This window comes from Stegostoma tigrinum, chromosome 38 (genome assembly GCF_030684315.1).
Source record: "Stegostoma tigrinum isolate sSteTig4 chromosome 38, sSteTig4.hap1, whole genome shotgun sequence".
NCBI classification, from domain to species: domain Eukaryota; kingdom Metazoa; phylum Chordata; class Chondrichthyes; order Orectolobiformes; family Stegostomatidae; genus Stegostoma; species Stegostoma tigrinum.
In genome coordinates, this window is record NC_081391.1 from 6,506,279 (window position 1) to 6,611,177 (window position 104,899).

The 104,899-nt window shown below is 47.8% G+C and overlaps 3 protein-coding genes across 10 annotated transcripts in view; 1 reads left to right on the plus strand and 2 right to left on the minus strand.

Annotated features, from left to right (window-relative positions):
* Positions 1-5,277: 5,277 nt before the first annotated feature.
* polr3h (polymerase (RNA) III (DNA directed) polypeptide H) lies at positions 5,278-21,699 on the minus strand. Of its 4 annotated transcripts, none has more exons than XM_059640841.1 (7): positions 21,353-21,565; positions 19,613-19,748; positions 16,279-16,375; positions 14,587-14,673; positions 11,020-11,083; positions 9,582-9,780; positions 5,278-7,502 (listed from the first exon to the last, which is right to left on the minus strand). In XM_059640841.1, exons 2-7 carry the CDS (start codon positions 19,721-19,723, stop codon positions 7,449-7,451), a joined length of 612 nt encoding a protein of 203 aa, XP_059496824.1. In that variant the 5' UTR covers positions 19,724-19,748; positions 21,353-21,565; the 3' UTR covers positions 5,278-7,448. The 4 variants fall into 4 exon arrangements, with proteins under 4 accessions (XP_059496824.1, XP_048377413.1, XP_048377412.1 ...); XM_048521456.1 differs by lacking the exons at positions 5,278-7,502; positions 21,353-21,565 and adding exons at positions 7,733-7,951; positions 21,633-21,699; XM_048521455.1 differs by lacking the exons at positions 5,278-7,502; positions 21,353-21,565 and adding exons at positions 7,733-7,951; positions 21,597-21,689.
* Positions 21,700-21,769: 70 nt separating this feature from the next.
* LOC125447316 (cold shock domain-containing protein C2-like) lies at positions 21,770-86,555 on the plus strand. 5 transcript variants are annotated; one of them, XM_048521641.2, is made up of 4 exons: positions 21,770-23,573; positions 66,490-66,689; positions 79,717-79,839; positions 84,316-86,555. In XM_048521641.2, the coding sequence occupies exons 2-4, from the start codon at positions 66,514-66,516 to the stop codon at positions 84,476-84,478; spliced, it is 462 nt and encodes a 153-aa protein (XP_048377598.1). In that variant the 5' UTR covers positions 21,770-23,573; positions 66,490-66,513; the 3' UTR covers positions 84,479-86,555. The 5 variants fall into 5 exon arrangements, with proteins under 5 accessions (XP_048377598.1, XP_059496826.1, XP_048377597.1 ...); XM_059640843.1 differs by lacking the exon at positions 21,770-23,573 and adding an exon at positions 29,516-31,376 and having other exon boundaries at positions 66,494-66,689; XM_048521640.2 differs by lacking the exon at positions 21,770-23,573 and adding an exon at positions 29,520-31,376.
* Positions 86,556-99,353: 12,798 nt separating this feature from the next.
* Positions 99,354-104,899, minus strand: part of LOC125447329 (phosphomannomutase 1-like) — a 40,697-nt gene continuing 35,151 nt past the window's right edge. The window contains exons 7-8 of the mRNA XM_048521667.2: positions 102,530-102,645; positions 99,354-101,751 (exon numbers count right to left, since the gene is read on the minus strand). Of these exons, the coding sequence (XP_048377624.1) occupies positions 101,650-101,751; positions 102,530-102,645 (218 nt within the window). The 3' untranslated portion in view covers positions 99,354-101,649. The remainder of the gene's footprint in view (positions 101,752-102,529; positions 102,646-104,899) is intronic.

The following is a 104,899-nucleotide window of genomic DNA, read 5'->3' on the forward strand; positions in this document are numbered from 1 at the left end:
CCCAGCGGTACGGAGTGAGCGGTTGGCCGTCCTGCAGCGGCTTCCACCCCTGCTGGCTACGTCCAGGCCGGTCATCCTAGGTGGAGACTTCAACTGCATCATTGATGCAGATGGAAGATCCGGCGTGGGGACAGCGGGTGGGAGGAGTCAACTGGACGTCACGTCCAGATTCCTGATGGGCTCGGTGAAGGACGCCAAGCTGCTCGACGCCTTCAGCACCCCTGCAGACGGAGCGCAGCGGAGGTACACCTGGTCGCGGCCAGATGGGTCTATCCGCTCAAGGATAGACTTCCTGTTTGTGTCATGGGCGTTCTCGGTGAGGTCCACTGGCATCGAGCCGGTGTTTTTCTCTGACCACTGCCTTCTGCTGGCCGACTGTCACTTACAGGACGACCAGCCGGCCGGCAAGGGGACGTGGAAGCTCAACACGACTCTGTTGACCCCAGAGAACGTCGAGGAGCTTAAGAGGGAGTACGCCGGTTGGAGAACCGTGAAACCCTTCTTTGAGTCTCCAGGCGACTGGTGGGAGACGGTGAAGGAGAACATCAAGAGGTTCTTTGTCCTCAAGGGTGTTCGGAAGGCAAGAGAGAGGCGGGGAAAGCTGTCGCGACTCCAGAAAAGGATGCAGAACCTGCTCCTTCTGCAGTTGATGGGGGTCAATGTCACTGAGGACCTCCGTGAGGTGAGGGGCCAGCAAGCCTCGCTCTTCGCCGCGGAGGCCTCCCGGATAATTGTCCGGTCCAGGGTCCGCTCCGTGGAGCAGGACGAGACGTGCTCGCGTTTCTTCTTTCAGAAGGTGCACAAAGAGAGCTCTGTGCTTAGCTGGCTGAAGGAGGACGACGGCACGGTGACGTCGTCTCGGCCCGACATTTTGAGGATCAGCAGATCCTTCAATGCCGGACTGTACGACACGAAGCCCACGGAGAGCACGGCCTCCGAGTCGTTCCTGTCGTCTATCACGGAGGTCTTAGACGACAGCACGAGGGAGTGGCTGGACCGGCCGATATCCCTGGACGAGCTGACCAGAGCCCTCAAGTCCTTGGAGAGGAATAGGACTCCCGGAAGCGACGGCTTACCGGTCGAGCTGTATTCCGCTCTGTGGGACCTGGTCAGCCAGGACCTGCTGGAGGTGTACGATACTGCGCTTCGGGCAGGGGAAATGTGCAAGTCCATGAGGAAGGGCATCATCACCCTCATTTACAAGAGGAAGGGGGAGAGGAAAGAAATTAAGAATTGGCGTCCCATTTCACTTTTGAACGTGGACTACAAAATCCTGGCCAAGGTCATAGCCAACCGGGTCAGGTCTGTCCTGGAGTCGGTGATTCACCCTGACCAAACCTGTGCTGTGCCGGGCAGGAAGATCACTGAGAGCCTCGCACTCATCAGGGATATGATCGCCTACGTACAGGACAGGCGGGTGGACACCTGCCTTGTCAGCCTGGACCAGGAGAAGGCCTTCGACAGGGTCTCTCATGCTTACATGAGGGACGTCCTCTCCAAATTGGGGTTCGGGGAGGGCATCCGCAATTGGATCCGGCTGCTCTACGCCAACATTGTTAGTGCAGTCTTGATCAACGGGTGGGAATCAGACAGTTTTCCTGTTAGATCTGGAGTCAGGCAGGGCTGCCCGCTCTCTCCTGCCTTGTTCGTGTGCTGTGTGGAGCCCTTCGCCGCCTCCATCAGGAAGGACGTGAGCCTGAAGGGCGTGACTATCCCAGGCAGCGGAGGCCTTCAGGTCAAGACCTCCCTGTACATGGACGATGTCGCTGTCTTCTGCACCGATCGTCGGTCGGTGAGTAGGCTGTTGGACATCTGCGGCCAGTTTGAACTGGCCTCAGGTGCCAAAGTCAATAGGGGTAAGAGCGAGGTCATGTTCTTCGGGAACTGGGACGACCGCTCCTTCATCCCCTTCACCGTCAGGACAGACTACCTGAAGGTGCTGGATGTTTGGTTTGGTGGAGCTGGGGTGTGCACTAAGACTTGGGAGGAGCGTATCACCAAACTGAAGCAGAAGTTGGGCAGGTGGACGCTCTGGTCCCCCTCCATCGCGGGTAAGAACCTGGTCATCAGGTGTGAGGGGCTTTTGGTACTGTTGTATGTGGCGCAGGCCTGGCCTATTCCCTGGACCTGCGCCGCTGCGGTCACCCGGGCCATCTTCCACTTCATTTGGGGGTCGAGGATGGACCGGATCCACAGGGACACCATGTACAAAGACTTGGAAAATGGGGAAAAGGGCGTACCGAACGCCACCCTCGCCCTGACGGCTACCTTTGTGTGTGGCTGCATCAAGCTGTGCGTAGACCCTCAGTATGCAAACACCAAGTGTCACTACTTACTGAGGTTCTACCTGTCCCCGGTGTTGTGAAGGATGGGCCTGGCCTCGTTGCCGCGGAACGCTCCGAGTAGTTGGACCGTCCCTTACCACCTGTCCTTCGTGGAGAAATTTTTGAAAGGAAACACCTTTGACCACAAGGCCATCAGGCAGTGGTCAGCACATAGTATCCTCAAGACCCTTCGGGAAAGGGAGGGGGTGGATCCCGTCATGTGGCTCCCCATGCAGACTGCCAAAGTCGTTTGACAGAATGCATCGCCAGAACTTTCAAACAAGCACAAGGACATTGTTTGGCTGCCGGTGAGAGGGGCTCTGCCAGTGAGATCATTTATGCATGCCCAGAATCTCTGCGCCACCGCACGCTGCCCTCGAGGCGGCTGCGGGGGGGACGAGACTGTCTATCCCCTCCTTCTGGAGTGTGCCTATGCGCAGGAGGTCTGGAGGGGGATGCAGTGGTATTTGTCGAGGTTCGCCCCGAGCAGCTCTGTTACACGGGTCTCCCACTCTACGGGCTGTTTCCCGGGACGCACACCGAGACCAACATCAACTGCGCCTGGAGGACCATCAATGCAGTGAAAGACGCTCTTTGGTCTGCCCGCAACTTGCTGGTCTGCCAGCTGAAAGAACTGACCCTGACTGAGTGTTGCAGACTGGCGCACTCCAAGGTCCAGGACTACGTGCTGAGGGACGCGCTAAAGCTTGGGGCAGCCGCCGCCAAGGCGTGGTGTGGAAAGACCACCGTATGGAGCCCCTCGTCCAGAATGGAAAAAAGGGCCCTATCTGGTAACTGGGCCCAGTTGGCGCCTTCCCCAACTGGTCAGGGGGCCAACGGGGAGTGTGCGGGGTGACGACTGCAGGGGTGTTTTCTTTGCTTTGTTTTTTTTCTTTGTTTTGTTTTTTCCTTTAGTTGGTGTACGTACCCCCTGGGTAACCTGGAGCGGCTTGCATGACTGGGTAGGTGAATAAATGTTTTATTTTTTGTACATCTTATGAATAAAGTATATATTTTTTTCAAATAAAAAAAGCGACGAAACATCTGAAAACTAACCTTCCGGCTCAGCAAGCAAACTCACATCCAGAACCTCAACCTAAGCTACAAATCTTCTCAAAACTCGCTATTAACTCCCTCCACTTCGCTCTCTCTCCACAGATGCTGTCAACTCTCCAGGCTGCGGTCTATAGCGCTTATAAATTAACAGTAGTCAGTCATTGTCAACTTTAGGAAGTTCTTGAACTGCCAATCAAGAGGAATCCTACTGCATTGACAGATTTCATTTGGTTAGCACTGCCGCCTCAGTGTTAGGGACCTAGGCTCGATTCCACCCTCAGGTGACCGTCAGTGTGGAGTTTGCACATTCTCCCTCTGTACGTGTGGGTTTCCTCACACAGTCCAAAGATGTGTAGGTAAGGGTGGATTGGCCACACGAAATGTCCAGTGTCCAGGGGAAATGCAGGGTTACAGGAATGGGGTGGATCTGAGAGGGGTGTTCTTTGGAGGGCAGGTGTGGACTCGATGGCCTGGTCTCACACTGTAAGGTTTCTGCGATTCATAAACTAAACTAGGATGGAAAATGCAACTGTTTATCTGTTGCTGAAATGTTTATCTGTTGCTGCTAAGGGGAAGAATTTTTGCAATTTTATTTGCAATGCATTTTCCGATGCAGCGCTATGGCTTTGTAAAGAACTTTGACCCGTTAGATTAAGAGTCATCAGCAGTTTCTTAAGAAAGCAGTTTCAATTGATATTGGTTTAATTGTACTAACAGGAAGAATGTGCGGGGTTACAGGGGGAACGTAAGTGAAATGTTCATTCACAAAGCTGGTGTAGACATGATGGGACAAATGGCCTCATTTAGTGCTGTAACAATTCTATGTAATAGCGATACATGATTTTTATCTTAAATCTTTCAACTCCAAGTTTTAAGGGGCAGTGGTGTTGGCATGGCTTCAATCATAGATTCATCCTTCCTGTAGCTTCAGGCTCTGGTCAATGGCTAGCACTAGAACGTTGAGGGTTCAAGTGTCACTCCAGGAACTTGAGCATATAATCCTGGCTGACGCTGCAGGATAGTTTGATGAAGTCTTCACTGTTGATAGTGTGTTAATTCAAAGCCCTGTCTGCTCGCAGAGATGGCCTTAAAAATTCCATGGCCCCATGTAAAGAGAGACCAATGAATTCTCTGCAGCATCCTGACCAACGTTTTATCCCTCAACCAAGATCTGCATACTTTTTAATCAACATGCCAGAGATAGACTCAAGCAAGACCTAAACAACAGAAGTCGTTCAGTGGTTAGCGCTGCTGCCTCAGCGTACCAGGGACCTGGGTTCGATTCCATCCTCGCGTGACCGTGTGTGGAGATTGCACATTCTCCCCGTCCGTGTCTGTGCGGGTTGGTGGATTGACCATGGAGAATTGCCCCTAGTGTTCAGGGATTTTGTAGATGAGGCGGGTTATAGGGTCTGGGTATGATACTCTTGAGGGTTGGTGTGGACTTGTTGAGCCGAAGTGCCTGTCCCCACACTGTAGGGATTCTATGATCCAAGATCTGGGCTTTTTGGTGACTCGAGTGCAAATTGGTTGAATAACAATAGTGACCACTCTTTAAAAGTACTTCACTACCTGTAAGACACTTACAGATGTTCTACGATCAATGCAGATGCTGCAAAAATGCAAGTTTGGGCAGGTGTGGTGGTAGTGTCCTTACCTTTTGGTCTAGGAGAGCCAGACTTAAGTCCCACCTGCTCCAGATGTGTATAGTAACATTTACAGGTTGTTTAAAACACCTGCACAAACAAGCTGAGATAACAAGGTGAGGAGCTGGATGAACACAGCAGGCCAAGCAGCAGCAGAGGAGCAGGAAAGCTGATGTTTCTGGCCTAGACTCTCTGAAGAAGTGGACCAGATGGGCTTTTACAAAAATTCACAATTTCTCTTTAATTCCAGATTTTTATTGATTACAAATTTCACCAGTTGCCATGATTGGATTCAAACCCATGTCCCCAGAACATGAATCTGGGGGCTCTGGATTTGAGCTCAGTGTCATTACCACAACACTATCACCTCTCCACAGGACAGAGCCCCCCCTCTCTTGCCAGGAATCTCCACTTTGTTTACTGGTTGTCTGTTCCACATGGAGGCAGCATCACCGGCACCCACCTTCCCCCAAACACACACTGAGCTGGGATCATACACACAGTAGTGGAATGAGCCTTGGTCATTAGTTTCCATTCAAGGGCCTCAGTTTGCATTTGCGCTGGAAGGCCATCCACAGGTTTGCCTGGCCCACCCACTCACAATCTAAAGAGGGAAGTTTCCCCATCTATCACCCTCCCACCCATAAATTCCAAACGTTTCCAGAGAGGGCAGAAGATTCTGAACCCTACCCCAAACCACTATACACACACCTCTCCCAAACCAGTCTTAGTTATCAAGATATCTTGTGCATGGATATACCTCACACACATTGTCTGAGTGAGCATCAGCACTAGTTAGGCTAGTGGATGGAAGAGCAGAGAACACCCATTCTGTCCAATTCTCACTTTGATCAGCTCTTGCGATGTACTGGTTGTGTCCTTACCCTTGGAATAGGAGGCCTGGGTTCAAGTTGCACAGACTCCAGAGGGGTGTTGTGCCATGGTTGAACAGTCGGATTAAAAAATACCTCCAGTTCACTTGGACAGCTGTCAAGAGTATGTGGCTTCCAGAATAATGCTGTCCTGCCTTAACGTGAATAGCCCTCTGATTACGGACCAAGGTTGGAGCCTTCTTTAAGCTCAGTGTAGTTCCTGTATTATAGTAAACAGTGTCAACACCTACTGAACACCTCGGGCAGCGACAGCTGCCTGACAGGGACTACTCGAGGCCAATCCCATCACTGATAAACAGGAAACAGTGACCCAACCAAACACAGGAGGCAGCGGCAGTCTCACTGGGTGGGAAAGGAATTCAGTGTTAACCCAGGGGTGATCGAGCTCGCGGGATTCACAACAGGAAATGAGAGCAGGAACTTTAATGGCCTACGGGTAGATAGCAATGGGAAAAGTGTTAAATGGAAGAATTCTATCAGCCTCCTAACTGACCCTCTGAGAGCAGCAGCCAGGGGAATGGAATACAAAAGGGTGTCAGAATTCTCTCTAAGTGTATGGATCATTAGTGAGGCCGCATTTGGAGTACTGAGAGAGATTCCGGTCTCCTGACCTGAAGGAGCTTACTGTATTCAAAGTAGTTCAGAGAAGGATCACTGAACCAATTCCGAGGATAAGCAGGCCATCTTATGAGGAAATGTTGGGCGATTTTGACGATTAGAGTTTAGAAAAATAAACGAACAATCTAAACAAAACATACAAGATTGTAAGGGGGAGGAGAGGGGGAGAAGGAAGAACTGAAACCACTTAAAACTTTTTGAAATGCTGATGCATTTGGAGTGTTAAAGACTTGCATTTAGCTCACCTAAAGCATTTCATAGCAACTGGCAGTATAGGAAACTGTGGCTGCCATTTTGTACACAGCAATATCCCACAATATGTCCAAGAGGCGAATGTCCATGTGTTTTTGATGCCACAGTTTGAGGCTTAATCAGAAAGTGCCTCATGATCTTTAACAGACAGATTGTCAGTTTAACACAAAATCCCTCGCTGATCCTGGACAAATGTTTTGAAGGCTAGAAGCTGGGTTTGAACTTCAGATTCATAGACAATGTTCTCTTAGCTGAGCCAGGCTGGCTTTGGAACACTGTGGGCTTTTCTCAATTCCTCAGCAGCAACGGGCACACTGCTTAAAAACAACAATACAATCCATTGCACAAACATCTTTACTTATGAAGCCACACATCGCTCAATATGGCCTCTACCAACCAAATCTTTACTTCTTTACTGGAAGCCTTTCCAATAATGTTCCCACTTGTGCACGTTTATTTATTAGTCAGGAAAACATTCCCAGTTGTTGCCGGATCTTGCTCGCTTCCTGCTCTGGTTAAACATCCAGCATCTGTCCTGGTCTCGGGAGATTGGATCCTTTAGGAACCACCGAGCTAAGCAAGGCCAGAGTCTGGGCAGCTCCAACCAGGCCCCACCATCTTGCAACTGCATCCCAATTGAGTGCTTCCAGTCCTGCTCATTAACCATTCGTCCACCAGGACAGCAGCCCTAGTCCTGGCTCACTGATGGAACCCTGCGATGAATTTGAAACCATAATTAGATAGAGGCCAAGTGTAAAAAAGAGGGATGGAGACAATGATTCCCCATTTCTCACACTCACACACACACTTGCGTATTATAATGGGGTGGTGAGCAGGGAGGTGCAGAGGGAGATGAACAAAGCAAGAGGCACGCACAGGCGCACAGGAAGAGGGATGGAACACCAAGAGAGGGAGAAAGTAAGAAACACAAGCTGACAGTGAATGATGTGACACTGCCTTTAATTGCTGTCACTACAGAATTCAGGACAATACATGGATTTTAGTTTTGCGTTTTTTTTGTACTGTCCATTTTATGCCCACCAGCAGGGCAGCACGGTGACTCAGTGGTCAGCACTAATGTCTCACAGCACCAGGGACCCGAGTTCGATTCCACCCTTGGGTAACTGTCTGTGTGGAGTTTGCATCTTCTCCTTTGTCTGGGCTGTAGAGGAAACCCACACAAAGATGTACAGGTTAGTTGGATTGGCCATGTTAAATTGGCCATTGTGTCTACGATGTGCAGACCTAGGTAGTTTAGCAATGGGAGGGATAGGGTATGGGGCGGGATGCACTTCAGAGGGTCAGTGTGGACTTGATGGGCCAAATGGCCTACTTCTGCACTTTGGAGATTCAGAAGGAAAACTGCAGCGTGTGGTTCTCTCTCTGCAGCAGCTACTGCCTTTCTCACACCATAACCAACAAACAAGAGGCTCCGGACAATAGACAATTCTCAGTCCCTCCAAATCACAACGAGCTGGCTAAAGTCATTCACAGCCAACACTCTCCTTTCCATCTAACACTCACTCAAGGGCCTTGGTTCTCCTCATTTCTCTCAGATCCAGCTAACCAGACCCATTAAACTTTACACTTCTCCCTTGTTGGGGCCGCCCTGTATTCATTTCCTTATATACTCTCAAAGGGGATTATGGACTTCACCTGGCAAGGAAAGCATCTGCTGCTCAATTCCTACCTGCTGCTGGAACTGCGTGAGCAGCACAGACAAGTGAAGAGAAACCCATGCTGCTGTCAACCAGACTGGGTAAGTATGACCAATTTCCTTCCCTAATGGGGATTTGCAAACCGGATGGGACCTTACAACGATCGCTGATACTGTAGTTTCACAGTCACCACTGCTGAGCTTTTCTTGCAGAGTTAGGAACTGAATTTACATTCCATCAGCTGCCATGGTGAGTTCTGAATCTGCTTCCCATGAGGATTACCAATGACACCACCACCACGTCATGTTCTCCCCTCAGAACTACAGCATTATACAACACAAGAGGTGCTGTCTTTCAGATGCAATGTCTGCTTTCTCAGCCAGAAGTGGAAGATCCTATAGGACTAGTTCGAAGACAACCTCCCCAGTTTTTTAGCCCATATTTATCCCTCAACAAAAAAATCACTAACAACAGATGATCTAGACATTATTATACTGTGGGAGTTTGCTTTGTGTCATCTGGTCAATGCAGTGCCCACGTTATAACACTGAATGTAAAAATAAGACTTAATTCACTGCTCCTGTTACACTGCCTAACTATACAGCAGCTGGTTGGTACTGTACCACACTGCACAGGGTTTGTTACATTATAAATACCATGAGTGTATGGCAGTGCCAAAAACAGTGAAACAACAACACTCCAGGAAAACTACGCAATCAACAGCAACATTTCACAGCGGGTTCTGAGGAAGGGAAACACTTAGCTCTGAGATAACACAATGTGGAGTTGGAGTGGAGCTGGATGAACACAACAGGCCAGGCAGCATCAGAGGAGCAGGAAAGCTGACATTTCGGGTCGGGACCCTTCTTCAGAAAGTGTCTGTTATCTCAGACTCCAGCATCAGCAGCTGCTACTATCTCCAAATGTTGAACTCTGATTTCTCTCCACAGATGCTGCCAGATCTGCCGAGCATTTCCCGCAACTTCTGTTTCTGATTTCCATCATCCACAGTTCTATCTTTTTATTTTAAAGGGAATATTGGCTGCAAGGATGTTCTGGAGTTGAGGGAGACACTAGGCAAATCCTGAGGCCATTCTGACTTGCCCTCCCCGCAGTAATCCATAGTAGTCTTACCGTCAGCGTGTAGGGAGATTCCTTCCTCAGTGTCTCCTCTGCAGTGGAGCTTTCCGTGGAGCTGGGCCCTGTGGGGGAGGTGTCCACAAAGGTTTCGTCCACCACCCGCAGTCTGACCTCCTCACCAACGTCCATGTAAAGGTCATGTGTGCCCTCGTCCGTCTCGTACTCCCACACCCACACCTGCTCCGTCTCATCACTGCCAGCCCAGTCAAGGAAACCCTGCGGTGTTTCACTGGCTAGAAGGCACCCTCTAGAATCGCGAGGCATTTCACAGCAGAGAAACAAAACATTCCACCCTTGTGATCTGTGCCAAGTCCTCTCCTACCCCATTAACACATCCTCCTATTCCTTTCCCTCTTTTGCTTGTCTAACTTCCTTTCAAACAGAGTCAGAGTTCTTATAGCACCCTTTGACCAACCACATCCAGGCTGGTCATCAAGCATTCCCCGGTGTTATCAAACTTTTTGAATGGACCTCTCAAATGTCAATTCTGATCTCTCTCTCTGCACTTTCTCTGTGGCTGTAAACACTTTATTCTGTCCTGCTACCCTGATGCACTTTGTATGGTGCAATTTGCCTGTATAACACGTAAAACAACACTTTTCACTGTATCTTGGCCCATGTGACGACAATAAATCAATCAATCAATCTATCTATTCTAGTCCCATTTCCCAGCGCTTGGCCTGTAGCCTTGCATGCTACAGCATATCAAATGCTCACCTAAATAGTTCTTCAAAGTGTGGAGAGTTCCTGCCTCTACCATCACTTTTTTGCAGCAAGTCGCAGATACCTATGACTCCCTGGGTGTGTTTTATTTTCTCAGATCACCTCTAAACCTTCTGCTCCTGACCTGAAATCTCTGCACCCTGGTTACAACAGACAACAGGTGCTGGAGTAGGCCATTCGGCCCTTCAAGCCAGCACCACCATTCATTATGATCATGTTTGCTCGTAAAGGGAAAATTTCTCCTCTCTACAGTCCTCAAAGTTTTATACAAAAGGGCTCTCAGCCTTCTGTACTCTGGAGAAAAACAATTCCAATCTATCTAGTTTATAAATATAATTATGAATAATAATGGAAATATGAATGTATTCACCTCAAATGCTTCTAGGAACGTTTTAACACTCTGTAGATAAAGAAATTTCTTTTCAATTACCTGTAGTCATTAGCAACTATCTTATATGTATGGCGCATAGTTTTGGATTTCCTGATAAGTGGAATGCTCTTAAACCAAAGTCACTCGAGATTCTAGTGAGAATAGTAGTTCAAAAAAGCTTTGGACATTAGGAATGTAGGAGCAGGCCTGAAAATACCGAGAACACCATGTGGTTTGATTTCACACCAGATCAGGTGATGATGCCATGCCACCATACCCCCATCCCCCCCCCCCCCCCCAAAAAAGGGGAGGATCTGTCTCCCAGTCACTGAAGGATACAACTTGGCAGGTTGCTGCAGGGATTCTGGAGGGATGAGGATGTCATCAAAATATCCCAAGGTCACTGCGAGGGAGAGAGAAGAAACAGCCGTGTAAGTTAAGGGATGTCGATAGCAGGTTAGACATCAACATTGTACTGGGGGAGGGGGGCAGATTTGAGAACCAGACCCCTCCCCAAACCCTGGTTGAAAATATCTTGAGGCAGTAGTCTCCATGGGTGTGTGTCAATAGTGCACTGTAGATATACTTCAACACCAGAGGGATGGGCACAACAAACCTGGAGTTCTGTGCACCCTTACAGAATCCCTACAGGGTGGAAGCAGGCCATTCAGCCTGACCCTCTGATGAGCATCCCACCCGGACATATCTCTTACTCTAACTTGTAACCCTGCATTTCCCCTGGCTAATCCATCTAACCTACACATCCCTGAACACTACGGGCAATTTAACATGCCCAATTCACCTAGCCTGCACATCTTTAGATTGTGGGAGGAAACAGAGCACCTGGAGGAAACCCACACAAACACAGGGAGAATGTGCAAGCTCCACAGAGAGGGTGGAATTGAACCTGGGTCCCTGGCACTGTGAGGCAGCAGTGCTAACCACTGAGCTGCTGGTGAGTTGAGGTCTCCTTTACCTACAGAAGGATACACTCGCATTTGATGCAGCTGAGAGAAGGCTCACAAGGGTGAAGGAGTTGTCTTGTGTGCCAAGGCTGGGCCCAAGCCCAGTGGTAGGTGATCTAGAGCTATGGATAGTGATGGTAGAGGCTCCAATTCATCATGTAGCTGACCAGCCAGCTCTCTCACTCTTACCACCTGCAAATGGAAGAAGATGCAGATTTATAATCAATATTATAAGGGCACCTTCAATAAGGCATCTTGGGGCAGGAACTGAACCCTGAATCTCAGGTTAAGAGGCAGGGGTGATACCCCCTGCACCATGAGATGACCAACAGCTGACCCTGAAACATTCAGTAGTGACACGGAGATAAGAATGAAACAACACTTCATTCCCAAATGCAAACAACCCTCAATGAATCAGGCACAGGATTCTACCGACGAAGCTAATATGGCAGAAATTTGCCCGATGGGATCTTGGACGAGGCTCCTCCAATGGATCATGTCCCAGCAACCCAAACTGGAGCAGATACAGCACTGACAGATGTCCACACTGTAGGGTCTTCACAAATTCCTCTGCTGCCAACTCTTTGGGAAGTGATAGGTCCCTAAGGCCTTTGAGTAAGTAAGTGGTGTAAGGAGCTGAAGGAACAGGAGGCTACTCTCCATCCAGCTGGATGCCCATGCAATCTTTCTTTATAGAACTCCGTACAAAACTCTAGCTTAATCAGTCTGTTATACTGCTTCAATATTATGTTCCTCCTTTTTGTAAGCAATACCTTGCCCAATGAAGAAAAGCCTTCCCTCCCACCTGGTCTACCTGTCCAGGCACCTTCAGGGACCTCCCTGGTCCCTGAAGTCATAAACTTAATCTACTTGCCTAACAAAAAAAAACTATTGATATTATTAATTAGGGCAGCACGGTGGCTCAGTGGTTAGCACTGCTACCTCACAGTGCCAGGGACCATCCTTGAGCGACTGTGTGTGGAGTTTGCACATTCTGCCCGTGTCTGCATGGGTTTCCTCCAGGTACTCCGGTTTCCTCCCACAGTCCAAAGATGTGCAGGTTAGGTGGATTGGCTAAGGTAAATTGCCTGTCGTGTTCAGGGGTCTTTAGATTAAGTGGGTTATAGAGGGATGGGTCTGGGTGGGATGCTCTGAGGGTCGGTGTAGACTTGTTGGGCCGAAGGGTCTGTTTCCACACTGGAGGGATTCTATGATACACCAGTTTTGCAATTTTCAGCTGGCCTTTGGTCTCGACAGCTTCCTGGGGAGAGTTCCAGATTTCCACTGCCCTTAGTATGAAAAACTACTTCCTGGCATCACTCTTAAATAGCCTGTCTGCCTGCCTCGTTGTTCCAGACATCGCCCAGCACATTCACCAGGTCAAATCCTGTAATTATCTTAAAACACTTCAACACAATCATGACTTAATCTTCCATATCTGAGGAAGTACAATCCCACTCAATGCAGATGCAGTCCGAAGATTACAGGATGTGTGATGAACTAGCTGGCTACAACCAGCATGTCAGAGAATGCACTGAACTCAATGTACAGGAAGGGAGACTGATTGATCAGCTAGGATTTCTGCCCCTCATCGCTATCCAGCTCCCTACTGGTGGCAATGTGTTCAATGTGTAAATGAAACAAGCCTGGTTATGACAGTTCTCAAAGAGAACTCCAGCACCATTCAGGACCTACAGAAGTGGATGGGGAGAGGGCTGCTAAGTGCAGCGAGGCAAACACATCTACTTTGCAACAAAAACAGAAATTGCTGGAAAAGCTCAGCAGGTCTGGCAGCATCCATAGAGAGAAATCAGAGGAAGTTCTGAGGAAGGGTCGCTCGACCTGAAACGCTAACTCTGATTTCTTTCCATAGATGCTGCCAGATCTGCTGAGCTTTTCCAGCAACTTCTGTTTCGGTTCCTGATTGACAGCATGCGCGGCTATTTCAGTTTACATCTACTTTACAAATGTTCCTGGCAAATTCTCGAAGCGAGAATCCCTCCCCACTGCAGGATTCTGGAATCCTGAAGCACGAACAAATCCATATTCATTGATGACCTTGACACAGAGACACCACCACCATGCCCCCCCCCCCCCAAAAAAAAAATCTTGGCTTTCAATTCAAACATCAAGGGCAAATCAAACATCTCTGCCTTCCTGGGGTGGAGGCAAATTCCAACCATCTCCAAGGTCATTAGCTGTGAAAAGAACATTATACTTTTCACACGGCCAGACTGTTAACACTGCACAATTATGAAGGGCAAGCTTATCTCTCAGACATGTACATTTGACAAGCTGCTCATTACATTTAGGCTGCAGAACAATGGATAGCCACAGGCCCACATAACTACTGGCAATTGTCATAAAAGCTTATATGACATGTTGACTAATGTCCTTTAGGAATGCCCTCTGAGCAGTAAATGGGCAAAAACCCTCAGCCTGCGAAACTGATTAAAAAAAATTCCAAGTATCTCATGTTCAAATGCAATTGGGGATTACTATGAAAGGAATATTTACAAAGGATGGCCAAGGTATGATGTGGACTTGGAGAATGGTGTAGAGGATGAGGGAACTCAGCTGTGTAGAGATGAGAGAAGTTGAGACTGTTCTCCTTTAAGCAACAAAGATAAAGAGGAGATTTAAAGGACTGTTCAGAGTGACATGGTGTTTAATACTGAGTAACTGTCTTTACTGACAAGAAAGTCTATAACCAGAAGGAACACATTTAAGATAATTGTTAAAAAAAAATTGGGGGCTCGGGATAGGAGTGAGCTGGTATGAACTGCTTTCTAGAGTGAGCTGTGATGATTTGCAACGTATGATTCTGAACTCACCTTGGTCAAAGAGCCCATTGCTGCACCTAGACTTGATAAACCCAGGCAGACAACTAGACACGAGGGGGGCAGGGGGGATTGGAAACCTCAGAAGATCAGTCACTCACCGTGAACACCATCCTGGCTGCAGCCTTTAATTTTGCCGGTAATAATCTCATCCAGAAAAGGCCGAAAGACCACGTAACGGAAATGTACTGAATGGGAAAACAGAGAAGAGGAAACATCACACTTAAAGCAAGAAGCTGCATTTATACAGCACCCTCCGAAGCTTCAGGTCATATCCAATTCATGCAACCAATGAATCATTACTGCAGCACGTCATCGTCAAACAGACAAACACGGCCATTAAACTGTACATTAGAAAGATGTCAGCTATTCTGTTTTCAGTGTGGTTTAAACAAGGAGGGCTGGCAGGGATACTGGAAGAATTCCTTCATTTTAGTGAACATACTACAGGATCTTTTACATCCACGTGAACAAACAGAGTGGATCCCAAAAGAAGTGACCATTAACCAAGAGTGAGTCATGATCCACAATCCTTTGAGTCAGATAGGGGTCTCCTACAAACTAAGTGAAGCAGACATGTGGATCTGGACAGGTGAGGCAATGAGGAAAGGCACTCCATGATCTCATTTCCACCAACATGGAATCTGCAGCTGATTAATGGAAGGGAGGAAAGCAGCAGGTTTAGGTACTCAGCACTGCAGCTCTCCCTGAATGACCACTAGCAAAAGTCAGTGGCTGAGGCTTGGCACTGGAGCTTCCAGTGAATCTTTTTAGGAAAAGAAGTGGAGAGGCAGAGAGATAAAGAGAACGAGGTAGACATGTACGTACACCACAAGCAGAGAGACAGAGATATACACACAGACACGGAGAGGGACATAAATGTGCATGCACGTAAGCTGAGTCAGATGCACACAGACAAATTACAAGAAGATGTTAATAAACTCAAAGAATCGGCCTACGAATGGCAAATCAATTACAATTTAGCTGAACAGGAGATATTACATTTAGTATTGAAGCAGGTCATATACTACTGGAAAATAAAACAAAATCTATGTGATATGAAGGCAAAGGGCATCTAAAAACACATATAAAGCATGAGAAGTAACAGTGAAGGTTAGCAATGCTATAAAAAGGCTAATCTACAGCAACAGTCTGTTTTTAAGCAGGACAAAATTGAAAAGTAGGGAAGTTACGCTCTACTTGAATGAGACTTTACTTAGACCATAACTGTAGTGCTGTACACAGATCTGATCGTCATATAACAAGGATATCAGTGCATGACAAAGATTTACAAGGACGATACCAGAACTGCAAGGTTGTATCAGGAATTGATGGATAGACAGGGGGTCTCACAGCACAACTGGAGTGGTGACCTAATGGGGGTCTATAAAAATTATGATAAGATTTTGACTGACAAGAGAGAGAGAATTTCCATTTGAGGAAAGAGCAGAAGTACAGATCGATACAAGGTGGGCAGCTGGAAATCCTGCAGAGAATTCAAGCGAAACTTCTTGTGAAGTTTGAACAGATTTATCCACACAGTGCAGTCAAGGTGAACACCATCGGTGCATTTAAAACAGACCTCACCAGGCTGAAAGAAATTGATGAGGAAGGATGAGTCAAGGCTCCAGTGGAATCTAAATGTTGACAGACTGTTGTACCCTGTACCCTGTGACATTGTGCACCCGGTCTCTAGTCCGGATTCAGGATTTGCAGTGACAAGAGGGAAGTGGACACTGCTTTACTGTGAGTCATTAAATAGAAACATGATTCCCTATTTTCAGATGTATAACCTTTGGTGTGAGATGCTCCATCCCCTGGGAAAATGTAGGAATCTTCCAGCTTGGTAATGTCATACAGGCAAATGCAGAGGCCGACATTATATACTACCTGTAGAGAAGAAACGCAACAAGCTCAATCAGCAGTAAAACACAATTAAGAGAGATTCTCAACTGATCCTGCAAATGACTGATAACCCAAATGTCTGCAGCTCCATGACACATCTAGAAGTTTAATCCAATCATTTTCCAACCTTACTTTTGACCTGCTGGTTGAATATTCCCACCAATTTCTATGCATTTTCTCTCCTCTGCTGGTCAGACCTTCATACTGAACTAATCAAAACTACATCACTGTCAATAACTACTCCCAGCTGACTGACGTCGCTTCTTCACAGTGAACTAGCCTCTGACCTTCCAGCAAGGTAAAGATCAGGATGTTTCTCCTCACTCCTTGCTCTGCGATGAACCTTTCAACAGACAGGGAGGAGAAACCAGCTTGAGAACAATATTGGGGAATGTCAACAGGCCTATTTTAATGGTATCGCAGTGCAGTTTCATTGAGAATGAACAGCATCGAGGTGACCATTGGCCCTATCATACCAGTGCTAGCTCTCTCAAAGAGCTGTTCTTAGTCACATACTCCTGTTCCTTCTCCCCCATAATCAATCAATTCTTCATTCTGTACCTGGCCAGCTTCCCTTTCAAAAATGTTTACAGGACCAGCCTTATAGATGCGGCTACAACAGCAAGTCACAGGCTGGAAATCCTGTAAGTAACTCACTTCTTGACTCCCCAGAGCCTGTCCACCGTCTACAAGGCAAAAGTCAGGGGTGTGATGGAATACTTGTCTGGATGGATCCAGCTCCAACAACACTCCAGAGGCTAAACAGGGTCCAGGATAATGCAGTCCATTTGAATGCTCTCCCCATTCCCCTCCTACACTGCAGTACGTACCAAATACAAGATGCACAGGGGCAACTTGCCAAGCCGCCTTCGCTAATATCCTTCTAAACTAGTGACCTCTACCACTTATAAGGACAAGAGTAGTAGATACATGCGAACAGCATTCGCCTGCAGTTTCTCCTCTCAGACACACAACACCCTGGTTGGGCACATCAACATTCCTGAGTTAAGATCCAAGAATGCCCTACTGAGCACTGTAGGTGTATTGATACCATATAGACTCCAGCAATTCAATAAGGCAACGCCCCTCCCACTTCTCATGACAATTAACGTTGGATAACTGAAGATGGTGAAGCTAGAAACGCCTGCATCCCTTGACAGCTTAAACCAAAACAAAAACCTCTTCAGACAGCACTCCATATCCTAACAGTACCAAGAGGAAACAATTCTCATTACCCCTATAGGTGTCCAGTCAATCATTTGGACTTGTCAGTTGTTAAGCTACTTGCCAGACAACAGTTGGGGCAAAAAAAAGTTTCCTATTACAACCTCTCTCATCTTGAAGCCACTATCAGGTGACCTGCTAAGTTTCTGTTCCCAGGAGAATGTCCTAACTTTCCAAATTTTTCTCAGGACAGGAGCCCCTCACTCCAGGAGCATCCTGGTAACTCTCCTCATGCCCTTTCCAAGGCCTTTACACGATGCGCAGTAACCACTCAATGTTCTGAGGCCTAACCAGTGATTTATCAAACTGCAGCAGCACAAAACCACTGCTTTTATGTTCTCTTTCTACAAACCTGGATAACCTACCAGTTATAATCACCTTATCAATGGCACATCATCTTTAAGGAAAAGGGGAAAGAATTGCAGGTGCTGGAAATAAAATGAGAAATTGCTGGAAAATCTCAGCAGGTCTGGCTGCATCTGAGGACAGAAGTCGGAGTTAACGTATCAAGTTCAACAACTTTGGGCCTTGAGGTACCTCTACTCATGCCCTTACTGCAAACCCAAGACACTAAGTCTTATTATCACATGGTCTGCTATTACACACCATCCATTGTTAGTCACTAGTAGTCCCCACTGGTAGCCATTCATTCTCCCAGGCTGACTGTTATCCACTCCTTTGTCTATCCAACTGTTCTTCACTCTCCTTGAGCTCTATCTCCATCTGATATTTACTCCTTCTCACCTCCTCTTATGCCATCTTCTGCACAAAAACCAGCTTTTTCTGCGATACCATGAGTTCTGAGCAAGGGTCACTGGACCTGAAACGTTAACTCCGATCTCTCTCCACAGATGCTGTCAGATCTGCCGAGATTTTCAGCAAATTTCTGTTTTTGTTTCATCTTTAAGGATGTGTATATGGACAGGATGAAATTCAAAATAAAACTGTAAAAGAACTGTAGATACTGGAACCCTGAAACAAATAAAAACAGCAAACTGCTGGAGAAGCCTGAAGGGTTCTGGACTTAGAATGTTAACTCTGCTCTCTCTTCACAGATGCCGAGTTTCTTCACCAATTTCTGTTTTATTATAAATTTCTTGCTTTACTAATTTTTGCTGTTATTGTATTGCTTCTTTCCATATTAATCCTCCCAAAGGGCATCATGTCACACTTACTTGCACTGGACGTCATGCTCCAAAACCTGATCATTATCATCTGAAGCTCAGACCTATCTTACATTCAGATCATCTGTAAACTTCATAATGCCACTTTCTGCACAAGAGCATAGGTCATCAATAACAACTTCAGGGTACAGGACCCAAAGGTCACCATGAGAGACACTGTTACAAGCTACCTCCCAATCTAAGAAGCATCCATCTCTTTGTAATGAGTAACTGCTTCCCATCACTGTGATAATTTTCTATCTACTTTGATGAGCCTAACATTTACTTCTGTGCTGCCATAAATTGAACGCTCCACTGCTACTTCTCCCGAATTCAAGGGGCTTTCATATTTTTGATAAATCTCCTACATGGCACTCAGGCAAATGCCTCCCAACAGTCTGTATGTACAATCATCACACTAAATGAATCAACCTTCTCTGCTACCTCATCAAAATCATTTTTCTAAGTCCCACATGAAACCAGGGGCTCACCCAGGTTCCTTTGACAGCACCTTCCGAACCCACGACCACTTCCATCTAGAAGGACAAGGGCAGCAGATACACGGGAACACCACGCCCTGCAAGTTCCCCTCCAAGCCACTCGCCATCCTGACCTGGAAATCTGTCACTGTTCCTTCAGTGGGTCAAAACCCTGGAATTCACTCCCTAACAGCAAACACCCCGCACCAAAAGGACAGCAGCAGTTCAAGAAAGCCGCTCTTTTCCAGGGCAGCTAGGGATGGTAATGCCCAGCAACATCCACATCCCATGAAAAATGAAAAGAACTGACAGGAAACAAATCAGCCTGGTCGCAGCTTTAACAAGAGGTTCTCCACCTTATTTGCTAGTTTTTTGTTCAGCTCTTCAGCAATGGCATCATTCAGCCTCCTTTCGAAAAGCCAGGGTGGGATCCGCACAGTATCCACCATCTCCACAAGGACGAACATGCTGCGAGTAGATAGGATCAACACACTGAGAAGGAAGGAGAAGAAATGACTTAAACACTGTTCACCATAATTGGGAAAAGTGAGGACACTCATGAAGTTAGTTCCTATAATAAAAAGGACTGCTTTTTATTTGAATTGACAAAAAGTCTTATTGATAATACAGCATTAAGTCACAGTGCGATTAACCAACAGTCTATTTAAGTCATGTCATGCTGTACATCTATCTGCACCACTGGCAAATGCAAAGGAGGGTGCTGAACTATGCAAAGGACCTGCATTTTTGTAGCACTTTTATTATGGCAAAAATCCCAAGGCACTTCTCAGGAGCAGTTGCCAAACAAAATTTGATAGTAAGCCACATGGGGAGATAGTAGAGCAAATGACCAAGATCTTTCAGGAGTGTCTTAAAGGAATAGAGAGAGGCAGAAGAGTTTTGGGCAGGAATTATAGAGTTTGAGGCCCAGTCTCCTGAAGACTCAGCCATCAACAGTGAAGTGATTAAAATCAGGAATGCTCAAGGGATCAGAATTGGAGAAGCACAAGTATCTCATGTGTTTGTAGGGCTAGAGTAGAGAGGATTACCTAGATATAGAGAGCACGGCAAAGCCACAAAGGGATTTAATATCTTAAAAATCTCACCCTAATTTATGTCATTCCTTTGCCTAGGAGTCATCTGAATGTCAGCAAGCACCAGAGTGACAGGGGCACAGGACTAGGTGCAAAAAAAGAAACTGCTGTAAAAGCTCAGCAGGTCCAGCAGCTTCTGTGAAGAGAAATCAGAGTTAATGTTTCTGGTCATGTGACCCTTCCTCACAACACTTGACCTGAAACGTTAACTCTGATTTCCCTCTTCAGATATTGCCAGACGTGCTGAGCTTTTACAGCAATTTCTGTTTTCGTATGTAGTCCTGCACCCCTATCACTCTAGTGCTTGCTGACATTCAGGTGACTCCCAGGCTCACCACTATTCCAGAGCACTCCCAGTCGGTCACCCACATTCTACCCTCAGTTTGTCAGAGTTCATCCAGAACGGCTGTTCACGTCAATGTGCACTGAGTCCCAAAAGAACTGTAGATGCTGTAAATCAGAAACAAAAACAGAAATTGTTGGAAAAAGCTCAGCAGGTCTGGCAGCTTCTGTGGAGAGAAATCAGAGTTAACTTTTCAGGTTGAGTGACCCTTCCTCACAGTTCTCGACCCGAAACGTTAACTCTGACTTCTCTCCACAGAAGGTGCCAGACCTGCTGAGCTTTTTTCCAACAATTTCTGATTTACAGCATCTACAGTTCCTTTGGGACTCAGTGCAAGTTGAGATAAACAGCGATTCTGGACGAACTCAAGCAAGCCGAGGGTACAGGGCGGGTGACAGTCAGGGACTCTCTGGAATAGTGGAGTACAGGTAGGAATGAGGGTTTCTGCCGCAAATGAACTGAAGCTGAGACGTAATGGGGGAGGAAGAGGAGAAGGAAAGCATCTTATTGTATGTGAAGCATTTTGGTACGTCCTGAGGTCTTGAAGGGCGCTACAGAAATGCAGCTTTTACGGAGTGTGAGATCTATTGATTAAAATGCGGGGGGTCTGGGGAGGTGGGCGGTTTGGGCAATGCGCTGGCAGTCAGCTCCAAACTTACTGACTACTTTGAGAAACCTCCCCCAAAGAACTGACTGAGGTTCCCGAAAGTTACGGTCAGCCAAAGCCGCGGGGGGCGGGGGTAAGGCTCAGGGCCTCAATATTGGCAGCTTTGAGCCGGAGGGAGCGACTGCAGTCACGGGCCCCAGGCCTCGGAGCCAGGCGCCAGGCCCTAGGCCCCAGACTCCGGTCGCGTTCGCAGCAGCAACAGCCTCAACCATCCAGGTTCGGGGCCGAGCCTCTACCCATTTTCTATCCATGTCCCGCCGCCGCCATCGGACCTTCGCACGTTCCCATTCCGCGGCTTCCACTCGTTCAAATTCACTTTACGGCAGACGGTCGGGGGGGGGGAGGCGCGCGCGTTCTTTTTTACGGCAGGAGGTCACGCCATTAGCTTTTGCCGTTGAATTTTACGGCAGTTTGCGACGGCCCTGCCCCGGACACCCTTCAAGATGTTTGGACACCTGAGAAGGAGGGAGCTCAGCATTTGTCGAGTGAACAGGAGCGCACAGGTTTTACAACAAAGAACTTGAAGCGAATGCAACTGTATCGGAAACCAGTCATTTTTTTTCTCAAAGTGATGTTTTACTTTGGGTTGAACATCCAAAATCCAAAGTGATTGAGCTGCGTGATCCCACAGCCAACAGATCAGATCTGAGATACCAAGGTGTAGAGCTGGATGAACACAGCAGGCCAAGCAGCATCAGAGGAGCAGGAAAGCTGATGTTTTGAGCCTAGACGCTCCTCCTGTTCATCCAGATCTACACCTTGTTATCGCAGATTCCCCAGCATCTGCAGTTCCTACTAGATCAGATCTAACTCTGCAGTCCTGCTACATCCAGTGTGAATGGTGGTGGACAATTAAACAACTCACTGGAGGAGGAGGTTCCACAAATATCCCCATCCTCAATGATGGAAGGACCCAGTACATCAGTGCAAAAATAAGGCTGAAGCATTCGCAGCAATCTTCAGCCAGAAGTCCCAAGTGGATGATCCATCTCGGCCTCCTCCAGTGGTTGCCAGCATCACAGATAGCAGTCTTCAGCCAATTTGATTCACCCCCACGTGATATGAAGGAATGCTTGGAGGCACAGGATACATCATTCCACCTATAGTACTGAAGACTTGTGCTCCAGAACTTGCCACTCCCCTAGCCAAGCTGTTCCAGTACAGTTACAATACTGGTATCTACCCAGCAATGTGGAAAATTGCCCCCAAGTATGTCCCGTACACAAAAAAGCAGGAAAAAATCCAACCCGGCCAATTACAGCCCCATCAGTCTCCTCTCGATCATCAGTAAAGTGATGGAAGGTGTTATCAACAGTACTATCAAGCAGCACCTGCTCAGCAATTACCTGCTCAGTGACGCCCAGTTTGGGTTCTGCTGGGGCCACTCAGCTCCTGACCTCATCACAGCCTTGGTTCAAACATGGGCAAAAGAGCTGAAATGCGGAGGTGAGGTGAGAGTGACAGCCCTTGACAACAAGACCACATTCGACCAAGTGTGACACTAAGGGGCCCTTGCAGAACTGGAATCAGTGGATAGCGGCATGCAATCCCTCTGCTGGTTGGAGTCACACCTGACACATAGAAATATGGTTGTGGTTGTTGGAGGTCACTCATCTCAGCTCCAGGACATTTCTACAGGAGTTCTTCAGGGTAGTGTGCTAGGCCCAACCATCTTCGGCTGCTTCATCAATGACCTTCCCTCCATCATTAGGTCAGAAGTGGGGATGTTCGCCGATGATTGCACAATATTCAACACCATTCATGACTCCTCAGATACTGAAGCAGCCCATGTTTACATGCAATGAGATCTGGACAATATGCAGGGTTGAACTCACAAATGACAACAATATTTGTGCCACACATATGCCAGGCAATGACCATCTCTAATAAGATGCAATCTAACCACCACCCCTTGACATTCATTGGTGTTACCAGTGACTAAAAAAACTGAACTGTATTTACCCTGTAAATACAGTAGCTACTAGAGCAAGTCAGAAGCTAGGAACCCTGCAGCAAGTAACTCATCTCCTGACTCCCCAAAGCCTGTCCACCACCTACAAGGCACAAGTCAAGAGTGTGATGGAATACTCCCCACTTGCCTGGATGAGTGCAGCCCCAACAACACTCAAGAAGCTTGATACCATCCAGGACAAAGCCAGCTGCTTGGATCCACAAGAATCCATTCACTCCTCCACCAACGCTTAGTAGCAGCAGTGAGTACTATCTACAAATACATGTCAGAAATTCACCAAAGATCCTCAGACAGCACCTTCCAAACCCACAACCACTTCCATCTAGAAGGACAAGTGCAGCAGATACATGGGAACACCACCTTCAAGCTCCCTTCCCACCAGCATCCGGTCTCCCAGTGTCGATGTCCACTATCTTCGTTTAGTCAAAGGGAAGTTATATTTGACCAATCTATTAGAGTTCTTTGAGGAGGTGATACATGCAGTGGATAAAAGGTGGATATACTGCACTTAGATTTCCAGAAAACATTCAATAAGGTGTCACGTGAAAAATCATTGCGCATAAAAAAGCTCATGATGTAGTTGGTTACATGGATGAAAGACTGAGTTTCGAGAAAGGGTCACCGGACCTGAAACGTTAACTCTGATTTCTGTCCACAGATGCTGCCAGACCTGCTGAGCTTTTCCAGCAACTTCTGTTTTTGAAATCATAGATTCCTTATGGTGTGGAAGCAGACCATTCAGCTCAACGAATCGAAACTGACCCTCCAAAAAGCATCCCGCTCTATCTCTATAATCCTTCATTTCCCATGGCTAACCCACCTAACCTGTTCTCATATATTTCTCATGTACACCATCTCCAGTTCTTTCAGTTTTTATTTGGATAGAAGGCTGGCTGGCTGGTAGAAAACAGAGAGTGGGTACAAATGGGACTTTTATCAGTTGGACAAGATGTAACAAGCATTGTGTCGAAGAGATTGGTGCTGATACCTCAACCGTTTACAAATTTGGGTGAAGGGACAGATGGTGTGTTTGCCAATTTGCTGATGATATAAAGATAGGTGGGAAAGTATGTTGTGAAGAGAACATGAGTAACATGGGTGGCACGGGGCTCAGTGGTTAGCACTGCAGCCTCACAGCACCAGGGACCTGGGTTTGATTCCAGCCTCGGGCGACTGTCTGTGTGGAGTTTGCACTTTCTTCCCGTGCCTGCGTGGGTTTCCTTCGGGTGCTCCAGTTTCCTCCCACAGTCCAAAGATGTGCAGGTTAGCGTGGATTGACCGAACTAAATGCAGGGATAGGATGGGTGGGGGAATGGGATGCTTTTTAGAGGGTCAGTGATGACTCAATGGCTGAATGGCGTCTTTGTGCACTGTAGGGATTCCATGAGGATGCTGTGGATAGTTATAGATAGGTTCAGCAAGTGGGCAAAGATCGGGTAAATGTAATAAAATGTGAAATTGTCCATTTTGGCAAGAGGTCTTAAACAGAAGCATTATTATCTAAATGCTGAGAGATTGTAGAGCTTGGAGGTACAGAACAGATCTGGGTACCCCCATACCTGAATCGCAGAAGGTTAGTATGCAGGTGCAGCATGTAATTAGGAAAGCCAATAGAATGGGGGGAACTGAATACAAATGTAGGATGATTGTGGCTGAGTTATATAGGGCACAGTTGAGACCATATCCCGAGTACGGGGTACAGTACTATTCTCTGTATTTACGGAATAATGTAAAAGCATTGCAAGCAGTTCATAAAAGGCTTTACTGGGCTAATAATTGGGAAGGGAAAGGTTGTTTCTTGAGGGAAGGTTGGATGAGCTTTCTGCTGCAGAAGGATAAGAAGTGACTTCATTGACAGATATAAAAATCCTGAGGTGGGGGTGTGCTTGACCAGGCAGAGGTGGTGAGGATGTTTCCCTTTAGGAGAGAAACTGGAAAGACAGTGATTGTTTAAAAAAAAATTTAAAACAGAGATATGGACATTTCCTGTCTGTTTTCGAGAGCAATGAGGTTTTGGAAAGCTCTTCCTGAAAAGTTGCTGGAAGCAGAGTCTGTGAATCTTTTTAAAGCAGAAGTGGATAGCGGTGAAAGGTTATCAGAAGCGGATGTGGATTTGGAGTTAGATACGGATCAGCCACAATCTTATTGAATGGCAGAGCAGGCTCAAGGGGCTGAATGGCCTATTCTGCACTCAGTTTTACGTTGATTTGTTTTTGCTTCCACAGAAGCTCAGGATGCTGCGACGCCTCAGCCAGACCGAATACTTTTGGGTATAGAGCTGTCATCCATTTGATGAGAGTAGCCGACTCAACACAGATATCATTCACTTAGAGTCGAGTGTGTTGCTGACAGAACGAGCGTACACCAGGACTGTACTGTTTGGCTAAGTTAGTCTGATCACAGATCCTTGTGCAGTGCTTGATTGCTTCATCCTGTGAGTGATTCAAGTGATGGACACCGGACTTTCAGAGAAAATTCTAGACAGAGAGAGAGAGACAAGATCACAGAATTGTTACAATGCGGGAGAGCGTTCAGTCCATTGTTGCTTTTCAAATGTGCATTATAGTCTAGTGCTAATCTTCTACCTTGTCCCATCTCCCTGCACACCATCTCGATCCAAATAATCATCCACTGCTCCTCTTGAATACCTCAATTGAACCTGCCTCCACCACGTTTAGTGTACATAATTAATCAGTTAAAACCTTCTAACTGATTAAAGATTTAATCTGAGGTCTGTTTCATACAGAAAAACCAAAAGAACTGCAGATGCTGTAAGTCAGGAACAAAAACAGAAGGAAGGGTCTGTGGAAGGGTCACCAGACACAAAACATTAACTCTGACTTTTTCTTCACAGATGCTGCCAGACCAGCTGAGCTTTTCCAGCAACTGCTGAGACAAAAAGGTGCGGAACTGGACGAACACAGCAGGCCAAGCAACATCAGAGGACCAGGAAAGCTGACATTTTTCTGAAGAAGGGTCTAGACCCAAAACGTCAGCCTTCCTGCTCCTCTGAATCTGCTTGGCCTGCTGTGTTCATCCAGCTCTACACCTTGTTATCTCAGATTCTCCAGCATCAGCAGTTCCTACTATCTCCAGCAAATTCTGTTTTTGTTCTTTGTTTAATACAATCTCGTCAGTTGAGTGATCGTTTGATCTTTTACTTACACATTATATGTTCTGTGTGCTTCTTTCTTGCTTCACCTAACGAAGGGGCTACACTCAGAAAGTTTGTGTTTTCAAATAAATTGCCCGTAGTGTTCAGGGATGTGCAGATTAGTGGGTTTTGGGGTATGGGTCCGAGTGGGATGCTGTGAGGGTCAGAGTGGACTTGTTGGGCTGAAGGGTCTGTTTCCACACTGCAGGGATTTTACGATCAATAAAACCTGGTGTTGTATGATTTCTAACCTTGTCCACCCCAGTTCAACACCGGCACCTCCACACCGCGACCACATTTCCAGGCAATGCATTCCAGACCCCAGCTATCAGCTGTGTGAAAACAGGTTTTTCAACCTTTGTTTCATTTGCAGCTTACTTTAAATATGTGCCGTCTCATTCTTGTTTTTTTCATGAGCAGGAACGTCTTCCCCCTATCTACTCTATCCATCTTGCTCATGGTTTTGAAAACCTTTATTAAATCTCCCATCAGCTGCCTTCACTCCAGGGAGAACAGCCCCCATCTCCATAAATTGAACCCCTGTAACTAAAGTTTCTCTTTCCTGGAACCGTTCTTGTAAGCTGCTTCTGCAAACTTGTCAATGCATTCCCATCTTTCCTGTAATGTGATGCCCACAACTCCAGCTAAGTCCCTTGTGTGAGTTTAACATCACTTCCCTGCTCTAGTTCTCTATGCCGCCATTAATAAAGCGAGGATACTGTGTGTTTTATTAACTGCTCCACTACATGAATATTGAATGTTTTGTAAAGTTTTAAGTCATAGAAATAAATTTTAAAGTTTGAACCAGTAATTGTAACAAGGTCAGCCAGCTGGATTTCATAGAATAGGAGTTCCCTAATTGGGGCTGTTAATCTGATTCAATCAGGGAGCCCCAGCTGACAGATTAAAAAGGGGAGTGTCAGACATGCTGAAACTCTGACAGCTGACTCTGAAGAGGCAGAACTAAATTCAAGGACTATTCATGTGTAAAAATACTGCATTCAATTCCGGTCTCCCTGCTGTAGAAAAGATGGCATGAAACTTGAAAGGGTGCAGAAAATATTTACAAGGATGTTGCCAGGGTTGGATGGTTTGAGCTACAGGGAGAGGCTAAATAGGCTGGGGCTGTTTGTCTTGGAATGTCAGAGGCTGTGGGGTGATCTTATAGAAGTTTATAAAATCATTTGGGGTGTGGATAGCATGACCATCAAGGTCATTAAGGTAAGGGGGGATCCAAAACTAGAGGGTGTAGGTTTAAGGTGAGAGGGGAAATGTAAAAGGGACCCAAGGGACAAAGTTTTCACGCAGAGTGTGGTGCATGTATGGAATGAGCTGCCAGAGGAAGTGGTGGAGGCTGGTACAATTACAACATTTAAAAGGCATCTGGATGGGTACATGAATAGGAAGGGTTTAGAGGGACATGGGCCAAATGCTGGCAAATGGGACTAGATTAATTTAGGATATCTGGTTGGTATGGATGAACTGGACCAAAGGGTCTGTTTCCATGCTGTACAACTGTATGAATCTAATGGTTGACTTGTTGATGGGGTACAGACCTCTGTGCAGTTATTTCAGACATTGGAGGAAGAGGGCTCAGCTGGCTGAGAAGAAGGTGCAGTGGAAACAGAGGTCACTGAAGTGAGCACCTTCCCAGCTCACTGTCCTCCTCAGCACCTGCTGTAACAGGCTCTGCCTGTGCTGTCATGTGTATAATGTGGGAAACTGTGAAAGTGCCCAGTTTGGTGAGAAGAGTGAAAAAATAAGAATTTTGTCTAAATGGTGAGAGATTGCAGAGCTTGGAGAGACAGAACACATCTGGATACAGCCGCGCATGAATTGACAGAAGGTTGGAATGCAGGTACAGCTTTCAGTCAGTGATCCTCATTGTAGTGACTGTAACAAGGTCAGCCAGGAAGACCTTAGAGAATATGAGCTCCCTGACTGTGGCTATTAACATGGGCCAATCAGGGAGCCCTGGCTGACAGATTGAAACAGGAGTATCAGGGATTCTGCTCACTTGAGAGCTGGCTCAGTACTAGCTGGGGCAGTGTCATGTACTACATGTAAATAAAGAGTGACTTTGTGATGGGATACTGGCATTCATCGAGATATTTCACTCATATCTCTTTATAAGGTCATGAGTAAAGGGTAGACCATTCAATAAGCTCATGGCTGGTCTGATCATGACCTTAAGTCCCCTTTTCTGCCTGTCTGTCTTTAACTCTGGAATCCCTCGTCAATTTAAAATCTTCCTTACATAGCCTCAAATATTTTCACAGACCTGGCCTCCACTGCTGTCAAGGGAAGCAAATTCCAGAGACCAATTACTGCCTCAAAGAACAATTTTATTTTTTTTCTTTTACGAGATGAGGGCATCGTTGGCCAGGCAGCATTTATTACCCATCCCTAACTGAGTCAACCACATTACTGCAGGTCTGCAGTCACATGTAGGCCAGACAGGTAAGGATGACAGTTTCCTTCCCTAAAGAACATTAGTGAACCAGATGGGTTTTTCGGACAATCGACAATGGATTCACAGTCATCATTAGATTCTTAATTCTAGATATTTTCAGTGAATTCAAATTCTGCCTTCTGCCGTAGTGGGATTTGAACCCAGGTCCCCAGAACATTTTCTGGGTCTCTGGGCTGGCAGTCCAGCGATAATACCACTTGACCATTGCCTCCTCGTATTCCTCCTCATCTCCAGCATAAATGGAGAAACCTAGTTGTGACACTGTGTTACAGGTTTTAGATTTCTCCTGGCAACTGGAAACATCTTCAGAGCTCCCTCTCTGTCAAGACTCCTCAAAATCTTATGTCTCTCCATTGGTGTCGAATTTTGTCTTGTAACACGTGAATGAAACACACTGGGACTGTTCCTAATCAGAAGGCGCTATATAAATGTGAATTTTTTTTTGCTGCTGGAGCATGAGCAGTGGAGCTTTGCTGTTGCCAGTAGGGGGCATGTGATTCGCAGATTAGTTATTTAAATAATCGTACATTGACAAATGGACATGGTCCTGAATGTGGATAGGGCGTTAGTTTTGGCATACACCTGTACAGGGTGAGCTCATTGTGCAGTGGGTAATGTCCCTATTTCTGAACCAGAAGCTGCAGGTTCGAGTCCCCCACCAGGACTTGCTGACCTATCCAATCAGGTTCACTGTCAGCCTGTAAATTGTTCCCATACACCTGAATGGTTGTGGTCAACCTGTTCTGGGGGGGGGGGTGCCATGAAACCGCTGCTGTGGACAATATCCAACAGCAATTCTATGGCACACCCTTCTTCTCTCTCCCTGTCATCTTTGGAGTTCTGGAAAGAGACAGAGAAGCAGCGGGAGCGGCGATGGTATCACAGGGAGCATGGCAGTGGCCATTGATCCTGGGGCGGTGTTGGCTGGTGGTCTGGTGCAGGGGCCTGAGCCCCACATAGTTAGAGTGAGCCCAAAGGATTGATCCCCTGGCATTTGCAGCGTAATGAGCTGGAAGCCCGAGGTTTCCTGGAAAACAGGCCAGTGCACAGGAGACCAAGCCCTTGCAGGGAATGCATGTAAGAAAGGCTGTTGAATTTTCACCTTTATTCCACATTTTTCCACTTACTACTGGGAAGGACTATGGTAATGCTTTACAGTTGATGTTGTTTCTCTATGTTACCGCTTATACCTAAGGTTCTGTACCTAAGATACCACCACATGTGGTGACACTGTACACTTTTCACTGTACTCCTGTACAAGTGACAACAAAGCTTCAATCAAATAAATCAAATCAACTCAATCCCCAGAAATGAGAATGGTGGGAGATACAGGTGCTAGCACACTGCTGATGGGCCAAATGCCCCCCTTGTGTTTGCTCATGCTGAATTGAATTGAAATCTATGGCCTGGCCCTGCAAACGAGGATGGCAGGAAGAACACATGCTAATGCCCTGCTGATGGCCTCCTTGCGCTATCTGGCTCACGTGGGACGTCTCTCTGACACGTTGCCCAGAAGGTGTCAACAAATGTACCACATATGGGGCAGTCATCACAGTGAGTGCAAATTTTTAACCTGCACTGTTTCTGTGTCCCCTTTAGTCCCCGCTTTACACTGGGCTATCTGCTGGGATTGTGAGCTTGCTTTGTGATTGTAAAAATCCAGATACACTTAAAATGTGTAGCTTGTTTACCCGGAGAATTATGTGATAGATGATGTGGAAAGGGATTTTTACAACTGTCCCAAAACGCCCGAATTGACAGAGGGCCTGAATTTGAAAGGTGTTCTCGCTCGAAGTTCAATTTCAGTAATTCTAGCCCCTCTCCCCTGTAGCCCCACCCCCACTACCTCATTCAACCCCTTGCCCACTCCTTGGTGAAGACTGCATAGGGCTCAGCTATGATACCTCACTTAGCCGAATGACACAGGTGAATTGCCCTACCCTCACAGGCTGAGAGGAGGGGAAGGGGTTGGCGCGTGGTGTGGGGATGGCAGCGGAATCTTTAAACATTTCTGAGGCAGAGGTAGGACAGTTCTTGATTGCCAAGAGGGCGAAAGATTATCGGGGAGGGTAGAGTTGAGGTTAAAAATCAGAGCAGCGATGAGGGGCCGACTGGCCTGCTCTTGTTGCTACAAAAGGGAGGTGGATAGAGCTGAATCCTCCTTCCCTCACTGATAGTGAGCAGTAGTGGAGTCAGGCTGTCTGGTGTCTGGAATCTGCTCCCCATATTCTGTCCTTCCAGCATATGATTGACAGTGTGTTTTAACTTCACCAAGAAAGGCGGGGTCATGAGCTGTCAATTCCCAGACAGATAGAGAGAGAGAGAATGAACGTTTAACAGCCCCACGACTGCGGAACAATACAGCCTTCCACCTAAAGGAGATCAGGGGACAGTCTGTGAGATTTCTGTTTGACAAGGTAAGCTGTTTATTTCTGGAGATTAAAACAAGGGCTGAAATGCAATTGCAGTTTATCTCCTGTGTTTGCTTGTCCCTCCCTCTCAAAGGGATGCTGCGATATCAAATTCCCTCTGAAATAGGTTCATCTTTTCCTGGTGTGTGTCTTTCTTTAAGGACAATGTTCTGAAATGCAGCAGTGAACACCCCCCCCCCCCGCCCCCAACCCTGTGTCTGTGCTTGTTACAGCCTCAGTTCTTTGTACTGTGCACCCCCCCTCCTTCCCCCGGTGTTAGGTGGAAGATGGATCTGTTGTGCCCACATGCACCCCCCCCCCCACCGCGCTGTAACTCCCGGCCGGGACACCCCACTCTCCACGGGGCGGAGATGTTTTAGACCGAGGGACTGCCCGCCGCTCTTCGGCCTCTCGTTGCGCCGTGGGATCACACCGTGCACACGCATCGGCCCGTGGTCTCCCCCGCAACCTCTACAGAGCACCCTGGCAGCGGCGAGGGGCTTTGGGGTGGCCGGAGGGTCGAGACCGGCGCTAGAGCAATGCAATTCCTTTCTGTTTGCTCACAGTCGGGTGAACTCCCCCAGCCCTCGGGGGAGAACATCCATCTTTTCAGGACAAGGAGATGCTTTCAGACCCTCTTCCCCCTTCCACAGAACACAAACACACATTTCCCCTTCCCCCCCCCCCCCCCCACATCCCCAGGATCAGAGGGGATTGGGACACAAGCGGGTAGAGTGGGTGGAGGTGCAGAGAGAGGGGGAGGGGGAGATTAGACTGGGGGGGGGGAGAGGGATGGGCCTGGGGGGGAAGAGAGGGATGGGACTGGGGTGGGGAGAGAGGTATGGGACTGGGGTGGGGGGAGAGAGGGATGGGACTGGGGGGGAGAGGGATGGGACTGGGGTGGGGGGAGAGAGGGATGGGACTGGGGGGGAGAGAAGGATGGGACTGGGGGGGAGAGGGATGGGACTGGGGTGGGGGGAGAGAGGGATGGGACTGGGGGGGAGAGAAGGATGGGACTGGGGGGGAGAGGGATGGGACTGGGGTGGGGGGAGAGAGGGATGGGACTGGGGGGGGAGAGTGGGATGGGACGGGGGGAAGAGAGGGATGGGACTGGGGGGGAGAGAGAAGGATGGGACTGGGGTGGGGGAGAGAGGGATGGGACTGGGGTGGGGGAGAGAGGGATGGGACTGGGGTGGGGGAGAGAAGGATGGGACTGGGGTGGGGGGAGAGAGGGATGGGACTGGGGGGGAGAGAGGGATGGGACTGGGTGGGGAGAGAGGGATGGGACTGGGGGGGAGAGAGAGGGATGGGACTGGGGTGGGGGGAGAGAGGGATGGGACTGGGGGGGAGAGAGGGATGGGACTGGGGTGGGGGGAGAGAGGGATGGGACTGGGTTGGGGGGAGAGTGATGAAGGATAGACAGAGCTCACAAAGGAATAGGGGTAGACCAAGGGGAGGGGGCGGATAAAGATGAGGACAGAGAGAGGTGGGTGGAGACAGGGTAGGGGGGTAGAAGAGGGGAAGGAAAGGGAGAGTGGGAGGGGGGAAGGATAGATGGGGAGGAAAAGAGGGAGGGGTGCAGGGAGGGGGAAGAGAGATGGGGAGGAGAGATGGAGGGGCAGAAGATGGGGAGGAGAGAGGGAGGGGGAAAAGGGGTGAAGGAGAGAGCCAGGGTGGAGGGGGAGGAGAGAGGGAGAGAGAAGGGAGGGAGAGAGGAGAGAGGGAGTAGGAGAGGAGAGAGGGGGTAGGGGAGGAGAGGGGGTACCGGAGGGAGGGAGGAGAGGGGGAGGGGAGGTGGAGAGTGGAGGTAGAGGAGGAGACAGGGAGGGGAGGAGAGATGGAGGTGGGAGGTGAGGAGAGCAGGAGGGAGGTGGAGGAAGAGAAAGGGAGGGGGAGGGGAGGAGGGAGGTGGTGGAGGAAAGAAGGAAGAGGGAGGGAGGGGAAGGAGGAGAGAAGGAGGGAAAATGGGAGGGGCGGACGGAGGAGGGAGGGAGAGGGGGAAGTGAGAGGGGAGGAGAGAGGGAGGGAGCAGATAGTAGAGAGGGAGGGGTGAGAGCGCGAGAGGGATGGAGGGGGAGATGAAGATGGAGAAAGATAGGAAGGGGGGAGGGGGGGAGTGAGAGAGATGGAGGGGGGGATTGGGATTTGAGGGAGATGGATGCACGAGTGGGACAAAATGAGGGGAGAGTGTGAAAGGATGGAGGAAGAGGAGAACAGGAGGCAGGGAGGATGAGCGAGGTGGGAGGGATAGGATGAGGGAGAGCGATGGTGGGTAGAGTGTGGGGAGCAGAGTGAGAATGAAGGAGTGAGAGGAATGTGGGAGGATGGAGAATGAGGGATGCCAGAGCAGGGGAGGGAAGAGTATGGAGGGACAGTGAGAGTGAGGTGAGAGGCTGTCAGCGACACTATTGCAATGAGAATGAAGCGATCAATCATTTAAATATTTAATCATCAGTTACCAAATTTACTGTCCATTATCTCAAAGTGACATCACTCATTACAAAAAGATGCAGTTTGCCCATCAATGGCCAATTAGGAACAAATATTTCTTCAATGACAAAGTAATTTGTTGGTGAACTGGCTAACAATAAATGTGTTTTAATTGTGAGCAACAGAGATAGAAATTTGTTTCCTGCATTTTCTTGAGTTACTTTTGATGCCAAATAGAAATCTTATGAATATTTATGTTGCAAGTCTAGTACTAAATTATTATATTATTATTAAAGATGGTGAAGAAAGCATGTATTTCTTTTTGGCAGATCTTACCTCCTACTTTTGTTTGGTTGCATTTTGTAACAACATTCACCATTCAATTTTTCTATGTAAACTATCACGATGTAATACTAATGTCTGGCCACTAGGGCCTTTCATGAGTGGGTAGCTACCTCCATTCCATCACTATGTTGTAAAGAAAGACACCTTATTTATTCTCTTGTGATACTCCCATTCTAGAGATTTCTGTATTTTTTTCCCAGATGTTTTTAAGTGTCAGAGTCTGAATGTCATTGGACAGTGACATCTCAGCTCAAGCAGCTAATTGCCTTTCTCCTGTTCCAACTTTTTGTGCTACCCCATAAAGCACTGCAAACACATCGTTCCAAACGATAGTGACTCATTCATGATGCATTCGCCTGGCTGCATTGTGATAGTGCCTTCTGCTGTTACGTTTGTAGAGCTCTCACTGATTCTGTTTATCTCAATGAATTTCACACTCAATCTCTTCCTCTTTCTATCCTTTCCTCCACCTCCTTAGCTGCCACTTCTCCACTCCACCCACCTTGCCCCCTCTGGTTTTCCCTCTCCTCCCTACCTCTGTTCTATCTGCAATACTCCGTTTCATGCATCTTTCATATGCCTCTTCCCCCAAACCCTCATTCTTCCTAATCTTCCCTTTGTTGTCCCACCATCCCTCACGCTTTCCCCACCCTCCTTCACTCTCCATTAGCGTCCTTTTTGCTATTCCCCAAGCAACCTCACTTTCCCCCAACATCCCTGTTCTTCCCCCTCACAGTCTCCTACTCTTGCTCACTCTCTGCCAACCACCCCTTCTCTGTCCTCCTGCGACTCCCTCACTCTCCCCCATGCTTCCTCCCTCACTCTATGCCCATTTCTCTTCAACATCCTCCCTCAGGACTAGAGTAGACCATTCAACCCTTCAAGCCTGCTACACCATTCATTGAGTAATGGCTGATCATTTAGCTCAATGCTATTTTCCCAGATTATGTCCATCTACCTTGATGTCTTTAGCCTCATTGAACTCCATCTCGAATGTCCTCATTGTCTGACGTTTTTCAGCCCTCTGGGTTAGAGAATTCCAAACATTCACCTCCCACTGAGAGCAGGAATTCCTCCTCATCTTAAAGAAGGAGAGACCAGGGCCCAGTGGTGTTATCACTGGACCGTTAATCCAGAGACCTACCCAAAATTCTGGGGACCTGGGTTCAAATCTTGACATGGCAGTTGGTGGAATTTAAACTCAGTAGAAAACAAATCTGGAATTAAGAACTCAAAGATGACCATGTCGGTTGTTGGGAAAAACCCATCTGATTCACTCATGTCTTCATTCTCCATTAACTTTCTTTTTGTTATGTCCCAAACACCCTCGCTCTCCCGCAACATCCTTGTTCTTCCCCACACCATCCTCACTTGGTCTGGCCTACGTGTGACTCCAGACCCACAGCAATGTGGTTGACTCTTAATAACTGAGAACGGGCAGTAAATGCTGGCCAAGCCTCTAATGCCTTCATCCTGAGAATGAATAAAAAGAATGATCTTTTGCAGTCTCTAACCCTCAACATTGATTATAGATTGAAAGATGATTCTCCCCATGGCTACCAAAGGTATAAGATAATTTTCAAAACACTACTTCCCCACCTGTCTTTCCTATCCCTCCTTAGGCCAGAGTAAAATGGTGGTGTAGTGATATTAACATTGGTCACCAATTAGTTAAATTGGGGCCATGGGTTCAAATCACACTGAGGCAGATGGTTAACTAAAGTCTCCTAAATTTTTTTGTTACAAATCAGTCTAATGTTGGCATTGTAACCATCTGGTCCATTAATGTCCTTTGGGCCTTACCCAGTTTGGTTCACATGTGACTTCAGGTCCACGGGAACATTTTTTTTATTCATTCACAGAATGAGGGCATCGCTGACCAGGCCAGCATTTATTGCCCTAATCCCAGAGGGCATTTATGAGTCAACCACATTGCTGTGGGCCTGGAGTCACTTTTAGACGAGACCGGTAAGGATGGCAGTTTCCTTCCCTTTGTGAATCATATGGGTTTTTCCCAACAATTAACAATGGATTTTTGGTTGTCATTAGACTCTTAACTCCAGATATTTTACTGAATTCAAATTCCACCATCTGGCGTGGCAGGATTTGAACCCAGGTCCCCAGAACATTATCTGCGACTCTGGGTTAACAGTCCAGCAATAATACCACTAGGCCATTGCCTCATGTAGGCTCTGAGAGATCCAATCTGCGTAACAAATGCCAACCCTCCAACAATGCCCATGAAAGAAAAATGTCTGCTCACGGGACTTCAGACTTTTCTTGGAAGAAGAGCAGGTGAGCTATTTCTAGGTGGGCTTTTTTTGCAGATTTTACTGTCAGAGATTTACAATCCATACCTAGAGAGTGCCAGCTACCTCTGATAATAGAGGAGGGTGAAAGATGTGAGAAAGAGGCTCATGGGCTTGCGGTACTGTTGGGGATCAATCTAGTCTCTGAATCCAAATTCTGTTTCCCAATTTTATCAGAAATGGTGTTTGAACCAAATTCCATGATTGTGTGTCAAAGATGAATGTATAACACCACCAATACAAACTCCCCCTCTCCCCGCCGCCCCTGCGCCCCACCCCACTTCTCACTCTGATTATTGAAGCCTCACTGTGTCATTTGATACTGTTCCATCCTCCAAAATGTGTAGGAGCAGAAGCAGGCCATTCAGCCCATCGTGTTTGCGCTGCTCTTCATGGCTAGTTTGAAACTCTTCAGCTCCACTTACCCCCATTACCCTTGATTCCCTAACAGATTTAAAGTCTATCTCAGCCTTGAATATACTTAACAACACAGCCTTGACAGCACCTCTGTGGTAAAGCATTCCACAGCTTCACAACTCTCTGAGAGAGCAAATCCTCCTCATCTCTGTCTTCAATGGGTGACCCTTTATTCTGAGATGATACCCTCTGGTCCCAGACTCTCCCACAAGGGGAAACAACCTTTCTGCACCTCCCCTGTCAAGACCTAAGAACATGATATGTTTCAATAAATTTGTCTCTCATTCTCCTAAACAGTGTTGAGTACAGGCCCATCTTCCTCCACTTCGCTTCTTAAGACAGTCACTCCATACCTGGTATCAGTCTGGTGGACCTTCTCTGGTCTGCCTCTAATGCCAGTATACCTTTCCTTAGATAAGAGGCCCAGAACTGTTCACAATACTCTAGCTGTGCTCTGACATGTCCTTGAACAGTTTTACCAAACAGTCCCTACTTTTATATTTCATTTGTATTGAAAGAGAGGCCGACACTCCATTTGCTTTCCCTATTACCTGCTGAACTTGGATGCTAGCTTTTCGTGATTCATGGGTGAGCACCCGTGCAATCATAACTCCGTTAGATTCTGGAGATCGAGGGCTCGGTGACACGGGGCAATGGTAACAACCTCTCTCTCAATGTTGGCAAAGCTAAAGAACTGATCACTGACTTCCGAAAGAAGGGAGGAGGAGATGCCCCCATCTATTATCAATGGAGCTGAGGTTGAGAGAGTGAAGAGCATCAAATTCCTTAGATTGATGATAGCCAACCTGTCTTGCGATGGTCAAGAAGGCACAACAAAGCCTCTTCTTCCTCAGGCAGCTCAGGAAATTTGACATGTCCATAAGGTCCCTCAACACCTTCTACAGATGCACCATTGAAAGCATTCTGTCCAGGTGCGCAATGGCCCGGTACGTCAACCGCTCTGCCCAGGACCATAAGGAGCTGCGGAAGGTGGTGAGCACAGCCCAGCCCATCACAGAAGCCAACCTTCCACCCACTGTATTTACACGGCTCACTGCTGCGGTGAGACAGTCAATATCATCAAAGACCCACCGCACCCTGTTAACGATCTCCTACAACCTGTTCCATCCGGCAGAAGATACAGAAACCTGAACACACTCTTCAGCAAGTTCAGGAACAGCTTCTTCCCGACTGTTATTAAACTGATGAATGGACTCTCCAGCCTCAAATGTCATTGATCTTACTAATGTTGACCTTGCCTAGCACACACACTGTACAATGTAGTCTGTGATCTTGAGCCTATGATCTGTATGTCCTTGTTTACTATGATCAGCCTGTACTGCTCACAGACAAAACTTTTCACTGTACTTAGATACATGTAGCAATAAATTCAAATCAAAGAATCAAGATTGTTGATAAGGATGGGCCTGAAGTTAAAGCCCTATTTTGAGGAAGGCTGATTGTCATAAGATCCAATAATATTTGGCCAGGGTGCAGATACTCGCAGGTAAATCAGCGTCAGAATAGTGGGACACATTCAGTCATAGAATCCCTACAGTGTGGAAGCAGGCCATTCGGCCCATTGAGTCCACACTGACCCTCTAAAGAGCATCCCAACCAGACCCACCACCGTACTCTATAACGCTACATTTCCCAAGACCAACCCACCCAGCCTGCACATTCCTGGACACTGTGGGGCAATTTAATATGGCCATTCCACCTAACCTGCACATCTTTGGACTATGGGAGGAAACCCATGCAGACAATGGGAGAATGTGCAAACTCAACGCAGTCAATTGCCCGAGGGTAGAATTGAACCTGGGTCCCTGGCACTGTGAGGCAGCAGTGCTAACCACAATTTACCTCCAGACGCTTATTACAATTCTATTACACCTCCTCTCTGAATATCCCTGAAGGGCATTGGTGAACTAGATATGGTTTTACAACAATCCGTAGAATTATTAACAAAATCATTGTTTTATTTCAAAGATATTTAATAGTATTTTAAATTCTCCCAAGCATCCTGGTGAGATTTGAACTCACATCCCCAGGGCATTAGCTTGACCTGGATTCGTAATCCACTGATATTACAACTGTGCAGCATTACAGCTCTGCGCATACTCCTTTACCACTGCACTGCAGTATCAGCTTGGATTAAGTCTTTAGGGTGATCCTCAAATCCACAAATTCCAACCCCAAGGTGGGGGCACTCCCCACTGAGTCACACTGACACCTGAACTCAGTTCTCAAAGTGGACTGGATTTGGAGGATGTGAGTTGAAACATCACCAGGACAAGTAATAAATCAGGAATCTAAAGCTAGTCTCTGTAATGTGACCATGAAACTGTCAGTGACTGTTGTAAAAACTTAGTTAATTCACTAATGCCCTTTAGGGGAGGAAATCTGCTGTCCTTACCTTGTCTGGCCTACATGTGACTCAAGGCCCACATGTAACTCCAGGCCTACACATGATTCCAAGCTTTCAGCAATGTGTGGTTGAGTCTTGACAGCTCTCTGAAATGACCAAGCAAAGCCAGGGATGGCACTGTCTCCAGTACAATGAGATTTAATGTAGATAATGATGATGGAGCTGATAACATGAGCCTGACTATAGTAGGAGAGAAGACATCAGATCAGAATGAGCATGTAACAAGGAAAGTCTTAGACACTGCACTACAGAGTTGTAAAATGTACGGATCTAAATAAAGGAGTGATACAGTACATAAGGAGTTAAAGAGAATAATTTAGAGATAAGGTGCCAACAGCCTCCAGGATAGTGTACACTTAGTCTTGATGGATCTCAGATGGATGTGCAGGAAGTAGCATGTAGCTGCACTGCATTCAAGAGCAGTTAAGGATGGGCAGCAAAAGCTGGCCTTGCCAGCGATGCCCACATCCCATATAAAAATGAAGGACTAAAGGGTGGCACAGTGGCTCAGTGGTTAGCACTGCAGCCTCACAGCGCCAGGGACCCAGGTTCAATTCAAGCCTCAGGCAACTGTCTGTGTGGAGTTTGCACATTCTCCCCGTGTCTACGTGGATTTCCTCCGGGTACTCTGGTTTCCTCCCACAGTCCAAAGATGTGCAGGCTAGGTGGATCGGCCATGCTAAATTGTCCGTAGTGTTCAGGGGTGTGAGGGTTATAGGGGGATGGGTCTGGGTGGGATGCTGCAAGGGGTGGTGTGGACTTGTTGGGCCGAAGGGCCTGTTTTCACACTGTAGGGAAGCTAATCTTAAATAAAAAAGGACCACTCAAATGCACATTTTATAAAGTGATCAACCAGAACATCTCCAAATCGTTTGCTTCCTCTGTGACGCCCTTTAATTTCTGTCCTGAAATGTCAGGATCAATCTGTGGCAGAAGAGGGGTGGAGGATGGTAATATGGGTTACCAGTCTCTGGTGGCACCTGTCTGAAATAGAATGTGCCAGCTCATACTGGTAAACACGTTGGCACTATTTCTACCCTGAATGACCTACTTGCGGTAGAGATGGAAAATGATTAGAATGAAAAAGCTAGACTCCCCTCCCTAGAGTGAGCAAGAGGTTTAAATGCCAAGTCCATGGAGAGCATTAAGGACGCCAGAAAGAAATTGGAGGGACACATGATGGGAAGTAACCCCCTGTAAGGAAGCTGGGAAAAAGTGGCAGAATGAGATTGTTCCACAGAGAGCCAGTTTTTCATTTGATTTGTTCCTGGGATGTGGGTGTTGCTGACGAGGCTGTCCCTAATTGCCCCAAGAAGGTGGTGTTTAGCTGCTTCATTCAGTCACTGCTGTCCTGGTGCTATGTTTGTAAAAACATAAGAACTAGGAGCAGGAGTAGGCCATCCGGCCCCTCGAGACTGCCCCGCCATTTAATAAGATCGTGGCTGATCTTTTTGAGACTCAGCTTCACTTATCCGCCCGCTCACCATACCCCTTAATTCCTTTACTATTCAAAAATCTGTCCAACTTTACCTTAAGATATCCCCTCATTCTTCTAAATTCCAATGACTATTGTCCTTATAAACCATCCCTGTCATTTCCAAAAACAACTTTGTGAAATCGCGGCCTCACTAGCACCCTATACAGCTGTAACATCACCTCCCTGCTTTTAATCTCCATCCTCTAGGATGTATAGGGTGATGGCTCTGAAAGTGTTAATAGAGTCATAGAGCTGTACAGCAGGAAACAGGTCCTTCAGCCCAACCTGTCCATGCCAACCAGGTTTCCTAAATTGAGCTAATCTCCACTTGCCTGCGTTTGGCCCATATCCGTCTAAACCTTTCCCATCCATCTACCTGTACAAATGTCTTTTAAATATTGTAATTGTACCCGCCTCTGTCACTTTGGAGACTTGTGTTGGGCTTCACCCAGTCTGAGATCATGAGAATCAGGCCATCCAGCTTTAGATCCCAGTGAGGTCAGATGTGTTCTCTCTGGCTCTTGATTGTCTTAGTAACAATGTCTAACTCACCACTGTAACTATTAGCTATTGCTGTCATGTAATACGCTGCATCTTATTCTTTATTCCTTCGCGGGATGAAGGTGTCACTGGCTAGACCAGCATTTATTGCCTATCCCTAATTGTCCAGGGGTCAGTTAGGAGTCAACCACATTGCTGTGGGTCTGGAGTCACTTTCAGGCCAAACCAGGTAAGGATGACAGTTTCCTTCCCTTAAGGACATTAGTGAACCAGATGGGCTTTTCCCCCAACAATGGATTCATGGTCATCATTAGACTCTTAATTCCAGATATTTATTGAATTCAAATTCCACCATGTGCTGTGGTGGGATTTGAACCCAGGTCTCCAGACCACTACCAGGATCTCTGTCCAGTGACAATACCACTAGGCCATTGCCTTCTCAATGGATTGGTTCATCCTCAATCAATATTAACAAAACAACCCATTAGACATAGTAAGAGTGGTAATGTCCCTAGCTCTGAACTGTTCCAGTGGTGGGTAATAACATCTCTGAATAGGTTGTTTAGAAACTACCTAGAGAGGAGGATATTGTCCTATCCCCAAACTGTTAGTGGATGTTCCCACACAGATAAGTCAAATACTTCCATAGTGCTGTTATGGAGGGAATTCCAGGATTTTGGCCTAGTGACACTGAAGGAACGGTGATATATTCAGATCAGGACGGTGAGTGACTTAGAACATAGAACACTAGAGGGGAACTTACATTGGAATACCGCCAGCTTCATCTGCTGGCCTTGTCCTTCTAAATGGAAGTGGTTGTGAGTTTGGAAGGTGCTGTCTGAGGACCTTTGGTGAATTTCTGCAGTGCATCTTGTAGATAGTACACACTGCTGCTACTGAGCGTCGGTGATGGAAGGAGTGAATGGATCGCCAATCAAGCGGCTGCTTGATGGTATTAAGCTTAGAATTGTAGAAACCCTGCACTGCACATAGAGGCCATTCAGCCTATTGAAACTGCACAAACCCTTCGAAGACCATCACACACAGACTTGTCCCTATCCACATCACTTTGCATTTCCCATGGATAATCCACCTAGCCTACACATCCCTGAACACTACGGTCAATATAGCACGGCCTATCCACCCTAACCTGCCCATCCCTGGACTGTGGGAGGAAACTGGAGCACCAACACGGACACAGGGAGAATATACAAAATCCACACAGTCACTGTGAGGCAGCAGTGCTAACCATTGAGTTACCACGCTGTCAAACTTCTTGAGTGTTGTTGGAGGCAAGTGTGGAATATTCCATCACACCCTTGACTTGTAGGTGGCAGTCAGGGTCTGGTGAGAATGGAGAGAAACCGTTTCTGCTGGTTGGGAAGTCTAGGAATGGTCCAATATTACAAAAGAAACTAGAACCAGGCCGTTCAGAAATGGGGGAGCAATAGGTGCTAACATTCAGAGGTCTCTTCTGGAGGCAGTAGTTGACGTTAGATTGACTGTTAATTGTAAATTTGGGATTTGTGGACTTTTTTTTGCAATGGATGTGGGGCAAAGGCCGCATGTTGGAGTTGGGATTGGCAGTGATCTAAATGCAAGCTGAGGAGGCTGGAGAGGCAGAAGGGTAACAGGGACTCAGCGCAAGCTAGGATATCACATTTAGGAGTTTAGAGGTGCTTTTGTTTATAGAGAGGCAGGTAGAAGCTACCTTGGGGATTGGCTTTGTGAGGCCTGCTTTGCCGGCTGTAATGAATCAACATGGCTCTTTGTTCAACAAGGTATTAAAAATTGTCCAGCAATGGGAGCTTGACGTGTGAACTTATAGAGGTTTATAAAATAGTCAGGGGTTTACAAAAGGTGAATGGCAGGTTTTTTTTTGTCCAAAGGGTGGAGGATTTTGACACCGGGGGCACATTTTTAAGGTGACAGGAGAAAGGTTTAAAAAAATGCATGAGTGGTTCGTGTCTGGAATGAGCATCCTGAGGAAGTGGTGGATATGGGTACAGCTACAGCATTTAAAAGACGTTTAGGTAAGTAAATGAATAGGAAAGGTTTAGAGGGATACGGGCTGAGTGCAGGCAGGTGGGACTAGTTCAGTTTGAGATTATGGTCAACGTGGGCTGGTTGGACTGAAGGGTCTGTTTCTGTGCTGTACGTAAAAGAACTTGCAGTTAAATTGTTACTCAGGCCATCCCTGAGCACCAGGGAGTGAGCTTAACCAGTTAATTGTGTCATGCATCCTGTGGTTCCATTTCATCGATTTAAATCTCCCTTTACAAATCCACGGTGACTGCCTCATTATTTCCCATCCTTATTACATATCCACTAATTCCATTCTGTATTATAGAGTCGCAGAATGTAACCTAATTGTGATCAGTCAGCCTGGAAGCTCCTGGTTTGATTCCCTTGTCTCTTCTCTTTTTGGAAGGCATTTCAGGCCCTGTTCTATTGCCACAATTCCGAAGATATTGTTTCAGAATCAATATTCCTGCCATCTCCCGCTGAGCTGTCCATTTTCACAGACTAATGTTTCCAAAGCAGGTAGGGGAAGTGAGGGTTGCTCCCAGATCAGAGAAAATTGAGAGGAGATTTTTTTGTTTGATTATTGATTTGATTTATTATTGTCACATGTATCTGTGTACAGTGAAAAGTTTTTTATTGCATGCAACACAGGCAGATCACATCATACAAAGTGCATCAGGAAAATAGAACAGAGTGAGGAATACAATGTTACAGCTGCAGAGAAGGTGCACAAAGAGTGAGATCAGCGTTAAAAATTTGAGAGGTCCATTCTGAAGTCTAATAACAGCGGCGAAGAAGCTGTTCTTGAATCTGACAGTATATGTGTTTATATCTACTGCCCAATGGAAGAGGTTGGAAGGGTTTATAGCAGGTGTGGGAGAGGTGTTTGATGTTGGCTGCCTTCCTGAGGCAGCGAGAAGCATAGATGAGTCAATGGATGGAAGGTTGGCTTGTGTGATGGACTGGGCCATGTTCTCAACTCTCGGTATTTCTTATGGTCTTGGGCACAACATTTGCTGTGCGAAGAGATGAATTGCGTGAGCAGAGAGCCAACAAAGAAGTAATGGGCTGAATATTCACTTTATGTGCTGTAACCATTCTCTGATTCAATTATGCACTGTCCTTAGCTGTAAACTATTTGTGGCTGCAGACTGTTCCACCACTGGTCTGACATTGCTACAGTTTCCTTTAGAATACTGACCTCCTGTGATGGGTCTGGCCTGTCCTTCTCGGGTCCTTTGATCTCAGTGTCACTGGGAGAGTCGTGGGTGGTGTGACCCGTGGAATTATCAAGGAAATGGTGCTTTTGCAACAGGCTGGTGTCTCCGTGTGTTACCATGGCACAGTGCAGGAGCAACAAGAAAATTGCATTTGCGATAGATGAGGTGTCCCCTGACAAAGAACTCAATTCCTGCACCAGGCATCAACTTTGGCCAACTAACAATACGGTCTTGGGAGAGCAGCAAACAGAACAATGAGAACAGAGTGCTCACCTGGAAGGCGTGTTCCTTTGGCCTGTGAATCCTGCATCTATGAAGACAAGTGTCTCACTAACTCCTGTCTCCAGGATTGACAATATTTGGTCAGCATCACAAGCGGAGGCAGAGGCTTGTTGGCTGCCTTCCTGAGGCAGCGAGAAGCATAGATGAGTCAATGGATGAAAGGTTGGTTTGTGTGATGGACTGGGCCATGTTCTCAACTCTCGGTATGAAGTGGTCCTCTCTGGGGTGAACATGGCGAGCATGTCAGTTCTAAGTCAAGTGAAGTAGGCCTCACTCAAGCTTGGGCCTGCTCACAGAATGTGAGGTGGCCGCATCCCCAAGAATGGGCTGCATGAGGAGGTGGCCAAAGCTTTTGACTCAAAGATGGTGTCCAATGAGGGACAAAATGATTGCCCTCAACAACAATCATGACAAGTGGGAAACTCTTGCTAATGACTGACAGAGTGGCAGTGCCAATTATGAGCAGGAACCCGTTCCAGACTCTGACCAATAGTCCTGAAGAAAACATGTACAGCCTGGAAGGCATTCCTCTGGCAATTTAACCACCTCGAATTACTGGCTTGTTCCTCGATCTCATTACACCAACCAATTATTTGGTTTTAATCAGTGTCCATGAATCAGGGAGAAGAAAATCGGCCAAGACTATTTTAAAAGAAAACATTTTTTTTTCCACAGGATGTGGGTGTCACTGGCATTTATTGCCCGTCCTTAGTTGCCCTTGAGAAGATGGTGGTGAGCTGCCCCCTTGAGCCACTGCTGCCTGTAGACCCACAATGCTGTTAGAAAGGGAGTTCTAGGAATTTGATTCAGTGGCAATGAAGGAACGGCAAAATATTTCCTGGTGAGTGGCTCGGAGGGGAACTTGCAGTGAGTGGTATTCCCATGTATCTACTGCCCTTCTAGATGGAAGTGGCCACAGGTTTGGAAGGTGTGGGTAAAGGAGACTCAGTGAGATGCTGCAGCGTACCTTGTAGATAGTCCACATTGCTCCCACTCTGTGCATCAGTGGTGCAATGGACCACGATTCATTGTCTTGGATGGCCTTCATGGAGCTACACTCATCCAGGCAAGTGGGAATTATTCCATCACCCTCCTGGCCGTGTGCACCCCAGAGATGAGTTACTCGTCGCAGTATTCCCAACCTCTGACCTGCTGTTGTGGGCCACAGTGGCTGGCAGAGTTCAGATCAGTTTCTGGTCAACGGTGACCCCCGGGATGTTGATAGTGGAGCGGTGGCTCAGTGTTGTAGTGCCATTGAATGTCAAAGCATGAGTTAGATTCCCTCTTGACGGAGATGGCCACTGCCTAGCACAAATGCTACTTGCCACTTGTTGGCCCAAATCTGGAGGTATCGTCCAGCAATGCTTCAGAATGTGAGGATTGGTACTGAACAATGTGACATCACCAGCAAACATATCACCCCTTGTGATGCAAGGATGAAGCAGCTCCCTGAGGAACTCCTGTGGTTCCGCCTGGCCATTGTCCAGCCCGTAATGTCATTAGTAAGCAGAAACATATTGATTTTGGCCTTGAGTGGACTCAATTTCCACAGAAAATTCCAAAGATTTACTGCCTTCTGTGTGAATGCAATCCTCTTTGTTTTGATCGTAAATACCCTTCAGTTCTAGATTCCACAGTAGAGCAAGAGTCTCACTGAAAGGAACACAGTGCAGATAGAATCCACACAGTGTTGGAACAGTCCATTCAGCCCACAACAACCCTCTGAAGAGCATCCTATCCAGATCTACCTCTCTACCCTATCCCTTTAACCCTGCATTTCCCATGGCGAACACACCCATCCTACACATCCCGGAACTCTATGAGCTAATTTAGCACAGCTAGTCCATCTAACCTGCACATCTTTGGACTGTGGCAGGAAACCAGAGCACCTGGTGGAAACACATGTAGTAACGGGGAGAATTTTTTGTTTCTTTATTCATCACGGGATGAGGGCGTCGCTGCCCAGGGCAGCATTTATTGCCCTAATTGCCCAGAGGGGAGTTAAGAGTCAACCACATTGCTGTGGGTCTGGAGTCACGTGTAGGCCAGACCAGGTAATGATGGCAGTTTCCTTCCCTAAAGGGCATTAGTGATCCAAATGGATTTTCTCTGACAATTGACAATGGATTCATGGTCGTCACTAGATTCTTAATTCCAGATATTTTTATTGAATTCAAACTCCACTAGCTGCCGTGATAGGATTCGAACCCAGGTCCCCAGAAAATTATCTGTGTCTCTGGATTAACAGTCCAGTGACAATACCACTAGGCCATCGCGGCGCCCCCCCCCAACCCCCAAACTTCACACAGACAGTCACCCAAGGGTGGAATCTAACCCGGGTCCCTGGCGCAGTGAGGCAGCAGTGCACACCACTGAGGCACCATCCCATTCCTTGGACGTGAGCAGTCGAAGAAGATAAGATTAGCCCTTAAATGGTGTAACTATAAGTCAGAGCCTGGGGTGTTGAGGAGGATCACGTTTAGGATGAAAGGATAGTCAAGCACGTTGCTTTGATGTCTAAGTGAGAGACTGCCTTTGAGTTTACCTTCTCCTTGACTGGGGTCTGTCTCCAACCCAAACCCATACAGTGCCACCAAAAAGCTTCACAAAAGACAGTCCACCAGGATCCACCAGCAGGATGTACTACAGCGACAGGCGGCTACAGCAATATGTGCGCTGCAGCTGCCCTGCCTCAGCGCTTAGTTCCCTTCATTCTGAGTCCAGAGGTTGTGAGTTCAAGCCCCACTCCAGGCTCTAGTGCTCCAAACTCCAGGCTGACACTGGAGCGCAGTACCGAGGGACGGCTGCACAATACAAGAGGATGGGCATTCAGCCTCATAGGCAGTTTCAAAATGCTTTCGGCACTTTTTGAGAAAAGGGCAGGGTGGTTGACGTGGGCAATAATTAGTTTAATCATTAAATGGATAAGTGTGAGGAAAATTGAGATGCTGAAGAGGATTGACGAAGTAGACATAGTGAGGATTTTTCCTCATGTGAGGCAATCTAGAACACATCCCTTTTTTAGGATAAGGTGTAGCAGATTTAAGGAAGAGAAGAAATTACTTCTCGCAGGTGAATCTGTGGAATTCATAACCCCAGAGTGCCGGAATATTGAGTAAATTTAAGGAGGAGGTGGATATTTTTGACCAGCAATAGATTGAAGGGTTATAGGGAGCGGGCAGGAAGGTGGAGCTGAGGCCGAGATCATCATAATAAATGGCAGAGCAGGCTCGAGGGGCTGAATGGCCTCCACCTGCTCCTGGTTCTTATGTCCTTATCCCTCAATCAATGCTTTGAGCACATTATCTGGACATTTAGCATATACTTTGTGGGAGCTTACTGTGTCAAAACCAGCTGGCATGTTCTTGGCATTGCAACTGTGACTAATTTGCGGCCTGCTGGACGGCCTTGAGAGTAATTTTCCGTTGTGATGTTGCAAAATGCAGTGAAAAAGCTGGCTGTTTCTTTGCAGTCAGTGTTATGCGTTTTCTCTCCCTGTGGGACCAGGCTGGTGATGACGAGTGTTCTTGAAACCTTACGACATCTCCACCTCTCCATCAGCAGTTGTGTGTTTTTTTCTGGGGGGGGAGCGAGAAACACTGATGCCGGGATTTTGATGCAAGCATCAATTTGGAGTCTGTGGACACCAAAAAATGGCTGGGAGCAAGATATCCATCATGCACTTTTCCTGTTCAACATGAACAGTCAAAAATAAATGTTGTGTAGGATTTATTCAGAGCGTTTCAGAAAATTACATTGAATTTTATCAGAAATTGAAGCCTTGGCCTGTCTGGTTTATGCTCACATTTGTACACTTTACAAACCTTGCACCATCCTCATTTATAACCTGCATTTACTCCCATTGCATTTTTCCTCATTTTGTTACCTTCTCCTGATCTGGGCCTGCTGTATCAGTACTCTGGGTCTGGAGCAAGTCAGATGCTGGGTATACTCTAGCGAGTAATTCCCCAAATCCTCTCCACCATCTTCGAGGCACAAGTCAGGAGTGTGATGGCATACTCCCCACTTGGCCTGGATGAATAGAACAGAAATTTAATGTCATGTGTATTTTTATATTAAAAAATACAGTAAAAAATTTGATAAGTTGCTTTATTGTGGAGCTGTATTAATGACATAAGCCACAGCTAAGAAAGGAAAAAAAGCAAAAATTAATGCAAAGTACATCTCAGACCAGTTTCGCTCGGGGAAAGCTGCTTAAAATGATGAACGCTGGAACGCACAGACAAGAGCGTGAAACTGAAACTGCCAAACAGCCCACCAAACCGAGATCGTCAAATGGAGACCATCCCTCCAGGACAAAGCAAACATTGGTGCCAGTGGGAATGAGTGAGGCTCTAACAACACTCGAGAAGCTTGACACCATCCAGGACAAAGCAGCCGCTTGACTGGCATCACATCCACAAACATCCACTCCCTCCACCACCGACGCTCAGTAACAGCAGTGTGTACCATCTACAAGATGCACTGCAGCAACTCACCCAAAGATCCTCAGGCAGCACCTTCCAGACCCGTGACCACTTCCATCTGGAAGGACAAAGGCAAGAGACACATAGAAATACCACCCTCTCCAAGTTCCCCTCCTGACTTGGAAATATGTTACCGTTCCTTCATTGTGGGATCAAAATCCTGGAATTCCCTCCCTCAGGGCATTGTGGGTCACCCCACAGCAGGAGGACTGCAGCAGTTCATGAAGGCAGCTCACTACCACCTTCTCAAGGGGGAACTAGGGACAGGGAATAAATGCTGAGCCTGGCTGAAGGCTGAATTGCAATGTGACCTGTCGGTACATAGTGCAAGGAGTCAGGTTATAGACGTATAAGAACCTAACAACAACAACAAATAGATAAGCAAATTCAATAGGGAAGTGGTAGGGAGGATTTTTATAAAAATCTTTTATGGGATTTGGCTGTCACTTGATAAGACAGCATTTGTTAGTAGCTCTAATTGGATGGCTAGCCTGGCCATTTCACAAAAGCTAACGTTTCGGGCCTAGACCCTGCTCCTGAGATGCTGCTTGGCCTGCTGTGTTCATCCAGCTCCACACTTTGTTATCTTGGATTCTCCAGCATCTGCAGTTCCCATTATCTCTGGCCATTTCACAGGCTGGTGAGGAGCTAATCGTTCCATACCTCTGTACATGAAGCATCGGCCAGGTGCAATCTGTCTGCCCCTCTGTTCTCTGTCAGTGTCCTTTACTGTTCAGACTGTGGTCAGATCCAAACTATCAGGACCAACAACTTCCTGCAACTTGTTGAGTTATCCCGACTGTCTGGAATACTTAGCTTTGCTGACTGAAGTCCTGCACTGCGCGGGGTTGAGGGGGGAGCAGTTGTGGGAGTTGGGGGGAATAGAGGGGTGCAGTTGTGGGGGTGTGGGGGAAATAGAGGGGTGGGGGAGAATGATGGAGGGGTGCGGGGGTGGGCGGTTGTGGGGTGTGGGGGGAATGGAGGGGTGCGGGGGGGGCAGTTGTGGGGGTTGGGGAGAATGGAGGGGCGTGGGGGGAGTGGGGGACGGTTGTGGGGGTTGGGGGGAATGGAGGGGTGCAGGGTGGGGGCTTGACAGGATGAAGCCCCACCCAGACTGTCTCCCTCAGTCTGTGAACAGTTGCTGAGGACCATTCTCTATAAAAGAAATTACAGGAGGCTGTTAAGAGACTTGACTGAAGTCTATGAAATTGTGAGGTGCGTGGATGGGGTAGACAGTCAGAACGTTTAAAAAGATTTTAAATGCCCAATACTAGGTGAGAGGAGAAGAGTTCAAAGGAAATGTGACGGACAAGTTTTTGACACAGAGTAGTAGGAGTCTGGAACGTGCTGCTGGGGGCAGATACAATCGGGGTGTTTAACGGGCTTTATCACATGAATATGCAAGGAATGGAGGGATGTGGACCATGGGCATGCAGAAGGGATTGGTTTCATTTGGCATCGTGTTCGACACAACAGCGTGGGCCAAAAGGCCCATTCCTGTGCTGTACTGTTCTGTATTCTATAAGTTCATCTTGAGGGCCCTCCTCAGCGTTTTGGGAGGCCAGATCAGGGAGTGTAGCAAGCATGAGTTTTCCCTCCTGATACTGTGGTGACAGAAGCCATCCAGCTCATCCTGCAGTTTACTCGAGCTGGTCGATTATGCCATTTTCTCGGGAAGGGAAGGATAAGTAGCGTCTGTTCTGTCACTGCTCTTTTGAAGGTGGACACCATGTTATTTTCCCAGTATCTCCTCAGTGTCCACTGACAGTCACTATGGTAACACACCTCTTCCTGAGGCTGACCAAACACTCTGGGATAAATATCAAGATGTTTAAAGGATTTCTTTGGTACATAAGAAAGCAACTTTTTTTCCTGGTGTCCTACATTGTTTTATCTCCTCCTCCGGTCAGTCTCCTGGGTCCCTCGCTTCCACTCTGGTTCACTTGCTTCAGTGGCTGTTGATAGACCAGTGCATGACCTGCCGACTCCACCACATGCAGGGGTGTTTGAAAGGTGGGGTAGATGAGCTGTTTGGAGGTTTGCGTCTTCCCTTCGCACATTCCCAATGGACAGCCTCGGTCCCTTCCTCCTCCGTTTTGGATGGCCATGGACTTCCACATGTTGGTGGGGGATGTTTAAACTCTTCCAGGAGGCTTGAAGAGACCAACCACCTCCCCCCTGCACCGCACCCCCCCTCCCCCCCCGCCAATCCCAACAACACTTGCGTTGACCTCCCGGGAGCCTCCTGCTGTGACTCAGCTGTTTCAGGAAGCTGTGGTCAGGCATACAATCGATGTGACCCAGCCAGAGGATCTGCTATTGAGCACCTCATACACAATAACTCAACTTTGGAGAGGACTCCTGGGAAGCACCCTCGGATCCTTTATTATGTAGAAGGTGCTGTATGAATTGAGAGTGTTGTGGTTGCTGATTGGCTTTCTGCAGCTTCAAATAACCCAGTCAATTGTATCAGGCCCGTCTTTGTTTTGTTTAAGTTTGGTCACTGTTCTTGATCATTGCCTCCACTTGAGGGACCATAGCTTCTGTTTCCTGTTTCTAATTTGGACCATTAATCAGGCATTTACACTATGTCTCTGCCTCTAAACCACTTCGTTTCCATGTTCTGTCTGTTGATATTTCCCTCCAACCAATATTTCTTATCCTTCAGAGTGATAGGAACTAGGAGCAAGAGTAGGCCATTCCTTCCCTCAATCCTGCCCTACTCTTCGGTAAAACGGTGCTGCGCTTAAGCATTACCCTAACTCAACTTTGTTGCCTGTCCTCTGTGACCTTTGACTCCCATTGATCCAAAAATCTCTCTAACTCGGCCTTGAATATATTGAATGAGGCAACCTTCGCTACTCCATAGATTGGAAGATGGATTGTGGCATTGGGCCCCCCCTGACCTCTGCCTCACCGTGTGATAAACTCACTCAGTAACCTGTTTAGTTGCCTTCTTTAGCTACCTAATGACCTTCTGCACCCTGGCAACTAACCTTTGACCCCTGCTAACATGGAGGCCTATCTTGTCTTCCTGAGTGATGCGCGAGTTGTCACTGTTCTCCCTCCATAGTGGAAGAGGCCAGAATCACCAAATTGTTAGCAGAGCAGAAGGAGGCCATTCTTCATCTTCAAGTTCTGAGGAGAAGTCATACCGGACTTCAAATGTTATTTCTGTTTCTCACTCCAAGGATGCTGCCAGACCTGCTGAGTTTCTCCAGCATTTTTTTGTGTGGTTTGTTTGTCCTCCCAGTTCTCTAAAGAGCAATTTGTTTCCCTGGGCATTCTTCCTTGATAAATCTGGCCAAATCTCTTCTGAAAGCCTCGATTAAACCTGTCTCCACCATACTTTCAGGCAATCCATTCCAGACCCGAACCACACATTGCGTGGTGGAGATTTTCTTCCCATCCTATTTGCTTTTTTTTGCCAATTATTTTCAAACCGTGCCCTCTGATTCTCAATCCTGTCATTGGTGGGAACACTTTCACCCTCTGTCTAGACTCCTCAGCACTTTGAACTCCTCCATCAAAATCTCTTAAACTTCTCCAAACCACCTTCATCACCAAAATCCCTCATCCATGGAACCATTCTCCTGAATCTTGGCACAAAAGGAGCGTGGCACGGGGAGGGATAAAAGTAAAGGGAGGGGGTGTGGAAAGAAGAATTTGAAGGAACTGTGGGTAATGTTTCTATGGTGCTGTCTCCACCGTGCCCCCCCCGCTCCATCCCTGCGCCTTCACTGAGTATTTAAGGAATCCCAAAGGTATTCCAGTTGTCACCCTGGGATTCTCCAGGCCATGACAGAATTGGAGGGATCCAGCTTTTCCCCTGCACAGCTCACCACCTTCGGGAGAAAAATGGAGGCGGAACGGTGGGGTGGGAGAAGGGCCGGGGTAACAACGGACATCTGAAAGGATTTTGTGTAGATAGGTTGGTACAGACTGGATGGACCAAAGGGCCTCTCTGTGTTCTGTGACTCTACGTCTGACTTGACCACCTTTGTGAGTCTGGCCCCTGCAGGTAGAGTAAATCCTTGGCCTCACTGTAGTCGTAGAGTCATTCAGCATGGAAACAGACCATTTGGTCCAACCAGCCCATACTGACCATAATCCCAAACTAAACCAGTCCCACCTGCCTGCACTACCCCCATGGCAGTCTAAACCTTTCCTATTCGTGTATTTATCCAAATGTCTTTTAAATGCTGTAACTGTACCCGTATCCATCACTGCCTCTGGAAGTTCATTCCACGTGAACCACTCTCCGTGTAAAAAATTTGCCCCCATATCCCTTTTAAATATTTCTCCTCTTGCCTTAAAAACATGCCCCCTTGTATTGAAATCCCCCCACCCTAGTGAAAAGACCTTTGATATTCACCTTATCTATGCGCCTCTATAATGTCAATCCTCAGCCTCCTATGCTCCAGTGAAAAAAGTCCCAGCCTGTCCAGCCTCTAGTTATAACTGGAACCCTCCATTCCTGGCATTAACCTGGTAACTCTCTTCCGGACCCTGCCTGGCTTGATGATATCCTTCCTAACCTTTCTGATTGACCAGGCGCAGAGTTCACATCCGGCCCTGGTCATTGGAAACCCAAATGTTCTGCTCTATACTGTGGTTCATTAATGGGTGAATGCATTCACGGGTTTGTGTGTGGTCCAGTTCTCATTGTACGGGAGAAAGGAGGCTCAAAAATCCTTCTTGTTCCATTGGACTGGTTTCCCTGTGTTCTGGAACAAAGATGTTTACAGCTGTACAGAGACTTGTTCATGTTGTAGCCTGCAATCTGTCCATAGCTTGGCACTTCTCTCTTTCTCAGGCAAGCATCAGGAAAATAAACACCATCAACATTATTGCTGTGGGTAATAAAGACTGGACAGTCTCATTATCATTCAGCAGAGCTGATTTATGCTGTTGCTATGCCATCGCTATGGTATGTTGCTAGGATTCTTTGTCACATAGGGCACTGGATAGGAGCGAAAGAAGGACCAATTTATTCAGATTTTTCTTGTGCTTCATTTAATTCATTTACTTCCTGTTTTGTTCTGCCTCTCCTCCTGGGATCCCAGGGCGCTCTCAGTTTCATTTACCCAGGCTTGGATACAGCCGGCACTCGACACTGTGTCATTAATGCTCCTTGCCTGTGGGAGCCATCACAGCAAGCCCAGCGCCCAGTCGCTGAAAGTAGTGAACTGGAAATTGTGGGTCGTTGCCCAAGCCCCAGGACCGAACGTGGCACCTAAACTCCCAACTGCAAATTCAAGAACTGGATCCTGGGGGTATTTCTGCTCTGTCTGGGGCAGCTTCTAACTGGATGAGTGTCTGAGTCACAAGGACTGTCTGCTAGCAAGGGCCGCTTTCAGATGTGGGTTTGGCTTCACAGTTGTGAAGTAGTCTGATGCCAACACTATGGGTTCAATTCCCACCAGGAGTTGAAACTGCCATGAAGGCATCTGCTTTTCACCCTGCCTCCTTGCCTGAGATGGTAGCCCTCAGATTAAATCCCTGCCAGCTCTCTCTCTGTCTCTCTCTAATGAGAGAGCAGCCATATGGTCTGGTAAGACTATGGTGACTCACTCTTTCAAACCCCCCCCCCCCCACCCTTACCACTTCATTCCTTCGACCTCTCATCCCACCAATTCAGATAGCTACGTGAGAAATCAGTTCATGTTCGGCACAGGGATCGAACTTTGTGACCCCTGGGCCAGATATGATTCCTTTGGTGAAGATGACCCTTGGTCTAACTTCAGCTCATCAGTCTACCATCCCAACATCCACATCACTCCATTTCACAATCCCAACTACCCCACCACAATATCCCAAGTTCTCACATCAATACATCATCTGTACCCGATTTAATTATAACATTATTTCACAGGATGGGGGTATCGTTGGCCGGCCCAGTATTTATTGCCGGTCCCTAGTTGCCCCTTGAGAAGGCAGTGGTGGTGAGCTGCCTTCTTGAACCGCTGCGGTCCATACACCATCCCGGTGCCCAACCTCTGAACAGCTCTTGTAGCTACTGCATTAATCCACAGCTCTGTTTCTGATCCATGGTATTTTCCAGGATGTTGTTGATCCTGGCGTTTCCTGTGATGGCCATGCCATTGAATATCGAGAGGCAATGGTTAGAGTCTCACATTGGGGTTTGGTCATTGTTTGGCACCTGTAATATCTGTGACCCATGGTCTTTTTGTGGATCAGGAAGGGCAGTGGTTTTGGAGAAGTTCTGGGCGGAGCACATCCAAACCCGCCGTCCCTAAAAGCTCACTCCAGGTCCTATAATGCCGATTGGTCTGTTTGAAGCAGGTGACTACACTGGGAGCCTAAGGCCAGACCTGAATGGTGATGGTGAGACTGCCTGGCATTGATTGGTGATAACCCTACTAACCCCAGTCTCAGTCCATTTCCAGCACATTATCATCAGGCTCGCCAGGGGACCAGCCAGCGCGTTGACACCTCTCTGCTGCAGGGGCCACAGCCTCCGACTAATGGGTCAGCCATTTAGGACCAAAGTGAAAAGGAATTCCTTCGCTTGGAGGGTTGTAAATCCTTGGATTCTCTCACATGGAGGCCTGCAGGATGTTCCGGACTCAGAGCGATGGGTCTTTGCAAAGATAGCATTGAGAGGCAAGCCGGCCACAATCTTACTAAATTTTAGAGTGAGCTTGATGGGCTGAATGGCCTACTCCTGCTTCTCTTCATAGTGTGTGCCACTTTCATTTTGTATGTGATCTCTGCCTGAAGAGAGAGTTCTGAGGAAAGAGGTCAGTGGACCCGAAACGTTAACTCTGTTTTCTCTCCCCAGGTGCTGCCAGACTTGCTGAGCTTTTCCAGCAATTACTGTTTCTTGACCTTTTTCTAGTTCTTCTGAATCTTCCTGCAGTTCCTACGTCTGCCTTTTGTCTTCAGCGTGCGTGTGAAACCAAGTTGCTTCCTTTCCAGCTGTTCAATGCAGCGAGAGAGGTTTGTGCTGCGGTGATGAGACACTTGAGGGGATTAAAGACCCCCGTCTGTTGCCAAGGTTAATCCCTGGGTGGAGGGAGAATCTGGGATTTTCAGACTGCAGCACGTATTCATGCAGTTTGAGAGAATCTTGGCATTAGCTCCACAGTCAGCTGCTGTGTCTTTGAGAAATGTTGTCCTTTCTGGAAGATTTCTCACTCCATTTGTCCTTCTTATTTACTCTGCCCCTTTTACTTCCACGTTTTCATACCTTCGACCAGGGAGCCCTGCAGCATCTGCAGCCCTATTGCCTCCAGGGTGGATATCCTGCTGATATTACTGCTAGATTGTTAATCCAGAGACCAAGGTAATGCCCGGGGGAAACTGGGTTCAAACGCTACCACGGCAGAATTCAAAGTCAGTACCAAAAAAAAGCAAAATATAGAATCAGAGCCTAATGAAATTGTTGTTTGGGGAGAAGCTTAACTGGAACAAAAAAACAGAACGCTTCAGTCCGACTAGATCCTTCCTCACTGGACCCGAAACGTTAACTTTGTTTTCTCCTCCACAGATGCTGTCAGACCCGCTGAGTTTTTCCAGCAACTTTGGTTTTGTTCCTGATTTACAGCATCCACCATTCTTTCTGTTTTTATTGAGAAGCTCAAGATTAATTTAGGGAAGGAAACTGCCATTCTTGTGACTCCAGACACAAAGATGTGTGGTTTACTCTTGACTGCCCTCTGGGCAATTAGGGATGAACAATAAATACTGACCTTGCCAGCGATGCCCACATCCTGTGAACAATTACAAAACATTTTTCAGCCATTTTCATTGGGTAAGTCACTTGTTTATTATCTGTTTGTCTTTGCTTACGGCCTCTCCCCTCACCCAACATTCTCTCTTTGGTCCTTATATGTTTCATTGCCCCTCAGGCTGACCCTTAGAGCCATGCAGTCATACAGCTTGGAAGCACACCCTTCTGTCCAACTAATCCAAGCCAACCATGCCCCCAAACTAAACTAGTCCCATCTGCCTGTGTTAGGCCCATGTCCCTTAAAACATTTCCTATTCATGTACTTATCCCAATGTCTTTTAAATGTCCTCAGTGTACCTGCATCCACCATCTTCTCTGGCGGCCCATTCCGTATATGAGCTACTCTCTTGTGGAGAGCATTTCCCTTCATGTCTTTTTAAATCTTTCTCCTCTCACCTTAAAAATACGTCCCTTATTTTTGAACTCACCCACCTTAGGGAGAGGACTTCTGCAATTCACTTTATGGCGATTCTATAAACCTCTGTAAGGGCGCTCCTGAACCTCCTATGCTCCAGGGGAAAAAGCCCCAGCCCATCCAGCCTCACCTTATAACTCAAACCCTCCAGTCCACTAAATCTTTTGTGCGCCCTTTCCAACTTAACAACAACTTTCCTAAAACAGGGTGGCCAGGACTGCACACGGTGCTGCAGGAGTGGTCCCACCGATGCCCTGTACAGCTCCAACATGACGTCCGAAATCCTACACTCACTGCTCTGACTAATGAAGGCGGCCATGCTAAATGCCTTCTTCACCGCCCTGTCTACCTGCGACACCACTTTCAAGGAGCTATGTACCTGTGTCTGTTCGACAGCACTCTCCAGGAAGGTAAAGCACACGAGAAAGGTTACAAACACACACATAGCCTTGTCCTCCCGGTGCTGGCTACAGCCGTGTCTGGGAGGCCAGAACGTGGCTGAAATTGGAGCATCATGGCGACAAGATTGCCAAACCATTTCTATCATTCTCCCTGGGCCATGAAATATGGCAGTTTGCACCCCCTGCTCACTGTTTGTGTGGCATCTCCAAGTACAGTTTTTGCCTGGGCTGCTATTTTACTTCAGGGTGGGAGGGATATTGAAGGCTGAGGTTGTACTGCGCCAGGTTGGTTCACAATCCTTGGGAGGATGCCTGCTGCAGAATTGGGAGCCTTTTAACTGGCATGCTTATAAGCTGCTGTCGTTATTCATTACTGTTAAATGTTTTTAATGCAATGCTTGATTATAAGGTTCTATCCTTAAAATGGTAAGTAACCATTAAGTTGACCGGCACTGTGTAAGCATGTACATGCATTAGAATACTTTTTCCACTGGATGAAGTCCTCTTCTACATTATACAACACGGACAATCTGATATGAAGCTGTGTACGAGGTTATCATGGTTTGATTTCCATGTTGATATAATGTCTGGATATCTAATGAGCCTTTGATGCACTTCCAGTATCCACTAGATACTAACAATCTTTTAACTATTCATAGAGCTGTAAAAATAAGGAAGTAGGCTTTCAAACTCCCCTTGAAATCATTTTGCTCTCACCAGCTGGTAGAACTGTCAATCAAATGCAGCCATTCGGAAAGCTTCAATGCACCTAACATTAAAAGAAATGCCATTGAGGAACTACTTTGAAGAGAGAAGCTTTAATACAAGCTCATAAAACAATCGAACAAACATCACAGTCATCTTCACAGCTGTATAAATAAAGCTGTTTGTTAGTATTGCCAAAAATTCACAGTGGGATTCTATAGCCATCCGTTCCACTAAATAGACCAATTATGAATGTCTATACAGGCTCTAAATCTTACTAGTGTATTCAGCCCTTTAGGGAATATTGATACAGTTGTGAAGGGGTAAATTGGCTTTGCTTGATTGACTCTTCTAATATCTTGTAATAAACATTTATTTTGCCATTTACCTGTTGGTTATTTGGACAAGATCAGGAGAGACTAAGTTGATTCAAAGTTTCTTGTCTGATGTGAGTATGAATGGCCAAAGTTAACAAAGAACAAAGAAAATTACAGTACAGGAACAGGACCTTCAGCCCTCCAAGCCTGCACTGACATGCAGCCCATCACAACTAAAACCCCCTGCCCTCCTGGGGACAGTATCCCTCTATTTCCATCCTATTCATGTATTTGTCAAGACATCCTTTAAAAGTCACTATAGTATCTGCTTCCACTACCTCCCCTGGCAGTGAGTTCCATGCACCCACCACCCTCTGTACATCACCTTTAAACCCTACCCCTCACACCTTAAACACATGGCCCCTGGTAACTGATTGTTCCATCCTGGGAAAAAGCTTCTGACTGTCCACTCTGTTCATGCCCTTCATAATCTTGTAAACCTCTATCAGGTCACCCCTCAACCTCTGTCATTCCAGAGAGAGCAACCCAAGTTTCTCCAATCTCTCCTCATAGCTGATGCCCTCCATATCAGGCAACATCCTGGTAAATCATTTCTGTACCCTGTCCAAAACCACCATATCCTTCTGGTAGTGTGGCGACCAGAACTGAACACGATATTCAAAATGCGGCCCAAGTAAGGTTCTATAAAGCTGCAACATTACCTGCCAATTTAAACTCAATGCCCCGGCCGATGAAGGTGGCATGCCTTCTTGATTACCTTCCCCACCTATGTTGCCACTTTCAGTGACCTGTATACTCAGATCCCTCTGCCTATCAGTATTCTTAAGGTTTCTGCCAATCACTGTATATTATCCATCTGGATTAGAGCTTCCAAATTGCATTAACTCACATTTTTCCAGATTAAACTCCATCTGCCATCTCTCAGCCCAAGTCATCAACCGATCTATATCCTACTGACAGTCCTTATTGCTATCTGCAATTCCACCAACCTTTGTGTCATCAGCAAACCTGCTCATCAAACCAGTTACATTCTCCTCTGAATTAGTTATATATACTACAAATAGCAAAGGTCCCAACACTGATCCCTGAAGAATGCCACTAGTCACAGACCTCCTTTCAGAAACACATCCTTTCACTGCTACCCTCTGTCTTCTTTGACTGAGCCATTTTTATTTATCCATCTTGCAAGTTCACATCTGACCCCATGTGACTTTACCTTCTGTATCAGCCTGCCATGAGGGACCCTGTCAAAGGCCTCACTGAAGTCCATGTAGACAACATCCACTGCTCTACCCTCATTGATCATTTTTGTCACTTCCTCAAAAAACTCAATCAAGTTAATGAGACCAACCTCCTCTTCACAAAACCATGTTGCCTCTCATTAATACACCCTCTTATTTCCAAGTGGGAGTAAATCCTGTTTTGAAGAATCCTCTCCAATAATTTCCCTACCACTAATGTAAGGCTCACCGGCCTGTAATTAGCTGGATGATCCCTGTCACACTTCTTAAACTAAGGAACAACGTTGGTTATTCTCCAAACCTCTGGGACCTCCCCTGTACCCGGTGAGGATACAAAGATTTCCCTCAAGGCCCCAGCAATTTCCTCCCTTGCCCCTCTCAGTATTCTGGAGTAATCCCATCAGGCTCTGCGGAATTGTCTGCCTTAATGTTTTTCAAGACCCCAATATCTCCTCCCTATTGATCTCAAAACCAACTGTCTGCACACCTTTCCCCAGACTCATCACCAACCAAGTCCTTCTCTGTGGTGAATACTGACACAAAGTACTCTTTTAATACCTCACCCATTTCCTCTGGCTCCACACATAAATTCCCTTCCCTGTCCTTGAGTGAACCAACCCTCTGCCTGGCTACCCTCTTACTCTTTATATATGTATAAAAAGCCTTGGGATTTTCTTTACTCCTGTTGGTCAATGACTTTTCATGATCCCTTTAACCCCCCGACTCCATGTTTAAGTTTTTTTTCATTTTCCTCATATTCCACCCACGCTTTAGGTTTTCCAAGCCTCCTAGCCTTAATACTTCTTGTCTTTTTTAGACTAGGCTCACAACATCTGTCATTATCCAAGGTTTCCTGAACTTGCCAAACTTATCCTTCATATTTACAGGAATGTGCCGATCCTGAGTTCCCAGCAACTTACACTTGAAAACCTCCCGCATACCAGATGTTGATTTTCCCTCAAACAGCTGCCTCCAATCTACATTCTTCAGTTCCTGCCCAGTAACAGTTGTAATTAGCCTTCCCCCAATTTAGACCTTCACCTTACGACTACACCACTCTTTATCCATCAGTACCTGAAAGCTTACTGAATTGTGATCACTGTTCCCAAGCTGCTTCCCTGCTGAGACGTTGACCACCTGGCCAGGCTCATTCCCCAATACTAGGTCCAGTACGGCCCCTTTCCTGGTTGGACTATCTTCATACAGTTTCAAGAAGTCCTCCAGGATGCTCCATCCAAGCCCCAACCACTAAGCGAATCCTCGCCAATATATGGGAAGTTAAAATCACCCACGACAACAATCTTGTTACTTTTACATCTTTCCAAAATCTGCCTACATATCCGTTCTTCTGTCTCCTGCTGGCTGTTGAGAGGCCTATTGTAAATCCCAAACATTGTGATTGCACCCTTCCTGTTCCCGAGCTCTACCCATATTGCCTCATGGTATGAGCCATCCGAGGTGTCCTCCTGCAGTATACGGGTGATATTCTCCTTAACAAATAGTGCAACTCCCTCCACCCCTTTTACATCCCCCTCTATCCCACCTGAAACATCTGTATCCTGGAACGTTAAGATGCTAATCCTGTCCCTCCCTTAACCAAGTCTCTGTAATAGCAACAACATCATAGTTCTGAGTACTAATCCAAGCTCTAAGTTCATCTGCCTTACCTGTTACACTTATCGCATTGAAACAGATGCACTTTAGTGCGCAAGACCCGCTTTTTTCACAACCACACCCTACCTGCTCTTCCTCTGAGTCTTACTGGCCCAATTCTCTTGTTCCCTTTCAGTCAATTCACCTTTGCACTGGTTCCCACACCTCTGCCAAACTAGATTAAGTTGCCCCAAGTGACACGAGAAAGCCTCCCAGCCAGAATATTTATGCCCCTCCAGTTTAAATGCAACCAATCCTTCTTGTTCAGGTCCCTCCCACCCTGGAACAGATCCCAATTGTCCAGATGTCTGAACCCCTCCCTCCTACACCATCTGTTTAGCCACGTCATGAGCTGTGCTATCCTCCTATTTCTAGCCTCAATGGCACTGGGAATAGGGAGTAATCCCAAGATTACAACCTTGGAGGTCCTGCTTTTTAACTTCCTACCAAACTCCCTGAACAGTTGCTGCAGGACCTCGTCACTCATCCTACCTATGCCATTAGTACCAATGTGCATTACAACCTCTGGCTGATCACCCTCTCCCTTCAGAGTGCTTTCTGCTCGTTCAGAGACACCCTGGACCCTGGCACCAGGGAAGAAACACACCATCCTGGAGTCCCTTTTACGTCCACAGAAACATTCATCTGTACCCCAAACTGTAGAGTCCACTCTAACTACTGTTGTGGTGCTCTTTGTCCTTCCCTTAAGAACAGAGCCAGCCGTGTGCCACCAGTCTGCCTGATGCTGCTGTAACCACCTGATAGGTCATTCCCCCCCACGACAATATCCAAAATGGTATAGTCATTAGAGAGGGGGACAACCACAGGGGATTCCTACACTGCCTGCCTGCCCCTTCTAGCAGTCACCCATCTATCTGCCCTCACCTTAGGTCCCCACATCTCTAAAATGAATTCCACTATCGTCATGCTCCTAACTGCTTCCACTTGCTGCCCTAACCTATCCATACAGTCTGTAAGGAGCTGCAATTGGGTGCATTTCCTGCAGATGTCGTCATCTGTGACACTGGAAGTGTCACGGATCTCCCACGTCTCAGACGTGCAACACTTGACCCCGCTGACCGACATTGTTATCCCCAATTTAGCTGCAAATTTATTAAACACTTACCCTTTACTTATTGCTGTGAATACTTGAGGTAGGTCTCACTCACCTTCCCAGGATACTGTCTGGATCTCTTCCTTTCCCTTGCTTCTGGTCTACATTTGATAGTTTAATGAGCTTTTGTGAGTTTTTTCAAGGGGATTTTGAATGTCTCTTTGCTTATTTGGAAGTTTTATGAGCCATTTTAGTGTTATTATATAGCTCATTGCTTCTGTACTTAGTGGGTGCTGAAAGATTAAGATGAAGAATGAATGGGAGGTTTGGAAGGTGTGTGTAGGTATGGAAACAGATGTGGGGGTGTATGGAACGTTGAGAAGGGATATGTAAGGGTTTGTGTAGATTTGGGAGATGGCCAGTGGGTTAGAGGAGGGAGTGAGTGCTAGGGGCCCCAACAGCCATGAACAGAATGGGCCAATGTTCCAGTATAGAGAGGCAGGGCTTCTAGACTGCCATGTTACCTCAGGCCTGTTTTGAGAAGCAGAATCCCTAGTTCACCCTGCCTCCTCAAGAGGAAAATTCCCAGTGAACAGGCTGATGTTCTGAAGTGGGTAACATGACTTTGGGAAATAGCCCAACCTGCAGGTGCCATTGCTGAGGGGATACAGAGGCTTTTTGTATCACCATGACTCTGTGTGTGTATTTCTCTTTGTTTGTCTCACTCTCTCTTCTTCCCACATCCACCCTATTTTTTTCTTTCTTGGGCCTTTGTTTACTCTCTCTCTCTCGGTCTCTCCCTTCATGTCTCATTCTTTCTTTGTCTCTTCCTCTTTCACGCTCTCTCTCTCTTTTCTTAGTTTCTCAGTGTCTCCCTCACTGTACCTCTCCCTCCATGTCTGTCAGTCTCTCTCTCTCTCTCGGTCTTTCTTTCTCTCGCTGTCTTTCAGTGTCTCTCCTGTGTGTGTGTCTCTTGATTTCTCTGCTCCTGACTATCTCTCACTCTCTCAGACTTTCTCTCCCCCCGCCCCCCCACCATGCCTCTCTCTCTCTCTCTTTCTCTCTGTGTCTCAACCTCTCTTCCTTTCTGTGCCTCTCACTCTTTTTCTCCCCCTGACTCTCAGTCTCTCTCTCTCTCTCTCTCTCTGTGTCCCATCTCTGTCTTCTTCCCACTCCCTGTCAATCTCTCTCTCGCTGTGTGTGTCTCTCTCTCATTCTTTGTCTTCTTCCCTCCCCCTGTCACTCTCTCTCTCGCTGTGTGTGTCTCTCTCTCATTCTCTGTCTCTTTCCCTCCCCCTGTCTCTGTCTCTCTCGCTGTGTGTGTCTCTCTCTCATTCTCTGTCTCTTTCCCTCCCCTGTCTCTGTCTCTCTCGCTGTGTGTGTCTTTCTCTCATTCTCTGTCTCTTTCCCTCCCCCTGTCCCTGTCTCTCTCGCTGTGTGTGTCTCTCTCTCATTCTCTGTCTCTTTCCCTCCCCCTGTCCCTGTCTCTCTCGCTGTGTGTGTCTCTCTCTCATTCTCTGTCTCTTTCCCTCCCCCTGTCTCTGTCTCTCTCGCTGTAATTAGATCAGCTTAGAAAGACTGTCAGCGATATCTCTGTCATCTCCAACCCTTTGTTACCCTGGAGCTTCCAGGTATGAATCAGGATTTATTGACAGAAACACAGGAACTGGGACAGTTCATGTGACAAAACCTCCAGGAATCCATCCGATAACATTCCTGATTTTAGTGCAGGAGTGTTTAGCATGGACTTAGTCCCCTGCTTTCTGGTGAATGAGTTGGAACCAAGGTAGGGATAGGACACAAACATAGAGATGTACAGCATGGAAACAGACCCTTCGGTTCAACTAGTCCATGCTGACCCAGGATCCTAAATTAATCCAGTCCCATTTGCCAGCATTTGGCCCATATCCCTCTAACCCCTTCCTATTCATGTACCCATCCAGATGCCTTTTAAATGTTGTAATTGTACCAGCCTCCACCACTTTCCCTGGCAGCTCATTCCACACGCACCGCCTTCTATGTGAAAAGGTTACCCCTTGGGTCCCTTTATAATCGTTCCCCTCTCACCTTAAACCCATGCCCCTCTAGTTTTGGACTCCCCTACCCTGGGGAAAAAGACCTTGTCTAATCACCCTATCCATGCCCGTCATGGTTTCATAAACTTCTATAAGGTCACCTCTCAACCCCTGATGCTCCAGGGAAAATAGCCCCAGCCTATTCAGCCTTTCCCCGTAGCTCAAACCCTCCGACCCTGGCAGCGTCCTTGTAAATCTTTTCTGAACCCTCTAAAGTTTCACAACATCCTTCCTACACCAGGGAGACCAGGATTGCACGCAGTATTCCAAAATCGGCCGAACCAATGTCCTGTACAGCTGCAACACGACCCTCCCAACTCCTATTCTCGATGCGCTGACCGATGAAGGCAGGCGTACCAAACATCGCTTTGTAAGCAATGACATGAGATTGTGTAGTTATAACTCATTGACACAGCCAGAACTCTCCCCACATGCAGCACTTGCCCCGCTGTTAGAAACTGAACTGTAGGCCCCTGAATACCAAACGCTGGTTCTCAGTGTGTTTTGTTAGTTGTGCTGATGAGGTCAATGATACATGGGTGGAGGACATTGATTGAGTACCTTGAGTACAAATAAAGAGAGACCATTAGAACACTGAGTAGCTCAGTGGCAGACACTGCATTCTGTGAATAAATGAACTATCAAGAAAATGGTCTAGTTTCAAATTTCACCATCCACGTTGGGATCCGTTTCGTGTTTGACCAGCTTCCTGGGGGTTGTCACTGAGTCTACTGTGGGCCCAACCTGAGCAAACTGGATCCTGGTCCAGAGCACTGGTCTGTTTGGCTTCATGTGTTATTTCTTCGACTCTTCTGTCTTTCCCTCTCTATCCCTCTCTCTCTCCCTCTGTCTCTCAGTATCCCTCTCACCCTCGGTCTTAATGTCTCTCTCACTGTCTTGGTCTCGATGTCTCTCTCTCTCTGTTGCTCTGTATCCCTCTATCCCTGGCTCTCTTGGTCTCGATTTCTCTCTCTCTCTCTCTCTCTGTATCCCTCACTCTCTTGGTCTCAATGTCTTTCCCACTGTCATGGTTTTGATCTCTCTCTTTCTCTCTCTCTCTCTGTCACTCTGTATTCCTCTATTCCTCACTCTCTTGGTCTCAATGTCTCTCTCACTGCCTTGGTCTCATCTCTCTCTCTCTCTCTCTCTCTCTCTCTCCCTCCCTCTCTCTCCCACTCTCGGTCTCTCTGTCAGATGATCAGTCGGTGCTGGGTTAGTGGAATTCACAGGGAAATGAATCAGTGCCAATGATGTGCAATAGTGGCAAACGCACAAGGGCCTTGCAGAGTGGGTGTCAGAATTACTGGAGCAATGGAAACTTGGCTTCAGAGAGGTTTAATTGAGTGGGCAGCAGAGAGAAAAAGCAGACAGGCATAGAGACTCGATAAGAATTTGGATAAGTGAAGCACAAAGCCCTTGAGCACCTCAAAGTAGTCACCTGTAGGGGACCGACAGGACAGGGCTGTTACTCCACTCCAGTGAGAATGGTGAGTGCTGCGGTCAGGGAGGGCAGCAAGAGCAAATTGGATTCTAACGTTGGCTCCTCTCATTCTGTCCCAGACAGGAATCCTCACGAGAAGCACCATGTCATCAGAACAGGAGGAGATGTCACCCTCACAGCCACCTCAGTCCCTCAAATCATCAGTGTCCCCGCCTCTATCCTATCTCCGTGACAATATCAAATCATGGGAACGGAACAGCTCCCTCCTGGCGGATCTGCCCAGTCCCCTCCCTACCAAACGGACCCGCACCTACTCTGCGTAAGTACTCCCAGTGCACAGCGAGAGGCTTTTACTGATGACCCTTCTCTATCATTGATCAATAGGTGTGCGTCACTTTGGAGTAACACTTTATTAAATGGATGTTAAATACTATGTATGCTTAAAATAACGCACCTTACAGGGGTCTTCAATGTGTTACAGTTCTGTAGAGATAATTTTCAGTATCTTGGCCCTTTACAAATCCAAATCCTCATTGCAATCTGAAACAGCTTATCACGAGACCATTAGACCATCAGATATAGGAGCAGAAGTAGGCCATTCAACCTGTCGAGTCTGCTCCATTGTTCAATGAGTTCTTGACAGATCTGATAACAGAGTCATGGAGTTGTACAGCACAGAAACTGATCATTTGGTCCAACATGTCCATGCCGACCACATATCCTAAATTAATCTAGTCCCATTTGCCAGTGTTTGGCCCATATCCCTAACCCTTCCTATTCATGTACCCATTCAGATGCCTTTTAAATGTTACATTTGTACCAGCCTCCACTGTTTCCTCTTGCAGCTCATTCCATACACACACCACTCTCTGCATGAAAATGTTGCCCCTTGGGTCCCTTCTATATCTTTCCCCTCTCACCTTAACCCTATACCGCCTCACTCCACTTTCCTGCCTCTCCTGCATAACCTTGATTCCCTTACTGATTAAAATTCTGCCTATCTCAATCCAGAATGACCTGACTTAATGACCCAGTTTTGACAGCCCTCTGTGGTAAAGAATTCCACGGATCCACTCCCCTCTGGGAGAAGAAATTCCTTCTTATCTCTGTCTGAAATGGGTGACCTCTTACTGTGAGATTATGCCTTCTGACCCAGACTTTCCCACATGACGACACAACCTCCCCATATCTATCCTGCTGAATCCCCTAAGAATCTTGTATGTTTCAATAAAGTCACCTCTCGTTCTTCTAAAGTCCAATGTGTTCAGGCCCAATCTGCTCAAACTCTCCTGACATACCAGGGATCAGCCTGGTGAACCTTCTCTGGACTGCCTCTAGTGCCGGTAAATCTTTCCTTAGATAATCTGGGGCTAAGAAGCTAATGATGACCATGAAACTGTTGCTGATTCTCAGGAATAAACATCTGGTTCGCTAATGTCCTTCAGAGAAATTTATCTGCTGTCCTCACCTGCCCTGGCCTACGTTTGACTCCAGACCCGCAGCAGTGTGGCTGACTTACAACTGCCTTCTGACCAATTAGAAATGGGCAATAAATTGCCGGCTGGATTTAATTGCTAGCTTTTGGTGACTCATGGACGAGACTCCCAAATCCCTCTTTTCTGAAGCTTTCTGCAGTCGTGCTCCATTTAAAAATATTCAGCTCCTCTGTTCTTGCTGCCAAAGTGAATCTCATTTTCCCACGTTGTATTCTAGCTGCCCATTTCTTTTCCTATTCACTTAACTTGGCTATATCACTCTGCAGACTCTTCTATATTCATCTCAAGCTGGCCACAACCTACTTCACAATTCTGAGAAAGGGTCACCGGACCCGAAACATTAACTCTGTTTTCTCCTCCACAGATGCTGCCAGACCTGCTGAGCTTATCCAGCAGAGACAGTGGGAACTGCCGATGCTGGAGAATCTGAGATAACATGCTGTGAAGCTGGATGAACACAGCAGGCCAAGCAGCATCAGAGGAACAGGAAAGCTTGATGTTTCGGGTCGGGACCCTTCTTCAGGAGCTTTCTTCTTCATCAAGCTTTCCTGCTCCTCTGATGCTGCTTGGCCTGCTGTGTTCATCCAGCTCTACATTGTATTATCTCAGATTCTCCAGCATCTGCAATTCCTACCATCTCTTCTTAATTTTAAGCTCTTTTGTTTTCCCGTTGGGCTAATGAGATCAGTGCAAGTGTCGCATTGTTGTATTTATTTAAAGCTGAAAGAAAATACAGTTCTGAGACGGTTATTGTCAAATGCACAGTAACAAGCCAAAGAGACAATGGAGGAGTACTGCACAGGTCAGCATCCAAAGGTAAGGTGGAACAGATAGAAAAGAAACTAAAACATACCAGTCATTGGGGGTGCTTCTCTAGTCAGCAACACTGCAGTGTAATGAAGGTGAAAATCTAACAGCTTTGTCAGGGAATGCAGGGTCATTACCTGGATCCTGGGCCATTTGAAAGGAGATGTTTACCAAAAGCAATGTTGCTGCTTTAAAAAAATACTAACTGTTCATGTGCCAGGAAACCAAAGCACCATTGTCTCCAAACGTGGCAAAGTAGTATTTTCACTGGAATGGCGTTTACTCACTGCAGGGTCAGACCATGGGGCATCGCCATTGATTATACATCGCGTGTCTCCTCCTCACTCACCAGAGAACCCCTCAGTAACCCCTCAGTTTGCCATGTCCCCTAATATTCTCCACCCAATCCATTCTTCCTCACACCTCGTTAGGACCCTCATGCCTCCCCAAGTATCCTCCATACCCCTCGTGTATCCTCCATATCCCCCACACATCATCCATACCCTCCCAGGTGTCCTCCATATTCCCTGTGTGTCCTCCATACTTCCCACGTGTCCTCCATATCCCCCATATGTCCTCCATATCCCCTGTGTGTCCTTCATATCCCCCACGTGTCCTTCATACCCCCTAAGTATCCTCCATATCCCCCCATGCATCCTTCACATCTGAGTCCTGTATATCTGTCACAGTTCTCCATATCCACTATGACTCCTCCGTATCCCCCATATATCTGCCATATCCCCCATGTACCCTCCATACCACCTCATATCCACCACGTATCTTCCATATCCACTATGAATCCGCCATATGATTAGATTCCCTTCAGTGTGGAAACAGGCCCTTCGACCCAACAAGTCCACACCGCCCCTTGAAACATCCCACGCAGACCCATCCACCTAATCTACACACCCCTGAACACTACAGGCAATTTAGCATGGCCAATCCACCTAGCCTGTACATCTTTGGACTGTGGGAGGAAACTGGAGCACCCGGACGAAACCCATGCAGACACGGGGAGAATGTGCAAACTCCACACAGACAGTTGCCCGAGGCTGGAATCAAACCCAGGTCCCTGGTGCTATGAGGCTGCAGTGCTGACCACTGAGCCATCGTGCCGCCCCAGTGTATCCCCATGTATTCTCCGTAAGACCATAGGAACAGGAGTAAGCCATCAGCCCCTTAAGCCTGCTCCACCATTCAAAGGGATCATGACTGCTCTGACATTCCTCATGTCCAATCCTGCCCTTTCCCTGTTGCCCTTGATTTCACGAATGATTAAGAATCTATCTCTCTCAGCATTAAGCATGTACAAAGAACTCTGCCTTCACAGCTCTTTGTGGCAAGGAATTCCAGAGACTCTCAACCCTCTAAGGAAGAAATTCCTCCCTCATCTCAGTCTTAAATTGGCACCCCCTTATCCTGAGACTATGCTACCTGGTTCTAGACTCTCCCATGAGGGGAAACATCCTCTCAGCATTGACCCTGTCAAGCTTCTTAAGAACCCTCTCTACTTCAATGAGGTCACGCCTCATTCTTGTAAACTCCAGTGAGCAGAGTCCCAACCTGTTGAGCCTTTGTTTCTAAGGCAATGCCTCCAGACTGGGGATCATCTTAGTGAACGTTCTCTGAACTACCTCCAATGAAATTATATCTTTACTTAATTACAGGGAACAAAACTGTTCACTGTACTCCAGATGTGGTCTCTCCAGCACCATGTACAGTTGCAGTAAGACTTCCAGACTCCTTATTTTGAGATGGTTGGAGTATAAGGGCCAGCATTCCCTTATCCCTCCTGATTGCCTGCTGCCCCGTGTGCTAGCTTTCTGAGTTTCATGCACAAGTCCCCCCTAAGTCCTTTGGTGTTGCAGCTTTCTGCAGTTTCTCTGTATTTAAATAAATTTGTATTCTTTTGCTGTCTCTTCTGAAATGAATAACTTTGTATTTTCCCACATTATACTTCATTTGCCAATTTCTTGCCCCCTTATTTAACCTACCAATCTCTCTCTTTAAACTGTTTGTATCCCTCTCACAACCTGTTTTCTACATATTTTTGTGTCATCTGCACATTTGGCTACAATACATTTGCTTCCTTCCTTCAAGACATTGAAAATATATTGTAAAGGGACCCAGCACTGATCGCTGCGAAACCCCACTGCCAATCTTAAACAGAACCCTTCACCCCACTCGCGGTTTCCTGCCCCATTAACTATTTCTCTATCCATACCAATTTCCTATCTCCAACAGCATGGGCCCTTATCTAATGACCTAACCTTTTGTGAGGCATCTTGTCAAATGCCTTCTGAAACTCCAAATATAACACATCCACGGGCCCCTCTATCCATTCTGGTTGAGTCTTCCTTGAAAATCTCTAATAAATTAATCAGACGTGAACTCCCTTTCATGAAGCCATGGTGACTCAGCTCAATTGGATGATACTTTTCTAAATGTGCTGCTATTTCGTCCTTTATAATTGATTCCAATACTTTTCCACAGTCAGCCTAGATTGTTACAGAGATAGCAGGAACTGCAGACGCTGGAGAAACTGAGATAACAAGGTGTAGAGCTGGAGGAACACAGCAGGCCAAGCAGCATCAGAGGAGCAGGAAGGCTGACATTTTGGGCCTGGGCAGAAAGAAAGGTCTGAAGAAGGGTCTAGGCCCGAAACGTCAGCTTTCCTGCTCCTCTGATGCTGCGTGGCCTGCTGTGTTCATCCAGCTCCACACCTTTTAGTCAGCCTGTATGACTGCTTTTTGCCTGCCTTCTTCCTCGTATGTTTTCTCTTTCAGCTTGATACTCTTATTAACTTTCTTGGATAGCCATGCTTGGTTTATCGCTGTCTTAGAATTTTCTTCCTTGCCAGAAGTTATTTTTGCGGGAATCATGAACTATCTCCTCAAGTGTGTACCACTTCTTTCTTACTGTCATTCCCAAGGCCACTCAAGCAGTAGCCATTATGGGCAGACCTTGGGAGCCATACCTTTGAAATGGAGATGAAAATAAATAAACTAAACTAAATCATATTCTGAGGTATCTCTAACACTTGACAGAGAGGGAGAAGCCACTGGTCCAGGAACAATTGGAAAGGCAGCCAGGGAGCCAGGCAGGCTCGAAGGGCCAGATGGCCTACTGCTGCTCTCGGTTCTTATGTTTGGGACTGTCACACCCCCTGCCCTGAATTCTATGCGCCACTGGACCTGACCTCACGTAAACTGTGTCTCTTACACGCCCAGGGACTTTCCCGTGGTCCCTACACCAAATATCTTCCTCTGAAGTAAACTGTCTCTCTCTCTTAGTGGAGCCTTGTTTCTGGCATTGCCATTGCTTATGCTGTTTCACCCTCTCCCACCAAGGTCCAGGAAGATCAGGTTTAACTTGTTCCCATTAGTAACTCTGCTGAAGCTATCCCTGTAGTTGCCTGAGGGGTAGTCCATAATCAAATAGGAGCTGGGACAGTTTGAAGTGAGGCCATAGGCTGTTTCTTGAAGTCCGCCTTCTGAGCCTGAATGATGGATGGTTTGGAGCTCTCCTTGTACGATGAATCCCTTTTGACTTCAAGAAACACTGAAATTCCCTGCTGGGAAATGATGGCCCATTATCTGTGACCAACACTTCTGCAAGTCCGTGGATTTGAAAGAGTTTATTTTATCGTGGCCCCCATGTTTGACAAATCCAGCCCAAATGTGCCCATCTGGCCACTCTGAGCGGGCGTTCACACAATGACTAAGAACATTGAGCCCATGAAAGGACCTGCCTAGTCAATGTGTAACCAGGCCTGGCCACCCAATGGATGTGTGGGTGCTGCTGCCATACTTTTTGTCCCCATGGGCTCTCTGGGCAGTGCCCCACCAGCACGGCTGTGTCGGCAGCCAGTCCTGGCCACCAGGCATAACTTCTCGCCAACGTCTTCATTTTGGACACCCATGGATGACCCTGGTGGAGTTCAATCAGTATCTAACGGTGACCTTTGCTGGGGACAGTCACTCTTTTCCCCCTAATAATATACCATCCTGTACTGTGATCTGGCCTCTTTGAGTCAAAAAGGTTTCAGTTCTCTGTGAAGGTCCTTTGGTTCCCCCCATCACCACCAGCTGGTTCAGTTTTGCCAGGATGGGATCTTTCTGTGTCCAAAGTCTGATATGACTGGGAGTGTGTCCAGAAAATTTCAAACTATTACAGACTCTTCCCGTGATAGTACCACCGGTGGTGTATCTATCTGCAGCAGGCAGCTCAATGCATGTGTATTTGCTCCTTGGCCTCCTGGATAGTGTTCCAACTTGTTATTGGACGCACTGAAAGTAAGCACTCACTGCCGAATCATCTTGGAGCTATGAGCAGCAGTGCCTTGTCGTAGAGTCACCGAGTCCTACAGCACAGAAACAGACCCTTCGGTCCAGCCAGTCCATTCCGAACATAATCCCAAACTAAGATAACAAAGTGTGGGGCTGGATGAACACAGCAGGCCAAGTAACATCTCAGGAGCACAAAAGCTGACGTTTCGGGCCTAGACCTTTCATCAGATAGACCCTTCACCCTCTGATGAAGGGTCTAGGCCCGAAACGTCAGCTTTTGTGCTCCTGAGATGCTGCTTGGCCTGCTGTGTTCATCCAGCTTCACACTTTGTTATCTTGGATTCTCCAGCATCTGCAGTTCCCATTATCACTGATACAATTTTAACCTCACTGGGAAGCCTCTTCCAGAGATACATAACCTGAAGAAGTTACCCTCCTCCCTCCAGACCAACCTCAGGGAATCTCTCTCCCACTGCAACTCTCTTATAATCTCTTCAGCCTTGAAACTGCTCGACCATGTCCTGAAGCAAACCAGCTACCACAGTCACATCACCTTCCTCAGCACCTGCCTACGGAACCGGGCTCTGATGAAGGGTCTCGGCCCGAAACGTCAGCTTTTGTGCTCCTGAGATGCTGCTTGGCCTGCTGTGCTCATCCAGCTCCACACTTTGTTATCTTGGATTCTCCAGCATTTGCAGTTCCCATTATCACTGATACATAATCCCAAACTAAACTAGCCCCACCTGCCTGCTTCTAGCCCACATCCCTCCAAACCTTTCCTACTCACATACTTATCCAAATGTCTTTTAAATGTTGTAACTGTACCCACATCCACCACTACTATGGAAATTGATATGACAGTGTGTAATTAAATTAATGGAGTAATGCATGGAATCATGTTACAGATGAGATCAGGCTGAAGACAACGCTAGCATAATGCGATAGGTTAGTCAAATCACGTGATACATGAGCATTATGTTAAAGACAATGGTGGCATGATGTGATAGGTTAAGTGTAGAGTAGAAGACCTTGTGGCAGAAGATGATTAGTTTAGAAAGACAATACAAGCTAATGTGATTGGTTATGCTAATGATACGAGATAAGCGCGGCAACTAGAAAAGTACAAAAGTACCGAGGCCCGGGCAGTCGGGAAACCATTTTTCTGATTGTATCAGAGATAATGGGAACTGCAGATGTTGGAGAATTCCAAGATAATAAAATGTGAGGCTGGATGAACAGAGCAGGCCAAGCAGCATCTCAGGAGCACAAAAGCTGACGTTTCGGGCCTAGACCCTTCATCAGAGAGGGGGATGGGGAGAGGGAACTGGAATAAATAGGGAGAGAAGGGGAGGCGGACCGAAGATGGAGAGTAAAGAAGATAGGTGGAGAGAGTATAGGTGGGGAGGTAGGGAGGGGATAGGTCAGTCCAGGGAAGACGGACAGGTCAAGGAGGTGGGATGAGGTTAGTAGGTAGATGGGGGTGCGGCTTGGGGTGGGAGGAAGGGATGGGTGAGAGGAAGAACCGGTTAGGGAGGCAGAGACAGGTTGGACTGGTTTTGGGATGCAGTGGGTGGGGGTGAAGAGCTGGGCTGGTTGTGTGGTGCAGTGGGGGGAGGGGATGAACTGGGCTGGTTTAGGGATGCAGTAGGGGAAGGGGAGATTTTGAAACTGGTGAAGTCCACATTGATACCATTGGGCTGCAGGGTTCCCAAGCGGAATATGAGTTGCTGTTCCTGCAACCTTCGGGTGGCATCATTGTGGCAGTGCAGGAAGCCCATGATGGACATGTCATCTAGAGAATGGGAGGGGGAGTGGAAATGGTTTGCGACTGGGAGGTGCAGTTGTTTGTTGCGAACTGAGCGGAGGTGTTCTGCAAAGCGGTCCCCAAGCCTCCGCTTGGTTTCCCCAATGTAGAGGAAGCCGCACCGGGTACAGTGGATGCAGTATACCACATTGGCAGATGTGCAGGTGAACCTCTGCTTAATGTGGAAAGTCATCTTGGGGCCTGGGATGGGGGTGAGGGAGGAGGTGTGGGGACAAGTGTAGCATTTCCTGCGGTTGCAGGGGAAGGTGCTGGGTGTGGTGGGGTTGGCGGGCAGTGTGGAGCGGACAAGGGAGTCACGGAGAGAGTGGTCTGTCCGGAAAGCAGACAGGGGTGGGGATGGAAAAATGTCTTGGGTGGTGGGATCGGACTGTAAATGGCGGAAGTGTCGGACGATGACGCGTTGTATCCGGAGGTTGGTAGGGTGGTGTGTGAGAACGAGGGGGATCCTCTTGGGGCGGTTGTGGCGGGGGCGGGGTGTGAGGGATGTGTTGCGGGAAATACGGGAGACGCGGTCAAGGGCGTTCTCGATCACAGTGGGGGGAAAGTTGCGGTCCTTAAAGAACTTGGACATCTGGGATGTGCGGGAGTGGAATGTCTTATCGTGGGAGCAGATGCGGCGGAGGCGGAGGAATTGGGAATAGGGGATGGAATTTTTGCAGGAGGGTGGGTGGGAGGAGGTGTATTCTAGGTAGCTGTGGGAGTCGGTGGGCTTGAAATGGACATCAGTTACAAGCTGGTTGCCTGAGATGGAGACTGAGAGGTCCAGGAAGGTGAGGGATGTGCTTGTAACTGATGTCCATTTCAAGCCCACCGACTCCCACAGCTACCTAGAATACACCTCCTCCCACCCACCCTCCTGCAAAAATTCCATCCCCTATTCCCAATTCCTCCGCCTCCGCCGCATCTGCTCCCACGATAAGACATTCCACTCCCGCACATCCCAGATGTCCAAGTTCTTTAAGGACCGCAACTTTCCCCCCACTGTGATCGAGAACGCCCTTGACCGCGTCTCCCGTATTTCCCGCAACACATCCCTCACACCCCGCCCCTGCCACAACCGCCCTAAGAGGATCCCCCTCGTTCTCACACACCACCCTACTAACCTCCAGATACAACGCATCATCCTCCGACACTTCCGCCATTTACAATCCGACCCCACCACCCAAGACATTTTTCCATCCCCACCCCTGTCTGCTTTCCGGACAGACCACTCTCTCCGTGACTCCCTTGTTCGCTCCACACTGCCCGCCAACCCCACCACACCTGGCACCTTCCCCTGCAACCGCAGGAAATGCTACACTTGTCCCCACACCTCCTCCCTCACCCCTATCCCAGGCCCCAAGATGACATTCCACATTAAGCAGAGGTTCACCTGCACATCTGCCAATGTGGTATACTGCATCCACTGTACCCGGTGCGGCTTCCTCTACATTGGGGAAACCAAGCGGAGGCTTGGGGACCGCTTTGCAGAACACCTCCGCTCAGTTCGCAACAAACAACTGCACCTCCCAGTCGCAAACCATTTCCACTCCCCCTCCCATTCTCTTGATGACATGTCCATCATGGGCCTCCTGCACTGCCACAATGATGCCACCCGAAGGTTGCAGGAACAGCAACTCATATTCCGCCTGGGAACCCTGCAGCCATATGGTATCAATGTGGACTTCACCAGTTTCAAAATCTCCCCTTCCCCCACTGCATCCCTAAACCAGCCCAGTTCATCCCCTCCCCCCACTGCACCACACAACCAGCCCAGCTCTTCACCCCCACCCACTGCATCCCAAAACCAGTCCAACCTGTCTCTGCCTCCCTAACCGGTTCTTCCTCTCACCCATCCCTTCCTCCCACCCCAAGCCGCACCCCCAGCTACCTACTAACCTCATCCCACCTCCTTGACCTGTCCGTCTTCCCTGGACTGACCTATCCCCTCCCTACCTCCCCACCTACACCCTCTCCACCTATCTTCTTTACTCTCCATCTTCGGTCCGCCTCCCCCTCTCTCCCTATTTATTCCAGTTCCCTCTCCCCATCCCCCTCTCTGATGAAGGGTCTAGGCCCGAAACGTCAGCTTTTGTGCTCCTGAGATGCTGCTTGGCCTGCTGTGTTCATCCAGCCTCACATTTTATTATCTTATTTTTCTGATTGTCACAGCTTTTGTTTGCAAATAGGAGTTCAACTCCTTGAGGAATTCTCTACATCTCGGGGTGTTTTAAACAGAGAATTGGGAAGCACTTCTCCACCACACTACCTTAGGAAATTCATTCCACACACGAACCACCCTCTGTGTAAAAAAATTTCCCGCTCATGCCATACTTAAATCTTTCTCCTCTCGCCGTAAAAATGTGCAATCTTGTCTTGAAATTCCCTACCCTAGGGAAAAGACGTGTACCATTGTCCTCCATGAGTAGACCTAGTAAAGGTTTATCGTCCATTATTATTACAAATTTAGAGCTATAAAGATATTGGTGTGGAACTTCCTGACTCCAAATATGACCACCAAACCTTCCGTCTCTATCTGGGCCTATTCACGCTCTGCACTGACCAATATCCTGGATGTGCGCACTATTGGGCATCCTGCCTCTACCTTTGCCCGTGAGACAGTTAACATTGCGTAGGCCTTGCAGGATTGTGGGATTGCTCCCTGGTCAACATGTCAGATGGCCTTGGCCGCTCTGGTAGTCTCTGGAACGTCTCGGAAACACCTCCAGGTCTTTAATAGGATGTCGCTTAGGCAGCTATTTTCTAATTGAACGATGTTGAGCCAATCAGGGTGAATCTTTATCAACCAATCAAGCTTGGGCCTGAGCCATTTACTACAATCAGTGGTAACTAAGCCAGCTGCTTCTCTTAAGAGCCTGGAGCGAGAGTTGTACCATTCATCTGTAAACATTCCCAGAGTGAATTTTGTTGAAGCCTGGTTTTGCGATCACCGAAGCAGCCGTACCCACTATCAACCTCCATTAGAACCAGGTGACCATTTAACCAGATGTTTCTTTTGATTGGTTCTGATTTGGATGTTGCTAAGCAATTTAATTGTCCAAACCAGATGTCGGTGAGCTTTCCAGGGTGTGCATTCTCCTGGATACTGACCTATGAGTTCTCTTACTCCATTCAGACCCGGTGGATCTCTTTAAGCATCTCAAGGCCACATTCTAGCAGCAACTACACTAAACCCACCCACCCACCCCCCCCCCCCCCCCACCCCCCCCCGGCCCAGATCCTGGACAAATTGGTAACCATTTGGCCGAGACTTGGCCTTGTTCTGGGGTTTTGCTGTGGGCTGACCCAGATTCCCTCTGTTTAAGATATGTCCTGTGTGAGGCTGTGCAACTGCCTTTACTCCAGTGGTGATCCTCAAGCTCGGTCAGACCGGCAACGGTATGCATTTCTATCGGAATACCCCGTAACTCACGCTGCACTTGCCACATTTTCCAATGATAAAGTCCAGTTGGGTTTCAGCCAGTGGGTGCTTTTGCATGGTCACATCATTAATCCCATTCTCACCACTCTCTGAAATGACTGCACAGAGGCCAGTATCCCATCACCAAGTCTCCTTTAATTTACATGTGGAGAGCCCTTGACACTGACACCCTCAGAGCCAGCTCTCAGAGTGAGCAGAAACTCGAGCTGTGAGGCTTCTCCATCATCAGTTCCATCCGAGATTTAAGGCGCTCCTCAGTATTAGCCCTTTCCTGTCTGTACACAATACAGAAACCTATTTTCTACACCCATGTCCACATCTGCTCTGTGCATGAGGAGAGAGCCTTTGGGGCCACTGGTGGTTCTGCTGTGAGCCCATACTCTACGACCCACTCACCATCAGCCCTTGCTTCAGTAATAAGGGAAGCTGGATTGTAAACAGGAGCGGGAACCACTGGTTGATGGTCAGCTCTCCGTCCACGGCAATAACAGGAACAATTCCAGCATCTCCTAACCTCACCTGGCCAAATTTGATTTTTTTTTTAGAGATAACACGGTGTGGAGCTGGATGAACACGGCAGGCCAAGCAGCATCATAGGAGGAGGAAAGCTGACAGGGCCTAGAAAGAAAGCCCCACTCCCATTTCCTACCTATTAACCTCATCCTGCCCCCTTGACCTGTCCGTCCTCCCTGGACTGACCTATCCCCTCCCTATCTCCCCACCTACACTCACCTCTACTGTCTCCATCCCTGCCTCTTTGACCGGTCTGTCTCCTCTCCACCTATCTTCTCCTCTATCCACCTTCTATCCGCCTCCCCCTCTCTCCCTATTTATTTCAGAACCTCCTCCCCTTCTCCCATTTCTGAAGATGGGTGTAGGCTCGAAACATCAGCTTTCCTGCTCCTCTGATGCTGCTTGGCCCGTTGTGTTCATCCAGCTCTACACATTGTTATCTCAGATTCTCCAGCATCGGCAGTTCCTGCTGTCTTAAGATCCTTTTTAATTGGCTTGGCTTCCGTCCACACTGCAAAACAAAAATAAATCCTCTTGATCCAAGTGGATGGGACCTGGAACACACGGCCTCTTAGAGAGGTGCAGGCAGATTCAAAAATAATTTTCCAAATAAATAACTTCCTGCAGGTTAAAAACATAGAACAACAGATGCTGGAAATCTGAAACTAAAAACTCTAATAGCTGGAGAAACTCAGCAGGTCTGACAGCAGCTGTGAAGAGAGGGACTGAGTTACATGAGGCCAGTTCCGACCGGGTGTCACTAGACTCGAAACGTTAACTCTGTTTCTCTGCTGCCAGACCTGCTGAGATTCTCCAGTGTTTTGTGCTTGCTTGTGAAGGGGATTGGGACTAACTGGGAATGCTCATCTAAAAAGGGACGGCACGGATCTGAGGGGTTGAATGGCCCTTTTCTGTGCTGCATTGTCCTGCAATTTGACAGGTTTGTTCCCCAAGACTGGTATTCGCACTGTTCACGCTGGCCTTTCCTGTTCCAGCTCAGCTCGGGCTAATCTTGGGCCTCTTTCGAAGGGAAAATGCAAGTGTTTCTCCAGGTCACAGGGCCATGGCTTCATTACACCCATGGACGGGAAAGAGGACATCTTTGTACACATCTCTGAGTGAGTAACAGCAATGTCAAACCGTTTTACGTTTAACGTATCTATAGTAGTGGGATAAGAGAAAGTTAGGAGACTGGGGTGGGGAGGAGTAGTAACTGGAGGTTCTTATCAGTTCAGATCTGGAGACTATCATCAGTTTTCACATGCAGTGAGAGAGGAGGTTTGCAGTCAGCTGTTTGTATCAATATGACTGAGCGGTTTGTGAGCCTACCAGTAGGAGGCAGCCTTGGACATGGTTCAGTCTCATCTGAGGTTCTGAGGAAGGGTCACTGGACCCGAGGCGTTAGCTCTGTTTTCTTCTCCACATATGCTGCCAGACCTGCTGAGCCTTTCCAGCAACTTCTGCTTTTGTTTAGTCTCCTCTCCCCTTGGGGCAAGGAGCAGGCCACCCAGGAAGGCCAAATTCCACATGGATCAGTCACTTCGCTGAATCGAAAGAAAATATATGTTTCCAAAAGCCGTGCATTTATATAGCCTCTTTGACAACTGGGAAGTCTTGCATTGCCTCCTGCTGAGCCAGGATCACATGAACGTAAGATGTAGGAATAGAGGCAAGCCATTCGGCCCATTGAACTACTCAGCCAATCAATGAAATCATGGCCTATCTGATAATCCCCAATCCCAAAGTCCCACCTGACCCCGGATTCTCTGGTTCTGACTCCTGCTACAGGGTTGGGTGACCAAGGAGCTGTGTTCGTAATGAGGCCAAACAGGTAGAGCATCCCATTCGGCCCATCAACTCTCTGAAAAGGAGTCCTCCACCCTATCCCATAGGTAACCCACCTAGCCTGTGTACTATGGATAATTTAGCACGGCCAATCTGCCCTAACGTGCACATCTTTGGACTGTGTGGGGAAACCGAAACACCTGGAAGAAACCAGCACAGACATGGGGAGAATGTGCAAACTCCACACAGACACGCCTGAGGGTAGAATCGAACCCAGGTCCCTGGTGCTGAGAGGCAGCAGTGCTAACCGCTGAGCCACCGTGCCAATATCAGGCAGTCGGAGAGGGAGTGATTCCCGGTTCATGAGACGGAAGGAAGTTTGGAAACTCTACGTCATGCTCCACTCTCTGGCACACATCTGGCCAACATGTGATTGCAAACTGAGCCACTGCCACAGGTTCCATTAGGGCCCTAACTCTGAGCCACAAACCAACACCGATGGAAACCTTTAAAGGTCTGGCAAAGATCTGTAGCTCGGGTTGTGGGTGAGATTGTTGACTTGCTCTCTGAGCTGGCTGGTTTTTGTTCAGATGTTTCATCGCCATGCTAGGTGACATCGTCAGTGAGGCATCTGATGAAGTGATGTTATTCTACTCGGCTTGGAATTTATTCTGTCTGGTCCATTATGGTGAGCTCTGTCACTTCTGATTTTGATCTGTATGGGTTTATATATGGGGTCCAATTCTATATGTTTGTTGATTGCATTATGGGTGGAGAACTGTGCCCCTAGGAATTCCTGTGCGTGTCTGTGTTTGCCTTGGGCCACTGTGGTGACCATGTCCCAGCTGAATTGATGGCCTTCATTGTCTGAACGTACAGATATTAAGGAGAGTTGATCGTGCCGTTTTGCCACCAGTTGATATTCGTGAATTCTGATGGCTAGTGTCCTCCCTGTCTGTCCGAGGTAATGTTTGTGGCATGATATTTTGTAAACCACGTTGGTTCTGCATGTTGTGGGAATGGGAATCCTGAGAAGCATGGTTCTCCACTTCAATCACAAACACATAGAATTGGACCCCATGTACAAACCCATACAGATCTAAACCGGAAATGACAGCTTTCACCATAACGGACCGGACAGTATAAATTCCAAGCAGAGTAGAACAACATCACTTTATCAGAGGCCTCACTGTCACCCAGCGTGGTGATGTACAAGCCGGCTTGGCGAGCGAGTCAACAACTTCTCCAATGGAAACCGATGACCGGCTCATGGTGGACCTTCAGCCACGATTGAGGCAGCAACGCATCTCGGAGCAGAGCACAGACAGTGGACTCTTACAAGCCCCAGAGAACATTTCAGTCACTAATAGCCTGGCTGATAGTGAGGAAGACGGTGATGCCGAGGGAAGGTCGCTGGACCAGTTGCCCGGGGGTCAGGCAGATGTGCTGGGAGAATGTGGTTGACTCTGAACTGCCTGCTGGGCAACTAGGGATGGGCAATAAATGCTGTCTGGCCAGCAACGGCCCTCATCCCGTGATGAATAAAGAAAAATAAAAATTGGTTCAAATCCTGCCATGGCAGCTGGTGGAATTTAAATTCAATAAATTAAAACCCTGGAAGATGAAACTTACCTTGGCCACAAGTTGAACAAGAACGTGCTGCTGTAATGTGGAAAATGTGGTGGATAGTTCTGAGCGAGCTTTCACAGGTGAAACTACAGACATATTTTGTTTTTGTCATGTTTATTGAGGGATAAGTAATGGCACTGGGGGATTCACCCTGCTCCTCTTTAAAATCATGCCAGGGGACCTTTGGCATCTCCCCAAGTTGCATCTCAGCCGCCTTGTGGTTCCGCTGGCAGAGCGGCACTCCCCTGCGCCCCTTCCCCCCCACCATCAAACAAACTCTAGTGTCCTCCTTGAACCATGCCCCATGGGCACTTAGACAGAAATCTCCCGTGAGATCAATGTTAATGGACAGGGCACTGTGCTCTAGTAGCTGAAAGGCTTCATCCTCACCAAGTCGTGTTCTCTCAAACCTCCAGCTTTTCACAAAGAAAACGCTTTGAAGACCCTGTGAAGTTCTCCTGGAAGTGCAGCAACATTGACCTGAACGTCTGGGAGGATCTCCATCGTTCAAAATGGCGCCATGGATCTGCCTCATCCTTCAAATCACAATGTCTTCGTAATGGGGCAGCGAGGCGACAGAGAGGGAAAGAGACAGAAGCAAATCCCACACCCGGGATCCCACTGCCTCGTGGAACATCCTGCCCCCTTGAGCCAATTCGGGAATCAGTTTATCCAATCACATTGGAGATTCATGGCAGAAGCTTGAGACCCTGAGTTAACAGCATTCTCAAAATAACGGTCACTGTTTAACCCTGCATAAATTTAAAAAAAAACACATTCACAACCACCCTGTGGATTGTGGGAGCTTGCTGTGTACAACATGGCTGCCACTGTTCCTCCATGACTACACGAGTTAAGGGATTTTGATGGGAAGGCACATTGGGATCAGTTGAGGTGAAGGAAAGTGCTGTATCCATCAGAGATAAGTGAGGCCCTGGGGGAGGACTGGACAATGTATTTGCAATTCACAGCAAACCATTCCTTTGCGTGCTGCCTCAATGCAATGTTTACCAAACTGATGAGGACCATCTCAGCACCCAGCCACACCTTCAAACAGTGAAGTACAGTGGATGGTGAAACCGAAAACTAGAACTGAGAAGGCTGGAGGATCTCAGCAGGTCCGCCAGCAACCGTGGAGAGAGAAAAACAGAGTCAACACTTCGAGTCTGATCTGCCTCTAGTTCAGAATGGAGGGGGGCTGGAAAGTGGTTTTTATGCTGCTGGGAGACGGGGGAGGAAGAGGAACAAGTGGAACAGATACTGAGGGTATCCACAACAAAAGGCAATAAAGGTGGCAAAGGAAGGATAAAGGTGAAAAATAGGTGTTAATGAGAGGTGTGTAAGGGAGAATGTGGGCCCACACTGTTAACAGCGAAAACCAACAAGACATGGACAGTGTTGGGAGCGGTTTCTGAACAAAACAGAAGACAGAAATGATTCTCTGACTTTATTGAACAAAGTGTTGAGTTCATGCACCTCAGCAGAAAATTCCTCCAAGATAACAAAGTGTGGAGCTGGATGAACACAGCAGGCCAAGCAGCATCTCAGGAGCACAAAAGCTGACGTTTCGGGCCTAGACCCTTCATCAGAGAGCCCTCTCTGATGAAGGGTCTGGCGCGAAAGGCAGCTTTTGTGCTCCTGAGATGCTGCTTGGCCTGCTGTGTTCATCCATCTCCACACTTTGTTATCTTGGATTCTCCAGCATCTGCAGTTCCCATTATCACAGATAGAAAATTCCTACAGATGAGTTAAGCTAAGGACTTTCTAGCTTCAGCTTTGGAAGCGAGTGGGGAAAGAGGAGATAGATTTAAGAAGGACCTGAGGGGCAACTTTTTCAAACAGAGAGTGTTGCAGAATGAGCTGCTAGAGGAGGTGGTTGAGACAGTTACAATAGCAACATTTAAAAAATCATTTGATAGGTACATGGATGGGAAAGGTTTAGAGGGATGTGCGGGCAATTGAAACTAGCTGAGTGGGCACCATGGTCAGGATGGACCAGTTTGGGCCGAAGGGCCTGTTTCCATTGTGTATTACTCTATGACTCCATGAGTCATTTTCAATTTGAAGTGTTATTTCATCTTGATTGTCCACATTCTGTACGTGACTTTTGCCCGGTGATACATGATCTCCATCAGGGCCCAGTGCGTTGACCAGCCTTCCCAATCTTTCTCTTCTTCCAGCATCGAGGGAGAGTACGTGCCAGTGGAAGGTGATGAGGTCACATACAAGGTCTGTGCCGTCCCACCCAAGAACCTGAAGTACCAAGCAGTCGAGGTGGTCATCACCCACCTGGCACCAGGCACCAAGCACGAGACCTGGTCTGGGCAGATTGTTAACTCCTGAGGCAGGCCGGGCCTTGCGGCTCAGGCCCTGTCAACGGGGCCTTCGAAATGAAACAAAACATTCAACGACAGTAATTGTGGGGAAGATTATGTGATTTGTGAGCCGTGTGTTGTTATTTAATGGTTCGGGATTTTAAAAAGAATTACACACAAAACAGAGCAGAGTTCCCACCAGGCTGGGGAAAGGGGTATGATCATGGCTGTTTATTTTCGTTCTTATTTATTTATGCTAAAGTCCACTCGCACTGTTGGCCGTGAAATATTTCTGCTTCATTACAGAGTCTGGATCGGATTATTCCCCAGGAGGTCTGTTCAGTGGGAGATAATAGTGTAACGCTGATGTCACTGGCTTAAAGCAATCTGAACACCCAGCCGAAAGTCCTCTGGGGTTGAAAGGTCATGGCACTTGGTAGAATTAAAATTCAATGAAAAGTCTGGGATTAAAACCTAATGTACTGATGACTACAAACCTATGTTCAATAGAAACCCGTCTGGTTCATTGAGGGTCTGGTCCTTTAGGGAAGGAACTCTGCCGTCCTTACCTGGTCTAGGGCCTACATGTAACTCCAGACCCCAGCTATGTGGTTGACGCTTTGTTGAATCCCTCCAGTGTGGACGTTGGCCATTCAGTCCATACTTACCCTCCAAAGAGCATCCCACCCTATCCCTTTAACCCCACATTTCCCAAGATTAACCCACCCTAACCTACACATTCCTGGACACTACAGACAATTTAGCATGGCCAATCCACCCTAACCTGCACATCTTTGGACTGTGGGAGGAAACCCGCAGACACGGGGAGAATGTGCAAACCCCACACAGGCAGTCACCCGAGGCTGGAATTGAACCCGGTCCCTGGTGTTGTGAGGCTGCAGGGCTAACCATTGATCCACTGCATCATCCTAACTGCCCTCTGAAATGGCTGAGCAAGCCATTGTGCTCAAGGGTAATTAGAGATGGGCAATAATTTCCAGTAATGTCCACATTCCCACAAACGATATTTTAAAACGTCACCTTGTTTTACTTCCCAATGATAGGGAGGGCTCATTTTAACTTTAACACAAATTTCTCACCATCAGGCCATAGGGCAGGGGCTGTTCAGCTCCTTGAGCCCATTCAGCTTAGCTGTGCAATATCATTGTCTAGTTTAACTCCATCATCCCACCTGGATTGTTTCGATATTTTAACATTCTGACCTCACAAAAATCTATCAGTTTTGACACTTTCAGTTGAGCCCCGACTGAACAGAAGAAGAGGTCAGGAATTCCACTACCCTTTCTTTTTCCCGATGTAGTTCACAGGACCTGGGCATCGCTGGCTGGGCCCAGCATTTATTCCCTGTCCCTAGTTGCCCCTTCAGAAGGTGGTGATGAGCTGCCTTCTTGAACTGCTGCAGTCCACCTGCTGTGGGGTGACCCACAATGCCATTAGGGAGGGAATTCCAGAATTTGGACCCAGCGACAGTGAAGGAACGGCGATATAGTTCCAAGTCAGGCTGGTGAGTGGCTTGGAGGGGAGCTTGGTGTTCCCATGTATCTGCTGCCCTTGTCCTTCTGGATGGAAGTGGTCGTAGGTTTGGAAGGTGCTGCCTGAGGATCTTTGGGTGAGTTTCTGCAGTGCGTCTTGTAGACAGTACACACTGCTGCTACTGAGCGTCGATGGGGGAGGGAATGGATGCCTGTTGATGTTGAGCCAATCAAGCGGCTGCTTTGCCCTGGATGGTGTCACATTCCTTGGGGATTGACAGAGCTGTGAATAGTGTTGGTGTAAGCAAATACTTCCCAACCATGAATCCACCTGCTGTGATTCAAAGCTTCTACCCTCTTTGTTCTCGATAATCCTGTCCATAGCAACTAGCTTCTGCCCATCAAATCCTTCAATCTCATTTAAAATGCAGCAAACATTTTATTAACGGGCACCTATGGGACCAGGAGCCTACCAGTTGGTCAGACGTTCTGGTTGACGAAGCGGTCCACATTATATTAAAGCACACACTCAGTAACAGAAACAGAACACGGGGTATACAGTGATAATGGGAACTGCAGATGCTGGAGAATCCAAGATAATGAAATGTGAGGCTGGATGAACACAGCAGGCCCAGCAGCATCTCAGGAGCACAAAAGCTGACGTTTCGGGCCTAGACCCTTCATCAGAGAGGGGGATGGGGTGAGGGTTCTGGAATAAATAGGGAGAGAGGGGGAGGCGGACCGAAGATGGAGAGAAAAGAAGATAGGTGGAGAGAGTATAGGTGAGGAGGTAGGGAGGGGATAGGTCAGTCCAGGGAAGACGGACAGGTCAAGGAGGCGGGATGAAGTTAGTAGGTAGGAGATGGAGGTGCGGCTTGGGGTGGGAGGACGGGATGGGTGAGAGGAAGAACAGGTTAGGGAAGCAGAGACAGATTGGACTGGTTTTGGGATGCACCCATCCCTTCCTCCCACCCCAAGCCGCACCGCCATCTCCTACCTACTAACCTCATCCCGCCTCCTTGACCTGTCTGTCTTCCCTGGACTGACCTATCCCCTCCCTACCTCCCCACCTATACTCTCTCCACCTATCTTCTTTTCTCTCCATCTTCGGTCCGCCTCCCCCTCTCTCCCTATTTATTCCAGTTCCCTCTCCCCGTCCCCCTCTCTGATGAAGGGTCTAGGCCCGAAACGTCAGCTTTTGTGCTCCTGAGATGCTGCTGGGCCTGCTGTGTTCATCCAGCCTCACATTTCATTATCACGGGGTATACACATCACCTTATTTACAGCACATATCGCTTGGATGCAACTTTGCCTTAAATAAAACTTAACTGCAGAGAACCTTCTCACTCACACCTCCAACCATCTACTTAGACATTGCAATAATACAGTAAACTGTCGGTATTTCGGGTATATTACAGTTTACCGGTTTATCAAGTGTGCCAGTTCACCAGGGTGCCCCGTTAAAACAATGTTTGTTGTACGTCAGTCAGATCAGCCCTGATTGCTCTGTACTCAATATGTGAAAGGTGTGTAAACATGACAGACAAACCCACTGGAAAGCATCAATTCTCCCACTGGCACATCTTCGAGAATTGGAGTCCCACCAATCCTGGGAACCCCAAGAGTGTGGAAGCAGGCCATTTGGCCCATCAAGTCCACATCACCCCCCTGAAGAGCATCCCACCCTGACTCACCGTTTCCCTGTGGGTGGGGGGCCAATCAAGGCGGGCTGCTTTGTCCTGGGATGGTGTCACATCCCATGGGGACTGTTAATGTTTTGGAGCTGGTAACTCTTCCTCAGGATGCTCTGAGGAAGGGTCACTGGACCCGAAGCGTTAACTCTGTTTTTTCCTTCACAGGTGCTGCCAGACCTGCTGAGCTTTTCCAGCAACTTTGTTCTATTTCCCTCATTTCTCAAGGCTAACCAACCCAGCCTACACATCTGTGGACACTATGGGTAATTTAGCATGGCCTAACCTGCACATCTTTGGACTAAACCCACACAGACACAGGGGGAACGAGCAAACTCGACATGGGGACAGTCATGTGAAGCCAGAATCAAACCCAGGTCCCTGGTGCTACGAGGCAGCTGTGCTACCCACTGAGCCACCAGGCTTCACCATTCTTTGGTGAGTTTTGACTGTGGGTTAGCCATCTCGGCCCTTACAAAGCCATAAAGGTTACTGAGTGGAACTTCAAGCTCTGACCTGACAGCAGAAATAGTAACCCTCTCTGTCAAAACCCCAACTCTAACCTCAATGTGCTTTCACTTCCAGTATTTCAGCGAGATGGTGCTGTCACTGAGCTAATAACTGAGGACACAGATTCCATTCTGATGGCAGCTGCTCGATTTTTAATCCAACCGATAAACCTCAAATCAAAAACTGGTCTCAGTGATGGTGACCATCATCGATTGTCACAAAGTGTCCTTTAGGGAAGGAAACTGCCATCCTTACCTGGTCTGGGCCTACATGTGACTCCAGACCCACAGCAATGTGGTTGACTCTCAACTGCCCTCTGGGCAATTAGGGATGGGCAATAAATGCTGCCCAAAAGCAACACCCTCATCCTGTGAATGAATACAGAAAAATCCCACCTGATGTCCTTCAAGCAAGGCAATCTGCCATCCTTACCTGATCTACAACCCTACACGTGAGTCCAGTCCCTCAGCAATCATGGGCCTCCTGCACTGCCACAATGATGCCACCCGAAGGTTGCAGGAACAGCAACTCATATTCCGCCTGGGAACCCTGCAGCCATATGGTATCAATGTGGACTTCACCAGTTTCAAAATCTCCCCTTCCCCCACTGCATCCCTAAACCAGCCCAGTTCATCCCCTCCCCCCACTGCACCACACAACCAGCCCAGCCCTTCCCCCCCACCCACTGCATCCCAAAACCAGTCCAACCTGTCTCTGCCTCCCTAACCGGTTCTTCCTCTCACCCATCCCTTCCTCCCACCCCAAGCCGCACCCCCAGCTACCTACTAACCTCATCCCACCTCCTTGACCTATCCGTCTTCCCTGGACTGACCTATCCCCTCCCTACCTCCCCACCTACACCCTCTCCACCTATCTTCTTTACTCTCCATCTTCGGTCCGCCTCCCCCTCTCTCCCTATTTATTCCAGTTCCCTCCCCCCATCCCCCTCTCTGATGAAGGGTCCAGGCCCGAAACGTCAGCTTTTGTGCTCCTGAGATGCTGCTTGGCCTGCTGTGTTCATCCAGCCTCACATTTTATTACCCTCAGCAATGTGGCCCACTCTCATTCCCTCTGAAATGGCCGGCAAAGCCTCCAGTCCAGGGGCAATTAGGGACGGGCTGGCTTTGAATCCCAGAAAAGAATATTTTGTTGGGGAGGGGTTGGTGGGGGCAGATTATTTGTCTACAGTTTTACATTGTCCCCATACCCCCAAAGGCAGGAACACCCCCCCCCACCCCCTACAAAACCAGGGTCAGTGAAGAAGGGTCACTGGAATTGAAACATTAACTCAATTTCTCTCTTCACAGATGCTGTTGGACCTGCTCAGTTTCTCCAGTACTTTCTGGTTTTCTTCCAGATTAGATTGTCGAAGGATACAACAGGATAGAGATCAGTTGCAGATTTGGGCAGAGAAATGGCAGATGGAGTTTAATCTGGGTAAGTGTGAGGTACTTCACTTTGGGAGATCAAATGTTAAGGGAAAGTGTACAGTTAATGGCAGGACATAATGACACTGATGTGCAGAGGGATCTGGGGGTTCAAGTGCACATCTCCCTGAAAGTGGCCACACAAGTAGCTAGGTGGGTGAAGAAGGCATATGGCATGCTTGCCTTTATTGGTTGGGGATTTGAGCACAAGAGTCAGGATGCCATGTTGCAGCTTTATAAGACTCTGGTTAGGCCACACTTCGAGTCTTGCATTCAGTTCTGCTTGCCACATTACAGGAAGGATGTGGAGGCTTTGGAGAGGGTGCAGAAGAGGTTTGCCAGGGTGCTGCCTGGATCTGACCGATAAGGAGAAGGTAGAAAAACTCAGAGATGGTAGGAACTGCCGATACTGGAGAATCTGAGATAACAAGGTGTAGAGCTGGATGAACACAGCAGGCCAAACAACACCAGAGGAGCAAAAAAGCTGTCATTTCGGGCCCCAACCCTTCATCAGAAAAACTCAGGCTGTTTTCTCTCGAGTGGCAGAGGCTGAGGGGAGCCCTGACAAGAGTCTATAAATTTATGAGGTGCACAGATAGGGTTGACAGAATCTTCTTCCCAGAGTTGAAATACTAGGGGACATACATTTTAGGTGAGGAGGGGAAAGTTCAAAGGAGATATGAGGGGCAAGATTTTTTACACAGAAAGTGCTGCCAGGGGAGGTGCTGGAGGCAGATAAAATGGGGGTGTTCAAGGGGCTTTTAGATAAACACCTGAATATGCAGAAAGATGGATTAAGGGCGGGCAGAGGGATTGGTTTAATCTGGTGTCATGTTTGGCACAACATTGTGTGCTGGAGGGCCTGTTGCTGTGCTGGACTATTCTACGTTTTCTTTCCAACATCTGTCTTAATTTACCAAACATTTCACCCCCAGGACCCTGAGCAAACACGACCACCATCATTGTCACCTGGGTCCACTGGCCATTTGCTTCCCACTGAGATTGGCGATGAGCATCGTGCCCACCCCCCAGCTGCAGGCCCCCAATGTGGGGTTTCCAAACTTGCGGTCCCTCACCTTAACCCCAGCCAGTGCATGCCCTCGGTAAAACCCCACCCTCCTCCAAAACCCTAATGTCCAGGAGGGGCAGGGAGGTAAAGGGGGACAGGTGATGGTGTGGCACCTTTGGAGGACTGGGCACACCTGGACAGTGCATCTCCGGCACAGAAAGAGAAAGTGCTGGAGAAACTCATCAGATTGGGCAGCATCTGTGGAGAGAAAGCAGAGTTAACATTAAGCAGTGGCCCTTCTTCAGTGCTAAAGGTGCTGCTAGACCTACTGAGTGTTTCTTCTCTCATTTTTTTTTGTTGGTGTTCCTTCCAGTGAACGTCTGGGTGTCTTACTGTTCCCTCGGCTCTGGCCAGACCTTGTGCTAAACTGTATCCTTGGGGATGTGATTGACTTCAGTCTGGAATTGTGCTTGTTCACAGCAGTTATCATATACACAAAGCCCAACAAAAACACACAGAGACAGAGATAGTTCACATTGCTCACGGTACCGTGACAGTCCAGAGCCGGTGGTACAATGAATAGTGACACCAGTTATTTTGTCTCTCACCATCCTTTGAATTGCTTCGACCCTTACAGACTCCAGTTCTGTTCACAGCTCCCCTCCATTTACCACAGCACCTCCTATATTTAATCAGATGGGCATTAGTGCTGCAATGGATTCATTAACAATTATTATCGAGGGGTTAGGGTAGAGCTCTCTGCACAACATCCCCATCAAACAGTCCCCAGACTGGGCACACAGAGTAAAGCTCCTTCTCTTAAACTGAAAGTAAAACTCCTTCTGCACCGTCCCCATCATACATTCCCAGGACTGGGACAGCACGGAGTTACACTGAGATGTCACTAAAGGCAGGTTATGAGCTGCAGACGGGTGAATAATTACCATTCTCTCACCTGTTAACCAGCTCCTTGCTGTTAGAATAAATGAATTCTGAGTCACTGTGCCTGTTCTCATTGGACCATGTTTAATATGCATGGTTGGATTTGGCTTGTGACATGATTTTAAGATATTGATAGGAATGAGGGGGAGAAATGATGCAGGTATATTAACATATCTATGCTATAAACTTCAACAAATGTTAATTTCCTCTCTTAAACATCAAGCTCCTTGTATTAGAGAGATGTGCAATCACTGAAGTGCTTTAAGAAATTAGAAAATGATAATTTGAGGTAGCGTGCGCAGGGCAAAGAATGAATTTCATTGATATTCTAATGATATAACAGAATTCTAGGTGTTTTGGGGATTAAATATGTATTGCAACGTACGGTGTACCTTTTTTATAATTAAAGCAATTGCAATCAAACCATCGTTTGATAAGAGCAATCAAGAGTAACTATTAAGTTTTGTCTTTGAGTTGATCCTCCTATTCCCTGCCTTCGGGTTTGTCATTGTATCCTGCTTCACATCCCCTTCTGCAACTGGTTTTAATGTTCAATATCCACTGGGTAGAGTTCCTGAGGGAAAATACAGGAGGAGCTGTTGCCAACACTCAAGGATTTTCCAAGAGTTTCCAGCAACAGGCAGTTAATCTCCAGGCTAGCTGGTGGGAGCTAAAAGGTTAGAGAAAGTTAGAGAATGTTGGTTAGAAAGTGCTGGAAAAGGTTATAGATGGTTAGAGAAGATTAGAGAAAGTTAGAGATTGTTGGAGATTGTTAGAGATGGTTAGAAAAGGTTAGAGATGGTTAAAGATTTGAAAATCCTTCTCAGAAACATTCAACAGTGTTGGCTCCCTAAATGGAGGAAGCTGCCGAGTTTAGTGATTGGAAACTGGGTCAGCAGGGGAGTTGTGATGGTGAGGTTTTGAGATTGCTCCCTGTGAGCCGCCACCTGTACATGGGGTCAGGTACTCACAGCCCAGATAGCATGCAGTAACAACCCTTTCCCCAATAGTTTGATCAGCTGGCGTTACCTGTTTGATGGGGACGGCGCATCAGGAACTTTTATTTCAGCGTAGAGAGAGCTTTTAGTTTAAAGAGTAGAAGGAGCTTTACTCTGTATCTAACCCTTCACTGTCACTGTCCTGGGAGCGTTGATGGAGACAGTGTCGAACTTGTTTAACTTTCGGAATAAAGGAGTAGAGGAAGCTTTCCTCCATATCTAACCCTGTGCTGTCCCTGCCCTGGGGGTGTTTGATGGGAACAGTGTGGAGGGAGCTTTCCTCCCTATCAAACCCCATGTTGTCCCTGTCCTGGGGGTGTTTGATGGAGACAGTGTAGAGGGAGCTTTCAGTTTAAAAGAGTAACGTGGGCTTTACTCCACATCTGACCCAGTGCAATCTCTGTCTCGGAACATTTGATGGGAATATTGTCAATGGAATGTTAATTTGTACCTAACCCATATCGTACATCTCCAGGGAGAGATGGGACGATACTGGGAGAATTTTCCTACATTTCACACTATGCGATGTACTAGCCCTCAGTGTTTGACTTGACAGAGAAGCGTCACTCTGTACATAGCCAGGTCCCTGGGTGGGAAATGTTTGAACTGAAAGACAATTTGCTGAGTACAGGGAGTTGTCGGTGTACACATTGATTCAATCTCTCAGTTTCAATGTCTCTCCCTGCTTTGGCTGTATATTACAGCTCTGTGCCATGAGGTGTTTCTCAGGTATTGGGTTTTATGGTTAACATTGTGAGTGAGTCACTGGGAAACGGTCACTGAGCCACGTCCGGCTCTCTCTTAGGGAGCCCCGCTGCGGACGGAGAGATCTGTTCATTGCCCAGTCACGGCACAGGCCTGAGGGAGAGCCGCCATTTTGTTGACTTCTTGGGGCGTCCCATGATCCCTGCCATATGGGCCATAACCCACAGCCTGAGCAAGACACAACCTGCTGAAGATGCTGTATGCCCAAGAGGAACCTGCTTTTACTTGAGATGCGGACAGCCTCCAGTTAAGTCTTTTCCTGGTGTTTTCGTCAGGTCACCTGATGTTTTCCCTTCGCCCCCGCGCTCTCCCACCAATAGACGATAACTTACAGGAGCAAAATTAGGCCATTCAGCCCATCGACTCTGCGCCGCTATGGTCGATGTGTTTCTTAACCCCATCCCCCTGCCTTCTCCCCATAATCCCTGGGGATCTGAGTGCTGGATTTGGATCGAGTTGATTGATCCTGTTGGTGAAAGCTTTCTGATTTATGATGCTGTTGGTTGAGGTAACCGAGACTCAGGGACCTCTGTTGAGACCGTGCCCAGGAGTTGGGGGATTTGGTGGGGGCTCGTGGGGGGGGGGGGTGGCCTTGGATTCTGGATTAAACCTTTCATCAGCCTCACTTCAAGACACAGGTTGAACGATGCTATCTTTCTCCTCCAGACACTTACCCTCATCCTAACCCCAGCCTACCTCCCCTATTAATACTTTGTCATTTGAGATTAAGATCTAGCTGCGTGTTACTCTGTCAAACTGTGCTAATGTGCATCATTAATATTCCCTGTCAGTGCTGAATGGACACTTTGGGATTGGGAACATTAGGAAGCAGGAATGGTTTGTGATTGGCTGATGGTGTCCTTGGCAATAAGTATGAATAAAATGCAATAATACCCCTGCCTTTTGTCTATTCTTTCTATGTGGGATCTTACTGTTCTCAGTTGAAGAGGGAGTCGTGCTGTTGGCCTGGCCAGTTGGTCAAGTTGAGATGACCCTTGATGGCAGTGAAGAGCCCTCTGCTGGCACAGTGGGTAATTACACCTTCTCAGCCCAGAAATAAACATTGGGATTGGTCCAAATTTCAATCCTACTTGGTTTAATGGTTGCTATAGGGGATAGGTCACGACCCCTTTTGGGGGAGGGGCAAGTGGGAATATGGCATTGATATGGGAGTGCAAGCTCAAAGGGCTGAATGGTCTACTCCTAGTTTTTGTGCTTCCCGATCTCCGTGTGCCTCCGATCAGTCATTCAACCACATTGGGAAGTGCATCTGGGAGTCAGGTAAATAATGGGCTCAAGTCCTACTCCAAGAATCTGAGCCTCAGGTTGAGGGAGGCTCTGAGAGCAGTTCCTGAGGGAATGCTGCCCTTTGGGAGCAATATCCTGCCCCATCTCAGTTGGGTATATAGGAACCTCTTACACTAGGTGTTCTCCCATCTGTCCTGCCTGATGTTCGCCCACATGGAGAATGAACTGGCCGTGAACAGGAAGCTACTTGCGGGAGCTTGCTGTGCACAAACTGCTCACTGTGTCTTCTGAACTGGAACACGGCAACAGTGTAGTTCATTGGCTGTAAAGTGCTTGGGGATGTCTCGAGGCCTGAAAGGTGCTATACAAATGTACACGAGAGGGCCGAAGGGACTGTACTACACTGTAATGTTCTATGTTCTATGCGGCTGAATAGATAGGGGCAGATACAAGACAAGAATTCGGAACTTTCAGCTCATTGACTCCGCACAAAGGGGGAAATAACCTTTCCAAACTCACCCTGTCAAGCCCCCAAGGCCTCTTATAATATTCAGCCCCTTGACTGCTCCTGCCGGAATGTGTAGTTCCACCTTTGTGGAATTTAAAATATGATTAATGGTGATCATTGATCTTTGGCATTTTCAGGAAGGTCATTGGCCACAAGTGACCCCGGACTCCTGGCTGAGTTTTAGCCACCTGAAATGGCTGAGCAAGGGCCATTAGGGATGGGTCACAAATACCCAATTTGACATTGAAGCCCACACTCCTTAAAGAATTAAAAAGCCCTAAAATCCATTTGCTCCTTTCAGCTGACCCCGTCAACACTCTTGAACCCACCTTCTCCGCTGAAAACATTCCCAGTGACACTCTCACTCTGCAAAAAGAATTTAAGAAAACAGATTTTAAAACTTAATGTTCAACTCACCCCACCACCCCACCCCGTCCCCTTTCGATGTTCTTGTTACCATGGTGACAAGTGCCTTCCGGAATGTCCTATCCTTGCTCCCCCCCGGATGGATTTGACAGGAGTAAGGCTGCGTGATTGATATTCTAGAGGTCATTAAGATTAAATTTGATTCAGTCCGCGGGAGAGCAATTGCCATTTTGTGCCCGTTGCTACGGGCTGCGTTAAGGGAACGGCCTGGGTGTCACCGAAAACACCTTCCTCCATCTTTGCGTCACACACCATCATCGTTTATTTTCATTGGCCCGTTGAGCTCTCTTCACACTGTCCTGCCTGAGAAAACGAGGATCGCTTTCCAACGTTGACGCCAATCCCTGGAGTTGGATCTGTTGGCAATTGTGAGGGTCCCTACAGGCCAAGGGTGTGGCTAGGCCTGATCCTGAGGAGGCAGCGGGTTGTCTGGTGCACTATCCCCCTTCACCACAGCAGGGCGTACCATCTACAAGACGCACTGCAGCAACGCCTGGCTACTCACGAATGAGAGGGGCTTCTCGTTTACGGGTTCCCAGAGAGACGTTTTCTAAATTCAACTGAGATTTCCATTTGCACCCGAGTCCCAAACACACACTGGAAATGTTGATTCTGTTTCTCTCTCCATGCACAGACACTGCCATACCCACTAAGTTTCTCCAGCAATTCCTGTTTTAATGCCCAGAACATGAGCTCGCAGATTAGAGCAGCAACATTACACTTCAGGGATTGAATAGTGAGGATGATGAAATTGTGCCTCAAACAGGTTGGTCTTTCGTTAATGTTTTGAAGCTGCCTGCCCATACCTACAGAAGCCACTTGGAAATCATTCACTACACCCCATTTGTCGAAGCAGCGTGTTGTCAGTGAAATTATCACAGCACTACAAAAGTGGGAGACTCACACACATCTATGGACCAAGGTTCGATCTGGGTGAGCAGTGGTCACCTTAACCTGTGATGAACAGGGGCCCGTTCTCCTTGTGGTCAGTGGCCGACTCTGAACGGGCTCCCGGTCGCACCAATGCCTCAACTTATAAGTGATCATCCTTACTGCCTCACAGGACCAGGGGCGCAGTTTCGATTCCACCCTCGGGCGACTGTCTGTGTGGAGTTTGCACATTCTCCCCGTGTCTGCGGGTTTCCTCCCACAGTCCAAAGATGTGCAGGTCAGGGTGGATTGGCTGTAGGAAATGCAGGGTGGCAGAGATAATGGGATGGGTTTGGGTGCTCTTCAAAAGGTCAGTGTGGACATGATGGGCTGAATGGTCTGCTTCCACAATGCAGGGATCCTAAGATTGTAACACTAGTTATTCTCAAATCCCTCCACAGGCCCCACACCTCCCTATCTCTATCATCTCTTCCAGCTCTCTCATCCTCTCAAATCCCTGCACCTTCTCTGAGACTGATCGCCTGACCATCCCGACATGAATCACTTCATCGCTGGTGGCTGTACCTTCGCTTACAACATTGTGAACTTCCCTCGGCCCCTCTCCCTCTGTCCTTCTCTCCTCCCTTAAGACAATCCATCCAAAGCATCGTCTCTGACCGAGCTGGTCAGATGGTGATGTCGCGGTAATATCACAGAGCTAACCGTCCCAAGGTCCAGGCTAATGTTGTGGGGACATGGGCTCAAACCGCAAGCTGGTGGAAGTTAAATTCAAACCAGTAAATGTAGAAAGTAAAGCAACGCTCAGTGTTGGTGACCATGAGAACGATTAACTATTGTTACAACCCATCTGTCCCATTCACATTGTTTAGGGAAGGAAATCAGCCTGGCCTAGGTCCACATGACTCCACACCCACAGCAATGTGGTTGATTCGTAATTACCCTCTGAAATGGCCCAGAAAACCACTTGGTTCAGAGGACATTAGGGATGGGTCTTCCTACAGACACCTCATCCCACAAAAAAAATACAGTAAATAAATCTATCAGGCAGCTGAGATTGCCTTATTTTTCCTCAGTGTAAGATACTCATCGTACAGTACCCTGCAGCAACAGGCTGCACCTCCATCTCCTACTACCACCTCATCCCAACTCCTTGACCTGTCCGTCTTCCCTGGACTGACCTATCCCCTCCCTACCTCCTCACCTATACTCTCCACCTATCTTCTTTTCTCTCCATCTTCGGTCCGCCTCCCCCTCTCTCCCTATTCATTCCAGAACCCTCTCCCCATCCCCCTCTCTGATGAAGGGTCCAGGCCCGAAACGTCAGCTTTTGTGCTCCTGAGATGCTGCTTGGCCTGCTGTGTTCATCCAGCTCCACACTTTATTATCTTGGATTCTCCAGCATCTGCAGTTCCCATTATCACAGCAACGTGCGACAATTGTGACTATGTGAATGTTGCTATATAAACATACATTGTGGTGGTACATTGAGGACTCTCGGCTGTAAAGTCACCAAATTTGGCCCAGTCCTGCACAGGATCACTGCAGCCAACTGGCTGCTGGCATTTTACACTTTAAACCACAGCCTGGTGGGTCTGAGTGCTCTCTCTCTCACACACACACTCACTCACACACTCACACTCATATTCACACACACACTCACTCACTGACAGACACAGTCACTCACACACACTCACTTGCACGCACACACTCACTGACAGACACAGTCACTCACACACACACTCACACTCATATTCACACACACTCACTCACTCACTGACACAGTCCCTCTCACACACTCTCACTTGCACGCACACACTCACTGACAGACACAGTCACTCACACACACACTCACACTCATATTCACACACACTCACTCACTCACTGACAGACACAGTCCCTCTCACACACTCTCACTTGCACGCACACACTTACTGACAGACACAGTCACTCACACACACACACACACTCATATTCACACACAAACACTCACTCACTGACAGTCACTCACTCACACACACTCACTGACTGACAGTCACACTCACTCACACCACAGAGACCAGTATCCCATCACTAAGCCTCTGTGAGTTATTTCAGACCTAGTTTCACAAATAACCATTATAAATTTGCTGTTCTCCAGAACTCTCCTCCTTCACAATCCTGACAACATGCCACAGCAGGACAAGCAGCATCAGACCAGCAGGAAGGCTGACGTTTCAGGTCGAGACCCTTCTGCAGATTTCTCTGAAACATCAGCTTTCCTGCTCCTCTGATGCTGCTTAGCCTATTGTGTTCATCCAGCTCTACACCTTGTTATCCCAGGTTCTCCAGCACCTGAAGTTCCTACTATCTCTAACAATATGTTGTTGGCTTTTAACAATTCTCATTCAAAACATGAAGCCTATTCACCTGGAAGCTGTGGGGAGAGAAATATCGGATAGAAATCTGGGAAAGAACGCTGTGTGTCACCAGTCCTCGGGGTCTATCATTCTAACCTGCCCTTCCCACTGTAATAAAGGGAAACTGTAACCACCCTGTAAAATTTCTGATGGATTCACTGGGTGAACTGACCTGGGCACCGTTTAGGAACAGTCTGGTATCCTGACGGGATCCATTTCTGCTTCTTTAGCCTTTCAAAGGGATATAGGAATCAGAGAGGTCTGACATTTGTGTGACCAATTTGTACCTAGATTTTTGTGCCTAGGGACTTGGGTACTGGAGATAGTGCCACTGTGGTGACATTATGCACTTTTCGCTGCACACAATAAAATCTAAATTGAAATCCGAACAGAAGAGCCTTTTCCACAATTAGCGTATTCCAACTTGACACTAACTCCGGCAACAAGTTTCCAAGTGAAAATGAAATCCTTTTGGCTAATTTGAAAATTCAAACTTAAAAATTGAACACTGCATCATGTGAACAGTTTGATTTTTAAAAACTTGTTCGAGAGATGTGGGAGGCATTTCTTCCCCATCCCTAATTGCCCAGAGGGCAGATAAGAGTCAACCCCATTGCTGTGGGTCTGGAGTCACATGTAGGCCAGACCAGGTAAGGATGGCAGTTTCCTTCCCTAAAGGACATGAGTGATCCAGATGGGTTCCTACATACAATCACCGTCAAGGCTGAGTGTTTTTCTTTTAATTTCCTGATTGTTTATCAACTTTGAATTTAATAACCTCGTGGACCATCCAAGAGTTGAGCATTAATTGCCTGCGTACAACAGTGACATGTAGGAGCAGAGACAGAATTTAAATTGCAGAACACGTTGAATAATTATTTTAAAAAGTGAATTATTTCATTTTTAATTTAAAAGCTTTGAGGGGACAAACATGATGGTTTGAGAGTGCAAAAGTTCAAATAATGAACACGGCCCAATGAAAATTGGCATCTTTCACAGTGATGATTATCAATACCCATGATGCATTACATCTTTCAGAGCCTGTCCTGCAAGGCCGAGTAGAAGAGATGAATAAAAATAAAAGGAATAGCAGCACCAGGAGTCCATTCAGCCCCTTCAGCCTGCTATACCCTTCGATAAGGTCATGGCTGATTAGGCTGTAGTCTCAACAGCCCATTTCATGTCTTTCCCTCATAACTCTGAAACCATTTGTCGATCAGAAATGTATCTGACAAGGCCTTGAATAGATTAAAATAAAACCCAGCCTCAGCGAGTCACTGTGGGAAGGGAATAAAAACTCCTCCAGCTCTCGGCTGTAAATAGGTCCCTTCAGTTTTACACTTTGTCCTTTACATGCTGACAGGAAACGTTCTCTCACCACCCACCCTGTCATGACCCCTCGTGATCTGACCGACGAGGTTTCAATCTCATTTGCCGAACCTCTGATGGGTCTGGATCCAATCTGCCAAATCTTTCCCCATCAGGGCAACACCTTCACCTCTAGACTCGGCCAAATAGACCCCCTCTCAATTCTTTTTCAGGGGGCGTGTGGGCACTAAATCTGTCCTGTCCTGTACTCTATGTCTGCTCCCAGTCATGGAAGTCCCATGACTTTCATACCCCAAGTCTTAGAGAATAAATACCAATGTTCCTACTCCTCCTTGCTGAATCTATATTGAGTTTCTCTGATGTGTACAAAATGCACATGTTACCATCCATCTCTCACCCTGCTCCTTACAGCACAGATCTCCTCCCCTTTCCTCACTCCTTTTACTCTTCCTCGTTCTGCCCTAGTTTTGAAATCCCCTACCCTGGGAAAAAGGACCATTGCTAGTCACGTATTCATGCCCCTCATGATTTATAAACCTCTATGGTCACCCCCCCCACCAACCTCCAACACTCCAAGCCTCTCCCTATAGCTTAAACCCTCCACTCCGGGTAAATCTTTTCTGAACCCTCTCCAGCTGAATAATATCCTTCCTATAACAGGAGGACCAGAACTGGACCAAGTACTCCAAACTAGGTCTCACCAATGTCTAGTACAATCTCAACAGAACATCCTAAATCCCTGTACTCAATGGTCTGAGCAATGAAGGCAAGCATGCTAAACACCTTCTAAACCGGTCTACCTGTGATGCAACTTTCAAAGAATTACGTACCAAAACCCCAAGGTTTCTCCGTTCTACAACACCTGTTCTGCTCTGCTGTTTATAAATGACAATACAGTCTTCCTCCTCCCTCGCCTCAGATTCTCATCTCAAACCATCATCTCCCAGGACTTTGGGCTGCAGAAAAATCCAGCCTCCACATTTCCCCGTTTCCGGATTTTTAAATAAAAAAAGTCTGGCACCCTCTCACCATCACTGCTTCATTCACCTGGCCCTGCCTTTCAGTTCTCTGCAATCTCATCTGCTCAGTTCAAGAGATCACGCATCTAAGTTTTGTGCTTCCAGAGCCCTTTTGCTTCCCGTTGTTACAATTCTTCTTGGGGGGTGTTTTTTCCGTCAACATGCACCACTCTAAATGGCTATGTCAACATTTTCTCCTTGTACTGTCACGGTGTAGTACCGGCCCTTGGCCATTAGGTAGCACTGTAAAGCAGATTTCTGAAATCTCTCTCCTAACCCTAGTGCCATCTTGTAGCCGCGAACAAGAAAAAAGTACATTTGACTGTGAACAACAAATAAAGTGATTCTGGTCACGCTGATATGGAACTGGATGAGTGACATCCCACAGGAGTGATATCCCACAGTTCCTTGCTGTTGACATGGCTGAATTACTTGCTCACCAATGGGCAAGGGGAATCTGTACTTCGGTTCGCCTCTCCCTGAATTCCAGAAGCAGAATTCCCGGGCTCAAGATCCGGGAGTGACAGGATGAGTCCACAGTTCATTCCTACAGGAAGAGCTCCTTACAGATCCGGACTGTTTCCTCTGGGGATGACACAGTGTGTCCGATTGTCCTGGGATCGTGGAAGATCTCATGATCATTTCCACCCTACGTGGATCGGACAGAGGCCCAGTCAGTCTTATTTCACCATCACCACGACCCCCCGATCACTGACCCCTCCTCCACACACCCATCCCACTCCTCAAACCTCTCCCTTCAAATACTCTAGACCCGGCCAGCCATTGGGTTTCATTGCCAGCCAAAGAGACAGGGTTGATCTTGGTGACACCAGCTGGTTAGAACGTCTGGTACCAGCTATTAGTGTTTACACCCAAATCCCAGGCAGAGCTCCTCATTCCCATTGCCTGACGTCACTGTTTTCTTTGCCAATGCTGCTATCGATGCCAGGGGAGGTGGGCACTGGACAGGTCTTCAATCCCTGACGCCTCATCACCAGACCCGCTCTCAGCCCCTCATCAAACTCCCCCATTCCCCAGCCCCTCATCAATCCCTGCCCCGACAAACCCCCACCTCCGAACCCACACCCAGAAACTCAACAACCCCCTCCCCCACACCCAAATCACTTCCTTCCCACACCCTCACCGCAACAAAGACCCCTGCAACACCCCCAACCCCTCATTCACCCTCCCCCAACCTGAGATAAAAGCCAACCTCAATAGCCAACCTCCTCACCAATACCCAAACCCTTAATAACCCTCTGCCCCTCACAATGACCGCTCGACCATCACGATGACCCCTGTCTGTCACGATGGCCCCCGACCCTCACGATGGGCCCCCAGCCCCACACAATGGACCCCCCCCATCCCTCACCATGGCGTCCCTGTCCCTCACCAGGGTGTCCCCCAACTCTCTCGTCAGTTCTCACCGGCTCAGTCTCATTCCCAAAGAAGTGGATGGTTTTAATCCCATCTTTTTCCAGGATATCCAGGCAGTACCGTTTGTCCCAGCCCTCAGGAAAGATATCGAAACTGATCATTCCTCCTGGAAGAGAAAGTGACAGTGAGGCCTGGAATGAGCAGGCCGTCCTGTGCTCACTACGGGATGGGGCTGCAGCCTGGTTATTCAGCACAGGCTCATCGTGTTTCTGCCCCTCCTCAGGCTTAGGCCACCCTGCAACATCGCCCCCTCACTACACATTCCCTCAAAAACCTCCCCTGCGAGAGAGAGAGGGTGAGAGGGTGAGACAGAGAGAGAGGGTGAGACAGAGAGAGAGAGGGTGAGAGAGAGAGAGGGTGTGAGAGAGAGAGGGTGTGAGAGAGAGAGAGAGAGAGAGGGTGAGAGAGAGAGAGAGGGTGAGAGAGAGAGAGAGGGTGAGAGAGAGAGAGAGGGTGAGAGAGAGAGAGAGGGTGAGACAGAGAGAGAGGGTGTGACAGAGAGAGAGGGTGTGACAGAGAGAGAGGGTGTGACAGAGAGAGAGGGTGTGAGACAGAGAGAGGGTGTGAGACAGAGAGAGGGTGTGAGACAGAGAGAGGGTGTGAGACAGAGAGAGGGTGTGAGACAGAGAGGGTGTGAGACAGAGAGAGGGCATGAGTGAGAGAGCGAGAGTGTGTGTGAGAGAGAGAAAGAAAGAGAGAGACAGATGGAGAGAGAAAGAAAGGGAGAGAGAGACTGAGAGAGAAAGAGAGAGAGAGAGAAAGAAAGAATGAGAGAGAGAGAGAAAGAAAGAATGAGAGAGAGAGAGAGAAAGAAAAAAGAGAGAGAGAGAAAGAGAGAGAGACACAGAGACGGAAAGAGAGAGAGACAGAGAGGGAGGCGCGCACACACACACAGAGTGAGAGAGAGAGAAAGAGAGACACACACACAGAGAAGGAAAGAGAGAGAGAGAGACAGAGAGAGAAAGAGAGAGAAAGAAAGAGAGAGAGACAGAGAGAGAGAGAGACACACACACAGAGAGAGAGAGAGAGAGAGAGAAAGAGACACACACAGAGAAGGAGAGAGAGAGAGAGACAGAGACAGAGAGAAGGAGAGAGAGACACACACACAGAGAGACAGAAAACCATAATGTGGAACTGAAATCAAGGAATAGTTAAAACATAGAAACTAGGGAGTAGGCCATTCAGTCCTTTGAGCCTGCTCCCCCAATTCAGTATGGCCACGGGTGATCATCCAACTCTGTCTCATTTCGCCCCTTTGATCCCTAAGGCCCTGAGAAGTAGATCTAACTCCTCGTAGAAAACAGACACTGTTTTGTCCTGAACCACTTCCTGTGACAGGGAGTTCCCCGAGCAGTGAGCTGTTTGTTTTAATCCCGTTGGGTTTTTCATCTCCTGTCGAGAGCTTGGAGGCAAAACGCCCCTCCTCATTCGCTGTAAACCTGTTCACAACAAGCTGTGTGCACATGTGTGTATCCACTGGTCAGGAACCCAGGATCTGAAAGCCTGTCCCAGCCGTGCGCGTGTGAGAGTGCGAGAGAGAGCGTGTCCCAGCCGTGCGCGTGTGAGAGTGTCAGAGAGAGCGTGTCCCAGCCGTGCGCGTGTGAGAGTGTGAAAGAGAGCATGTCCCAGCCGTGCGCGTAAGAATGAGCGTGTCCCAACCGTGCGCGTGAGTGTGTGAGAGTGAGAGAGAGCGTGTCCCAGCCGTTCGCGTGTGAGTGTGTGAGAGAGAGCGTGTCCCAGCTGTGCGCGTGAGTGTGTGAGAGAGAGCGTGTCCCAGCCGTGCGCGTGAGTGTGAGACAGAGCGTGTCCCAGCCGTGCGCGTGAGTGTGTGAGAGAGAGCGTGTCCCAGCCGTGCGCGTGAGTGTGAGAGAGAGCGCGTGTCCCAGCCGTGCGCGTGAGTGTGTGAGAGAGAGCGTGTCCCAGCCGTGCGCGTGAGTGAGAGTGTGAGAGAGAGCGTGTCCCAGCCGTGCGCGCGTGAGAGAGAGTGTGAGAGAGAGCGTGTCCCAGCTGTGCGCGAGAGGGCGTGTCCCAGCCGTGCGCGTGTGAGAGAGGGCGTGTCCCAGCTGTGCGCGTGTGAGAGAGAGCATGTCCCAGCTGTGCGCGTGGGAGAGAGAGCGTGTCCCAGCCGTGCGCGTGTCCGAGCAGCGCGCGTGCGAGAGCGTGTCCCACCCGTGCGCGTGTCCCAGCTGTGCGCGTGCGAGAGCGTGTCCCAGCTGTGCGCGTGCGAGAGCGTGTCCCAGTCGTGTGCGTGTCCCAGCTGTGCGCGTGCGAGAGAGAGAGCGTGTCCCAGCCGAGCGCGTGTCCCAGCTGTGCGCGTGCGAGAGCGTGTCCCAGCTGTGCGCGTGCGAGAGCGTGTCCCA

Coding starts and splice junctions, on each gene's coding strand:
- polr3h (XM_048521456.1), bottom strand. CDS start 19,723: ATGTTCGTCCTTGTGGAGATGGTGGATACTGTGCGGATCCCACCCTGG. Junction 16,376..19,612: donor ACAAAAAACTAGCAAATAAG/GTGGAGAACCTC, acceptor TCTTCTCTACAG/GTAGTATATAATGTCGGCCT. Junction 14,674..16,278: donor TGGAGCATCTCACACCAAAG/GTTATACATCTG, acceptor TTTCCCATTCAG/TACATTTCCGTTACGTGGTC.
- LOC125447316 (XM_048521641.2), top strand. CDS start 66,514: ATGTCATCAGAACAGGAGGAGATGTCACCCTCACAGCCACCTCAGTCC. Junction 66,690..79,716: donor CGGACCCGCACCTACTCTGC/GTAAGTACTCCC, acceptor TTCCTGTTCCAG/CTCAGCTCGGGCTAATCTTG. Junction 79,840..84,315: donor ATCTTTGTACACATCTCTGA/GTGAGTAACAGC, acceptor CTCTTCTTCCAG/CATCGAGGGAGAGTACGTGC.